This window comes from Rhinoderma darwinii, chromosome 13 (assembly GCF_050947455.1).
Source record: "Rhinoderma darwinii isolate aRhiDar2 chromosome 13, aRhiDar2.hap1, whole genome shotgun sequence".
NCBI lineage: Eukaryota > Metazoa > Chordata > Amphibia > Anura > Rhinodermatidae > Rhinoderma > Rhinoderma darwinii.
Genome location: NC_134699.1, coordinates 39778190 through 39922368, shown reverse-complemented (window position 1 = coordinate 39922368; position 144179 = coordinate 39778190). Strand labels below are relative to the sequence as shown.

General features: G+C 42.6%; 3 protein-coding genes across 9 annotated transcripts; 2 read left to right on the top strand and 1 right to left on the bottom strand.

Moving 5' to 3' along the window:
• Positions 1–23334: 23334 nt before the first annotated feature.
• EMILIN3 (elastin microfibril interfacer 3) lies at positions 23335–33627 on the top strand. Its single transcript, XM_075845348.1, has 4 exons — positions 23335–24165; positions 25132–25254; positions 25735–25997; positions 29258–33627. The coding sequence occupies exons 1-4, from the start codon at positions 23981–23983 to the stop codon at positions 31048–31050; spliced, it is 2364 nt and encodes a 787-aa protein (XP_075701463.1). The 5' UTR covers positions 23335–23980; the 3' UTR covers positions 31051–33627.
• Positions 33628–33714: 87 nt separating this feature from the next.
• On the bottom strand, positions 33715–98392 carry LOC142665630 (phosphatidate phosphatase LPIN3-like). Of its 5 annotated transcripts, none has more exons than XM_075845351.1 (21): positions 98313–98392; positions 82439–82628; positions 52557–52758; positions 51069–51164; positions 50426–50646; positions 49853–49957; positions 47090–47192; positions 46825–47005; positions 46201–46285; positions 45087–45226; positions 42177–42270; positions 41998–42067; positions 41829–41921; positions 41407–41465; positions 40306–40402; positions 39761–39909; positions 39406–39492; positions 39080–39232; positions 38585–38696; positions 37522–37625; positions 33715–37001 (listed from the first exon to the last, which is right to left on the bottom strand). In XM_075845351.1, the coding sequence occupies exons 3-21, from the start codon at positions 52746–52748 to the stop codon at positions 36839–36841; spliced, it is 2304 nt and encodes a 767-aa protein (XP_075701466.1). In that variant the 5' UTR covers positions 52749–52758; positions 82439–82628; positions 98313–98392; the 3' UTR covers positions 33715–36838. The 5 variants fall into 5 exon arrangements, with proteins under 5 accessions (XP_075701466.1, XP_075701467.1, XP_075701464.1 ...); XM_075845352.1 differs by lacking the exon at positions 98313–98392 and adding an exon at positions 93692–93729; XM_075845349.1 differs by lacking the exons at positions 82439–82628; positions 98313–98392 and adding an exon at positions 55027–55095.
• Positions 82610–124012, top strand: MYL9 (myosin light chain 9). 3 transcript variants are annotated; one of them, XM_075845354.1, is made up of 4 exons: positions 82610–82717; positions 116659–116861; positions 118740–118901; positions 123432–124012. In XM_075845354.1, exons 2-4 carry the CDS (start codon positions 116678–116680, stop codon positions 123602–123604), a joined length of 519 nt encoding a protein of 172 aa, XP_075701469.1. In that variant the 5' UTR covers positions 82610–82717; positions 116659–116677; the 3' UTR covers positions 123605–124012. The 3 variants fall into 3 exon arrangements, with proteins under 3 accessions (XP_075701469.1, XP_075701470.1, XP_075701471.1); XM_075845355.1 differs by lacking the exon at positions 82610–82717 and adding an exon at positions 98389–98446; XM_075845356.1 differs by lacking the exon at positions 82610–82717 and adding an exon at positions 108711–108804.
• Positions 124013–144179: the final 20167 nt, after the last annotated feature.

Genomic DNA, 144179 nt, shown 5'->3' with positions numbered 1-144179 from the left:
ACAATCCCGACACTTATGTAACATTTGTGTGGGACCAGTGGCGTAACTACCGCGGTAGCAGCCGTAGCAGCTGCTACAGGGCACGCGGCTTGAGGGGGCTCGTGCCGCAAGCCGACACACCCCCCCCCCTTATGCCCTGTGGCACCGCTAGCAGCCGTTATGGCTGCTACAACGGTAGCGCCGCTACTACGGGGCCTGCGCCGCCGAGCCTCCAACAAGTATGGGCTGGGCGACACAGGCCCTCTCATGCCCGTAGGCGTCGCTAGCACCGGAGGGGACCCCGGTGCTAGCGACAGACAAAAACATGCATTAGCGCTGAATTGCCAGGCATGTTCCCTGCCGACCATTCAGTGCCTAACAATGACGCGGATTGGCAGGGCAAAATGACTTGCCCCGCCAATCAGAGCCTTTCAACGACGCTAGCAGAGTGATGTCGTCATCGCGACGCTTCCATGCTTGAAAAGTCATTCTGCCCCGCCAATCAGCGTCATTGAACGACGCGTCGTTCAGCTCCAGCAGACCTGCTCAGAAGAGAGCATGTCTGCATTGCCATCAGACTGCGTGGGAACGGGATCATGTGAGTATGTAAAGTTTTTTGTATTTTTCTAATAAAACTGTGGCTACCATTATCTATATTAGGGGCTCTATCTATCTACAGGGGGTTCTATATGTGGGGCACTATATACAGGATGAGCTATATGTGAGACACTATATACAGGGGTGGGCTATATGTAGAGCACTATAGGGGAGATATTATTTAGGGCACTTTCTATAGGGGTGGGCTATATGTGGGACACTATATACAAGGGTGGGTTACCTGAGGGGCACTAGCTACAGGGTGGCTATATGTAGGGCACTGTCTACAGGGGTGGGCTCTATGTGGGACACTATATATAGGGGGAGCTATATGTGAGACTATCTACAGAGGTGGGCTATACGTGGAGCACGATCTTTAGGGAAAGCTATATGTAGGGCACCACAGTGGCTCAGTGGTTAGCACTATTGCCTTGCAGTTTCATATGTAGGCACTATCTACAGAGGGCTGTATGTGGGACAATATCTACAAGGGCTTCTATGTAGGGCACTATCTACAGAGGCTCTATGGGGGTCACTATCTACAGGGGGATATGGGGCACTATCTGCATGGGGCACGGTGTGTGTGTGTGTGTGTGTGTGTGTGTGTGTGTGTGTGTGTGTGGGACACAGTGTATGGTACTATTATAATCAGGGACACAGTGTATGGCGCTATTAGAGTTAGTGGTGCAGTGTATGGTGCTTTATTATATTTAGAGGTATTGAGAATTTTAACTTCATTTATAGGTGCAGAAATGTTATAAAAGGGAGAAGCTGAAGACATCTGAGCAGAAAACTGCAAAAATGGGTCGTGGCCGGAAGAAATCCATCATAGAGGTCTGGACCGGAGGGAGAAGAAAAGAACTAGAATCTGAGACGTCACCGGTGAGTCACTTAATGTAAATGTTTATTCTGCCACTAATCAGTACTGTAGTCACTGTATGATCTGCAGTGAGATGATGGTGGTATGATTTTTTTTTGGGAGAAACAGCTTCTCCAGCATATCCTGACCATTGTTCGGGCCATGCTGGGAGCTGTAGTTTTACGCCGTACAAACCTATACGGCTGTGGTTTGCCCTAAATTGAGCTGTATTTGTTCTGGTGTTGTATATATGTACTGATCTTGGTTCTGATGCTGTATGTAAGTACTGAGCTTTGTTCTGGTGCTGTATATACAGTGAAGGAAATAAGTATTTGATCCCTTGCTGATTTTGTAAGTTTGCCCACTGTCAAAGACATGAACAGTCTAGAATTTTTAGGCTAGGTTAATTTTACCAGTGAGAGATAGATTATATTAAAAAAAAAAAAAAAAAATTACATTGTCAAAATTATATATATTTATTTGCATTGTGCACAGAGAAATAAGTATTTGATCCCTTTGGCAAACAAGACTTAATACTTGGTGGCAAAACCCTTGTTGGCAAGCACAGCAGTCAGACATTTTTAGTAGTTGATGATGAGGTTTGCACACATGTTAGATGGAATTTTGGCCCTCTCCTCTTTGCAGATCATCTGTAAATCATTAAGATTTCGAGCATGTCGCTTGGCAACTCGGATCTTCAGCTCCCTCCATAAGTTTTCGATGGGATTAAGGTCTGGAGACTGGCTAGGCCACTCCATGACCTAAATGTGCTTCTTTTTGAGCCACTCCTTTGTTGCCTTGGCTGTATGTTTCAGGTAATTGTCGTGCTGGAAGACCCAGCCACGAGCCATTATTAATGTCCTGGTGGAGGGAAGGAGGTTGTCACTCAGGATTTGAAGGTACATGGCTCCATCCATTCTCCCATTGATGCGGTGAAGTAGTCCTGTGCCCTTAGCAGAGAAACACCCCCAAAACATAATGTTTCCACCTCCATGCTTGACAGTGGGGACGGTGTTCTTTGGGTCATAGGCAGCATTTCTCTTCCTCCAAACACGGCGAGTTGAGTTAATGCCAAAGAGCTCAATTTTAGTCTCATCTGACCACAGCACCTTCTCCCAATCACTCTCAGAATCATCCAGATGTTCATTTGCAAACTTCAGACGGGCCTGTACATGTGCCTTCTTGAGCAGGGGGACCTTGCGGGCACTGCAGGATTTTAATCCATTACGGCGTACTGTGTTACCAATGGTTTTCTTGGTGACTGTGGTCCCAGCTGCCTTGAGATCATTAACAAGTTCCCCCCGTGTAGTTTTCGGCTGAGCTTTCACCTTCCTCAGGATCAAGGATACCCCACGAGGTGAGATTTTGCATGAAGCCCCAGATCGATGTCGATTGACAGTCATTTTGTATGTCTTCCATTTTCTTACTATTGCACCAACAGTTGTCTCCTTCTCACCCAGCATCTTACTTATGCTTTTGTAGCCCATTCCAGCCTTGTGCAGGTCTATGATCTTGTCCCTGACATCCTTAGAAAGCTCTTTGGTCTTGCCCATGTTGTAGAGGTTAGAGTCAGACTGATTAATGGAGTCTGTGGACAGGAGTCTTTTATACAGGTGACCATGTAAGACCGCTGTCTTTAATGCAGGCACCAAGTTGATTTGGAGCGTGTAACTGGTCTGGAGGAGGCTGAACACTTAATGGTTGGTAGGGGATCAAATACTTATTTCTCTGTGCACAATGCAAATAAATATATATAATTTTGACAATGTGATTTTTTTTTTCTTTTTTATATATAATCTATCTCTCACTGGTAAAATTAACCTAGCCTAAAAATTCTAGACTGTTCATGACTTTGACAGTGGGCAAACTTACAAAATCAGCAAGGGATCAAATACTTATTTCCTCCACTGTATGTAATGAGTTTGGTTCTGGGGATGTATATATGTACTGAGGTTTGTTCTGGTGCTGTATATATGTACTGAGCTTGGTTCTGAAGCTGTATTTATGTACTGAGCTTGGTTATGGTGCTGTATATATGTATGGGCTTGGTTCTAGTGCTGTATTTATGTACTGAGATTTGTTCTAGTGCTGTATATATGTACTGAGTGTAACGTCTATGGCCATGGTCCGTCGTTCGGTCGTTAACCTCGACAGCCGTGGCCATGGACAACTTACCTCGTTGCAGCGTCATCCTCCTGTCAGGTGTCAGCACTCACTTCCAGACTCAGAGTGTCTCCGGCGGGCGCCCGCGTGTGCACGGCCTTAAAGGGCCAGTGCGCGCATTTTTGCAGGGACAGACAGATATATAGATGGGAGAAAGGTATACAAATATATTTCTTTTCAAAACAAGTGTGTGTTTTACATTACATTAATACTCTTCTCCTTCTCTGGCGGCCCGCCCGAGAGGGTGAAGATACAGTTAATGGAAAAGTTTGTTATTTACTAACTACAACGATCACATGCCCGGAGACCACGCTGATTAGTCTCCCGATGAAGTTTCGTGATATCATCTGTCTAGGGACAGCTAAATCACGGAGCTCCACAGTCAGCGGGTAAGCGCCGAAGGAGAAAGTAATGTGATCACTGGAACATGCTATCACAATGATCACATGCCCAGAGACCACGCTGGTTATTCTCTGGGTAAAGCTCCGTGATACAGCTGTCTATAGAGACGGCTGTATCACAGAACTAAATGCCGCAGGGAAGCAGCAAACAGTGTTAATCTGCAGGACGTTCTGGATCGTCCTTGCAGAGTTAAGTGTGGACCGCCCAGACGTTTATAGCTTATCGGCGGTCGGCAAATGGTTAACCAGCTTTCCTAAGGGCTACTTCACGCACAAAAAAATTTCTGGTGCTTTAAACTGCATCAAAAAACGTTTCTAAAAATGTTAGCGTTATTAAAATGAAACATGCAATTTTTGATGGCGTTTTTAGTGGCTTTTTTAGTGGCGTCTATTATTTAGTGTCATTTTGTACATGCGTTTTTTATGGCGTTATTGAAGTCCTATAGAGAGGCCTATGGGAAAAACGCATGGAAAAAAACGCTATACCCTGAGCTCACTGCGCTTTGAAAAAAGCCACTGACGACAAAATTGCCTCAAAAACGCCACAAACCAAAACACAGTTGTATGTAGTGCATTTTATATTTTACTATAGACTTTAATATAACATCTGGTGCACTAAAAAAGTGCATAAAAAAACGGCACGAAAAATTCACAAAATGGCAGCAAGACGCTGTGTGTGAATTCAGCCTAAAAATAGATATAACTTAGAAATGACGACTCAGGGACTGGTCAATTGTGGTGGAAATGCTGTAGGTTATTATCAATAAGTGAGAGGCAATGGCCCTGACAGAACTCTAATAACATACAGATTGTGACAAAACACACAAGGACAAAATACCAGAACCACATTCTTTATGCTGACTAAATTACGATATTGACATTACAAATTCAAGGTCAATAGACAGAAACAATGAGCTGACACAAAGAGGAAAGAGTGGCGGTTATGAAACATAACATATGGACCTGCATTTAGTAGAAGACCTTCACCCTGTATCCAGGCTTCTCAGCTCTATTATATGGTTTCTGTACCACTTCTCTTGCAGCTCCCCCTCCCCTCCCCCAGAACTCCTGGGTCCTTGGTGCGCAAAGCAAGACGCAGGGAGAAATTCTCTGAGTGTTTCTATAAGGTGCTTTAATCTCAGGAAATAGCTGGCAGTCTTGGGCTGGTACTGGGAAAGCAGGGCCCCCTGGAGCCTCACCCCGTGGAATATTTAGAAGTCCACTGAAAATGATGCTGCGACATTGTTTATTAAATGTGTACGCAGCACTTTCTTTACTTGTTTTGTTTCATTCTGTTCTAATGTTTTTTTATCAAACCGATCAGAATCATTCTGTCTACACCGCGTTCCAAATTATTATGCAAATGCTATTTTTCGCTGATTTTCCTAAATAGTCGATGCAAATGACAGTCAGTATAATCTTCAAGCCATCAACCGTTGGAGTATAATGCGAATTTTATTGAACAAATCTCCTAATGATAACAGATTTTTTTTTAGAAGTAAAAAAACTCAAAATGCACTGTTTCACATTATTATGCACAACAGAGATCAAAACATTTTAAAGGTTTAAAGAGAACTAAAATGGTAATTTGTTGAATTTGCAGCATCAGGAGGTCATATTTACAGAAATCAAAAGCTCTTTCAATCAAAAAAAACTTATCAGGCCAAGTTACATGTTAACATAGGACCCCTTCTTTGATATCACCTTCACAATTCTTGCATCCATTGAATTTGTGAGTATTTGGACAGTTTCTGCTTGAATATCATTGCAGGATGTCAGAATAGCCTCCCAGTGCTTCTGTTTTGATGTGAACTGCCTCCCGCCCTCATCGATATTTTGCTTGAGGATCCTCCAAAGGTTCTCAGTAGGGTTGAGGTCAGGGGAACATGGGGGCCACACCATGAGTTTCTCTCCTTTTATGCCCATAGAAGCCAATGACACAGAGGTATTCTGTGCAGCATGAGATGGTGCATTGTCATGCATGAAGATAATTTTGCTACGGAAGGCACGGTTTTTCTTTTTGTACCGGGGAAGAAAGTGGTCAGTCATAAACTCTACGTACTTTGCAGAGGTCATTTTCACGCCATCATGGACCCTAAAGGGGCCTACCAGCTCTCTCCCCATGATTCCAGCCCAAAACATGACTCCGCCACCTCCTTGCTGACGTTGCAGCCTTGTTGGGACATGGTGGCCATTCACCAACCATCCACTACTCCATCCATCTGGACCATCCAGGGTTGCACGGCGCTCATCAGTAAACAACACGGTTTGAAAATTTGTCTTCATGCATTTCTGAGCCCACTGCAACCGTTTCTGCTTGTGAGTATTGTTTAGGGGTGGCCGAATAATAGCTTTATGCACACTTGCAAACCTCTGGAGGATCCTACACCTTGAGGTTTGCGGGACTCCAGAGGCACCAGCGGCTTCAAATACCTGTTTGCTGCTTTGCAATGGCATTTTAGCAGCTGCTCTCCTAATCCTATTAATTTGTCTGGCAGAAACCTTCCTCATTATGCCTTTATCTGAACGAACCCGTCTGTGCTCTGAATCAGCCACAAATCTTTTCAAAGTCCAAGGTATTGCACTATTTCACGCTTTTCGGCAGCAGAAAGATCCTTTTTCTTTCCCATATTGCTTGAAACCTGTGGCCTGCTTAATAATGTGGAACGTCCTTCTTAAGTAATTTTCCTTTGATTGGGAACACCTGGCAAACTAATTATCACAGGTGTCTGAGATTGATTACAATGATCCAAAGAGCCCTAAGACACAATACCATCCATGAGTTTAATTGAAAAACTGATAATTAAATGTTTATGACACTTAAATCCAATGTGCATTATAATTTGGAACACGGTGTATAAAGTAAATCCTGGCTTAAAAGAGCAAGTAGGGCTCTCTCATGTCTTCAAATCTTCCTCCTCTGTTAACCATCATTACAGCTCGCCCAGGTGTTTTCACCCAGCTTTCCAGGACTCCTGAATGGCAATCTGCCTAGTAATAGAATGCAGAGGCTGTTCCCCATAGGGCCGTTTAGGGCAGCCACCTGGGGTCCAAGGCTCCCTCGGGGCCTATGACTGGCCAAAGAATAAAAGCACATCGCAGTTTTGTTTTGTTTCCTTGCCACAAAGTGCAGCAAAAAATGCTATACTAAACTGCTTTGCGTATTCGGCACACGAAGGGAGGGTTTCCAGTTGCCTGGAATTCTCCCTGTGAAATAATATGGAACCCAATTGCATCCACATCCATAGGACACGGATACAATTGACAGCGCTGGCGAGGCAAGGTAACCATCATTTGCCTTCACTGCTTTTTTGTGATGCAGGCAGCGCAATGGCATCATTGCGCCGCCTGCGGGACTCCACTGGAGGTCTGGTCAGAAGAGACCAGGTCTGCATCCCTGGAAGAGAGCATGGCGCAGGAACATGGGCAGGTGAGTGTAGCGCTACCTACAGGGGGCAGTGTGGTGCTACCTACAGGGGGCAGTGTGGCGCTATCTAGAGGGGGGGCAGTGTGGTGCTATATACAGAGACAATGTGGCACTACCTACGTGGGCAGTGTGGCATTACCTACATGGGCACTGTGGCACTATCTACAGGGGGCTGTGTGCGGCACTATCTACAGGGAACACTTTCGCACTACCTACCAGGTGCAGTGTGTGGCACTATCTACAGGGGGCACCGTGGCACTATCTGCAGGGGACACTGGCACCATCTACAGGTGGTGGTGTAGCACTATCTACAGGGGGCACTGCAACTATCTACAGGGGGCACTGCAACTATCTACAGGGGGCACTGTCACTATCTACAGGGAGCAGTGTGTGGCACTATCTACAGGGAGCAGTGTGGGGCACTACGTATCTACGCTAGTTTTACGCTACCATTAGTGGTCATCACATATCCACTAGCCTAGCCCTTCTTTTTTTATTAGAGTTTGTAATATAAAGGACTTGGTGGGTGGATAAGTGCAGACCACTACTCGCAGCGTAAAAACCAGAGGGTAGCAGGAGCGTGGCGAAAATAACCTGGTTTGAAAAGTATGCGTTTGGAAAAAACTCCCTTTAAAAATCATGCGTTTGCTCCTGGTCCCACAAAAGGATCTGCAGACATAAGGTCACATAACCAGGTAGGCAGGTCCTTAAACAAGAGAGTAGAGCAGCAACACTACATAGAAAAGAGTGTGAGCTTCTATGTAAGTATATGGGGTCTGATCTGGGGTCTGTATTAATTTAAGGGGTCTCAGGGTCTGTATTTAGGGGGTCTGATCTGGGGTCTGTATTCATTTAGGGCAGGGGAGGGGAATGTCCGGCCTGTGGGCCATATAAGGCCCGCGAGATCATTTGGTCCGGCTCGACCTCACTTAGACCACCGCGTCATTTGCTATTTGGCTATGTCAAGTATGCCAGTGGTGGCGGTCTGAGTGAGGTGGGTGCGTACTGGCCCAAGAGTGGTTCAGTCCGGTCACCTGACCTTACTCCGTGACGTGAGGTCAGGAAACTGGACTGGTCCACTCCTGTAACAGCACGCCATGACCTCACTCTGACCACCGCTGCCGCCGTGTCATTCCCTCCTTGGTTCCGTCCGCCCTATTCACTCACATTTAGGATGCCGGTCTGAGTGAGGTCGGTGCGTTCCGGCCCAAGAGTGGGCCAGTCCGGTCACCTGACTTGTGAGGCCAGGTGACCGGGCTGGTCCACTCTCAGGCCGGCAAAGTCCAGTCATCTGATCTCACGTCAGTGACATGAGTTCAGGTGACTAGACTGGTCCACTCCCGTTACAGCACGCCCCAACCTCACTCTGACTACAGCTGCCGCCGTGTCATTCCGTCCTTGGTTCCGTCCGCTCGCCCTACTTACTCGAAGTGAGGTCAGTGGACTTAAAGGTTTTGTTTTTTCCATCAAGGGCATTTATGATATATCTATAGGATATGTCATAAATGTCAGATAGATGCGGGTCCCACCTCTGAGTCCCAGATCTATCTTCAGAACGGGGCCCCCTAAACCCCGTTCTACCTCTTTGTGTTGTGGCTGAAGCTTGTGATTTCAGACCATGAAGAAGAAAACAGCGTAGCTTGCTGATTCTGATAACTTGCTGCAGCGTGATATTACACAACAAAAGCCATTGAAAAATCATTGAAAAAGTCAAGATAAGAGATCTAGCCACCGTTTATTTAATGCGTTAAAAGTCAAGGTAAAGACGGCTACATCTGTACGCTGTTTCCGTAAGTCCAATAGAACTGAATAGTAGTTACGGAAACAGCGTAACTCGCATGCTACGCTGCTTCCGTAACTGCCATTCACTACTATGGGAGTTACGGAAACAGCATATCTCAGCGAGCTACGCTATTTTCTTCCTCATGGTCGGATATCAGCCGGAACACAGAGAGGAAGAACGGGGTTTAGGGGGCCCCGTTCTAGTGATAGGTGCGGGTACCAGAGGTGGGACCTGGATCTAGCTGACATTTATGACATATCCAGTGGATATGCAATCGAAATAAGGAACTGCAGCACTCAAGATAATCCAAAGAAGTGTATTTGATTTATTCACCAAGCATAAAAACACTTGCAACGTTTCAACCCATGAATGGGTCTTTATCAAGCATGCTTGTGAGTAAGTTGTTTGCCAAGCCTTTAAGGAGCTGTAATGATAGTCACTTTAGTTGTCACGCAGCTTTTCCTGAAACAGACGTGACTAAGAAATGGCTGAATAAAGGTTTTTACAATCTAACATAAGGGGACACATACCTCCCAACTTTTAAGTATCACAAAGACGGACAACCGATTTTTTTTCCTTTTAAACCACACCTATAATCCCGCCCAATCTCTGCCCATACACATCCAGTTCAGCCCACACAGTATCATGCTCCCATAGTGCCTCCCACACAGTATAATGCCAAATAGCTGCCAGCACAAAATATAATACCCTCTAGCTGCCCCCATACAATATAATGCCCCCATAGATACCCCCATGCAGTATAATGCCCACAGATGCCCAGATACAGTATAATGCCCACACAGATGCCTCCAAATTTCAGATGCCCCACTCGTATAATGCCAAAACAAATTTCCCCATACAGCATAATGCCCCATAGCTGCCCTCATACAGCATAATGTCCCCATAGCTGCCCCATACAGTATAATGCCCGATAGCTGCCCCCATACAGCATAATGCCCCATAGCTGACCCATATAGTATAATGCCCCCATAGATTCCCTCATATAGTATAATGCCCCCATAGATGCCCCATACAGTATATTGTCCCCACAGCTGCCCCATACAGCATAATGCACCTTTAGATTTCCCTATACAGTATAATACCCCCATAGCTGCCCTCATACAGTATAAAGCCCCTTTAGTTGCCAAAGTACAGTATAAGCCCCTCTAGCTGCCCCATACAGTATGCCGCCTTAGCTGCCCCCATACAGTGTAATTCCCCCTTAGCTGCCCCTAGTGACAGTGCCCATGTTAGATAGTGCCACAGTGCCCATATAGATAGTGTCACCCACAGTGCCCATGTAGATAGCGCCAGTGTCCTCTGTATATAATGCCACACTGCCCATGTGTATAGTGCCACACCCCCTGTAGATAGCGCTACCCCCCCCCCCCCCCTTGTAGCCATTGGGACTTCCTCTAGGGAAAGAATCCCCAGCCAGAGCATCGGCCATGCTGTGGCCGGGGATTCTGCTCCAGGAGGGGTCACTGTCCATATACAATGCATTCGGAAAGTCTTCAGGCCCTTTAAATTTTTCACATTTTGTTATGTTGAGTACTTGTGCTAAAATAAAATAAACATTTTAGTTTTTCCCTATCATTCTGCACTCAATACCCCATAATGACAAATTCAAAATAGTATGTTAGTAATCTTTGCTAATTTATTGAAAAGGAAAAACTAAAATATTGCATTTACAAGTATTCAGACCGTTTACTCACTTCTTAGTTGAAGCACCTTTGGCAGCTATAAAAGCCTCCAGTCTTCTTGGGTATGATTCCACAAGGTTAGCACACCTGGATTTGGGGATTTACTGCCACTCTTCTCTGCAGATCCTCTCAAGCACTGTCAGGATGGGGACTGTCGGTGGACAGCCATTTTCAGGTCTCTCCAGAGATGTTCAATTGAATTTAAGTCAGGGCTCTGACTGGGCCACTCAAGGACATTCACAGAGTTGTCCCTAAGCCACACTATGTGGCCTAGGGTAATTGTCTTGTTGGAAGGCCCAGTTTGAGGTCCAGAGCACTCTTGATCAAGTTCTCCCTAAGAATATCTCTGTACTTTGACTATTAATTTTTCCCTCAAACCTGACCAGTTCCCCTTCCCCAGATGCTGAAAAACACCCCCACATCTTGACGCTGCCACCATCATGCTTCTCTGTAGGGATGGTATTGGGCAGGTGATGAGCAGTGCCTGGTTTCCTTCAGACTGGAACGCTTAAAATTGAGGCAAAAAAGTTCAGTCTTGGTTTCATCAGACCACAGAATCTTGTTTCCCACAGTTTGAGAGTCCTTTAGGTGCATTTTTTTTCAAACTCCGTGTGGGCTTTCATGTGTCTTTTACTGAGGAGAGATTTCTTTCTGGCCACTCTGCCATAAAGCCCAGATTGGTGGAGTGCTGCAGTGATGGTTGACCTTCTGCAAGTTTCTCCAATCTGCACACAGGAGCATTGGAGCTCAGCCAGAGTGACCATTGGGTTCCTTGTCATCTCTCTTACCAAGGCCCTTCTCCCCCGATTACCTAGTTTGGTGGGGCGGCCAGCTCTAGGATAAGTCCTGGTTGTTCCAAACTTCTTCTATTTAAGTATTATGGAGGCAAAGGTTCTCCTGGGAACTTTCAATGCAGCAGAAATTTTTTTGTACCCTTCACCAGATCTGTGCTTCCACACAATCATTTCTCTGAGCTCTACCCTCCTGATGGCTTGGTTTTTGCTCTGATATGCATTGTCAGCTGTGAGACCTTATATAGTCAGGGGTGGGCCTTACCAAATCATGTCTAAATTAATTTATCATTGGTGGACTTCAATCAAAGTGTAGAAACATTTCAAAGATGATCTAGAGAAATGGGAGGCCCCCAGAGCTAAATTTCAAGTGTCATCGCAAAGGGTCTGAATACTTATGTTCAATCAATATTTGAGTTTTTAGAATTGTAATAAATTTGCAAATATTTCTAAAATTCTGTTTTCACTTTGTCATTATGGGGTATATGTAACATCCATGGCCGCGGACCGTCGGGATTACTCACCCCTCGACGACCACAGCCATGGTCTGGTGAGTTCTGGCCCGCATCTCCTCCCCAGGAGACGCCAGCACTCTAATTTCAGCTCCACGATGCTCTGCACACTCGCGGCCGGCCTTAAATGGCCAGTGCACGCACATACAAAACATTATTAATTAGTCCAATGATCACCCTGGACTATAAGAAGGGCACTGCCCCTTTTCTCATTGCCTGAGCGTTGTTGTGTTTACCTGTGTTAGTCTTGCAAACGGTCCCTTAGTGTTATCCTGTTCCCGTTGTTTACCGTGCCCTGCTACCTGTACCTTGTATCCCGTGCTATTTGTTGCTGTGCCTTGAACCTGTTGGAGCCGTGTTGTGCCACCGGTTCCGCCTGCTGTATTACACCATGTCTGGTGTCTGCTGTCAAGGTCCCATCTGTGCCTAGCCGTTGCTACTGTCTGAATCACTACAGGTACCCTTGTGCTTGGACTATTTATATATTGACTTAGTACTCTGTTGGCAAACTGCTATCCCGCTAAGGTGGTATGGCCCAGTGGGTCCACATACCCACAGATCGTGACAGTATAGAGTGCAGAATGATTGGGAAAAACGTGAATTATTTTTTTCTTTTAACACAAGGCCTCAACATAACAAGATGTGAAAAAAGAGAAAGGGTCTAAAGACATTCCAAATGCACTGTATGGACAGTGATGTCAGGGTTTCCCTCTAGAAGAGGAATCTCCAGCCAGAGTGTCGGAAATGCTCTTGCCGGGGATTCTGCACCAGGAAAAGCAACTGACATCACTGTCCATATATGGACAGTGACGTCAGGGATTTTCTCTAGGAGAGGAATCCCCGGCCAGAGTGTCGTCAACGCTGTCAGGGGATTCCGCTCCTGGAGGAGCCACTGACATCACTATCCATACATGGATAGTGAGGTCAAGGGCTTCCTCGGGCTCAATGCTTAAAGTAGCGCTGTTCCTGGGTAGTCCTCTGTACTAATGCAGGGAGCTGACGGTTCCCTGCTTGAGCACTAGCTTCAACTGTATCTGCATCCTGAGGACTCAGATACAGTTGGCACTGGGAGTCCGGGACATACCACTGACCGCCCGGGACAGCGAGACACCACCCGAAATCCGGGACTGTCCCGCTGAATATGGGATGGTTGGGAGGTATGGTGGACAAAGCAGGTAGTTACGTGAGTCACACGGACAAAAAGCATACAACAAACAGCACATGTTTTACCACAGTTTTGCAATTCGAAACACGAATTGACAGCTACCATATTTGGGCCTCATTCACACATTGCAGATTTGGTCAGTAATTTGCATGAGTATTTGGAAGACAGAATCAGAAGTGGATGCTAAGGAGAGAAGAAGTATACATTTTTCTATTATATTTCCCATGTGTTTAGAATGCAGGCCTGGTTTTGGTTTCAAAATACTGATGCAAAATACTGTCCACATCTGTAAGGTGTGAATGCGGCCTAAAAGGACGTCTGTCACTAGACAAACTTCAAATTCTTGGTGCTTTCCAGTAGTTGTGCAAGAGGTGATACAGGGTCAGCTTACAATTTCTTAGTTGAACTGAAACAGGCTCTTTGCATTCATCATATATAATATATTACATACATACATCAATACCCAGTCTAGATAGCTTGTTAATGATTTATATTCTGCCTGTTTTACCCCATAAACAGAAGATACCCCCAGTGCATGAAGCTGCCCTGATCTGATTGATAAGGTGGAACCTCCTTATCAATACCCCAGCGTGAACATCTCGAGCAGGTACCCAAGTCCTCTCCTCCGGCCCGTATCCTCTCCAATGGACCAGGTACTGGAGGGAGCCCTGGATCATCCTACTGTCCACAATCTTGGCCACCTCGAATTCCACCCCCTCAGGGGTGAGAACGGGAACAGGAGGTTTCCTCGAGGGGGACCAGGACGGGGAGCAGCGTTTCAGGAGGGAGGCATGGAAGACGTCGTGTATGCGAAAGGATGGGGGCAGCTCCAGACGGAAGGATACAGGGTTGAGGACTTCAATGATCTTATAAGGTCCAATAAATCGGGGAGCAAACTTCCTGGACGGGACCTTAAGGCGCAAGTTCCTCGACGACAACCACACCAGATCCCCGACGACAAACCGGGGGTTAGCAGAACGTCTACAATCAGCCTGAATCTTTTGTACGCTCTGGGACGCCTCTAGGTTCTTCTGAACCTGGGCCCAGACTGTGCACAGTTCCCGATGAACGTCCTCTACCTCGGGATTATTGGAACAACCAGGGGAAACGGAGGAGAACCTAGGATTAAACCCGAAATTACAGAAAAACGGGGAGACCCCTGACGAGTTACTGACCCGGTTATTCAGGGAAAATTCGGCGAGGGGAAGGAATGAGACCCAATCAAATTGACAGTCAGAAATGAAACACCTTAAATATTGTTCCAGGGATTGGTTAGTCCTTTCCGTTTGGCCATTAGTTTCGGGATGGAAGGCGGAGGAGAAAGATAGATCAATCTCCAACTTTTTACAAAAAGCTCTCCAAAATAAGGAAACAAAATTGTACCCCTCTGTCCGAAACTATATTGACTGGGGCCCCATGGAGACGCAGAATGTGTTTCACAAACAAAGAAGCTAACGTCTTGGCGTTAGGTAGTTTCTTAAGGGGCACAAAGTGGCACATCTTGCTAAAGCGGTCTACTACCACCCACACCACCGACTTGCCCTGAGATGGAGGCAAATCGGTGATAAAATCCATGGAGATATGGGTCCAAGGTCTCTGGGGAATGGGCAAGGAACGTAGTAAGCCCGCAGGTCGGGACCTAGGGGTCTTGGACCTAGCACAGACCTCACAAGCGGCGACGTAAGCCCTAACGTCTTTAGGCAACCCAGGCCACCAATAGTTTCTGGTAATGAGGAGTTTGGTACCCAAGATGCCAGGATGACCAGATAAAGCGGAGTCATGGTTTTCCCTGAGTACCCTTAGCCGGTATTGCAGGGGGACAAACAGTCTGTCCCCAGGGAGGTTCCCGGGAGCTGAACCTTGATCAGCCGCGATGTCAGAGGCTAAGTCAGAATCAGTGGCAGAAACAATTATACCAGGGGGTAAAATACAAGCAGGATCCTTCTCAGAAGGAGGATTAGCCATGAAACTATGTGACAGTGCATCAGCCTTAATATTTTTGGACCCAGCCCTATAGGTAACCAAGAAATTAAATCTGGTAAAGAACAGTGCCCAACGAGCTTGTCTAGGATTAAGCCTCCGGGCAGATTCTAGGAAAACCAGATTCTTGTGGTCAGTAAGGACCGTTACCTGGTGTCTGGCCCCCTCCAAGAAGTGACGCCACTCTTCAAAAGCCCATTTAATGGCTAAAAGTTCGCGGTTGCCAATATCATAGTTACACTCCGTGGGCGAAAACTTCCTAGAGAAGTAAGCACAGGGGCGGAGATGGGTGAGGGAGCTGGTACCCTGGGACAAGACGGCCCCCACTCCCACCTCGGACGCGTCAACCTCCACAATAAATGGCTCCCTTTGGTTGGGCTGAACCAGCACGGGGGCCGAGATAAAGCACTTCTTGAGGGTCTCAAAAGCCTGGACGGCCTCAGGGGGCCAATGGAGGACATCAGCACCCTTGCGAGTGAGGTCCGTAAGAGGCTTAGCGACGACCGAGAAGTTGGCAATAAGTCTCCTGTAATAGTTAGCGAACCCCAAAAAACACTGTAGCGCCTTCAGGGAGGCAGGTTGGACCCATTCCGCCACAGCCTGAACCTTGGCCGGGTCCATGCGGAATTCATGAGGAGTGAGGATTTGACCTAAAAATGGTATCTCCTGTACCCCAAACACACATTTTTCGGTCTTCGCAAACAGATTATTTTCCCGAAGGACCTGGAGGACCTTCCTGACATGCTCCACGTGCGAGGACCAGTCCTTGGAAAACACCAGTATGTCATCAAGGTACACCACAAGAAAATTACCCAGGTAATCTCTCAGAATTTCATTAATAAAATTCTGGAAGACGGCAGGGGCATTACACAACCCAAAGGGCATGACTAGGTATTCGAAATGACCTTCGGGCGTGTTGAACGCAGTTTTCCACTCATCCCCCTCTTTGATGCGGATAAGGTTATATGCCCCCCGTAGATCGAACTTAGAGAACCATTGGGCCCCCTGAACCTGATTAAAAAGATCTGGAATCAAAGGAAGGGGATACTGGTTCCTTACTGTGACCTTATTCAAGTTCCGATAATCAATGCACGGCCTAAGACCACCATCCTTCTTCCCCACGAAGAAGAAGCCAGCACCTACAGGAGAAGTCGAGGGGCGAATGAAACCCTTGGCCAGGCATTCTTGGATATACTCCCTCATAGCTTTACGTTCAGGACATGAAAGATTAAATATCCTCCCCTTAGGAAGCTTGGCACCAGGCACCAAATCGATGGCGCAATCGTAATCTCTATGAGGGGGCAACACCTCGGAGGCCTCCTTAGAAAACACATCAGCGAAGTCCTGAACAAACTCAGGAAGCGTGTTTACCTCCTCCCGGGGAGAAATAGAGTTAACCGAAAGACATGACATCAGGCAATCACTACCCCATTTGGTGAGATCCCCAGTATTCCAATCAAACGTGGGATTATGCAGCTGCAACCAGGGAAGACCTAATACCAGATCGGACGATAATCCCTGCATCACCAGTACAGAGCACTGCTCCAAATGCATGGAGCCAACACGGAGTTCAAAAACAGGAGTATGCTGAGTAAAATAACCATTAGCAAGAGGAGTGGAGTCGATACCCACTACCGGGATAGGATAAGGTAAATCAATAAAAGGCATTTTTAGAGACATAACAAATTCCACAGACATGATATTAGCAGATGAGCCCGAATCCACGAAGGCACTGCCAGTGGCAGACCGGCCAGCAAACGAGACCTGAAAGGGAAGCAAAATCTTATTGCGTTTAGTATTAACGGGAAATACCTGTGCGCCCAAGTGACCTCCCCGATGATCACTTAGGCGCGGAAGTTTTCCGGCTGCTTATTCTTGCGCCTGGGACAGGTGTTCAGTAGATGCTTGTCGTCCCCACAATAGAAGCAGAGACCATTCTTCCTGCGAAACTCTCTACGTTGTCGAGGGGACATGGAGGACCCGAGTTGCATAGGTACCTCCGAGTCCTCCGTGGAAGAGCGAGGAGACGGGACCTCGGGGGGAATCGCAGGGCAGTCAGAGGGGAAAACATTGAAACGTTCAAGCTGACGTTCCCTGAGACGTCGGTCAAGTCGTACTGCTAGGGCCATAACCTGGTCTAGGGAGTCAGAAGAGGGGTAGCTAACCAGCAGATCCTTCAGGGCGTCAGATAATCCTAACCTAAACTGGCACTTTAGGGCCGGGTCGTTCCACCGAGAAGCTACGCACCACTTTCTAAAATCAGAACAGTATTCCTCAACAGGTCTCCCACCCTTACGTAAGGTCACCAGCTGACTCTCGGCTAAGGCAGTCCTGTCAGTCTCGTCGTAAATGAGACCGAGGGCAGAGAAAAACCGATCAACGGAGGAAAGTTCAGGGGCGTCAGGAGCCAAGGAGAAGGCCCACTCTTGGGGCTCTTCCTGGAGTCGGGATATAATGATACCCACCCGCTGGTTCTCGGAACCTGAGGAGTGAGGTCTTAGGCGGAAATAAAGTCTGCAACTCTCCCGGAAGGAGAGAAAAGTCTTACGGTCCCCTGAGAACCGGTCAGGTAACTTGAGGTTGGGTTCTAAAGGTGAGGTGAGGGGTACTACAAAGGCAGCGTCAGACTGATTGACCCTCTGAGCCAGGGCCTGGACCTGTAGGGAGAGGCCCTGCATCTGCTGGGTCAGGGTCTCAAGGGGGTCCATGATAGCGTCAGCGTAGAAGAAATGGTAGACTAGGTAAGGGCTTGTTGTTATGTAATGGCAGGAAGGAGGTGAAGGGAACAAGTGAGCCCTAATCTACCCACCGCCCTGTCCCTGCCTACTTGCAACGACCCGCCCTAGGCGACGGGGTACAACTTGGCGGCGGTCCCTACGCTGTCTAAGTGCAAGGGAGTACAAACAGGGAACACGCAAAGGAATACAGTAGCCCACGGAACGCCGCGAGGAAACGGAGCGGTGAATGAGCCAGTCAGGATCAGGAAGTAGTGGAGTATACAAACGGGAGCACGGAGCAGAAGCAAGCCAGGGGCAGAGCAACGCAGGATAAACGGAACTGAAGCAAGGCAGAAGCACGGCAGAAGCAGGCTGGAGCAAGGCAGCAGTGGGGCCAGGAATCCAAGAAGAATAACAAGCAAGGAGGAAGAGAAAACGGCAGGTATAAATGGACAGGGGGCGGAGCTAACTCTGACTGACCAGGCCGCGATAGGCTCTCCCACTCCTGAGCCTGCCACCCTGATTGGTGGGAGCAGGTGTCAGTCTCAGAGGTCTGGCCTCAGGTGTCGACTGATTAATCCTGGGAGTATACCCAGACGTAGTGCCTGGCAGATCCTTTACATTGCTATTATTGTTGTTATTGATATTATTATTATTATTATTATTATTATTATTATTATTATTATTATTATTATCATCTATTAAACCCTTAAGGGCACATGCTAATTTGGGCCTTGAAGGGTTATTGCCAACTTAGACATTTATGGCTTATTCAGAGGATATGCCATAAATGTCTGATAGCGCTGTAACCCCCACCTATATCAAGAACGGGGATCACCCGAATACCATTTTGCTGGATCGACCACTGGCTGTAGATTCCACACGCCGACTAGTGGAGAGGGGGCCATGCTTGCGCATAAAACAGAATGGAGAGAGCAGCGCAGATGCGCAGCCCCCACTCCACTAGTCACCGCCTGAAATCTGCAGCCAGTGGCCGACCCAGTAGGCGAAACAGGGGTCGGGTGACCTCCGTTCTCTATATGGGTGCGTATCCCAGAGCATCTATCAGACATTTATGGCGTATCCTGTAAATATGCCATAGATGTCAATTATAAATAAATAAGTTGGGAATACTCCTTTAAGAATGCAGCGATTTGTATTGTTTTTACATCTCCGCATATTAAAAGACCTACCTTTTTTAATTTTTCCTTCGACATAGGATTTTTTTTGTTGTGGAATGTGTTAGAATTTTTAATTCTATCTATTTGGAGTACATATAATGTATTAAACAACTATTATAAAAAATAATTGGGGGGGCGTAACGGAGAATAAAAATAGTTTATTTTTATTTTTACGGCATTCACCATCCGGCATAAATGACATATTAACTTTGTTCTGCGGGTCGTTACGATTATGGTGATATTTATATACGTTTTTTTTATGTTTTACGACTTTTGCACAACAAAAAGCCTTTTGTTGTTTTACCTGTTTATAAACCGTTGATGGAGTTGTACAAGTGCTTATTTTTTCTTGGATGAGTTGTAGTTTTAATTGGTACCATTTTAGGGTACATGTGACTTTTTGATTTACTTTTTGTTGCTTTTTGGAAGGTGAGATAAAATTTGCAATTCTTCTATTTTTTATTGTTTTTTACAGCATCCTATTAGGCCCTCACTGTGCATGCTACAACCTATTTGTGCATCCAGAAAAATATATCCTTCCCCTCTCATGTTAATCGTATTTCAAAATAGGGCACAAGAAAAAGGGAATATGAATATAACCAAGTAAACCTTGGTGCATTGACCTATTGAATATATATATATATATATATATCTCCTACATATGATATCAATTAACACGAAAATATTTATAGAAAAATACAAAATATACTTTATTGTTACATATATTGAGACAAACAGTTTAAAACTGAATCATACAGTGCAATACAAGGTGTCTATAAGGGCAAAGAGCATATGGATGTAAACCTATATTGGCCACAAAAGATATAGAAATAGATGCAAAATTGTAATGGGCGAAATCCCTATGCATACATTCAAAAAAAGAGAGAAACCTAGGTCAAGCCATGAGAATATTTATAGAAAGATAATAAGTTGTCTAAATAGTATGAAAAAACTCTCTGGTATATATGCTGTAGGCATTAAACGAGTAATTTAACCTAGGAGGACAAAAAAGTGGACAGAGTGAACCTACCCATGTTACTGCTCCTGCACCGTGGAGACACCAAACCAGACGAGCGTTTCGGCAAAATGCCTTCGTCCGGGGGTTCGTCACTGTGCATGGCACACCTGGGAGCAATTGATCGCATCGCGCAGATACAAGTGAATGTGGCTGTTTACCAGCCGTATACCTATCACGTGGTCAAACTGTTAAACGTTTCTGCCTGGTAGATGGCATGTCACTAGTGATGTGTCATGTATGGCCTGTTCTGTTATGCAGCCAGGAACGCGCATGCGCGGTCCCTGTTGTTCTCTCGCTTATCCGCATGCGTGTTCCTACTTGCTATGCTGTAGTGTCGGGATTGTGTTAGCGAAGTGTCAGGATTCTGAACAGATCTCACGTCCTGGCTGGAGGTAATGTATATTCACTGTCAGGACACTGCAGTAATGTTAGTGTTTGTGTATGTGGCTGCACATAGCGATATCGCGATCTGCAGTGTAAATGAATGGAGAGAAGTGTATGACGCTGATTGGGCACTGATTGGTCAGCGTCATACACTTCTCTCCACAATGCCCATTTGGCCAAAAAGTAAAACACGCCCAGTTGTCCATTAAGAAACTCAATAGCATAAAGCTAAAATAGGTCATAACGCCGTCAAAAATGATCGTTTTTCTAAATAAAAAACACTGCTGTAATCTACATTACAGCAACGATCACATCATGTACAATATAGGGAACTTATAATGTGGTGACAGAGCCTCTTTATCTAAAAAATGAATAAAATAAAAAATCAGGACATACTGTATACGTGTATATGTAGATCTTCCAAGGTCACATTGGAGCTGCGGTGTAAATTCTAGTTGACATCGATCACTGCAGCTTTGATATTTTTGAATGTTTTGCCTTCCTGTCTTCTTCTCCATTCTGACCTGCTGCCCTACCTGATCTCATTGTTTGCTCCTGCACTTGGTGCTCTTGTGGTAATGGGGTGGGAGGGCTTTTGCTAGAAATTGTGTCATCACCGATATTTGTTCAGTAGATGAAGCAGGGGCTGACACATCAATGACATCAAAAAGACAGACGTCTGTGTTTGGTGACATTGAGGTGAGGAATTCCACGACTGTCCATAGCCCACGAACATCCCTATGTACCATCCATCTAACATGTATCTTATTCTGGCCAGAACCCCTTTTTCTACTATCCTTCCACTCTGTCTAATGATGCGATTGGTGTGCAATTCTAGATATGATTTTATCCATTAATAAATCTCCTATATTTCTAATGTCATTGTCCATGATTTTACTACAATAAACACTTCACCCATATACAGCATATAGTGGAAAAGCTGCTTCTGAGTTTCCCCAAAAGTCTTCCCTGAGACAACAGAGTTAGCAGAACTGGGGGTTTTCAAATGGGGTTAAAACAACATAACTTGTGTGGTCTGCACAGGACTTGCAGATGTATATTATGCCCCTACATGATGTCCAACCTATAAATATCCATTACATTAGTGTAGGGTGTGGTCATGATGTAACCCAATATTATACGGTTTCGTGTGCTAGATGCGGAGGATGGAAGGAGTATTAAGATTGAGAATTAATAAGACTATGATAATGTGCAGCAGAAGGTGATTAGAAGGGCATTTCCAGATTAGCATAGGGGGCAAAGCTAACCATACACAAAAGATAGATGTTTGTTGAATGCCCATTTGGCCAACAGCTATCTCACCCAACCTAAACCTGCATGTTTATATGACAGGAATTAGCCCGCTGCCAGCTAGCAATGCCTAATCTCCCAGGAAAACAGAGAGTCAAGCATGTTTAAATCCAAAATGCCCGATCCGTATTTCCCCCTACATCTGCCATTGGGAGACAGTCTGGAGGTCACCATATATATTTGATTGTCAGCAAAATCCTGCTGTAATCGTCAGGAGCCGCCAGCATTTATATTTGTGTATGATCACTTAAGATTGGCCACCAAACGTTTAAGGTGTCTGACGTGTCTGTAAGGATGGGGCGCTACCGACTACGTCTAATAAATAGTGGAAAAGTATTTCAAGAAACTGTTTCCTCCCAAATTCAAATTTTAAAAAATCAGATGTGTTTTCTAAATAGGAAATTATGAATTCCTATTTATGCATTAACAAAAAAGAAAACATAGACTGAAGCCTATGATTTGATACCTGTGGTATTAGGTTGTGTTGACACCATGTTTATGGTGCATGTTTGCCGTATACATTGGGAATGCTCCCAATATATACGCCGAACATGTCCATAACTTGCAATGGGCCTGACGTATGCGGAAAGACCTTCCTTTTGGCTCATGTTCGGGTGATATACATCAGAATACTTTTTTTTTGTCCCCTGTATTGAAAAGCGTTTGACAACCTATTTCAATATAGGGTGTACATTTTTTTTTACTATGTGAGTCAGTGGGCAACATATGAAACTGTATGGTATATTCAGAAGCCAGAAGATATTACCGATGATAATGCTGAAAGTATTGAAAAAATGAGGTCTGAACAGAGCCTTATGCCTTTACAATATATAAAGAAATACAATATACCAAGATCACTGATTATAATAACACAGCACTATATATTAAATCTAGGTAAAAATATGCAAAGTAAAACCAAATATTGTCTTGAAGTTATAATATTAATGAAGCGAGAGAAGGGGCCTGGAGTTGAATAGCGTCATATTTTAGCACAATGGGGATTTATAACAATAATCTCTGGCATTTTTCACGGCTGAAGACAAATAGGTTCCATGTGCACAGCTGCATTTGCCATAATTCACAATTGTCCGCTGTGCATTCTGACTTCCCTCCATGTGTCAGGATGAGGTGGCAGGCTGTCCGACTGGACGTGACTGTGCTGCATGTTGCATTGTACATGCGAGCTGTGCACGTGTGCTTTCAGTGAATGTAATACAGTGCCAGCCTTAGACTCATGTTGCTGCTGGCAGAGGTAATACAACTTCAGGAAAGGGCAGTGCAGGGGGGTATATTATTCTAATCCCACAAACTCCTCCTCTCCCTCCACCCCAGTCACCCCCTCCCCTTTTTCAGGTCTGGGGTATAGAGGGAGCTGTGAGGACCTGACAGGGACAGGGGAGAGAGGGAGACTGGAGAAAGAAAGTCAGAGAGTGATAGAAAGTAGGAGGCAGACACAGAAAACCCACAAAGTCATAACCGAAATAAAGAGAACAATTCATCTTTCTGGAATAGAGAGGAAGATGCACTGTGGAGGTGTAAAGCTCTAAAGGAAAACAAAACGAGCAAAAGTAAGAAGATTAAAGACAGAAAAAAAGGATGGAAACTGTGCTTGTCTGAGCCAGCAATCGTAGCCAAAGACTGTCACACTGAGTGGCACTGAAACTGACACTCAGTGACAGAGTCTGATGGCCAAGTGCCACCAGAGGACAAACATCTCACATACCTGACTAATGACTTCCATGGAATCTTAGTTTTTGTCTTCAAGGATAAAAAAACGTGTTTTGGAACTTTTTGGAGTGTGCCTTGTATAGTATTTTTACTGGAAGAGGCTACTTGAAGTGGATCAGATAGGAGAAAGCCCACGTTGACTGTGAAAAGTAGTTGTTGGAGTATAAAAGTAAAGTCATCCTATCTTTCAGAGACCCCTTTGCCTGTACCACCAGGAACAGACCCTTTTAGAAAGGATAGTCTCACCATCAGTCCCCCTCGTACCGTCATCTCCTCGAAGAATGGAAAAGAGGCTGCTCAGGATCTTGTTTTTGGTTGCCCTCTCTATGTGTTTAGGTGGTGTACTATGTCCAGTGGATGCCAAAGGAACATATTACCCACCACCATCCAATGGAAGGTTCATCCACAGCTTATATACCTCCAGCTCTCAACCTCAGACTTATGGCAAACCCATTACCAAGCACAGGTAATAGCAGTACAATTGTCCATACTTCTATAAATGCTGGCCATAAAATAAGTAACGTACAATATTATAATGCAAGTTTATGTGTAATTCTGTATTCATACATTGTAGAAGATTTTACGGCTAATCAATTGCAAAATGGAACGTTAAACTGTAAGGTATAAATATCAATGTGCACACGACAAATATCAATCCACTGCACTTCATGGGTCTATAACTTCATAGCAAGAGGCGCTTCATTTTCAATAATAGTGTCTTTACAATTGTGTATTATTAGACTCAACCAAAAGTGGCAATTGTAATGTGTGCACTTAGCACATAGGTGTGCAATATGTGTGTGCAATATGAGATGGAGCAGGTCCTGGAGTCTCCTCCTGAGGTCTTCTTAGTGCTAAATATGTAGTACATTCTACTGGACTTAAATAATACAAATGAGATAGCAAAAGTACCAAGGGTCCCAGAATGATGGTTATACCGACATTTTAATCCAAAGACAAAGAGGGTAGATCACAGGTAGATGTCTTGAAATTCTTCAGCTATTATTACAATACAAATATCAGCATGCTGGGGGATGTAGTCCAGCAGTGAGCCAAGGGCTGGGGTTACTTGACTCTTTGCTATATATTTGTTGTGGTTGTATGAATCTATTATATCAGAGAAGTATGTTAAAAATTAGTGAAACAATATTCTACAAGCTCATATAACAGCTTTGACTGAGTCCCCTTGTTCTTGCTTGTTTCTGGCATTCTGCCCGGAATAATGTAGGAAAATTGCATCTTCTTCTATTGCCAGCTCCACTCACAGAGCATGGCATTCCCGATTTATCGATATATATGTACGGCTTCTGAAGAAATTGCTGCATTAATAGATAAGAAGGGCTTCTATTTGTATGAAATATTCAGACTCTTCTACTTACTATTATATCTTTCTTAGCATTTCAGTCTTTTCCGTCTATCATTTTTTTTGTAGGAACTATTGTGTGTATGTTGTGGAGAAGAATGTGTCCTGCACTCTACAGGATGGCACAGAACCATACATCAAAGCCGAGTACCTCAAGTGCAGCTGGGGACCCAAGTGTCCAGGAACGGTAATGTAAGTGATTGTGCTGGAAGCCAACAGTCCTCACATTACATTGCTTTATATAATGTATAATATTCATATGGTGATTCTTTCTTACATATAGCAAACTTATTACAAAGCATTGTACACCAAATGGAATTGCTCACAGCAGTCCCTGTCCCCAGTGCGGCTCATGGACTGATCTTCCCATTTCATGCATACATACACACATTGGGGAAAATTCCATAGGGAACTTACTAAACTGTATGTAAGCAGATCGCAATACCCAGTGGAAACACCGGAAGAACTTGCAAACTCCATGCAGGTGTTGACCTGTCCAGGTTGCTGAAAGGCAATAGTGCAACCCATTGATGCACCATGATGCCCACTTATAACACATTAGTCATCCCGCTAATTGTAATGTTTAGAGTAATATAGGTCTGATGTTCCAGGGTTTGGTACAGGTGAGGCGAGTCAGATTCCACTATCATTCATTTGCTCTTTTGTAAACAGGTATAGGACCCTCTTCAGGCCCAAGTACAAGATTGGATACAAGATAGTGACCGAGCTACAGTGGCGCTGTTGTCCTGGACATTCAGGGGACTCCTGCCAAGATGCACCTCCTATCCAGCCAGGCTATTTTCCACCCTATATGGGACCCAAAGCTGCTCCAGGGCAGAAACTATTCCCTCCACCCAAGACTCCACCTACCTATTCCAAATTGCAGACGGAAACTCTTCCCGATTCACCTGCATCGCCCAAGAAGAGTGGCTATGGTAAGGAAAATCACGAGCAAACATTAACAATTGATTATAACCAACACAATATACATTTCAGCCTTTCTCCATGCCATATAGGCTGCTAAAACTGTTCTATTTTTGAACAGAAAATGTATATAATTATACATTTTTCTTCATAAGTAATTGCCACTTGTCCCAAAGTTCAGTCACCTTGTAAATGTATTGCATCCTGAGTTACAGTCTGTATTATAGTCCAAAGCAGAATCCTAAATTATACAGGCTTCAGAACTGAAATCTCCCAGAATTCTCTGCTGATTCAGTGTATGCACAACACTAGTTCTACTAATTTTGTATTCTGATAAGCGTAATCTTTACATCTGCACTGTGCAATAATCTGATGTGGGAAAAATTAACTGTATCCCTGCATTTTAGGTCCTCAGCTAAGCTGTTTGAGTGTCAGACGACTAGCCTGCTTGCGGTTTCCAGTAACAACCAGCAGAATTGTGAACGCAGCTCTGAATTATTTTAAGTCATAGACTGTGACTCAGAATCAGTACAAGAGAAATAACATTGGAAACACATTATATTACTTCACACTTTATGATGATTAGTTCTATATGTAAACAGTATAATGGCACTTAAAGGTGGACATGTGCTTCAATTTTCCAAAGAGCTCTGAAACATGAGAACTGGAATCTGATGGGCTGTTATGTTATGGCCTCCACACATGCCCAGCCAACTTTACCACCTTCTCCTCATCTTAGGGGTTGCCAACCATCTTGTACTACAAAATGAGGGTCAGAGGACCCTAATTTTTCTGCAACCTGGGTTTGCTATTTCTGGTGAGACCCTCACCTATCAGACATTTATGACATATACTACAATCCCTTTTAAGTTGTGTTCACTGACTGTTTTTTTTTTTTACAAACAGTTTTTATAAAATAGTGCCACTGAGTGCAAAAAATTACTGCAAAATAATGCCAATATACTAGAGCTATACTGGCCAATATAACAAGAGTCTGCCAATGTGATCATGCCACACCGTTTCAAAGCACTGCTATATAGTGCCAATTTACTGGTGCTTTACAATACCAATATCATAATACAACAAAATATCAATATAGTACTGATATATATTACCAATATACAATTTCAGTAAATTTCTAATGTAATTGTGCTATGTAATGCGAATATAGTGGTACTTTAGTACTTTCATTAGTATAGTGCTATAAAACATTAATACACTGCCATATAATGTCAATATATAAGTGTGAGGTAATGGTATTTTAATAGCCCACATTATGTTAATGCTTTGCGGAGTTCGCACGACATAGGGCTGAGGAAGAACTGAGTGCACACAACAGTGCAAGTCATATAGTTGGTTACCGTAGCCATAATAGTGGCCAGTATATAAGCACCCATAGTAGTGCCCTAACAGTGTCATTATAATGTCTGTAGCCATTGTTGTGCCAGTACAGTGGACCAGCTATTGCTGATCTCCTACTTACTACTTCTGTGCTCCCAGTGACTCTGCTATCCAGGTTCCCATATATAAGTGGCTACTCTTGCTCCTGTACTAATTTCTGCCTATACAAAGATCAATAGAAGAACACAAGAAAACATTGGCAGATATAGACCATTCAGCAATAATATTTAAAACACTGACAGACAATGTGGATAACATTATCTTATTACAATGGCGCCTGTCAAGTTGAGGGATATATTAGGCAGCAAGTCAACAGTCAGTTCTTGAAGTTGATGGGTTGGTAGCTTGAAAAATGGGCAAGCGTAAGGAACTGAGCAACTTTGACAAGGCCAAATTGGGATGGCTAGACAACTGGGACAGAGCTTCATAAAAATGTCAGATCTTGCGGGCTGTTCCTGCTATGCAGTGGTTAGTAACTACCAAAAGTTGTCCAAGGAAGGACAACCGATGGACCGGCGACAAAGTCATGGGCAGCCAAGGCTCATTGCGTGTAGAGAGCGAAGAATTGCCCCTCACATAGATGACCGTAAAAGTTACTGCTGATGAGAAAGGTGTCAGGGCATCGTAACTTGCTGTGTTTGGGGCTACGTAGCTGCAGACAGTTTCAGAGTGCCCATGCTGCCCAGTTCACAACCGAAAGTGCTTACAATAGGCACGCGAGTATCAGGACTGGACCATAGAGCAATGGAAGAAAGATGCACTATGGGAAGTAGGCAAGCTGATGGAGGCAGTGTGATGCTCTGGCCAATGTTCTGCTGGAATGCGGATATTAATTTGACACGTACCACCTACCTAAACATTGTTGCCAACCAAGTACATACCTTCATGGCAACGGTATTCCTTAATGGCAGTGGCCTCTTTCAGCTGGATAAATGTGCCGTGCCACCCTGCAGAAATCGTTCAGGAGTAATTTGGGGAACATGACACAGAGTTTAAGTGGTTGACTTGGTCTCCAAATTACCCAAATCTCAATCCAATCGAGCACAAGTAACACAGGACACCTTCAGAAGTCTTGTGGAGTCTATGCCTCAACGGGTCAGAGCTGATTTGACGGCACGAGGGGGACCTACACAATATTAGGCAGGTCATTTTAATGTTATGGCTGAATGGTGCATGTGCAACTTTTCTCTGTCCCAGGTAGAGGATGAAGGTTCACCTGTTGGGAGACCACAGTATTACAGTTCATTAAAAAAATTATCAGTTGTGTATGGAGCTTTTAGTTCACTCTGTCAGCCAACTATAGCTGGCCATGTACATCATACACATCAAATAACTAGCTATTGCTCCTGACTTGCCCATGGGGACAAAGGATGTGGCATGATAACATTTACTGTATCTCTATGTTTGTTACGCGTTACAGGGCTCAACTCATTCTTCAGACAATACAGAGATCTTTGTATTGTCTGAAGAAGGGGTTGAGCCCTGTAACGCGTTACAAACATAGACATACAATAAAATATTTTTCTTGCCCGTCTATTAGCGGCAATCATCTCTTTTATCTATGAATGGGATACGCAGTCCGATAGAAAAGACATACCTTTTAACTTAGAAGACAACTGTATCTGACCATGTATCTAATTGTCACATAGTTGAGCTGTTCTGCTTTAGATCTACATGGTCCAGCCACAGTGGGGTAGAAAAACCGGACTGTTCGAAAATGATCATTGGCATAACCAAATTCAATGCAGATCTGTGCTCATCACTCTCAAGGTTTACATTGTTACATGTAATACAGCCATGACAACTGTACCCAAAATGTTTTTTTTCTCTACTTATAAAATGGTAAACAATAATTGTTTGCTCTTTGCAGGAAGAAAATTGGCTCCTGCGTTTGGAGAACGTTTGGACCGTGTGGAAGAAGAGGTCAGACGCCTTTCTCAGGCTTATGATACCTTACAGGGTGTGGTAAGCGGTCTGGGAGACTCTCTGCGCCTTGTCATTCAAGAGGACACCAACAAGATGATTGGTTCACTAGTGAGTGGGCCCAGTTCTTCCTCACAGTCCTCTATTGGCTTTGGAATGATTCCTGATGCTTTGGCTGAGGCCCCCCATGTCCCTGGGGACTTAAGTGGAAAGGTAGCTGAGGTGAGTGAGATGCTCCGTTCAAAATCAGATCTTCTGGAAGAGGTGAATGGGATGGTTATGGGCCATGAAGCGCAGCTCCAGCATCTACTAGAAGCTACAAGACCATCTCCACTTACATCCACTGAAATGTTAGAGCAATATTTGGAGGGAAAGCTGGCAGAGGCTCAGGCAAAGCTAATGGATGGAATAGAGGCTCGGCTGCAGAAGATCCAAGGTAGCTGTGATGTGAAAGTACAGGCAGTGCAAAAACAATGCCAAGATGCGGAGCAGTCTGCAGGTCATAGAATGCAGCAGGAAATGGATGGGCGAGAAGTGGCAATGAGGGGAGAGATATTAGGATTAACTGCCAAAGTACAGGGAATGAGTGCTCCTGCTGGCTGCTGTGGACGACTGGAAGAACTCAGCAGACGTGTAGAAGAACTGGAACAGAGCATGCGCCAGCTAACTGAAGACCACCATGCCCTAGGCCAGAAAGTGGATTTAGAACTCACAAGGCTTGTGCTGGAACCACAAATTGGTGTGAGATTGGATGAAGTGGAGAGCAGACTTAACTATACTGAAGAAGGTGTTAGGAGATGTTGTCAAGAAGGAGAAGAAAGAGGCCACTTGTTAGCGGAGCTGGATGGGGTGAGGGCCTCTGTGGATGACAAAGTTAGAGTCTTGGAAGAAAGGCTGCTAACAGCTGTTGGAGAGCTCACCAATGCCTCAGCTCCACTGGCACTGGATGGAGCAGTGATGCCACTGTTGGATGCCCATTTGTCTGGGTTAAGGAAAGAGGGTCTTGATAATTTGGAAGGGGTACAGAGTCGACTTGCTGCTGTGGAGGAATTGTGTGCTGCTGGGTGCTCCACACCAGAAGGAGAATCTCTCATAGAGATTCACGCTGAGCTTTCACAATGCCAAAAGCAGAACCAGGATGTCCAAAAACAGCTAGGTCAGCTCAATAATACCATTCTGGGCATTAAGAGGCAATTTGAAAGACAAAAGGAAGAAGCTTTACAAGGTGAGATCACTCTTCTGCAAGTTAACTTGAGGAGCGTTGGGCGTTCTTTGCATGGTTTGGAGGAGACTGTTAGTAGATATGCTGATACTGTTGTCCAAGTCAACTCAACTATCGAGGAACGTGGAACTCGACTAACTGAAGACATACTTTCTGTTCAAGGCCAAGTGGAAGGACAAAGTTCTGAAATCCGCACCAGCCGATCACAGCTTTTAGGCTTACGTGGGGACATGGAGAGGATGAAAGCACGACTTGCAGGACAAATGGGAACTTGTCAATCCTTGGCTCGTGAATTTCAAGGCGAGATGTCTAAATTCGAACATAGGGTGGCACAGATAGAAGGGTCTTGTGGGGATCAAGACACAAGTTTGATTGGTTATCTGGACCAGGTTAATAGCACACTAGTATCTCATGAGCAGGGTTTGGAAACCCTCAGGCAGGAGCTGAGTAAGATCATCCATCAGACACCAATCCTAGGACTGCCACCCACCACACAAGAAACTCCAGGAAAGAAATAAACATAGTAAAACAGTGTTGGAAAAAGTCTTCAAATACAGTGAAAAACCATAGTTATAAACTGGGAAGTAAAGTGCCAAAGTGGCAGAACAGGAGGGGACCTACAAAAAAAAAATCAAGCAAACTTATGTTCCTTGATTTTGGGGCAGCTAAGTCACTTTGGGAGGGTACATTTACATTCTACCTGGTTATATGAGATTATATGGCAATGCAGGGATGTGTATGGTGCTAGGGCATTATTAATATACCAAGGACTAGATTTGAATAATTTATATATTTCATTCTCCCCTTATCTGCTACCTATTATGCACTGCTGGGGGGAGGATGAACTTACTTAGATAACGCTACTTTGTGATGCAATCCTGTCCTATCTTAATGCGCTGTAGTTACAACTGTCTAAAATGCACAAAAATAACAGAAATTCTATAAAATGCAGAAAACAGTAGGTATTAAAAGGTTAAATATCTACAAATGTGTTATGTACTGGGGTACCAGTATTATATGCCTGATGACACAATAGATATAATACAGTTACCTACGCAATCCAATTGCTTTGTTAGTGTTACACATACTCCTCCTACTGGATATTTTAGGAATTACATTACAGCAAACACTTTTTATGGGTTTTCCCATCAGGGACATTTATGACATATCCACAGGATACGTCATAAATGTCATATAGATGCGGGTCCTACCTCTGGGACCCGCACCTATCCCTAGAATGGGGCCCCCTAAACCCCATTCTACTGCTGAATCGTGGGATGTCGGACCATGAAAAAGAAAACCGCGTGGATCGCTGAGCTACGCTGTTTCCAAAAGTCCCATAGAACTGAATGGTAGTTACGGAAACAGCATAGCTCGCATGCTACGCTGCTTCCATAACTGCCATTCACCACTATGGGAGTTACAGAAACACCGTAGCTCAGCTGTTTTTATAAATCACTACCATATAGTCAGGAAGAGGCCGGGAGGCATCGGGAGCAGAAAAAGGTAGAACGGGATTTAGGGGCCCCATTCTAGAGGTAGGTGCAGGTCCAAGAGGTAGGACCCGCATCTATATGACATTTATGACTCGGATATATGACAAATGTCCCTGATGGGAAGACCTCTTTAATCCTCTGTGCACACTCAGGTAATCTGTGACCATTATTATTAAATCCATTAATGAGAACTGGCCAGATAACAACAGCATCTCCAAGGGGTATATCATGTATTTCACATTTTTGATGGCATTAATGCATTTATCAACATATTACAAGTTTTCCATATAAAATGTTATTTGAGCCCAAATGTCAAACCACATCTAAAATATTGTTTCACATATCAACACTACATTGTAGTAATGTATATTTTGTACAAACACAGTCTTCAATTATTTAAATGATTAGTAGGAAATCATCCATTTTTTATGTGGTACCATGGGCCTTCTGTTCAGCCAAATAAAGCGCATAAATGTCAAATACCACTCGACTCATAGCTTAAAGGAGTATTATGGTTTCAGGAAATAAAGCTTATTCATTGCATAGACAAGTTATACAAGATTACAAAATAGTGTCTCAATCAATTCCTCACAGTTTTCAAAATCTCTGCTTGCAGTCATTCACTACCACTTTATAAAAATCTGTCCTGGTCATGTAATTGTCACAGAGTTGCACAGTTCGTTACAGTACAGTTATCAAGAGTTCTCTGTTGTAACAAGTTGATCATCTACATGCAGATCACATTACCATAGTACCATACCATAGGGTGTTCCCACTTCTGAACCCAGTCATCTGCACTTGTAAGCTCACTTACATCTAATAAGGGCGAACACAGTGACATTGTGACACAATAGAGCAAGGGTCACTCTATAAGTGAAACAGAAAAATGTGCGGCTTCTGGTATTTTTAAGGAGTAGATATTACACACATACTGCCCCCTCCTGTGGCTACCCATTGACATTTGTACCTGCTAAATTTGAGAGGAGAAAAGAAATGACTAGAGACTTTGGAGCCAGTTGGATTTTTGGAGTAGCCAGCAATAAGAACGGCTATAGAAATTATTAGAAAAAAAACCGGCAAAGAGTTGGGCGCCAGCAGCACATTTGTAGGCGTTTGGGCTACCCGAGTCCTGGCATTTGTCCAGCCCTGATTTAAGACATCAGTTTTGTGCAGTTAAAAATGCTTTAACCCCTTTGGTTTTCTAGTTCTGTTTAGCATCTTTATCTACATACAGAGGGAGATTTATTAAAAGTAGTGAAAAGGAAAAGTGATCCATATCTCATTCAACAAAGGCACTTTTTTTTAGAAAAAGGGAGCAGAAATGTGATTGGTTGCTATGGGCAAATATTCTTTTCCTTTACTTTGGATAACTCTCCCCCAATATTATTTGCTATTTTGTGACGTTCCCCTATTCCAGTCAGTTGTCGTCGTTCAGGTCAGTGATATAACTGTATAAGGCATTAGCTCTGGTAGGTAGACCCTCAGAGAATATCGAGCACTGTGGCTGGGGGTGCTAAATCTGTTGCACATCTGCCTTTTCTTGTGAGCAAAATATTGGGAAGGAGTTACAATAATATTTATTTTCACACACACACACACATACATACATATATATATATATATATATATATATATATATATATATATATATATATATATATATATATATATAAAAAAAAATGCCATATTTAACAAACTTTCCTTTTAAATTTATTGTTACAAAAATCTCATTACTAATGCAGACTGAAATAGGGAATAGGATGATGTCTGCCAAGCGGAGTCAAATACAGTAACACTATCTAAAGTGGACCATACACTTCGTTCAGCCTCCCCTGACTCCCCCATAAATATGTACACTCCAATTGGCCAAGAGTACATGGTTATTGCCATAGGGAGAGGGGATAAGCTGTTCCCTGAAGTTTCAGGCTGTCATATCCCAGGGTACATTGAAACCCAACGTGCACAATCCGTCTTTCCCCTCAACAAGATAAACTCAAGGGATAACTTTTTCAGTCCGTCAGATTACACTGGTCTTCCCCTGAAGATCAAATTGCTGTGGGCGGAGAAGGAACAATGAAGCTTGGCAGTACTCAGAACACGCTTTTCTCTTATCTCACGCCACATCATGCAATAATAAATTACTGGAGAACTTATTTCAGTATTTAAAGGGGTTATCACGGATTTGAAAAATGTGTCATCATATTCCAAAAATAACGTCACTCTTGTCTAGGGCTGTGCCTGGTATTGCAGGTCATTCCCATTGAAGTGAATGCTCCAGATACAGCCCATGGACATAAGTGGCATTGTTTCTGGAAAAAAAAGGCATTTTTATTTACTCTGGTGAACCCCTTGAAAATGCCATCATTCCCGTATAATCTTGCTTTGATAGACTCTCCTTAAGGGCCTTTTAGACGAGCCAAGAAATTGTTACGATCGAACGAGTGATTTGTTAGCAAGTCGTACCGTAGCGAACGATCATTATTTAATTGCATCTATTATCATTGAAATAGTCGTTATTGCGATCAGTGTTTAGGTCGCTTGTCTGGCATCTAACCAATTACTGCATTAGTGGGATTGTCGTTGAATGACAAAAACGATACCTGTTTGAACTTTCACATTTAGTGACAACAAACAATAAGATTTCTCTCAATCAAAACAATGCGATCGTCGATATACGAAGGATATATCGTTAATCTTTCTATCGCTTGCAGTGTTTACACCTAGGATGATTGATCACTTTTGCTCAATCGAACAATTATTCTAACAAGAATCGACTCGTCTAAAAGGCCCTTTAGTTGCTTTCTTGGCAACCTGGCATTGGGACTAGTTTACCCAGTGCTAAATTACCAGGAGTTCTGAAGCATCCATGGAAGACTTCAGGTCTGTATGGGAAACATGGATAATATCAGTCAACATCATCAACCATAAAGTGGAAATAAGGAACGTCTAGCTCTCCAACTGATGTTCAGCTGAAATAGCCAGTGCTAGAATACAGAGGGTCACAGTGTAATACCCCAGCAAGCACTCCTGGCATACATATAAAAAAACAGTAGCATTCATTTCTCAATTATTGTTGGCTTTTCAAGGCTCTGTCAGGCCCCATGCACACGACCGTAATTTTGATCCGCAATTACGGATCTGTAATTGTGGCTCAAACTACTGATCAATTCATTTCTATGGCCCACGGACACCTTCATGTATATTTACGTAGCAATGACCCGTAAAAAACAAAGAAGGACATGCCCTATTTTCTTAAGTTTGTGGACCGTGCTCCTATACTTTATAATGTGAGCATGGGTATAATGGGAGCAAACGCGGGTGACAGTCCGCTGCCGTCGGTGCCCGTAATCACAGATATGGCCGTGTGCATGAGGCCTTAGTCTGTAACTGTTGGTATGTTTTACAATGTCTAAGTAACCCCTCAGATTTTCTCATATTGCTTGTGTAGTTTGCAACATAATCAAACCCATCATTTCAATTTTCTTTAAACAACTTTTACAGTTGACTCCAGTGTTCACAAATGTCTACAATAATCAATGTATTGTATACTCTAGATATTCTAAACAAAAGTAAAGAATAATCGATAATAAAATAAAAAGCAATTAGAATATACAGTATATACACATCGCTACTGGAGACACTTTATAAATGTGGATTGCCACAAGAAAATTAATCCATTCTTATAGGCACAACCATCATACAATAGTTGTGCACCATAATGGGTAGTTCAAAGGTTAAAACTTAGTTGGAGGTTTGCCATTTTCGGTGTGGTCATGTGATCTTAAATAAAGCTTTGACCATTAACACACCTCAAAAAAAAAAATGTATGAGCTTTATGTATGAAAACTAACAGAAAAACTGGACTTATTGCTTAGATGCTATCGGCAACAAGGACAGTGGTGATAAATGAGGCTGATATTTTATAGATGGTCTCTCTCCAAATTACCTATTGCCACTACGACTCACCTTTCAGGCTTACATAAGAAGAAGCCATTCTCTCAGTGGAACCATTATACGTGAGAATGGAGCCCAAAAGTCCACAAAAATATCACTGGGTTGTGAGACACTAAGTGGCCACCTCTACTGTGTGTAGATGGCGGGAGCACTTTATATACAGCTGTGGAATCTCTCATGCTTAAGAATGTGGTTTTATGTCAGTGATGATATTTTTGCAGGAGAACAGGGGTTTCGTATGCATCAGCAGTAGGTACATTTACCCCATAGACTTGTAAATCAGGGCTGTGCAGACCAGATTCCTCAAGGGTCGTTGACAGGATAAATAGTGCAGACATTCTCCGGTTGTCAGCAGCCCATGACACCCCTAATGCAAACACTTCCTTCAAGTTACATTCCAAGTAGCTCTTAACCCCAAGGAAGGAGCAGCGAGCTACAGTCTGATGCCATTGATCCTGTGTGTATCTGAGAGCTTGTCTTCTAAGATGTATAATATTATTTTTCCATACAATCTACAGAAGGCAGAAACCTAAGAGAACGTTCAGACTGTATTGTACTTTGTTTTTGTACTTTGGTTGATATTGATTGTGTTTATGTAATTGTATTATGATGTGTACTGTTGTTTTATGGATTTCGACTGAAGTACGTTGTCGGACTCCGGCGAGGAGAAAGCTGTTTATTTGTGTAGTAATAAAAGTCTTTGAATCCCTTTACAAGTCTGATGTACATATGTTTTATGAAGGGTTGCGTAAGATGTGTGTGCTTCATTGTGAAGATAGGAGCTGTAGTATGAGTGGTGTATTGGACTACAAAGGAAAATGTGCTTTAGTATATCTCCTGCGTTCTTTATTCAATGTCAGATGAAGTCTTCTGGTTGTTCGATGTCTTCTTCAATAAGATTTGGCAGGGGATTCCTCCAAAAGGAGAAGTCACTAAACTCCTGAGAGAGCAGAGCTGAGACTGAATGGGATGATGGAGGGGGGAACATGACATTCACCAAATCCCTGAGGGCTGCATACCTGGAATGAGAGGAAATGATGACAAGTGAAGCAGGGAAGGAATGAAAACAAAGACCCCCTGATTATGGGATGTCCTCTCCAGGTGTGTAGAGCCCTTTAACAAAAATCAAAATAGGGCCCAACATTGTTAACCCTTGTCTGTCAAATATTTGTAATAGAAAAGGGCAGCATTAGCCTTGTCTGCCCATGCCAAGGATCCAAACTGTACTAGAATCCTTGCTCTCCATAGACCAATTTGCAACCAACGAGTTACCTACATTATATGTATAACTTGCTCATATCTAAACGTGTAGTGCCGAATATTATTATTAATAAATATTTCCCTATAATAAATTCAGTGATCTAAGGGGAAATATACACTGCTTTCCACATGCATACAGATGGGCTAAGCAAAATAAGTGAAAAAATACAGAAATAGTGAAAGCTAACATATACAATATTAAGAGGATGGGGATGAGCAAAATTATAACTGGATAACACAACCCGCTCCTTTCTCAATGCTGACATTCTATAGACTCACGAGGTTTTAAAGCTTGAGTTCAGGTCCTGGGTCAATTCTCCCTTTGGATTCACAGTGAAGATCCGTGATTCTGGAACCCCCACCTCCCTGTAGGCTAGTACATCCTATGAGTGGGTGATTGGCACAAGTACAGAAAAACGGGTTAGAGGGTGGGGGGATTAGAGACAAACAAGGAAATTGAGAGGGGGAAACAGGAGAGAGCATTGCTTGTTTTTCGGCTATGTTCTCACACATTCATTTACATACAATCCACATCCCTCCTCTGATGTTTCAGCATCCCCCACAGTAATTGAGGCCCGGATCTCCATCCTGATGTTCACGTCTCTGTTCTGTTTGTCTTTCACTATTCCTACATTATACACACATATGGACTTGGAAAACAAGATACTGCTTGCCTCAAACTCAAACTGCTTTTTTTTTTCCTTCTTTATGCTTATTAATGCTCTAGATATTATAGATTATTATAGTATATAGAGATATATAGATAATATATAATATTATATTATACATCTAGAGCAGAAAAATTCCTTCACATGTAATGGTACATTTTGGTAATCTCTTATAACCTACTTGTATGTTTTTCATACTTGCCACCACTCATTATCAAAGCGCAACAACTGTTGGTGATGTTAAACTTTTTCAACATGAAATGCTGTGCTGATCCTGTGCTTTGGACAATCCTTTTTTGTTAGAAGTGTTTCTGGATGATAAACTGATAACCGGGTACCCCACTGCTAGGACTCCCAGTGTCGGTTGTAATATGTAGGGGAACTGAGCAACAAAAAGTGTTCAATTCCCCTGCAGTGTCACCACGGTGGGAAAGTAAGATAACCAATAGGTTATCTGTGTAATTAAAAAATGTGCTGGGTCCTCAAGAGATACAGAAGCTCTCATTGGTTGTTCTCTGCAACGGTAGAAGAGCAACTACAAAAAGAGGACCCTTCAACTAATTGGGAATTTTCTAATAGGGTATTCTAAAACAAGCAAACCCCTTTTAACAACATCTAGAAAGTTTCCATATAGTACGGTATATTCAATATGTCAACACGTTCCCTTTACTCACATTCGGTCTGTTGCCAAAGGCAGCATAGAAAGGGTAATAGTCTGTGAAGAGTTGTCGAATGTCAGAGAGACAAGCAATCTTAAAGCGCTCTGGAGTCTTCTCTATAACCTCCCTGTAAGAAAGAAACATGCATTAGTAATACCTGGGGAGGCTTACGGTCCACCTTCACACCAATTTTGATTGGCGCTCGCTTGCTCCTATCAAACGTGGCTATGGGTGGGGACGAGCGGTTATTACTCCGATCGATCGTCTCCATACATTAGTATCATGTAGGCAGCACGTCTCCTTGTTTACACAGGGAGATGTGCTGGCGACAACGATAATCTTTTACTTTGTTAAAACGATACGACCAGCAGATGATCCAGCGTTTGCTCGTTCATTTGCTGATCATTCCCCTGTTTACACAGGCCAATTATATTAACGCTCGTCTGCCCGATAATCATCCTATATAAAACCCACTTTAGCAGAAGATATTGTGAATTTTGTTATATATACCTGTGAAGTGCTGCAAACAGACTGCTTGGGGACAGTAGAAGAGGCCCCGGTGGAAGAGTAAAGCCCCCGTTACTCACACCTTGTAGAAAAGTCTTTGTGATTTCTGCTAGTCCCACAGAGCGTGCAGAGCAGTACACAAACTTGTAATCGTTCCTGCACACACAAGGGAACATGATTTTCAAAAGAGGAGGGACCAGTAAAATAAAAATAACAGCACATAAAAGCACTAATGTAAAGTGAGACAATATGATAGCAGATATGGTCAATTCATAACGAACAACCGTAGCATGGGCAGGAGATAAGAGGCCATTGCTCGTGATACTGACATGTAGATGGCATTGTAGAGCTGCACAATCCCAGGCTGTGTCCAGTCTTTTCCAAGCTGTGGCAAAATGTGACCAAGAGCATCTGACCTGAGGAAAGTATGTTAAGAGCGTAAATGAGCAAGTAGACAGAGAAATGGACTGTGGCGTACACATTGAACTATAGAACAAGTTTCTTATATTATGATGTTTTCCTGTGGTTCAGAAATCCTTAGAAGAATTCTTGTTTTTTAAAGGGTTAGGCCAAGAAGTATGGGACGACAAGCTTGCTGCTTGTGGTATAAATACATATTTATGAGACCTACAAAGAAGATCATTTTTTAGTGTTGAAAATAAACAAGGTGGTCTTAGCACTCACCTTGTCACTGTCCCATCAATGTCACTGATAATAATACGGTCTGTGCTCTCCCATAGGTAAATCTGTGCTCGAGTGCGACACGTGCCTTGAAACTTGGTACAAATGCTGAACACGACTTCATTTGCTCCACTGTTTAAGTTTAAACTTTTCTGTTAAGAGAGAACCCAACAGATTGTTTACCATCCACTACTTCAATGTTCCCCAATGCAGTGCAAGTTTATATGAAGCTATATAGATAATGTACACAGGATCGGATCAGAGAGATAGCAAATGGGGCAGTTGCCCGTGAGCCTCCACCAATCACCTCCTTTGACTGCTTTGCAGACACTCTCAGCAGCAAGATATGAGAGTTTGTAAAATTATAAATGCATCTTTAATAATATAGTGTGGCAAAAATATGGCAAAGAGGAAAACAGATCAGCAACACATATGGTAACATGGAAACATCAACATCTAGATTTGCCATTAAGAATACAGTGGGCAGACAGGTCAGTATACAAAAATTCATGATATTACTGATGCACAGCGACATTGTTCTCCCTTACTATCTGCTCAGATGTCAGTCGTAGGGATTTCAGATATGGCCCAATTTGAATGGGAATTAATGAGGTTTTTCGTTCATCCTCTATCTTCTCGTTCAACCTAAGTAAAAAAAAAAAGAGAGAGAGGATCTAAAAGACAAAGGCATCAAGAGAGAAAAGGCAAAGAAAAATGAAGTGAGACAGGTAAAGTAAATCATATGGACACCTTTGCATCCATTGTTGTATTGATTTGCATGTATTTTGTGCTAAAAAAGAAATTCTGATTGATTTGCTCGTAAACGGCATTCTGAAGTTTGCTATGTAGTCTGCACGCATGCCAGTTGCAGAAGCCAAGCAAAGCTACATTTTTAATATGAAAACAGTTTTATAGCACAAAATACATGCAATTCAATGAAAAAAATGCAAAAGTGTTCATAGCCTTTAAGGAAAGAACACATGCACGCAAAACTGCACCTCCATAAATTCCAACATTAAAAACATTTAAAACCAGACAAAAAGTGTACAAATATGCTCCGACCCTCTAATAATGTCAAATGTCCCCCCACATGATGTTGGTTAATTGAAAGACATGCAACATGTGTAAAGGTAACCCCTCAATAACATTGCAATGCCCTGTACTGGGCTAAATACCTATGTAATATGAAAATAATACAGGAAAAAAGGTTTTTTAGAACATACATATGTGAATATAAATAATTTATGTACCAAAAAAGTCACATCCCTGTAGGTTTATATGAAAATGGATAATACCTCTACACACTTATGCATGTCTTCATTACTGTAGCACGAGGTATTCAACCAACTGTGGGAGGCCCTTTGACTATATTAGAGGTCGGCGGGCATGTTTTTACATTTGATGTGTGGTTTTAAATATTCTTAAATCTTAGCCTGTGTAAGCATGTGATATTTAAGCAATTTTATGTAATAAAGCTATTTTGGGAATTTACAGAGGTGAAGTCTTGCATGTATGTGTTCTTTACTTGTACGTGGTTACATATTGACTTGCAATATGTGGCTTTATTTGAGTTGCCCACCTAAATTATTCATCAGGTCAAGTAAAGCCACATTGAGAGGTAGAAACTTTTAATATAGAGACACACTTACCACTTGGTGTTGGAATCGTCATTCTGCTCCATATATTCCTTGGGATTTGTTACCAGCTGCTTTAGGAGGGGGTGATGGAGAAAGTGTGTGGTAAGTGTGAGCTGGGGATATTAGTGGGGGCAATATGAACAAATGAACACATCGAAAACCAAGGAGATATGAGGGTGGAGGTAGAAGTGGTGGAGTAGGAATAAGAAGGGACAGTTTAAAGACGTGTGGAGGGCTAAGAATATGATTGTTATCGATAAGATAGTTAAGGAAAATATGGAAAGGAATTTCAGGCAAATAGGACTCACAGAACAAGTAATAAAGGACAGAGATCCACAGCACTGTATGTTAGAGGACTGGGAGATGAGTAGTAGAGAATGTAAAAGTGGTCCATATATTTTCCATTGCAAATCTTAGGTCTGTAGGTTTCTTACCTGTTGGTTAGGTAAACTTCTTCTGCGCCAAGAAAACCACCAGCCTCGACTTTGAGGTGGCATCTTCTGCTGAGAAATCTGATCAATCACCCCCTTCAAGAGCATAAAGAAAATAGATTAATAAAATAAATACACAGTGTATGTGAAAGGCAGATAAAAGCTATACTACCTGTGGCAGCATCTGGTTGAATACTTGCATGCACAAAAGAATTGGGGCAGCCGTTGCCCAGTTATAGAACCTGAAAAAAAACAAGGAAACATAAAAGACAAAACGGAGGGAGAAGAAATAAGAAACAAATGCAGGACAAGAAAAGTCTGAAAGAAAACAAAAATAAAAACTGGACCCACTTGTTGTGTATCCGCAACACCAGTCCTGGGTTTTCAATGAGTGAAGGATTATGGCTGAAGTCGGAGAATGAGATCTTGTACTTGAGGAACCTGTCTAAATACGGAGAGATGATGTAAAGGGAAGTGTCCCCGTAGATAGATAGATTGTAGGGGTAAATGTAAGAAATCCTTGTGTATTGAAGCACATATGCTAATTTTATATATATATACACACACACACACACACACACACACACACACACACACACACACACTGGATATAAAACATGTACACACACTTGTTAAATTGCCAGTTTTTGTCATGTTACAAAATCAGTACAATATGAATAATTTGAGAACTTTTTCCACCTTTAACCCCTAACCCGCCACAGCCCTTTTTCAGATTTTTATTTTCATTTTTTCCTCCCCACATTCCAAAAGCCATAACGTCTTTATTTTTCCGCCGATATAGTACTATGAGGGCTTATTTTTTGCGGGATAAGCTGTAGTTTTTAATAATACCATTTTTGTGTAAATGCGATTATTTGATCGCTTTTTATTTTCTTTTTTGCGGGAGATTAGGTGACCAAAAAATAGACATTCTGGCGTTTACAATTTAATTTTTTTACGGCGTTCACCATGCGGGTTAAATAATGATATATTGTAATAGTTCAGACTTTTATGGACGCGACGATACCAATTATGTTTATTTATTTATTTTTTTAATATGCTCTAGGGGGAAAATGGTAAAAGGGGGGTTTTTTGAACTTTTAATTTTTTTAATTTTTTTTACACAAAAAAAAACTTTATTTAACTAATTTTTACTTTTTTTATTAGTCCCCCTAGGGGACTTCAACCAGCGATCATTAGATCGCTTGCACGATATACTGCAATACTAATGTATTGCAGTATATCGTGATTCTGACAGTCATCTATTAAGCCCTGACAGAGGCAGGGCTTAATAGGTGTACAAAGATGGCGGACCTGGGGGCGTTCATTAAGCCCCTAGGCAGCCATAGCAACCATCGCCCCCCCCCCCCGCGATTGCGTTGCTGGGGACGCGATGAGCTGTTAGAGGGGGTCGCCCCCCTCTTTCTGACGATTTAAATGCTGCGGTCGGTATTGACTGCGGCATTTAACTAGTTAAACTAGCGGGATCGCGCTGGAGCACTTACAGCCGACACCGGCATGGTATGGAGCGAGCTCACTGCATGAGCCCGTTCCATACTTCCCCTACCCGACTTTGGCGTATGGATACGTCAAATGTCGGGAAGGGGTTAATGTGATCCATAATCTGTACAATTCCATTGAAAAACAAACTGAAATCATTGATAGGGGAAAAATAAAAACAAAAATAATGTGGTTGCATAAGTGTGAACACCCTCTTATAATTGGCTAATTCTGAACACAACCACATCCCCAATCACATTTAAACTCATGTTAAATAGTAGTCAGTACACAGCTGCCATTATTTAAAGTGATTCTGAGTAACCTCATATAAAGTTCAGCTGTTCTATTAGGATGACTTTCCTGACATTTTCGTTGCTGAATGTTACAGCAAAAGCCATGGTCCTTAAAGAGCTTACAGCACATCAAAGGGATCTGATTGTTGAAAGGCATCAGTCAGGAGAAGGGTACCAAAGAATTTCCAAAGCATTAAATATACTATGGAACAAAGTGAAGACGATCATTGAGAAGTGGATTACATTTGGCACAACAGTGACATTATCAAGAACTAGACGTCCCTCAAAACTTGATGAAAAGACAAGACTAAAATTGGTCCGGGAGGCTACCAAGAGACCTACAGCAACATTAAAGGAGCTGCATGACTTCCTGGCAAGTACTGGTTGTGTAGTGCATGTGACAACAATCTCTCGTATTCTTCATATGTCTGGGATGTGGGGTAGGATGGCAAGACGAAAGCCTTTTCTAACAAAGAAAAACATCCAAGCCCGGCTATGTTTTGCAAAGACCTACATCAAGTCTGCCAAAAGCATGTGGGAAAACGTGTTATGGTCTGATGAGACCAATGTTGAACTTTTTGGCCATAATTCCAAAAGGTATGTTTGGCGCAAAGCCAACACTTGACATCACCAAATGAACACCATACCCACAGTGAAGCATGGTGGAGGCAGCATTATGCTTTGTGGCTGTTTTTCTGCAGATGGAACTGGGGCTTTAGTCAAGGTGAGGGGAATTATAAACAGTTCCAAATATCAGTCAATATTGGCACAAAACCTGAAGACCTTGACTGAAGATGAAGAGGAATTTCACCTTTCAGCACGACAACGACCCAAGCATACCTCTAAATTAACAAGAGAATAGCTACACCAGAAGTAGATCAACGTTTTGGAATGGCCCAGCCAGAGCCCAGACCTGAAGAGGGCTGTACACAGGAGATACTTTCGCAATCTGACAGATTTGGAGCACTTTTGCAAGGAAGAGTGGGAAACAATTGCCAAGTCAAGATGTGCCACACTGATAGACTTCTACCCAAAAAGACTGAATGGTGTCATAAAGTCAAAGGGTAATTCAACAAAGTATTAGTTTAAGGATGTGCATATTTATGCAACCACATTATTTTTGTTTTTTATTTTTATTTTTCCACCCTAAAAGATTTTGGTTTGTCTTTCAATGGAATTGTACAGATTATTGGTCACATTAAAGGTGGAAAAAGTTCTGAAATGACTCATCTTGGACTGATTTCTTTAACATGACAAAAACCTGGCATTTTAACAGGAGTGTGTAGACTTTTTCTATTCACTGGATAGATAGATAGATAGATAGATAGATAGATAGATAGATAGATAGATAGATAGATAGATAGATAGATAGATAGATAGATAGATAGATAGATAGATAGATAGATAGATAGATAGATAGATAGATAGATAGATAGATAGACATCTGTAATATCTTTTTGTGATATACCTTCAGAGATGTTCCATGTATCTGTGAGACCTCCGCAGAGTGACATTTCTACAGAAAGTATAGATGGTTCCATATTGTCTTCTGGTACCTGTCTTGAGTCCTCCTTGTTAAGGAGAAGTGGAGGCGGTGGATGTGGATCACTGTAAGGAAGTGATTTATTATTTTCTCATTTAATATAGCATCAACAACATTACACATCACTTTTCAGAAAATGTATTCTGTATATCTCTGTCCCCAAAGGAGCGAACAATCTAATGTCCCTGTTTCAGGTATGCACATAGTCTAGGACCAGTTACCACATATCGGTAACATTGGTAACGGGGAAGAAACAAATTTCTTAAGAAAACACATGCAAACACAGATACAACGTACAAACTATGAAGATGTTGACCTGATTGATCAAAACCAGTTCTGCAAGGGAACAATGTTTTCCCTGTCAATTGCATATTGAAAAGAATTGCTTGCCATTTTATGTCATTGTTATTAATACTGCTACAATTGGTTTTGGAATTGCAACACTGATTGGTGGAGAGCCACTGACTGACAGGACTCTTCTCCCAAATTACTTCCCTCACATTCTTTTCAGAAGGACTATGGGCAAGGTGTGTCCACTGTTTCACCCTTCTATCACCATCTTATAGTTTACCGTATTTAAAGCGTCACTTCCTCATGACACTTTAAAACATCTGCTTTTGACAATCCCTTTTATTAATTTTTTTTAAAAGGGCCTTTTGAAAATAAGTTGATCATAGGATGTCCAACTGTTAGGACACCGAGCGATCAACACCACAATAGGAGAAATTCCGTTTTAGATGGTACCTATTGAAATCAATGGGCTATCACCAGATTATTGAAGGCGGTTACGAATAAGGGGCTCACTTTTATTAACTCAGAATGCCCTAAAAGGGAATCTTAAAATGAATTTTCTAAACAGAATGGCACTCAGCTATCAATTTATTTATACATTTCCAGGAGAAATAACAAAAGAATGGCAAACGCAAAAGTTCAAATGCACTGTTATTTCACGGGGTATACAAGTATTTACCAAAACAACAGGAGATGTGACAGGTCCTCTTTAAATATGTAGAAGGCTCATACAATTCCCACCTCTTACCTGTTAGGAAAATAAAGTGACACTTCCTGAGAGTCTGGAGATAGAACATCATCAGGTTGCAATGTAGGAAGTTCACTGATTGCATCTGCATATGATAATAAGACATATTACTATTAGATAATCTGTGTTTAAAAGAGCTGAGGAAGCATAGAGTTGTTCTCTAATTTGGGTAATCCCTACTTGTTAGAAGGGTTCCTTTACAATAACCTGATCACAAAGTGTCCCCTTGCTGAGCCCCCCAGAGATCAGTTGTAATCTGTGGGGAAACTTGTCAGTAAGTGTTCTATTTCCCTGCAGAGCCACCACAGGTGAAAGTAAGCATTACACAGTTCCTATTCATTTCAATGGGCTGTCTGTGTAATACAGGACAGGTCCTCCAGAGCGAGAGATACTGTTTAAAACCACTCTCCCCTCTGGTCAAGAAATGAGAATCGTGAACAGACTAACCCCTCCATTAACCCAGAATCTCCTAATAGGGTATATGAAAATGGGTTTTCTAAACTGGACAACACCTTTAAGACATGAAACAATTGTTGGACAAAAGTGAAACCATGCCATGTTAAAGGACTTCGTAAGAACACCATCATGATTTCAGAATTGCGGTTTGCCTTGCTAAATATGAACCTTTATGACATGAAGGAATGGACGTTTCCCCAAATTCTGGGACCATCTGGTTTGCATTACACTCTTCTGTTGGTTCAGGAAGCCCAGGATCTGGTGAGGGAGTTGATGGTAATTGAAGTTCCCTGGTTGGACTGGGTGGGAGAGACTGTGATATTTGAGGGCCGAAATCTGTCCAAGATACCTGATAGAAAAAAAGAAATTAGAAGAGACTAAACAAAGAGAATTTCAAGGAAAGAGTTGAAATGATTGGATGATTTTTCTTCACCTGTGGGAGTCTTCCCCAGTCCCACTCTATGCAGCTCTCAGAAAGAGGTGATCCAGGAGCCTTCACTTCCAGTTCAGAATCACTTTTGGGGGAGGGTGAGCGACTGTTTAAATGATGAAAGGCACACCATACAATGTAAATTAATGAGACACTAAAACTAAAGTCTAACTTATCTCTTCTTGCTGTGGAATATATTTTAAGCTAGCCATAACAATAGATTTTCATGTACATGTCAGAATCTCATGGTTATAATGCCTGCCCTATAGTACCCCGACAGTTTGTCTCTGGCTGCTTGTCCCTTCTTTCTATTTAACTAAACGTATATACGCTCGGCCTATTAAAGTGTGTATGTTATGAGTCAGTTGGATAGCGGTCACTTATCTCTTTCTTTTAGCCAATAACTCTAAATCAAACAGTCTGTAAACAATAATAATAATGATGATAAAAAGAGTATCACTCCAGCAGATGCAAGTAAAGTGGATTTTTATTCCATGCAAAGTTTAAACTAGGGAATGGGGGGGGGGATTACTGTAAAGAAGGGGAGGACAGCAAAGCTAGTGAGCTGGGGCTGAGAAATGAACATGGGGTGGAATAGAGGAATGGGTTAGAACAGTTAAAAGGAATAAGAACAAAAGTGGTACAGACAGGGCAGTACTACTGGTACTGCAGTCAGGGGCCCGGCCACAATGATGAAAAAAAAGACGGCCCGTCCGCTTCTCAGCTTCTTCAAAGATCTCAATGAGGGCCCCCTGCATTAGCTACTTGGAGAGAGGAACGGACCCTGCAATGTAACGGGGCCGTTCTTTACTCTGAAGTAACTTACGCTGGGGGCCTGAGAGGAAGATGCAGCATGGAAACAGAAGATCCGTGTGGAGAAAGTCGCCCACCAGACAGGTCCTTCTCGACCAGGGGCAGGGAAGATGGAGGAAGAAGAAAGACCGGGAGAGGAGCAGTGACACACAGCTCGCCTCCCCTCCTGCCTGCAATCTTTTTTGTGTTTTTTTGAGTATATCTATGTCCCCATTTTGTGTGTGATCCACACAACAGTCTTGTTCTGAAGCTACAGACACGGACTGGGGTAATGTGTATGCAAGTGGGTAAAGAATTGGTTAAGGGACAGAAAACAAAGAGTTGTTATAAATGGAACTTACTCAAAAGTCAGCAGTGGGGTACCACAAGAATCGCTGTTAGCAATGGCGGATCATCATAGGGCGTTTTGGGCGGCTAATAAGGGGCATAAAGAATCTAAGTTATGAGGAAAGATTAAAATAATAACATTTATTTAGGCCTGAAAAGAGACGACTAAGGGGGACATGATTAACTTATATAAATATATGAATGGCACATACAAAAAATATGGTGAAATCCTGTTCCATGTAAAACCCCCTCAAAAAACAAATGGACACTCCCTCCGTCTGGAGAAAAAAGGTTCAACCTGCAGAGGCGACAAGGCTTCTTTACTGTGAGAACTGTGAATCTATGGAATAGCCTACTGCAGGAGCTGGTCACAGCAGGGACAGGAGATGGCTTTAAAAAAGGCTTAGATAATTTCCTAGAACGAAAAAATATCAGCTCCTAGGTCAATGTGTAGAAATTTTTCCCTTCCCTTTTCCCATTCCTTGGTTGAACTTGATGGACATGTGTCTTTTTTCAACCGTACCAACTATGTAACTATGAACCGAAACGTCGCACCTTTGCATGGAATAAAAGTAGACTTTACGTGCATCTGTAGGAGTGCTGCCTATTTTGGCTGCTTTGGATTTTCATATATATATATATATATATATATATATATATATATATATAAATATATCTATATATATATATATATATATATATATATATATATATACACACACATACATGCACACATACATACATACATACATACACAGTTCAAGCACAAAATTAAAACAACCTGCCTAATTTGTTTAGGTTCTCTTCATTCCGCCAAAATAGCTCTGACCTGTCGAGCCCTCTGAGTATGTCCTGTGGTATCTGGGACCAAGACATTGGCAGCAGATACTTTTTCAATATGGCAGGGCGTATTATCCTGCTAAAAGAGACCACTGCTATTAGGGAAAACTGTTGCTATGGTGGGGTGTACTTGATTTATTGGATGTCCTTCCTTGGTAGGTACTTTTGGTAGGTACTAACCACTGCAAACTGGGAACACCCCCAAAAGACCTGCTATTTTGGAGATGCTCTGACACAGTCCTCTAGCCATTCCAATTTCACCTTTGTCAAATTAAGTGAGATCCTTGCGCTTGCCCATTTAATCTGCTTTCAACACATCAACTTCAAGAAGTGACTGTTCATTTTCGAGTGTGTTGCCCATTAACAATCTTTTGTTACGAATGTTTTTTCCCTGCCCAATATTTTATATTGTCATTTACATTCTCTGCTTACATGCAGTCACAAACAATCATTCATGGTTAGTGCTAGTAAGGTAAGCCATACATAGGGACAATCGTAAATGAACAGTCAAAAAAAAACAAAAACATGATACAATAGATGTTGGTCGTCAGAGTTGAGAGTCTTTGTTTGTGTCAAAGTTTTAACTGAACTTTTCCCAAACTATAGATTTTGGACAACTAAACAAAAAATGTCTATGGGCAACTTTTATATGTAAAATGGAGATAACATTCTATCATCCAGACGATAATAAAGGATCTCATGCAGGGGCCTGGTGTTTTCACACATAGACATGAATTTCATCACATATTTTCATACAAACAACTCCTGTAAGCCTTCATATGTCACCTTGTGGACGACTGCAAGTGATCCTGTTGAGCAGTGGTAAGAAGTTCATTAGACTGTGCTGGCGAGATATCTGGGATCTCCGAGAAAGAGAAGTATACGGAGTCACTAGATAACATGAGACACAGCAGAGAAGACAGTCAGTTTGGTAAGCATCTTTACAAAGAAAAAAAAATGCAAATGCAATGGAATAGAGGACAATGGAATGGAAAAATATATCCATCAGCATAATCATTCTCTGCACTTTATCTAGATCAAGACAAGTAATATTAAAAACGCATAGAAACTGAATTACCATAACACTGCTCAGAAGTATATTAGTTGACTAGGGTATTCATTCCGTCAAAACGATGGAACCCTTGCACAACGGAGACAAACAAACCAATGGCACTGCATCCGTCACCATTGAAATCAATGGTGATGGAACAGAAACCTATGGTTTCCGTTTGTGTCAGTCAGGGCTCCGTTCTGACGGAAAGCTCCGACTGAACGTCTGAACGTAGCCCTGACGCAGATGTGAACAAAGCCGTAGTTAGTGCAGCTATTTCACACGCAGTACACAGAACTGTCACTTACCGTGCGGGCAGCAATTTGTCTTCAAATTTGTTGGCTACTTCCGTTGTGTCCTCCGTTCTATTAGTTGTTGTTCTCTTGCTCCAGTTTTTCCTTCTTGTGGAGGTATCCATGAAAGGCAGGGGAGAATGAAAAGCTGGAGAAGGGTCAGGTAATTCATTGCTGACATAAAGGGAGGAAGTGTCCTGAGGTAGGTGAGGGGAAACCATGGAAAAATTGGACAGCTTTGAAAAGAACAAAAATTGACATTTTCATTACACACATCCCAGATGATGAACATGGTCTTTAAAATGAAGCTCGAAGCTGATTATCTATTGTAGCTTCTTTATTATGTTTTTTACTGTTTTCACTGGTTAATATAAAAATACTCTACATGAAAACCATCAATAAGCTGTTGGTTACAGATCTGTTATGTGCCTCTTTAGTAATCTGTCCTGTGGTTAATATACAGTATATATATATATATATATATATATATATATATATATATATATATATATATATATATATGTATTTCTGCGAACTATCCAAGGATCAAAGATGAAGCTTTATTGTAACAACAGACCTGTCCTGAACTGACATACATGGGGTGGTTGGGAAGCAGTTCATAAGAAAGGATCTTAACCAGCCTCTATTATATACTTACAGAATTCTCCTCCACATCTTGGATGAAGAAAGCTTCTCCATTTTCTCCAAGTCTCATTGGTAAATCTACAAACTTGCCATTCACTTCTATGTCCACCTTTAAAAATTTATTAAATCACATATCAAACAATTTACATAAAACGTTTAGTAAATGTGTAAATACATTGCATAACTTATCTTGTACTGATTCTTTATAATAGTCTATATTATAGTTCAGAGCTGTATTCACACATAGAGATGGTTATGATAACCCTCTACCCCACACCTTTCCTCCCCCCCTCCCCATCCTTCTTTGGGTTATTGTGTGTGGTTTTGTTTTCTTCTCTTTTCTCTCTCCTATAGAGGCCACGTCATGGTACTCTATAAAGCAATGTGATGTCAAGGGGAGTTACCTATGTGAGCAGTAAAATACATTTATATGCTCTACATTTTGCAAGAGTTTTGACATCATGTCAGACGTGTAATGTGAGTTTCACTGCAGGCCATGTTGGTCTAATATTCTGTTCGATTGTATTATTGATAAGCAAAAGTTGAGACTCTGCGAGTCTGTGTTATTACTATTTTATAAAAATGTTTCATAAAAAACTATTGAAAACAGAGCTGTATTCACAATTCTGCTGGTTGCAGTCGAGAAATTACTGTACAGTGACTGGATATATAGGCTGTAACTCAGGATCAGTACAAGATAAGTAATGTAATGTATTTACAAAGTTAATCAACTTTTTTTGTATTTCAAAGTCCCAACCTGCTGCTGTAATGTTTACACACTATTTATATGCTTGAGTATTGTTTGCCTTTTAGCTCAGGTCACATAAGGGCACAGTTATGACCAGTGACATTGCCTAATGGGAATCTGAAGTCATGTAAAGTCCACTTCTGGTCTCATCAGAGGCTGTTTTTTTTGTCCCTAACCCATGCTTTACAAGGCAGCTCTTTTAGTTTACATTGGCTGCTGTGTGTAAAGATAGGCCTACCACAAACTCAGCAGATCAGTACATGGAGTTTGCTTTTATTTTAATTGAGAATATTTAATATCATTTGTGAATCATTGCAAGGACTGTTAGGTCATTTATTTATTGAAAAATGTTGTTTCTCCCTGCTTTTCTATGCGTGAAAATCTAGTGCCGTAGTCTAGAGAACAGTGGATCTGCCACATAAACAAAGTTGAGTATCCTATACTGATAAACTATTTGTGAGCCTCTAAATGCATCTTATCTTCTGGAGTACATAAACATCGCAGACCCTCCCTGCACTTGCGGCTCTGCCACACTGAGAAGGATTTACATTATATGATGCTCAAAACCTATTAGACAACTCTTGTCTAGCAGGAGGAAGCTGAGGGTCTCCTGGGGAGAAGACAGAATTGGCAAGGGGGTTTGCTAGAATGGTCATCATGCTTTAGGGTTTTTTGGAGTCAATTTGATGAAAACTCCTGTGGGCCAGGTAGGATTGCCTGTAAATACATAATATGTTTTTCATTTACACTTACAGTCATCTCTGTAGAACGCAGAATACCAAGCTTCCCAAATCGCACATGGAAAGGTGAAGATCGAAAGGAGCCATCTGGTTGCTGGACCACGACCACATCAATGGAACCAGACAATGTTGCTGGATTTACACCTTTATAGAGATCTCGCACTCGGCCCAGTACAGAACCTGCTAGCTGCCCCACGTAGTTCATTTCCTGAAGACTGATAAGAACATAATAAATGTCAGGTTAAATTGCAAGAAATCTATGAAGCGTTGCTAACTATTTAAAATGTGTCACATATGCTTTCATATTCATTGGCAACCAAACGAAATTGCAGGTTTTAACGCAGAATCAGCAAAAGTGACCCCAAAAATCGCCTATACTAATATCTAATAACATAATTGGGCACATATGATAGACAACATATTGACAAATAATGTGTAATCCTCAAAGTTAATACTCACGGAGGAGTCAAAGATTACTTCCAAAGCTCCCAGTCATATTAGTCAATACGATATGTCACTGGTAAAGTCCGTGCTGCCCCAGCTGCAAAGCAACGTGTGCAACTAATAAATTGGAATGATCTTACTAGATGAGTTCCTACAACGTAAGCATCAGAGTATAGGATACGGCTCCGGTAGCCACTACCGGTAATTCATAGACGGAGGGCTCTTATAATCTCCCTATTCAACCCTGTTATTGGAGTAGAATACAGTTCCTAGTACCTGTAGCACCCACTCCAAAAGGGGTAACCCCAAATGAAACCTGCCCCATTCACTAGCTACACCCTAAAGATATTGCTATAGCGATCACAACATGTTTCCTTCAATATTCATCACAGGATTCATCAGGGGACTCGCTGGGTTTAACAACACAGACCTAGAAACCAGTCCAGTTCAGTGGAACTGAGCTGGCTGTGTGTTCGAAAGTACCTTCCCACAGTGGTGAGAAGCATGGTGCCTTTTGTTGGTGTATGGTGCCAAGTGACGTACTTCTCCTTCCTATCTCATATATGATACCAGTCTCCGCTCACCGGATAGCATCGGAGTATGTATGAGGTGAAAACCCAGCATCATCACTCAGTGCATGCGTAGTCACTGAGACATTAAAGTGTCAAAGGGACATGTCCCCAAATCGACACTCGTCAGTAATCACAAACGGATTTGATTGGCAAGTCAACGGTTCAGTGGAGACAACCAAAGAGAATGTAGTAGCGGGGCCTTTCCCTCCCCAATCTCATATAAATCGCCATATCCTCTCCATCACTCCTCTTCCTCAAAAGGAACAGAAGGACAAGGGAGGACTACGCATTCACGGGTTATAACTGCTGAACCATAAATGTATATAAAACAGTGTAGTATATAAAATGGGGAGTATCTTCACATAAATAGCCCAATTGATATAAGAAAAATGCTACCAATTACATATAAACACACAGACATGTGTATGCTACAGGTGTATATTGGAAATTAATTACAGTTAGAGTTATTTCAGTTGGCTCTATCTAGTCAGACAATCTTATGTATACAATCGATATACCTCTAGAAATATGCACATACAAGGCAATAATGAAGGGGCGTAGCTAAAGGCTCATGGGCCCGATGCAAAAGGTCTTCTTGGGCCCTCTCCCAAACTTCTCATGATCCTGTCTCGTGGGCCTTGTATCGAAGCCTACCACATGGTAGGCTTAAAGGGGTTGTCCAGTCCGTAAACATCCTCAGAATAGGCCATCAGTAGCTGATGGGTCGGGGTCGGACTCCTGGGACCCCCGCCAATCAGCTGTTTTGAAGGTAGTGCAGCGCTCGCACTAGTTACGCCACTGCTTGTCTCTTCATTATACCAATCCTTGGTTGGCTTTGTTTTCACCAAAAATTTGGCACAAGTTTGGTGCATGGTGTTGCACTTTAACCCACGCCTTCTTTCTGGCTAAGCCACAACCTCGAGCATGTTGAAAAAAAGTGTCTAAAACAGTTTATAAATGTGGTGCACACAATGTACACTAAAATTCTGGCTCAATTTGAATAGTAAACCTGCCTCAATGTCTTTCTTTTAATTTTTCCCTTTTTCGTATAAGGAAATCCTTTTTTACCGGGATGGGGCATTCTGAAAGCCTGGTCTGAAAGGCTAAGCACTTGGTCAGGATATCCCTTATCCAAAAATACGGATCTCAGATCTCTCGCCTGTCGTATGATTTCCCTCTTAAATTAGCATTTTCTATGTAATCTAACATACTTTCCCTGCGGGATACCCCTTTTGAGGGCAACAGGATGGCTACTGTCTCATCTTAGGAGGGAGTTCGTGACAGTGGGCTTCCTGTACACCTCAGATGCATGAATACATGGCTCTTCCTAGTGTACAATATACACTACTATTGTCATCACTGTAAAGGGATGATCAAATGTCATCAAAAAACAAAACATAAACCAGTTTTCACAGATTACATGGCATTAATGCATCTTTCACTTCAAGAATACACTGAAAAACTCACAGTAAAAGGTTCATCTGGCTGAAAGTCACTAGGCAACCAGTGTAAGGAAGCAGGAGCCCTAAGCAACCAATCAGTTTCTAGATAATTTTTTCAGCCAAGGCTACAAAATGAAAGCAGTGATCTGATTGGTTGTTATGGGCAACTTTCCCACTTTTTGCCTGCATTATTTTTTGAGGCCTGTTATGTAAAGAAGTCAGAAATGAAATTTCTAGGGCAGATTTTTTTTGTCAAGTTGCCAAACCTTTCACATTTTTATGAAAATGTCACACCAAATAGGATCTTTGGATATCAATTTGAAATTAGGAAAAGCCATGTGTGATCAAAGGCTTTGTTTCCGTTTATAAAGGAAACCACAATGTAATGCTGGAATCGTCGTACGATCAATACCACCGAACACCAAGGTCGTCGTTAAGGGGGACGACAAACTGGGCAAATGATCAGGGCCCCAGCCTCTCAGGGCCCCCTGCCCACTATAGCAGCCATAGCGGCTGCTATGGGGCCTGAGGCATGAGGGGGCCCGCGCTGCCAGGCCCATAACATTTACGGGCTGGGCGGCATGGGCCCCCTCATGACCGGTGATGTCGCTAGCGCTGGGGGGCTCCGGTGCTATCGATTGCAAACTTTCAATTGTATCTGCCTCCTCAGGACGCAGGTACAATTGAATACTATAGGCTGCAGGTCACGTTAGGTCTGCAGCCTATAAGGCGCTGGGAAGAATCCTTGCACAGGTCGGCATGATGAAGTCACTGCATCACGCTGGCCTCTGCAAGGGTCCCACCCGGAGGCTGAGAAGAGATCCGTCTGTCGCGGGATTGGGGCAAGGTAAGTACAATTTTTTTTGGGGGGGGGGCTGTGTTACACTATATACAAGATGGGAGGGTTGTGTGGCACTATCTACAAGGGGAGGAGGGCTGTGTGGCACTATCTACAAGGGGGAGGGCTGTGTGGCGCTATCTACAAGGGGGACTGTGTGTGGCGCTATCTACATGTGAGTCACTGGATATAAATGTGCTGTAATCACTTGTATTGTCTGCAGAGCTCCTGTGTATAACAGCCACCTACCACTATATGGTCACTACATGGTGGTTATATTGATCTTTGTATAGTGGTTATTATTCAGTAACAGTATGGTGGTATTATTCAGTCACTATGTGATATATTGTGTTATTATTAGTAATATTGGTCTTATATTAGTGAGTTGCGTTCAGTAACAGTATTCAGTTCATATTTACTATGGTATAGTGGTATGATTTCATGACTGTATATGTATATAGATAAAAAAAAAATGTGAGAGGGGGGACATATGCTTTGGAGCTTGCAACACTCCTAGACGTGCTAGAAATCAGTGATGCAGTTCTCTGCACATCGCCTTCTGAATTGACTGCATTATTGATACAATAATTCAGCATTTGGTGCCCCACTTTTAACTTTGCCCAGGGCCACACTTCACTTTGTCTTAAATGGGCCCTGAGTTCGAGTGCACTATTGTGTAAGAGGTGCTCTATTTCGTTTCGGCTGGAGCAACTCCTTACAAGTTGTTATCGCCAGGGAAGCTGTAGGTGGACGCGCATTTCCGGCTACTGAAGGAGAATGTGGCATTACATGGTGCCCATTCTAAATGATGAGCAACCATGTGATAAATGATAATGCTTCCAGCGGGAGCCGTTCTTTGAAGATGCTCTCTGCTCTGGCTAATAGAAGCAGGGGACTCCATTTATGATGTTCATATGCCTTCACAGGGCATTTAGACAGGGTTTGTCCTGATGAGACAACTCTTTTAAAAAGTGATATCAGCTATTCTAGCACAGTTTATAAAATTCCACAAAACTGATTTTGTGAGGGGGGTTTTGGACTCTCATCTATTAGCTAATGTGGAAAGAGAATCTCACTCTGGAGGACCCTGCAAGTCCATGCATTACATGGTCAGCCCATTGATTCCAATGCGAACTATATAATGCTTAATTTCTCCTGTGGTGGCGCTGCATGGAAATTGAACACCTGCTGCCAGGTTCCCCCCACAGATTGCATCTGATCACCGAAGGTCGAAGCCACATGGCTCCCTATGATTTTCTTATTGTCATGGGTTCCTTCTACCAAAACGAATAATTCAAAATGGACAACCCCTTTAACGGTATGTTCACACGTGGCAGATATGATGCAAAACTTTCTGCGTCGGTTTATTCCTCTAAAGAGGAGTTTCAGAAGGAATTGTGATAAAGACCTCTGCCTGCCCTCGAGGCTCAACTGTGTCAGCGTGTCCACCAGTAAAACACGTAATGTACAAAGGCAACACATACATCACAATTTTCTTCTTAGCTCTAGGGGGAGAGTTCCATATAATGAACCTGTTGAAGAGAGTATACCTTTGGATCCGTTTAATGGGTTTGTTTTTTTACTTGTTTTTTCAGCAGATCCAAACATATGCCATAAGCCATATGTTGGGATACTTGAGCCCATTGACTTGTATTTAAAAAAAACAAGGAGCATATACATTTTTACTGTGCTAAAAAGTGTAGTGAGTAATGCTTTACAGAAGCTTCAAATAAGGTGCCGGAACATAGACCTAACAAACATATGCCAAAAGTCCACTTTATTGGCATATGATGGTTCCATAGAATCTTATGTGTTACATTATACGTTGCGATCTGTTTTTAGTTAACTCTTAACATAGACCATTAATATGATGTAAACATAGTCTTAGTGCATGCTACTGGCAGGGTTTGCTGCTGGAAAATAGAAGATTCCATGGACGGCTACAATAGAACACACAAAGCCACCCGGGTTTAATTGCCAACATTTATAAATAATTTCCAAGGAAACATTCAGGATAGACAGGTGCCTCTAAGAACGTCATGTACTGTACAGTCTCCACTCCATCACGTCTACAGTTTCTATAAAGGAATGTTTGCAGAAATTTGGCTTTATGTATTTTTGCCGTTTTCAATACTTTGCTATTACAGTAACGCTGTAAAATACAGTTTCTATGGAAAATAATCATAAAATGTATTTAATATGGAATTTTTTTCAGTTCTAGAATCACAAGGAAGGGAAAACATCAGGTCAGTGGCAGGATGTCGTATAAACAACTTTAGAGCTTCTTTGGAGAGGTATGATTGGCTTTACGGAATGTGTGGCAATGTGACTGGGGGTTTATAGCCTCAATAGTCTGGCCATCTTCTTCAAGAGCTCATCATGGACTTTTTTTTTTAAATAAATACAGCATTTTAATGCTCAGAAAATAGTAACAGTGAACAATGGAACCAAGTTCAAACTAGTATTTTTGGTTTCCATCACACTTTCCAGTATTCTTGACGGCAAGAATAGTGCAGTCTGAAGTAGTATCCTTGCCGTCAAAGATTCTGCAACCCTGACAGAAACATAATGGACCCCATTAAAGTCAACAGGGGCCTTCACGATCTACCACTATCTGTTCAAAAATGGTTCCAGCATACTTTGACCAGTATCAAGCACTAATTGCAACCATTAAAAAGCTAATATAGACTGTCACCCAACTTTCCACAATCCTTGAATAGCATATTAGGCCGGTTCAGATGGCGACATTATAACGTTCATATTACAGCCGCAAGACCTGGACTCCTGGTGATTCTACTGAATAAAAATGAGATTACCATAGGGTTCTATTATGATGCAAGATTGGTTCGGAAGAATCACGGGTGTCCGAGTCTTGCAGCCGTAATACGGACGTTAAAATGTGACTGTATTATGGATGTCTTAACATGGCCTAAATCTGTAGTGTTAGAGTACCAATGGCTCCTGTTCCTTTTCACTTGCTAATCTTTGCTTTTCCTTCACTTCAGCTTTGCTATTTTATTCACGAATCCAGACGAGAAGGATGAACAGAACTACAGGTACTACCCTGATAGATGAGTGCTTGCGATTGTGCTGCAGTCATGGAGATTGAAGTCGGACAGATCATCAACCATTGGTACTTTTTGACATCTAACACATGACACATGCCATTATGAGTTATCTTACAAATCAAAAAAGCTATAAGGAAAACGTGACTCTCTTTCCATGCGGTAATATACACAAGGATTTATCATATGACTGGAAGTAGTAAACAAGGGTGAATAACAACACGATAATGCCAAGCTAGTACAGAGCCATGCACTGAAATAGCAGGAGATACAATTGCAAATTGGAGAACTGGCCAGAGTAGATGTCACGTGCACCCAAAGCTGACCAAAATAATTGTGGCGACTGATGCCATCTGCTGGAACACATCACAGTATCAGTGCTTTACAAAGCTTAAAAGGTCATTATTAGCATAGTATTCTTTTAATTTGGTGAGTGCTTTTAACTTTTTAGACATGTTTTCATTTGTGCTTTTTTTCCTAAATTATACTTCATATACCCAAATCGCTGTCTGTATGAGTGAGAATGTCAAAAGTGATAGGAGAGGAGAGCAGCAGTGGGAAATCAAATTCCCTGTATCCTTCCCTCCTAGCGCCATTAAGAGAATACAGATGTCACTTACAGTGCCCATGCACTGTGCCTGTCGAGAAGAGGCCATTGTGGAAGCCGTCACAACACAGAGACGGTCCTTCTCCTCTCTACATTTACACTGTAAATGGAACATGTATTCTCATGGACTTTTTTTTTATATGTATAAAGAAACACTACACCAAAACGGCACTGTGTACAGGGCGAGGTTACCAACTGTCTGTACATTTTAGGGACAAGTAAAAATAGGTGACTTTTGTTTAATGTCTGTGGTTTTGAAGCTGGAGGATCTTAATCAAATTAATTGGAATGATCTTTTTACATAGCACAATAAATTACTAATAAGCTTTATCATTTTATTTTCCAATTTGTCTGTAAAAATTTTGAATATCTGTGAATTTGTCTAAATTCTCCAGAGAAAAACAAAATAGAAGTTGGCAACCCTAGGACATGGCTATTTTTTTGGATTTATGTTGTACTGATCTGTCATACAGCACCGATATAAATCTATGGGACCCTATTGTAAGGCATCATTTACACGAGCGTAATATACGCGCTTGCGACGCGCGTGCTTTTCACGCGTGACGTACGTACCTATATTACTCTATGGGACAGTGCAGACAGTCCGTGATTTTTGCGCTGCGCGAGTGCATTGAGTAAAACTCACGACATGTTCTAAAATCGTGCGTTTTTCGCGCATCACGCACCCATTGACAAACACGCATGCCACACGGATGCTCCTGCGTTGCATGCGCGATTTTCCCTTAAGGAATCTATCTAGGGGTATAGTGAGCATTTAGACCCCCCAGGTCTCTTGCAGAATTTGTTAGAATGAGGCTGTGAAAATGAATATCAAAATTTTTTCCAATAAAATGTTGCATTTTTCATTTTTACAAGGGATAAAGGAGGAAAAGCACCCCAATATTTGTAAAGCAATTTATTCCGAATTTGGACACAGGGCCTAGAAAGGCAGGAGCACTATATGGCATGCTGATTTTGCTGGATTGTTTTTTGGCGCCATGTCGGATTTGCAAAACTACTTGATATACCAGACTACAGTGGAAGCACCCAAGAAGTGACCCCATTTTGGAAACGACAACCCTCAAGGCATTTAACATTTGGCTGGACATATGATAGAGCTCATAAGTGAAGAGCAACATGCAGATTTGAGGCGTATTATGGTGATTTTCACTGGATTCGCTCACAATTGCAGGGCTCTAAGGTCAAATAGTAAAACAAGTATAGACCCCTATTTTGAAAACTACAACCCTTAAGGCATTGTAAGGGGTGTAGTGAGCATTTTGATGTCACAGGTGTTTTTTCATTAGAAATTATGCGCAGTGTTTGGGGCAAAGTGAAAATTGCAATTTTCCACCGATATGCCATTTTAGTGCAAAATATGTTGCGCCCAGTTTGTGCCACTGAAGATAAATACCTCATAAACTGTTAAATGGGTTCTCTCGGGGATGGGAATGCCATATATGTGGATGTAAACTGATGTTTGGGCACGCTGTAGGGCTTTGAAGGGAGGGAGCGCCATTTTGATTTTGGAGTGCAGATTGTGCTTGGAAATAGTTCTGTTGGGATTATTACTGGTATGTAATGTGGGGGCATATGTAATCTGTGCTGAGAACATCAGGGTATAATAAGAGGTTATAATAATAGGGTAACTAAATAATAATCCGCAGATGTGTGGCCAGTGTCAGACTGATAAACAGTGCCCAATCTTATCAGCTTTAGCAACACTCTGCAAATTTTGTGTCGCCATATTCTGAGAGCCATGACTTTTTTTGCGAAGGAGCGGAGGAAGGGCATATTTTCTCCAACGATGAACAATGTGTCCTTTTTTTGGTACCATTTTGGGGCACATGCAAGTTTTTGATCACTTTTAAGGGTATGTTCACACGGCCTATTTACGGACGTAATTCGGGCGTTTTGGCCCCGAATTACGTCTGAAAATAGCGCCTCAATAGCGCTGACAAACATCTGCCCATTGAAAGCAATGGGCAGACGTTTGTCTGTTCACACGAGGCGTATATTTACGCGCCGCTGTCAAATGACGGCGCGTAACTAGACGCCCGCGTAGAAGAAGTGACCTGTCACTTCTTTGGCCGTAATTGGAGCCGCTATTCATTGACTCCAATGAATAGCAGCGCTAATTACGGCCGTAATTGACGCGGCGTTCAAGCGCCTGCACATGCCGGTACGGCTGAAATTACGGGGATGTTTTCAGGCTGAAACATCCCCGTAATTTCAGCCGTTACGGACCCCCGCCGTGTGAACATACCCTTATTCTGTTTTTTGAGCCTTTAATTTAATTAAAGGCTTCTAGTAACAGAGAAGCTATTTCTTCTTTAAAGAGGCTCTGTCACCAGATTTTGCAACCCCTATCTGCTATTGCAGCAGATAGGCGTTGCAATGTAGATTACAGTAACATTTTTATTTTTTAAAAACGAGCATTTTTGGCCAAGTTATGACCATTTTTGTATTTATGCAAATGAGGCTTGCAAAAGTACAACTGGGCGTGTTGAAAAGTAAAAGTACAACTGGGCGTGTATTATGTGCGTACATCGGGGCGTGTTTACTACTTTTACTAGCTGGGCGTTGTGTATAGAAGTATCATCCACTTCTCTTCAGAACGCCCAGCTTCTGGCAGTGCAGACACAGCCGTGTTCTCGAGAGATCACGCTGTGACGTCACTCACAGGTCCTGCATCGTGTCAGACGAGCGAGGACACATCGGCACCAGAGGCGTCAGTTGATTCTGCAGCAGCATCAGCGTTTGCAGGTAAATCGATGTAGCTACTTACCTGCAAACGCTGATGCTGCTGCAGAATCAACTGTAGCCTCTGGTGCCGATGTGGCCGACACGATGCAGGACCTGTGAGTGACGTCACAGCGTGATCTCTCGAGAACACGGCTGTGTCTGCACTGCCAGAAGCTGGGCGTTCTGAAGAGAAGTGGATGATACTTCTATACACAACGCCCAGCTAGTAAAAGTAGTAAACACGCCCCGATGTACGCACATAATACACGCCCAGTTGTACTTTTACTTTTCAACACGCCCAGTTGTACTTTTGCAAGCCTCATTTGCATAAATACAAAAATGGTCATAACTTGGCCAAAAATGCTCATTTTTAAAAAATAAAAACGTTACTGTAATCTACATGGCAGCGCCTATCTGCTGCAATAGCAGATAGGGGTTGCAAAATCTGGTGACAGAGCCTCTTTAAACACTATGGGGGGGGGAGGTGAAATTGATACCAGTGGATGGTGCACTAGTCCCGGTTACACATAAGGAGTTATTTCCTTCTGCTATAGGTAAAGACCATCCGCGTTAGTTTTCCATCATCTTCGTACAGCCCACGGACTGAAACCTTATGAAGCTGTACTCCCAGAATCGGACCACTCATTGGTGCAACATTGGGAATACCTTCAGCTACAACATTTTTATTGTAACAATAAAACTAAATTAAACCTACATAGGGATTTGACACCTTTTGAAAAAATGTGTTTGGCCCCCGTACCTTCATCTAGAGTAAATTAGCGATGACCGATGCTACGGAGGGACTCACCATAAGGCCCCATGCACACGACCGTATTTTCATCTATCCGTATATACTGTCCATAAATATGGATCCGTAGTCACCCGTAACTTATTCGTATATATACGGAATGGTATCCGCAAATACGGTCCGTAGTGCATCCGTATTGGATCCGTGTAAAAAAAGGGAAGCTGCAAATTATGTCACCAAAATGTTGCATAGCAATGCTTCAGTAAATACAGACGGTTTATGGATGCATATTCGTAGCCGTCCGTATTTATGGAAATGCCCATATGCTTCTGCTCGAGAGTCCGTGCCGTAAATACAGACAAGAATAGGACAAGTTCTATAATGTTTTCAGCACGGACACCCATCCGTAAAAATATGGAAAGGTGTCCGTGGCCAATAGAAATGAATTGGTCTGTAATTACGGTCCGTAATTACGGATTAAATAAATGGTCGCGTGCATGGGGTCTAAGACAGACCCATGTACATGATCATCTGCCTCCCTTGAAGAGACACAGACAGTGACTCTCTCTCTTCTCGGGACCTCTATCTAATCGTAAATATAGGGGTTGATGAGTTTTAGGATCACCGTGGTACTGACAGAATACCTTTTCATGCTTGATTGTTTATGTTTTCTTTTATTGTTTCTCCATAAATGCTGGAGTACTCCGCATTACTTTGGTCATGTATAATATATGCTACTGTATTTTTTTATATGTACTTCGGTAAGGATTGACAGGTTTGGGACGTTATCTCTCCTAAGTATTACCCCTCTTACTATGCTCACATATCGAACCCATATGTTTGTCTTACCTGAACTGTGGATTTTTGGAAATAGAAGCATTTGTATCTACCTTTTGTTTCTTTTATTTGTATGTTGTATTATTACAAAATCTTTGAGTAAATGAAAAGTAAAAAAAAATAATAATTCAATAACATTTTTGTGTTATAAACAAGTTAAAATACTTAGTAGCAACAAGTGCAACTACTGAACTTAGGGCCTGTTCACATCAGTGTCGGATTCTGTTTGGGGTTTTCGTTCATCTTTTCCGACAGAGGAACAGATGAACGGAAAGCCGAACGGAAACTATAGCTACCGTTTGAATTACTATTGATTTCTATTGTAATGCTTCCGTTTCAGTTGGTTTCTGTTCCGTAAAGTTTCCGTTTTTTTTTTAACGGAAACAATAGCGTAGTCGACTATGCTATTGTTTCCATGAAAAAAACCCTGAAACTTTACGGAACAGAAACCAACTGCAACGGAAGTATTACAATAGGAATCAATAGTAATTCAAACGGTAGCTATAGTTTACGTTCGGCTTGCCATTCATCTGTTCCTCTGATGAAATGGATGAACGGAAACCCCAAACTGAACCCGACGCTGATGTGAACAGGCCCTTATACTCTCAAGCAAAATTCAGGCTATAGTCTGCTACAGGGTAATATAAATGAATCAGATCATTCTCACAGCTAAAAAAACAACAATAATATCAAAACCAGATACATATAATAACAAAATAACAAAAAGGCATTAGTATAATATGGTCAATTTGTGTTTTATGTGTAGTGGCCCTTTAATTTGAAAAGAGTCAACCTATTGTATACGATCTAAAACACTGAAACCAATCCATGAAGAATACTAAGAAGCACATTCCTGCCTGAATTCCAGTCAACTGGCACCCTGCTCTGTGCAACAAGTTACTCAGCAGTGACCTATACCCAGGAAGGGTAAATCACTCTTCCAGCCACAAAGAACCCCTGTTCCTGGTTCATCCTGTTATGTTTCAATTCTGCTGGTTTCTTCCAATGTTCCTTGCTCTGAAGAGTATGGAAACTTACAGGGTGTGAGAATACATACTAGGATTAATCTGTTTTCCGTTTAGTGTCTACATTTTATGAACTTCAATTAAATTCATGTGTTTTACAGTAACTGGAGCCAGCTGTTGAAATACGATTATAGCTGCTATTATAGCAGTGGAGGACCTGCATATCAATAAGTTGTGAAAAGCAAACCATACGAGGACACCACCCAAATTACAGACACAGCAAATGCAAAACAGGACGTTAGTGAGTGCTAATACAAAACTTCCTATTGTAACCAAACATGTCAGTGTATGCAGATGATCCCACCACTTTATAGCAATATTTATATATATAAAAGCAATATATATATATCAAAGCTACGTTGAAGGCTTAGGCCCTGTTCACACAGAGTTTTTTGACGAGTTTTTTGACGCGGAAACTGCGCCGCAAAACTCCTCAAAAACCGCCCGAAAATGCCTCCCATTGATTTCAATGGGAGTTGGATGAGTTTTTTTACCGCAAGTAAAAAAAACGCGTCGCGGTAAAAAGAAGCATCATGACCCATCTTGAGGCGGTTTCCGCCTCCAAAACCCCATTTCAATCAGTCATAGGCTGGGTTCACACGGAGTATTTTGCCGGGTTTCTTTTACGCGGAAAACGCATAGCATAACTCGGCAAAAACGGCCCGAAAATGCCTCCCATTGATTTCAATGGAAGGCGTCGGCGTCTTTTTCCCGCGAGCAGTAAAACTGCCTCGCGGGAAAAAGAAGCGACATGCCCCATCTTCGGGCATTTCCGCCTCTGCCCTCCCATTGACTTCAATGGGAGGCAGAGAAAGCGTATTTCGCTGTGTTTTATGCCCGCGGCGCTCAATGGCCGCGGGCGAAAAACTCTGCGAAAATCGGCGTGCAGGGAGAGGAAAATCTGCCTCAAACTTCCAAACGGAATTTTGAGGCAGATATTCCTCCTGCAAAATACTCCGTGTGAACATAGCCATAGAGAGGGAAAAAACGCCTCGACGAGTGTTTTGACGAGTTTTTGTCAAACCACTGTGCAAAAACCATCTGGATCAGTTTTTGCAGGAGGAATTTTCCTCCTGCAAAAAACTCAGTGTGAACACAGCCTTAGTACATGGCTGAGAAGTGCATGGAGCCTGTGCGGCAACACATGGAGGCTATACGGATCCCTATTACGGAGCCACATGGCCTCAATTTGATACGTACAGGCTCTGCAGGGTCCCGCATGAACTGAAATATGCTTCTAGAGCACAATAGAATAGTAGATACAGCATCCGATAGAGCATGTCACATTTTTTTTTTTTCCCAAAATCCTACAGAAAAAAATCTCCACATGCCTCTGTATGAAACAGGAGGCATACGGAGGTACAGTAAAGGCCCCATGCAGGGCCCGCCTTTGGGGTGTGTGACCTGTGCCATGGCACAGGGCGCATCACTCCCGCAGATGGAAGGGGGCACTGCACTGGATCCCTTCCCCTGCTTTTATTTTAGAAGTGCCCGGGCGCTCCTTCTCTATTATGAGGCCAGCGTCCAGCGATGCACTGAGAAACATGACGTGTCACGTGATAATTGTGTCACAGTGCACCGGTGGGGCCAATATGGAGAAGGACCTGGACGAGCGGTGAGTACAATCAACCACCGCTCGTTTGTCGGGTCTCTAGGCTGCCTGCAAGGCATAAGGCAGCCATTATTTATTTATATATATATATATATATATATATATATATATATTAACATTTGCACAGTGGGGGGCATAAGGGGGCTGTATACCGTGAGGGGCAGGTAGGGCATAATTATATACTGTACTGTATGATAATGGGGGCATAATGTGGCCGGCATTAGGCATAAGTGGGTATTATATTTTATAGGGGTACTAAAAGGGACATTATACTGTGTGGGGGCACTTGGGGGACATTATACTGTGGGTTAGCACTAAAGGGGGCATTATACTGTGTGGGGGCACTTGGGGAACATTGTGCTGTGGGTCACCACTAAAGGGGGTATTATACTGTGTGGGGGCAATTGGGGGACATTATAATGTGTGTGGGCACTAAAGGGGGACATTATACTGTGTGGGGCACTAAAGGGGGCATTATACGGTGTGTGGGCCAGTAAGGGAACATTATACTCTGTAGCGGCACTATAGGGGCAATATAATGTGTGTGGCACTTAGAAGTCATTATACTGTGTCCTTAAAGGAGTTATAATATATTATATTATTAAATATTATTATTATACTGTATGGGGCAGCTATGGGGGCATTATACTGTATGGGGGCACTAAAGGGGCATTATACTGTGGGGGGGGCAATATACTGTGTGGAGGGCACTAAAAAGGACTTTATACAGTTGTGGAGGCATTATACTTTTTATAGGGCAATTTTTTTATAATGGGGTGGGGTGCTGAAAGAACATTTCGCACAGGGTGCCATCTATCCTAAGGCCGGCCCTGGCCCAATGCAACTCTATGGATGAAGGCGAGTATAATAAATGCTTGTACTTTGTTTATGAGGGCCACTGGCTTTCTTTTCATGTATTATCCATTTAAATGATGTAAGCAAATAAGGGCTTGTCCACATGTAATGGTATCGCTGTGTATTTTCCGTCCGGAATTGCAGACGTAAAATGGACGTAAAATTGCAGTGGAATACAGTAGGAGCAAAGTGGGTGTGATTTAATAAATGTCATCCACACGCTGCGAGAAAAAATCCGTCCATAAATTCACCTGCAGTGCGTAATTTTATTTTCGCTGCATGTCAATTATTGCTGCGGAAAGTGGACGGGTTTCCGGTGTTTTTTCCCCATAGAAATAAATGAGGAACAACAATTCCGCAGCAAACTACAATGTACTGCGGAATTTGCTGTGGAAACGCTGCTGAATTTCTTACATGGGGTGCTGTATAAATTATAGGTGAGTAAAGAAGGAGAGATTAAATCAGCTGTGCTTATAGCAGGATGAGGAGATGATAGGCAGACAGCAGGAGGTGTGTCACATCTTCGGGTTGTAGCATAGCAATTTATAAAAGAGTTATGAAATGTTAAGAGGGATTATTCTAATTCTGAAAAAGTATTGGATTCATAAATTGTAGTTTTTAGTTTGGAAGAATGTAACATCAAACCCTCATATGCCTAATTTCTTCAATGTTATGTTCCTAATTTTGTGTAATATTGGTAGTGGGAACACCCACAGCGGATAGCTGGATGCTGGCTGGAAGTGGATAGCTGGATGCAGGCTGGAAGCGGATAGCTGGACACAGGCTGGAAGCGGATAGCTGGATGCAGGCTGGAAGCGGATGGCTGGACACACAGGCTGGTATCAGGATGCAAACAGGAATCTTTGCAGGACACAACTAGGTTGCACCAAAGTTGCTCAGGCACCAGGTGATATGAGGAGGTGCTTTAAATAGTCCAGGAGCAATAGGTATTGGATTTGGAGCTTTTGAATTACGTGCGCTGGCCCTTTAAGAGGCGGCCAGGGAGTGCACGCCATAAGGGGAACACGGCTGCAAGCAGGAGAGGCAGGATGGAGATGCTGGCCAAGCAAAGCAGTGGAACAAGGCCGCAGGCAAGAGAGTTAGGGAACCCAGTGCGCGGACCAATGGCAGGAGCAGCACCCACCAACGGCATGTATTTTGGGATACTGGAAACCTAAATCACCTCTATGGCGGATCTGTACAAAATGGAACTGTAATAAGGCTGAGTGCATAAGCCCTAAGGAATATATTAGTGACATACATTAATAGCAATGCCATAATATATGATGTAGGAGTGTTTTGTTGGAATATAACATTGCTTCTGTTACCTGGCAAATCTCTAAGTAGACCAGAGGCTACTGCCATATACAGCAGCCTGTATTCTTTTGATGTACTCCACGCTACAGACTGTTTCAAATGCGTTGCTTATAGATGTGCAGGTCATTCAGGGGTTAATATTTAAAATTCCCCATAGACCAACATGTTATTCTTGAAACATTCCGGAGCTTATAGTAGGATTTAAAGAGGACCTCTCAACTCTACATAATGGTGGTCACCCGCATGACACCAACCCTGACATATGTTTCGGCACAAGCCTTTGTCTCTCCCAAAGGTCAATAGCGAAATTTAAGGGGTTAAACGGCCGGGATTGGAGTATTCTCCAATCCCAGTCATTGTATCAAGAGCCCGGCTGTTAGTCACAACCGTGCTCCCGCAGTGATTGTGCGAGCACAGGAGTGCCCACACAATCACCATCAAGTACATGCATGTCGGAATGCCTTCCCATGACAGGCATGGACGTAATTCTACTTTAAGGTGTTAGATAATATCCTGTTCTGTAAACACATATTTAGTTTCTTTCATTATTAAATCTGTGCCACTTTAGCATTTCGTACATGTTCACAACAAGCAGGGTGTGAGACTACATCATGGGATTATTCAGATTTCTGTCTTCCATCCCAAAAATTTCAATTAAATGCATGTGCTCTATTGTAAGCAACGGCAGCTGTTGTGAAATCTCTAATAGTTGCTACTAGGTGGGTAAATGTTTTGGAGCAGACATGTCAAACACAAACAATATGTGTGCCATGCTAATAGATAAAACATAAACAAAAAAAAAGAGGACCGCACACTCTCAGCATGAAAAAGCCTGCATTACTTTATAGGGTAATACAAACAAACCTCAAAAATTTTACGCCGCTGTTTCAAAAGACGCAGCAAAAAATACACCTCATAAAAAAGAAGTGACATGTCAGTTCTTGAGGCGTTTTTGAGGCAGATTTTTAACATTTCCAATGGACTCTCCCAAAAACACTGAAGAAACAGTTAAAAATTCTTGGGAAATCTGGTTTTAAAAAGCTGATTTCTCTTGAAATTAGTCTCGTATTTTTTTGTCTCAAACATAAACTATGTGGACATAGTTACATAGTTAGTACGGCTGAAAAAAGACACGTCCATCAAGTTCAACCAAGGGATGGGAAAAGGGAAATACATACCCAAAAACTAAATTAGAAGGCTCTATTCACACGACAGGGTCCGAGTGTCGGCCGATAAAAACTGCCGTTTTGGTCCGTTTTTCTCGGCCGTTTTGCATCCGTTCCGTGTTTTCGTTTTTAACGGCCAATTTTGACCCGTTTTGCATCCGTTTTTTTCCCTGTCCATTTTAAAAACGGATGAATTTAATTTGTTAATTTTTTGCCACACACTTCCCTCTGTAGATAATGCCACATACTGCCCTCTGTAGATACTGCCACAGCCCCCCTGTAGGTAGTGCCACACGGCCCCCCTGTAAATAGTGCCACACAACCCCTGTAGGTAATGCCACACAGCCCCCTGTAGGTAATGGCACACAGCCACCTACAGGTAGTTCTACACAGCACCCCCCCCCCATAGATGGCACCCCCTACCTTCCTGTAGATAGTGCCCCCGTTCCAGGAGAAGTCTCTGACTTCACTGTCCATATATGGACAGTGAAGTCAGGGACTTCTCCTGGAGCAGAAAACACAGGCCACAGCGCCGGGGATTCCGCTTCAGAAGTTCCTGACGTCACTGTGTCCATATATGGACAGTGAAGTCAGGGACTTCTACTGGAGCGGAATCCCCAATCCCCGGCCACAGTGTTGCCGTTGCTGTGGCCGGGGATTGGGGATTCTGCTCCTTCAGGGAGCAAAAAAATTCCCTCCTCCTCACATGCACTTCGCACTGTGGGGAGGAGGAGGAGAGAGCAAGCGACGGAAGACACGGCCGTCACTCTGAAAACATTCCAGTGATGGCCGTGTATTACCCGGCCCCATAGACTTCTATAGAAGTCGGGCGGCCGGGAGAATGGCCGAAAATAGGGCATGTCCCATTTTTTGACCGCCGAGTTTTCCGGGCCGTCAAAAAAATCAGTCATGTGAATAGTCCCATTTGGGGTCTATTATTCCTACTGCGGCTGTGTGACGGCCGTTGTGTGTCTGTAAATGGTTATGGGAGTCCTCAGAAATGGAGATATTTGACAAAGTATTACTATAATCTCTTGAATAACACTACTGTCAGCCTGTCTCAAGTCTAAAGCTGGCCACACACATAAGAGATAGCTGCCGACCAACAGCCCTCGCTCTCAACTCAAAAACACGCACACTAGGATAGGCCAAGAATGAATGTTTATTTCAGGAAGGTAAGCTGATAACAGGCACTTTTGGCAGTGGCTTGTTTTCAGTAAGAGCAAAGAATTGACCAACATGCCCAATGGGAGTCCTCAGAAATGGAGATATTTGACAAAGTATTACTATAATCTCTTGAATAACACTACTGTCAGCCTGTCTCAAGTCTAAAGCTGGCCACACACATAAGAGATAGCTGCCGACCAACAGCCCTCGCTCTCAACTCAAAAACACGCACACTAGGATAGGCCAAGAATGAATGTTTATTTCAGGAAGGTAAGCTGATAACAGGCACTTTTGGCAGTGGCTTGTTTTCAGTAAGAGCAAAGAATTGACCAACATGCCCAATCCTATCTTCCCAACAATGACTGCTCTAAGAGGACAGTCAGGCTGCACTCATACACACAAGACTGTTGGCCAACCCTACCGAGACTTGCAGGTTTGGCCAACTTTTTTCTAAAGCGTATGGCCAGCTCAAAGTAGTTGCTTACAAACAACAATAATAATAATAACAATAATATTATTCACCACTCCACGTTCCTGTGGCAAATCCCAGCTGGTGTCCATAGTTCCTACCAACGCCGCTAGGTAGCTGTTCCCGCAATACCATCTGTCTTCTGCCGCAGCCCTGCTGCGCCTTCACTTCTGTGTCCACATGGCAGCGTTAGGTTGCCAAGGCAACTGACGCTCGAAGATAAAATCAGGCCCTGGCATACTATTTAAAGGGACCTCAGCTGCAACACATCGCCTGCTGATTAAAGAAGCACTCCGGAAATCTTTTTTTCACACATATAATGGTAACTCACAGCAATATTCTAGCATTGTCATTTTTTCCTTCCCAGCTTAGTTGGATCTATACATTTCGAACACTTTCAGTACAGGCAGTTGTGTCATGTGATCTCAGTCTGACCACCAAAATAGACCCTGCTCTCATGTGTAGACAGAACATCAGTTTATCCTAATTGTCTGACTTCCTGTGAACTACAGGATTACATCATCACCCATCAAATCCCTCCCAGCAGCTCTGAGAGCCCTACCCACCCAGCTCCACCCTCCTTGTTCCTCTGTATGTCCCCAGGGGCGGATTAAGCAGATCACAGGCCCTGGGCTGGTTCCGAAACTTTGGCCCCCCTTCCCCACCTCCTCCCTGCCATGGTGTGTCAACACCACCTTTCCGTGCAAGCATTTACAAATGGATATTATGATTCCCCTTGTCAAATATGTGTTCCTACATATTGACAGTTTGCAACCATCGCTGACAGTATCACACTGTGTAGGGACACATCCTCCTGACAAGAGGAATGGTAACATCCAGCTGTCTATTAGTCCTGGGCTACAAAGAGACTCTTTGTGGAATACAAATATTTCCTATAACAGACATGTCAAGAGAGGGGAGAGTTCCTCTATAAATCCAGTGACTCACAGGTGACGTCTTCTCTTATGGAGTCTCTCTTTTCTTTTCTTTTCTTCTCCATATAACACAAACAGTTATGGCGACTTCTCCTGATGACTGCAGAGTTTCCTGCCGAGACTTTTTTTTCCCCACTTCCAAAATGTGAAGTGGTCGGGCCGCATTACTTTCAAATTTGATACAATACAAAATTATTGTTAATCAATTAGTTATTTGAACTACTATAACACTATATTACTATGAAGCTGAGTTCACACGACCTATTTTCAGACGTAAACGAGGCGTATTATGCTTCGATTTACGCCTGAAAATACGGCTCCAATACGTCGGCAAACATCTGCCCATTCATTTGAATGGGTTTGCCGACGTACTGTGCCGACGACCTGTCATTTACGCATCGTCGTTTGACAGCTGTCAAACGATGACGCTTAAAATGACTGCCTCGTCAAAAGAAGTGCAGGACACTTCTTTGAAACGTAATTTGAGCCGTTTTTCATTGAATTCAATGAGGAGCAGCTCAAGATTCCGGGCGTCAATGACGCCTTGCAAAATGCGAGGAGGAGCATTTACGTCTGAAACGACAGAGCTGTTTTCTCCTGAAAACAGTCTGTCATTTCAGACGTAAACAGCAGCTAGCGTGTGCACATACCATGATAATAACAACACTACATTACTATAATAATACCGCTAGGTTTAAAATTTTAGATATTTCTCCACGTGCTTATTTCAACAATCCAGTTTTCCAGTTTAAGTGTCGCTAAATGCAGTCCGACGGCTCAGTTAGCAGCGTTTGGCAGACACACGTCAAGATTGGGCAGCCCCTTTTTAGATAGTGCCACAGTGCCCTCAGTGGATGCTGCCGCAGTGCTCTCTGTGGATGCTGCCATAGTGCCCTCTGTAGATGCTGCCACAGAGTCCTCTGTAGATGCTGCCACAGAGTCCTCTGTAGATGCTGCCACAGTGCCCTCTGTAGATAATGCCACAGTGCCCTCTGTAGATAATGCGACACACCCCTAGATAATGCCACAGTGCCCTCTGTAGATAATGCCACAGTGCCCCCTGTAGATAATGCAACACACCCCTAGATAATGCCACAGTGCCCTCTGTAGATAATGCCACAGTGCCCTCTGTAGAAATTGCAACACACCCCTAGATAATGCCACAGTGTCCTTTGTACATGCTGCCACAGTGCCCTCTGTAGATCCTGCCACCGTGCCCTCCGAAGATGCTGCCACCGTGCCCTCCGTAGATGCTGCCACCGTGCCCTCCGCAGATGCTGCCACAGTGCCCTCCGCAGATGCTGCCACAGTGCCCTCCGCAGATGCTGCCACAGTGCCCTCCGCAGATGCTGCCACAGTGCCCTCCGCAGATGCTGCCACAGTGTTCTCTGTAGATGCTGCCACAGTGCCCTCCGTAGATGCTGCCACAGTGCCCTCCACAGATGCTGCCAGTGCTCTCCGCAGATGCAGCCACAGTGCCCTCCGCAGATGCTGCCACAGTGCCTTCCGCAGATGCTGCCACAGTGCCCTCCGCAGATGCTGCCACAGTGCCCTCCGCAGATGCTGCCACAGTGCCCTCCGCAGATGCTGCCACAGTGCCCTCCGCAGATGCTGCCACAGTGCCCTCCGCAGATGCTGCCACAGTGCCCTCCGTAGATGCTGCCACAGTGTTCTCTGTAGATGCTGCCACAGTGCCCTCCGTAGATGCTGCCACAGTGCCCTCCGTAGATGCTGCCACAGTGCCCTACGCAGATGCTGCCACAGTGCCCTACGCAGATGCTGCCACAGTGCCCTACGCAGATGCTGCCACAGTGATGTCAGAGGCTTGCCCAGAGCTAGAGTCCCTGAGCAGAGCCGCTTCTATCACTCTGCCTGGGATTCCAGCTCTGCTCCTGACATCACTGTCCATATATGGACAGAGATGTCAGGGGCAACCCCAGAGCTGGAGTCCCGGGCAGAGCGCTAGTAGGCTCTTCCTGGGACTCCAGCTATGCTCCTGACATCACTGGGACTCCTGCTCTGGGGAAGCCCCTGACATCATTGTCCATATATGAACAGCGATGTCAGGGAATTCCACAGAGTCCCGGAGCAGAGCCGATACTAGCGCTCTGCCCGGGACTCCGCTCTGGGGAAGACCCTGACACACTGTCCATATATGGGCAGATATGTCAGGGAATTCCGCAGCATCCCGGAGCAGAGCCTATACTAGCGCTCTGCCCGGGACTCCGCTCTGGGGAAGACCCTGACACACTGTCCATATATGGGCAGATATGTCAGGGAATTCCGCAGCGTCCCGGAGCAGAGCCTCTACTAGCGCTCTGCCCGGGACTCCGGCTCTGGGGAAGCCCCAGACATCGCTGTTCATATGTGGACAGCGATGTCAGGGAATTCCACAGAGTCCAGGAGCAGAGCAGACACCAGCGCTCTGCTCCGCTCTGGGCAAGACCCTGACACACTGTCCATATATGGGCAGCGATGTCAGGGAATTCCACAGAGTTGCGGAGCAGAGCCGACACCAGCGCTCTGCTCGGGACTCCGGCTCTGGGGAAGCCCCAGACATCGCTGTTCATATGTGGACAGCGATGTCAGGGAATTCCACAGGGTCCCGGAGCAGAGCCGACACCAGCGCTCTGCTCGGGACTCCGGCTCTACAGAGGGCACTGTGGCCTTATCTACAGAGGGCACTGTGGCCTTATCTACAGAGGGCACTGTGGCCTTATCTACAGAGGGCACTGTGGCCTTATCTAGGGGTGTGTTGCATTATCCACAGAGGGCACTGCGGCAGCATCCACAGAGGGCACAGCGGCAGCATCCACAGAGGGCACTGCGGCAGCATCCACAGAGGGCACTGCGGCACTATTTAAAAAGGGGCTGCCCAATCTTGACATGTGTGCTAACTGAGCCGCCGGACTGCATTTAGCGACACTTAAACTGGAAAGCTGGATTGTTGAAATAAGCACGTGGAGAAATATCTCAAATTTTAAACCTAGCAGTATTATTATAGTATTTTAATGTAGTATTATTATTCTAGTAATATAGTGTTATAGTAGTTCAAATAACTAATTGATTAACAATAATTTTGTATTGTATCAAATTTGAAAGTAATGCGGCCCGTCAACTTCCCATTTTTTCTATATGCGGCCCACTTACCCGGCCGAGTTTGAGACCCCTGGTCTATACTATCTGTGAGTGATGTGTGCAGTGAGTCCAGTGTATTTCTATGAGATGCTTCTCTCATCTGCCTCCTGTGTAAAAACTGTCAGAGAGAAATCTATCACAAGCAGGAGACAGATGAGACAGGCTGAAGCTGCATTACATAGGAATACACTGAGACTCTTCAGTGTGAGCACAAGAAGTCCTATGTCGTTACCTGGTGCTACTTATCCTGTGAGAGCAGACAATGGACTAGACTTGCTAGTTCTGCCATCTGCCTGTTCTGCTTCTGACAAGTAGAAGTTTCCTACTTGTTAGAAGCAGGGAGGACAGATAGCAGAACCATTAACCCATTCCAGACATTTGTTGTATGGATGCGTCATGGAAAGCTAGTGCTTCCCGCATTTTGCCGTATCCATGCGACAAATGGATGACGCGGGCTCAGAAGCTGAGTCCGTGTCATTATCCCCTGGTGTCAGCTACATGTTAAAGCTGACACCCTTGGGTAATGGCAGGGACCGTAGTTTGTTCCGATCCCCGCCATTAACCTCTTAAATGCAGCGGTCAAAAGCAATCGCTGCATTTAAGGGGTTTGCAGCTCATCGGCACCCCAGCAATGAAATTACCGGAGTGCTGGTGGCTGCAAAGGCAACCAGAGGCCTAACACTAGCCTCCCGGCATGCCTTGTATGTAAGCCTTTCAGGCCCCGCTTGGAGGCAGGGCCTTAAAGGCTTCCGTAGCTGCCGGCAAGATGGCGCCAGCTCATGAGCTGTGCCAGCGTCATCAGTCATATGTCGTGCCCAGCTTATGCCACTGGAGACACACCTCCCAAAAATCGTTAAAAGGGTTCTCCCAGGTATGGCGATGCCAGATATGTGGAAGTAAACAGCTGTTTGGGCACGCTGTAGGGCTCAGAATGGAGGGAGCACCATTTGGCTTTTGGAGCGTGGATTTTGCTTTGTAGTAGTTTTGTTTGGTGTTTTACTGGTATTACAGTTTATAATATGTAAGCTGGGCAGAGTACATCAGGGGCATAGTTAGGTGGTATAATAATGGGGTAAAAAAAAACAATAAAATAATCCATAGATATTTTTTACGCTATGAAGCAATCCTTTATGCACAGGCCAGTGTCGCACTGATAAATTGCGTCCTTACTTATCCCCCTTTTGGTCCCCTTTTGGATCTACCAATATATTTCATGGATTGGTAGACCCAACTTACTTAAGATGGTCATTCTCCCTAAACTCCTCTATCTATTTCAAACTCTCCCGATTCCCCTTCTGAAATTTTTTGCTGCCATTAGACAACAGCTTTCTAAATACATTTGGAACAATACTAAACCCAGAATAGCATTTAGCACCCTTGTCCATCCTGAATGCTCAGGGGGGATAGGACTTCCGGATATCGAATCCTACTTCCACTCCATACAACTAGCAAGGATAACTGAGTGGTTTGATCATACTTCAAGTAAAACTAGGGGTTCCCATGGAGAAGGCTACCATAGGCATCCCCCTTACTTCCCTTCTGTGACTTGACAAACCTAATGCATCCCTTTTGTCTAGTAACTCTCTTACCTCTGCTTCCTATCAAACATGGACAAAGGGCGAGGGGATGAAATCCCTGCACCAAATTCCGTCTCCCCTGATGATGGTCTGAGACCTTGTGCAGTCACAGAGAGATTTAGAGAATGTTCTTCCGAGCAGCGTCCTGCAGCACATACGATTTCATACTGACTAACGGGGCCGTTCCAATCCCTCCCTGAATTGAGGTCTCAGCCTGGATTCTCGTCTCTCAATTTTCTCTCTTACTCTCACCTCAGAAGGTGTTACCTGGGAGCCCTTAGGCAGGGACCACTCGACCGCCCGCCATCTTGGTTGGAAAAAACCTCCTCCTTCGCCAATCACCTAAGAAGCTTATTACACTATACTATAACAATATCTTTAAGATGAATTAATCGTTACAGCCCTCCTTTCTTAAATCTTGGGAGTTGGAACTGAATACTACTTTGTCTGATGAAGACACCTAGGAGGTTTTTAGAAACTCCCTTGGGACCTCTAGTTGTATTAAACTACAAGAATCCTCATACAAACTGACCTCCAGGTGGTACAAGACTCCTTGGATATTGCATAAAATGTGTAACGAAATCTCCCCTGACGTTCCTAAACCTGTGGCCAACATTCCCTAGGGGGGCACCGAAGGAGCTATGGTTACAACTCTTTGCTGCCGCCAAATCTTTGATACCGCTGTATTGGAAGACAGAAGCTGCGCCACCAATAAGCCACTGGCTTAGGAAGGGAGCCCAGCTTGCGAGAATGGAGGAGCTCTCGCATCTTGAGTATCACTCTCATGGCAAATACCAAAAGAACTGGGCACCCTGGTTTGCGTCCTGTAAAAATTACTCCTTTAAACACCTTTGGTGTGACGACCCACCTATGTCTGACAATGTCAATTGATATTTTGCTTCCCTTCTATTCTGAGAATAATTTCTAACAGACCCACAAGACCTGGTGCTCTTGGAGACTTCTCTTCTTGTATGTTCGTTTTCCCTCCTCCTTGACGTTCGGTGACGCTGAAAAGACTATACACCATAACGTTCACACTACATTATTGTTCTGTTTTCATGGTTTGTTTTGTCTCTTGTAGAGATCATACTTTGTACACACAAGTTATAAACAATTTTAGATTTATGTTAATTTGTTTCTTAATGTCCAACTGGGCGTTTTTTAACTTTTGACCAAGTGGGCGATGTAAAGAGAAGTGTATGACGCTGACCAATCAGTGACCAATCAGAGACATACACTTCTCTCCATTCATGTCCATTTGTACTCAGCACAGTATGATCTTGCGAGATCCCTGGAATGGGGAGCACCAGAAAGCGATAATGAGCCTGGGTTTTCCTTCTTGAAGATGTGAGAAGGGATAGTAATATAACTATAGCAGGCAGCTAAGCTTCAGGTCCTCCCGCGGAAATAGTAAATACTGCCGTCTGTGCTTGCGCATGTCCTGGACTTCCAGGAAACCAGCAAATGCTCAGTTTTTTCTGGAGGCTGAGTGGAGTCTAAATTCATCTACACTTGCGCAGGTCCTGGACATCCAATAAAGTAGCGCATGTGCAGAATGCCCACGGACGTGTAGCAACACATGACCCTCCATCTTCTGTCATTTTATGGATGAATCAGCATGCTGACAAGACAGAAGGTTTCTCTTACCAAGGGTACGTGGCTTTCCAAGCCAAGAAAATGGTGCCAAAAATCTGATGATTATAGATTGGTAAATTACCTATTTTCATGCCTACTACACATATTCAAAAAGAGTTCACATAAAGCGGCCAACCCCTTTAAGTGTGAAAGCCACGGGATCCCTTAGACTTCGCACCCCAATCTAGCCAGCAATTAATCTGAGAGGAGGAAGAGGATAAAATGTGTTGATGAGATCTCTCAACATGTATTGCCTGTCTAACAAATAATCCCGGCTGCCCTCTAGTGGTGGGTCTCTATACATCATTATTCCAAAAACACATCTACCATCTCTATCCTGGCTTCACATAAAAGCTGCACATACTGCATGCAAGCATCCTCAGTTATGACTCAGCTGGAAAGTCGCAGTGCAAATTTGTTTTCTTCAGTCAGTTTAAATATTAGGTTTCTGTAAATTGCATTGTGTATAATTAGCAACTTCTACTTATTTAGCTGATAACGGTCTATCAACCTTGGAAAAAGCAAGCCAAGCAGATAAAGAAATATCTCATTATGAATGTGCAATTACGTAAATATTACAATAATAACCTGCACAGTGTGCTGCCGGCCTCCAAACAAAACAGCCATAAACATTATAAGACACATGTTATTTAGCACAACATCCGGTTGTTGGGTGTGCAGCTACGAGGGTGTTTTGCACAAAAACAGGCTTGATGCTATCCTTAGGCCCCATGCATATGACTGTATTTTTCATCCGTACTTACGGATGAAAAACATGGAACCATTCATTTCTATGGGCTACGGACACCTTTCCGTATTTTTTTTTTTTTTTTAACATTGAATTTTTATTGGTTTTAAACACAGAAAACATTGTTGTACATAAGCATACAAATTATACCATCAAGAAGATGATCACAAAACAGAGTAATACCATCCAGTACAACTGAGGTAGGCAACCTGAAAACATTATCTTGTAAGGGAAGGTGGGGAGGAAAGGGAGGGATAGGGAAACAGGGAAGGTTTTCTCAGAACATTCTCATATCCTTTATTGTGTTCCACCATTATTATTAACCCCTTCTCCTCTTATTGCATTGTATTCCACGTGTAAGTCCCCAGCTACCTTCGTCTGCCCTAACCGGGGAACATGTCAATCCACCTTTGCCACTGAGCTTCAAATCTATTCATTCTGTTCTGACGGAGTGCAAATAATCTTTCATATACACAATGGGATGAGACTTTTTCTATAATTTCCCTCAAAGACGGGACCGAGACTGACTTCCAGTTTCTGGCCACCAATAGTTTAACCGACAGACAAATATGGCAAACCAGGGCTCTATCTTCCGGTGAAATTATTCCCATATTTAGGGACAAAATGTAATGGCAGGAAGGAGGTGAAGGGAACAAGTGAGCCCTAATCTACCCACCGCCCTGTCCCTGCCTACTTGCAACGACCCGCCCTAGGCGACGGGGTACAACTTGGCGGCGGTCCCTACGCTGTCTAAGTGCAAGGGAGTACAAACAGGGAACACGCAAGGGAAGGGGCAGTAGCCCACGGAACGCCGCGAGGAAACGGAGCGGTGAATGAGTCAGTCAGGATCAGGATGTAGTGGAGTATACCAACGAGAGCACGGAGCAGGAAGCAAGCCAGGGGCAAAGCGAAGCAGGATAAGCGGAACTGAAGCAAGGCAAAAGCACGGCAGAAGCAGGCTGGAGCAAGGCAGCAGTGGGGCCAGGAATCCAAGAAGAATAACAAGCACTGAGGAAGAGAACATGGCAGGTATAAATGGACAGGGGGCGGAGCTAACTCCGACTGACCAGGCCGCGATAGGCTCTCCCACTCCTGAGCCTGCCACCCTGGTTGGTGGGAGCCGGTGTCAGTCTAAGAGGTCTGGCCTCAGGTGTCAACTGATTAATCCCGGGAGTATACACAGACGTAGTACCTGGTAGATCCTTTACACAAAAGGGCTAGATCTGCACTTTGTGTAACTTGAACCCCCAACAATCTGGAGGCCAGATTGAACACTGAAACCCACACTGTAGTGATAATGGGACACTCCCAAAATATGTGATGTAGGGTCCCCAGCCCTCCACACCCCCTCCAGCAATCCGCGTTAGCCCCTGGATATATCTTGGAGATTTGAAGGGGAGTATAATACCATCGCAACACCAGTTTGTGATAGACTTCCAGGAGGTTTGAGTTCATGGTGGATCCTAACGTCCACTTAATGGCCCTGGACCAATCCTCTATGGTATAAGTGGATCCCAAGTCCCTCTCCCATTGTAGCATGTGTGTATTTTTGGCCATCATCGTATCTCCCAATAGCACTTCGTAGAAGGACTTTGTTAAGCTAGATTCTATTACGGAGGCCTCGAATAGCAAATGGTGTATCCTGGAGGGGATGCAAACCTGTGCGTGTGCCCTTGTCGGGAGGAGATGTCGAATCTGCAATTATTTAAAGAACTCGGAATGAGCCAAGGCAAATTCTTCTCTTAATTCTGAGAAGGGTTTAATACTGTCCTCTCCATAAAGATCTGCCAGCATCGCCACTCCTAACCTAGCCCAATTACGCAGATTCAACCTTTCCGTATTTTTACGGATGGGTGTCTATTCTGTAAAAATTATCCGTAAAATATAGAACATGTCCTATTCTTGTCTGTAAATATGTCACAGACTCTCCATAGAACTCGCTGGATGCTTCCGTAACTACGGACGGCTATGGATGTGCACCCGTAGCCGTCCTTAATTACGGAAGTGTTGCTAGGCGACGCCAGGTTTGCAGATGTCGCATATCATTTGAGGTTTTCTTGTTCTTTTTGTGGATCCGTAAATACGGATGCATAAAGGATGCACTACAGACCACTGCTAGGACCCCCGTCGATCACTAGAATGGAGGTCCCAAAACCCCTTTCTTCCTCACGGCACCCATCGCAGTGAGGAGCCTGAATGTAGCGGCGGTCGAACATGCCCCCCCCCCACTTCATTCAATGTCTATGAGAATGACGGAAATCGCTGATCGCTGTACTCAGCTGTTTCCATTATTCCCGTGGACTTTAAATGAAGCGGCAGCACGCATGCTCTACCCGCCGCTCCTTTCAACGTCCTCCGCATTGCAGTTGAGTAGAGAGGAGGAACAGAGGTTTGATGGGCCCCAGCGATCTGACAATTATCACCTATCCTGTGGATAGATGATGTTGGATTCTGGCAATACCCCTTCAACAGATATGCTCTCTGTATAGCGAAGAATCATTTCAAGTACCAAATTGCTCCCCTGCAGAAGGATTTCCAGAGTGCTGTAACGAGTATCCTTCCCCACGGGGGAGCCACCCAAACTTTTCAGTCCTCGGGGATGCTTGACTGGCCGCCTGGGCAGACAACAGGGAACAGACAGGCCTCCCTAAGCTTTGGTGAGGGTTGTCCACTGGGACCCTAGTTGGCCCTTCTGGCTCAGAGGGTTAGGGAATGAAGGTAGCCTTTCACCTTTAAGGGAGGGCTTGCTATTGGCAGTAGAAGGCCAGACAGGGCTCCTTTGGTGCTGTTTTAGCAAGTATTCTCATTGGCAAAAACTGGGATTGGATCCAAAAGAGAGATCTCTAACACTTTCCTCTCTACTTCTTGTCCCTTTGGGATCTAGTCCAGTTTTTGGCTATTAACCACACATGCAAAACCTGCCTTGCAAATACTCTATATAAAAGTGGAATACCTCTATGCAGTAGTTCTCCTCTCACGTCCGAAACTATTGTTTCTGCATCCGATTCACCTCCTATTCAGCCATTAGAAATTGGTAGGATTTATCGCCCTCTGTTGGTTATTACAGTCACTTATCAGTAGGGGGCGATCTTGCACAGCAATTTTTCTTTAGTATTGACGTAGTCTCACAAATCTAACTGGAGCTGGAAAGACAGTTATATTTTCTGTGAGATCAGAGATTGCAGAAGAGCAAAATAAGGATACAGGAGACATATGTTTGCAAATCTAAAAGGTAGGTTACCTTATATGCGTTTTATTCATATAGAAGTGCAGCCATACACATTTGTCTTCCAAGTTGCATCACTTAATGAGAGCATTTATAAAGATTTTGCAGGATATGCCATAAATGCCTGATCGGTGAGTTCGAGAAGTGCCCCCCATTCGATGATTCACGCTGGCCCCTTTCCCCACAGAAGTTAGTGGAGAGGTGACCATGCTTGCATGCAGCCCGCTCCATTGAAGTCTATGGGAGTTACGGCCATCCGTTGTGGATATGCCATAAATGGATGGGAACATGTTGTCCAATCCTGAGATCTAACGTGTAATGTGTATGGTACTTAACCGGGATTTGCACAAACTATTCATATGTGATGTATCTGTACCCAGAGGCGCACTATCCATGAGGTGAGCACTTTGCCTCAGGTAAAGCTCTTGTCTGACCGTAGAAAGCCATTATTTTTGCAGAGTTGTCATGTGCCCTGCACTAATTCTGCACCGTCCCAGGTAAAGCAGTCAGTGAACTGATGCAGTAAAAGACATAACACATACGACGCTCCATACGGGAATAAGGTTGGACCATTGGGAGTTTACAAAAATGTCTTCCTTGTACTAACAATCAGGGCCGCCATCAGGAAATTCAGGGCCCCCTACAGCTAAATTTTCTGGGCCCCCCTACCGTGGCACCGCCTGTTAACGGTACTCCGTCCAGCACTATATCATGGTACCCAGGGCCGCCATCAGGGGGGGTATTAGGGGTACTGATGTGAGAGGCCCGGCCAAACCTAATTGAAAGGGGGGCCCGGCAAACTGCCGCGACTTGCCTTTGGTAGAAAAAAAACAGGCCCCTGCAATGGGGCCCGTTTTTTTCACAAAAAGAATGTCATGAGCTGCGGGCCCCCCTTTCAATTAGGTTTGGCCGGGCCTCTCACATCAGTACCCCTAATACCCCCCTGATGGCGGCCCTGGGTAGCATGGGGGTCGTCACCATTAGCGCAGTCGACTACGCTATTGATTCCGTCCGAAAACCAGCCGGAATGGTGACTTCAATGGGTGCGTGATGCGCGAACAATGCACAAATATAGGACATGCCGTGAGTTTTACGCAGCGGACACACAGACTCACGCTGCGTGAAAATCACTGACAGTCTGCACGGCCCCATAGAGTAACATAGGTCCGTGCGAGGTGCGTGAAAATCACGCACGTTGCACGGACGTATTACATGTTCGTCTGAATAAGCCCTAACAATAAGGCCCAGTTCACAGAGTTTTTGGGCCTTGATATTGACTCGGACACTGCGTCAGAATCAGCACCAAATAACTTCCAAAACCGCCTCCCATTGATTTAATCTGAAATCAATGGGAGCCAGTCGCGGAAAAAAGAAAAAGCAGCACGTCCTTTCTTGCCGCGGTTCTGCCTCTAACCTGTCATCGAAATCAATGGGAGGCAGAAAATGCATTTTTCGCTGCGTTTTTTGTCTGCTGTCCTCAATCGCAGCGGGCAAAAAACGCAGCAAAAAACGCGGCAAGATAGTGTGGGCAGGTCAAAATCTGCCTCAAAATTCTTTAACCCCTTCCCGCTCCTTGACGTACTATTACGTCATGGCAGCTGTATCGTTCGCGCTCCATGACGTAATAGTACGTCTCGGGAGTAACGGCCGTTTCGGCCGTCCTCCCGACACATACAGGAGCTGTGACGCTGCTGTCTTGTTCAGCAGCTGTCACAGCTCCTACAGCGGGGACCGATCGCTGTGTCCCCGCTGATTAACCCCTTAAAAGCCTATAGAGATCGCGGCTTTTTAGGGGTTAAGCTGCCATCGCCGGCCTGCTACGCGATAGCGGCCGGCGATGGTGACTATGGCAACCGGACACCAAACAATGGCGTCCGGCTATGCCATAGACGGAAGCCTAGTGGGTCCTGACAACGTCAGGACCCACTATGCTTGCTGTCAGCGAGTAGCTGACAGTTCTAATACACTGCACTACGCATGTAGTGCAGTGTATTAGAATAGCGATCAGAGCCTCCTGCCCTCAAGTCCCCTAGTGGGACAAAGTAATAAAGTAAAAAAAAAGTTAAAAAAAGATGTGTAAAAATAAGAAAATAAAAGGATTTAAAAGTAATAAAAGTAATCCCCCTTTTTCCCTTATCAGTCATTTATTATTAATAAAAATATATAAACAAACAAATAAACTATACATAATTGGTATAGCCGCGTCCGTAACGGCCTGAACTACAAAATTATTTCATTATTTATCCCGCACGGTGAACGCCGTAAAATAATAATAAACCGTACCACAATCACAATTCTTTGGTCACTTCACCTCCCAAAAAATGGAATAAAAAAAGATCAAAAAGTCGCATGTACCTAAAAATGGTACTGATCGAAACTACAGTTCGTTACGCAAAAAATAAGTCCTCGCACGGCTTTATTGATTGAAAAATAAAAACGTTATGGCGCTTAGAATAAGGCAACACAGAAAGTGAATGATTGTTTACAAAACGTATTTTATTGTGCAAACGCCATAAGACATAAAAAAAAACTATAAACATCTGGTATCGCCGTAATCGTATCGCCCCACAGAATAAAGTGAATATGTCATTTATAGCGCACGGAGAACGCTGTAAAAAAAAAGAAAAAAAAAACAATAGTAGAATTGCTGTTTTTTAGTCACCACGCCACCTAAAAATAGAATAAAAACTGATCAAAAAGCCGCATGCACCCCAAGAAAACTACAATGGATTCCTCAAGGGGTCTAGTTTCCAAATTGGGGTCACTTTTGGGGGGTTCCCAATGTTTTGGCACCACAAGACCTCTTCAAACCGGACATGGTGCCTAATAAAAAAGAGGCCTCAAAATCCACTAGGTGCGCCTTTGATTCTGAGGCCGGTGTTTCAGTCCATTACCGCACTAGGGCCACATGTGGGATATTTCTCAAAACTGCAGAATCTGGGCAATAAGTATTAATTTGCGTTTCACTGATAAATCCTTTTGTGTTATAAAAAAAATGGTATAAAGAGGATTTTCTGACAAAAAAAATAAATGTAAATTTCACCTCTACTTTGCTGTAAATTTTTGTGAAACACCTAAAGGGTTCATAAACTTTCTAAATGCTGTTGTGAATACTTTGAGGGGTCTAGTTTCTAAAATGGGGTATTTCATAGGGGTTTCTAATATATGGGCCCCTCAAAGCAACTTCAGAACTGAACTGGAACTTAAAAAAATAAATAAGTTAGGCAATACTTCGTTTCTTACATTATGCTGATAATGAGCCGTGCCCACCCCGAGATGACCCCAGTTTTGACCGTTTGTATAAACGGAGACCCCTATTAGACCGTTCCAGTGCCCGGTTTTCCCAAGCATTCACCCCCGAGAAGTGTATTTCTATTGATGAGTCCCTGGTACATTTTAAAGGGAGGGTTCAATTCCGCGAGTACCTGCCGGGTAAGAGGGCAAGGTATGGCGTGAAGATGTATAAGCTGTGAGAGTGCATCAGGGTATACCTACAGGTTTAGGATATATGAAGGAAAGGCCACCCCCAAACCAGACTGCATCCTGGACTACAATAGGTACATGGGAGGGATGGACTTGTAAGATCAAGTCCTGAAGCCCTACAGCGCCATGCGGTGTGGTATAAGAAGCTGGCCGTGCACATCATACAGATGGCTTTGTACAATGCGTACGTGCTACGTCGATGTGCAGGCCAGACGGGAACATTCCTGGAATTTCAAGAGGTGATTATCAAGAACCTAATCTTTAGGGACCAAGAAGGGGGGGCACCCAGTACTTCTGGAAGCGGGGCCACACGCATCGTACCAGGGCAACACTTTACAGGAGAAGTTCCCCAAACTGGCAAGAAGGGAAAAAGTCAAAAGTGGTGCAAAGTCTGCTATAAGAGGGCGATAAGGGATGACACAATATATCAATGTGACACGTGTCCCGAATAACCAGAGCTCTGTATGAAAGAGTGTTTTAAAATTTATCATACATCCCTTGGTTTATAATTTACCCCAATTTTACTTACCCTGATGCCCTCCGCACAGCTTATCCCCCCTCGTCTTTCCCCTCTGAGCCCTGCTGTGTGTCCAGGCAGCTGATAACAGCCACATGTAGGGTATTTCCATACCCGGGAGAACCCACATTACAGTTTATGGGGTGTAGGTCTCCAGTCAAAATGCTCACTACACCTCTAGATGAATGCCTTACGGGTGTAGTTTTTAAAACGGGGTCACTTCTTGCGGGTTTCAACTGTACTGGTACCTCAGGGGCTTCTGCATACATGACTTCACACTAGAAAATCCCCAGTAGGCCAAATGGTGGTCCTTTCCTTCTGAGCCCTCCCATGGGCCCAAACGGCAGTTTATCACAACAAATGGGGTATTGCAGCACTCAGAACAAATTGCGCAACAGAATGGGGTATTTTGTTTCTTGTGAAAATTTTCAGCCAAAACTACATATTATTTGAAAAAAATAATTTTGTTTTCATTCCCAGCCCAATTCAAATAAGTTCTGTGAAAAAACTATGGGGTCAAAATGGTCACAACACCCATAAATGAATTCCTTGAGGGGTGTAGTTTCCAAAATGGGGTCATTTGTGGTTGGTTTCTATTGCTTTGATACCTCTGGGGCTCTGCAAATGCGACATGGCACCCGAAAACCAATCCAGCAAAATCTGGACTCCAAAGAACACACAGCGCTCCTTTCCTTCTGAGCCCTCCCATGGGCCCAAACGGCAGTTTATCACCACAAATGGGGTATTGCCGCACTCAGGACAAATTGGGCAACAAAATTGAGTATTTTATTTCTTGTGAAAATAAGATTTTTTTTAGCTAAAATGACATATTATTGGAAAAAATATATATTTTTTAATTCCCAGCCCAATTCAAATAAGTTCTGTGAAGAAACTATGGAGTCTAAATGGTCACATTACCCATAAATGAATTCCTTGAGGGGTGTAGTTTCCAAAATGGGGTCACTTCTGGTGGGTTTCCATTGCTTTGATACCTCTGGGGCTCTGCAAATGCGACATGGCACCCGAAAACCAAACCAGCAAAATCTGTACTCCAAAGAACACACAGCGCTCCTTCCCTTCTGAGGCCTCCCATGGGCCCAAACGGCAGTTTATTGCCACAAATGGGGTATTGATGCACTCAGGAGAAATTGGGCAACAAAATTGAGTATTTTGTTCCCTGTGAAAATAAGAAATTTTGGTCAAAAATTACATCTTATTGGAAAAAATGACATTTTTTTAATGTCACAGCCCAATTGAAATAGGTGCTGTGAAAAAACTGTGTGGTCAAAATGCTAACAACAACAATAAATTAATTCCTTGAGGGGTGTAGTTTCCAAAATGGGGTCACTTTTGGTGGGTTTCCATTGCTTTGATACCTCTGAGGCTCTGCAAATGCAACATGGCACCCGAAAACCAATCCAACAAAATCTGGACTCCAACAAACATATAGCGCTGCTTTCCTTCTGAGCCCTCCCATGGGCCCAAACGGCAGTTTATCACCACAAATGGGGTATTGCCACACTAAGGACAAATTGGGCAACAAAATGGGGTATTTTGTTCCCTGTGAAAATAAGAAATTTTGATCACAAATGACATTTTATTGGAAAAAAATACATTTTTTTCATTTCACAGCCCAATTCAAATACGTGCTGTGAAAAAACTGTGCGGTCAAAATGGTAACAACAACCCTAAATGAACTCCTTGAGGGGTGTAGTTTCCAAAATGGGGTCACTATTGGGGGATTCCTACTGTTTTGGCACCTCAACACCTCTTCAAAACTGGCATGCTGCCTAAAATATATTCTAATAAAAAAAGAGGACTCAAAATGCACTAGGTGCTTCTTTGCTTCTAGGGCTTGTGTTTTAGTCCACGAGCGCAGTAGGGCCACATGTGGGACATTTCTAAAAACTGCAGAATCTGGACAATACATATTTAGTAGTGTTTCTCTGGTAAAACCTTCTGTGTTACAGAAAAAAAATGAATAAAATTGAAATTCAGCAAGAAAAATGAAATTTGCAAATTTCACCTCCACTTTGCTTTAATTCCTGTGAAATGCCTGAAGGGTTAAAAAAACTTTCTAAATGCTGTTTTGAATACTTTGAGGGGTCTAGTTTTTAAAATGGGGTGTTTTATCAGGGTTTCTAATACATAGGCCCCACAAAGCCACTTCAGAACTCAAGAGAAAAATAAAAGAATGTTCAAAAAACGATGCCAATCTAAAGTAGACATATGGGAAATGTGAACTAGTAACTATTTTGGGTGGTATAACCATCTGTTTTACAAGCAGATGCATTTAAATTCTGAAAAATGCAATTTTTTCAAAATTTTCTCTAAATTTTGCAATTTTTCACCAATAAACACTGAGTATATCGACCAAATTTTACCACGAACATGAAGCCCAATGTGTCACGAGAAAACAATCTCAGAATCGCTTGGGTAGGTTTAAGCATTCCGACGTTATTACCACATAAAGTGAAATATGTCAGATTTAGAAAATGGGCTCTGAGCCTTAAGGCCAAAACTAGGCTGCGTCCTTAAGGGGTTAAGGAATTTTGAGGCAGATTTTTTCGGCCTGCAAAATACTCTGCGTGAACAGGGCCATACTTAAACAGCACTTTGAGACACTTTACTCACCGTGTCAGAAGAGCTGCTCCCACTCCAGTCCTCTTCCGGTGATGTCTTCGGTCCAGATGTCCAGTCCTTCACCTCCAGGCTCCAGAAAATGGCGGGGATCGTAGAACTCCTGCCGCCGCGCAACAACTAGACTCCTCCCCCTCTCCTTACGCAGCTACGCTCTGGAGAAGGCGGAGTCGGACGAGGAGGCGGAGGCGGAGGAGGACGAGTCGGAGGCGGGCCAGCAGGTAAGTAGACTGTGCGCCGCTGTCCCTGTGTAGCTGTCCTTCTCCCTAGATCTTGTGATGCGGGCGCACCGCCTCCCTCTCGGCGGCGCGCCTGGTCGTTCGCGCGTGGGCGCGCGCGCTTGCCGTCATGCGCGCGGATGCGCGCTTGCGGTCGTTCGCGCGCGGTCGCTCGTTAATGCGCAAGCGGGCGGTGCTTCGCGGCGGTGATGAGAGGGGGGCCCGCAGCTCACGGCGGTGTTTCACGAGAGGGGGGCCCGCAGCTCACGACATTGTTTTGGTGAAAAGAACAGGCCCCATTGCAGGGGCCTGTTTTTTTCTACCAAAGGCAAGTCGCGGCAGTTGCCGGGCCCCCCTTTCAATTTCGTTTGGCCGGGCCCCCTACAGGAGTACCCCTAATACCCCCCTGATGGCGGCCCTGCTAACAATTGTCCAACCCTATTTACTGCTTAAAAGAAAGAATGGTAAACACACTTGACAAAGCTGGGAAAATAATAACACGGCAATGGACTACATCAGGGGTCTCAAGCACGCGGCCCACTCGACACAGAGCACTAGTATCGGCTCTGCTCCGGGACTCTGTGCAATTCCCTGACATCGCTGTCCATATGTGGACAGCCATGTCTGGGGCTTCCCCAGAGCTTCAGTCCCGGGCAGAGCGCTAGAATAGGCTCTGCTCCGGGACTCTGGGGAAGCCTCTGACATCACTGTCCATACATCGACAGTGATATCAGGGGCTTCCCCAGAGCAGGAGTCCCAGTGATGTCAGGAGCACAGCTGGAGTCCCAGGAAGAGCCTACTAGCGCGGGACTCCAGCTCTGTGGTTGCCCCTGACATCCATGTCCATATATGGACAGGATGTCAGGAGTAGAGCTGGAATCCAAGGCAGAGTGCTAGAAGTGGCTCTGCTCCGGGACCCCAGCTCTGGGCAAGCCCCTGAAATCACTGTCCATATATGGACACTCATGTCAGTGACTTCCCCAGAGTTCGGCGCACAGCCTATACTAGTGCTCTGCTCCGGGACACCGGCTCTGGGGTTGCCCCTGATAACACATTCCCATCCAGGAGGATCCCCTGACGTTACAGTGTATGGACAGTGACGTCAGGGGCTACAACAGCAGAGGAATCCCCAGCCAAAGCGTCGGTAACGCTCTGGCTGCCGATTCCACTCCTAGAGGGAGCCCCAATGGAGCTATCTACTTGGGGTGTGTGTGGCTTTATCTGCAGAGTGCACTGTGGCAGCATCTGCGGAGGGCACTGTGGCAGCATCTACGGAGGGCACTGTGGTAGCATCTACGGAGGGTACTGTGATAGCACCTACAGAGGGCACTGTGGCAGCATCTACAGAGGGCACTGTGGCAGCATCTACAGAGGGCACTGTGGCATTATCTACAGAGGGCACTGGCATTATCTACAGAGGGCACTGTGGCATTATCTACAGAGGGTACTGTGGCATTATCTACAGAGGGTACTGTGGCATTATCTACAGAGGGCACTGTGGCATTATCTACAGAGGGCACTGTGGCATTATCTAAAAAGGGGCTGCCCAATCTTGACATGTGTGTCTGCCAAACGCTGCTAACTGAGCCGTCGGACTGCATTTAGCGACACTTAAACGGGAAAACTGTGTTGTTGAAATAAGCACGTGAAGAATTCTCTCAAATTTTAAACCTAGCGGTATTATTATAGTACTGTAGTATTATTATAGGAATATAGTGTTATAGTAGATCAAATAACGAATTGATTAACAATAATTTTGTATTGTATCAAATTTGAAAGTAATGCGGCCCGTCAACTTCCCATTTTTTTCTATATGTGCCCCACTTACCGAGCCGAGTTTGAGACCCCTGTACTACATCATTTGCAGTACAATATGACAATAACAGTTTTGGACTAGCAGCACGTCATATAGAAAGAGTTGACAGTGTAATCTATTGTAAATATCACAGTGAGACACACAGTCCTCTCCCTGACCTCTCCCCCTCACATTGCAGACATTCCTTCTGCCCAGTGTCTTCCATGTCTGCGCCTGTCCCGGATATCAGACATGCAGAAGCTCCTGTAAGATTCTCTGTACCAGTCCTGCTCACACACAGATGCTAACAATGTCCTCCATGGCCTTATAATGTGCACTGAGGAGGGTGTAAGGAAACAAACTTGCTTTATGGAAGCGAAAATTGTCAAAATAAATTTGTAATAATAGGGGATAGTCAGTTTGTTGATGCGATCAAATCCAAACATTCCAAAATCAGTTTTTTTCGCGCAGACAGTTTCTGCAGCTTGTGAACGGTGTTGCGGAAACCCCATTCACATGCATTGGTTGCGATATGACGTCGGATTTGACACAGATTTGTGAGCGGGGCCATAAAATTCACATGTTTGAAGGATTTGTAAACGGGATAATGGAGGCTTCAGAGATAGGGCCTGGTTTTCCCACCCTATAATCAGGGCCTGCTTAACCCCTTCGCAACTGCCCCCTGTATTTTGCCAGCGGTTCGTGCAGGTCCCAAGTCTACAGCTACATCTTTTGACGTCACTGTAGTAAAGGCTCATGAGCGCTAATGCTCTAAGATGATGTTTAGATTTATGTAAATTTATAAATGCCCAACTGGGTTTGTTTTTTTAGTTTCACCAACTGGGCGTCGTAAAGAAAAGTGTATGACGCTGACCAATCAGCATCATACACTTCTCTTCATTCATGCTCAGCTTTATTCACAGCCCAGTGTGATCTCCGCTAGAATCGCGAGATCACGCTGTGACAAACTTACCGCCGCAGTTCCTTCACCGGAGCGACGGGATAATGACCAGTCATCGCCTCCAGCCATGCCAGGACGATTATCCTCCTCAGCAGCAGTCCTGGCACAGCTGGGGGCGATGACTGGTCATTATCCCGTCGCTCCGGTGAAGGGACTGCGGGAGGAAGTCACGTCACAGCGTGCTGGGCTGTGAATAAAGCTGGGCATGAATGAAGAGAAGTGTATGACACCGATTGGTCAGCGTCATACACTTTTCTTTACAACGCCCACATGGTGAAAAGAAAAAAAACGCCCAGTTGGGCATTTAGAAAAAATTAAATAAATATAAAATTGATCAGAAAAAAAACAACCAGTAGTTATCTACATCGAAGAGTTTATTAGATTAGGTAGGAGATAGAGAAGTATTAAACTGGTGACAGAGCCTCTTTAAATCGTTTTTTGAATAGAAAAATGTCTATCAGTATAATTAGTGCAACTTTCCAAATACTTTATTAAAAATAATTTTGGGATGGACAATATTCTCTTTAGAGAGTGGAGGGAAAAAAACATTATGTTGGCACAACACCTAATGCACTCTGAACATCCAAGGTGGCTTACGATGAGGGAAATCAAAGACAGATATAATTTGGCTGATAAACATAATTTTCCCATAATGCAGATTGTGGTGTTCTGCAGAGAGAGGTTGCAATTGCTGCACGAGGAAGCGCTAGTACACACTTTTGATGAAGTTATAGGCCTGAGATTGGAAAACGCTTCGATATCCTCATTATATAACATCATTAGAAATAGAGTCATTAAGCAGAATCCTAAGGATTGCTATAAAATGTGGGAGAGAGTGACGGGGGATTCGGATATAGCTTAAGTTATTCTGACATGGTGGAAGACAGTTAGAAAGGAAATTATAAATGAGAGATGGAGGGAGTCGTATTTCAAAATTATGCATAATGCTATTTATGGTTTCAACATCCCAGCTTCTGCCTCTAATCCGGATAGGATAATTGCTTGTCTTAATTGTCAATTGGCCAAATATGATATGTACCACGGGATTTGGAGCTGTCACGCTACCCAAGACTTTTGGGGGGAAATGTGCAGGTTTGTAACAACATTCTGGGCAACATCCCTACCAATGTCTCCACAATGTATGTTATTCCATCAGGTGAGACCACCTGAGGAGGAGGATACGGCGATATCTGGACGGGTGCCCTCAATAATCCACACTGTCCTCATGATAGCAAAAAGATGTCTATTGAAGAACTGGTTGTTTAGGGAAGTCCCAACAATATCAGAGGTGACTATACAGCTGAAGAAGCTCTTGAATATAGAGCGTCTAGAAACAGAACGACATAAAGAAAAGGAAACAACCCACTTTTTCGCCAAATGGAAACGATTCATTGTTACTCAATTCGATGAGCAGGAGATCAGAGAATTGATGTCCTCGTTTCGATAGACAGCGTGGTATGCAAGAGAACACCTTAGTGGTTCTTTGGGAGCATTGGAGATATCCTAGAGGTATCAGGGAGAAAGATATTAGGACAATACCAGGTATTGTTAGACTACTTGCACAGGTCTTTATGGTGGGGTGGACGACTGGAGGTGGAATGGGATGGTTGGCTATGTGTTGGAATTAATTGTAAACTCTAAACTCTTTCTTGTAGGGACGTTCTACTGTGTAATATTTTGTGAAGGTAATGATGTCGATACATTTTGGCAAATGTTAAATTGTTTTTCAAAGTTCAATGTTGTATTGAAATATTATGTAAAATTGGAAAAAGGCAAATAAAAATGAAAGTTTAAAAAAAAAAATTATTTTTATTTTTTGAGATACAGCTGCTTTGTATCCTGATACAGAGCAGCTGTATCTAGCGCTGGGACCTGAATCCGTCAGGTCAGCGGTACTGGCGGGTTCAGTGACAGCGGGTCCTGCATGTCTCGGACATGAAGGATCGAGCTGTTATGCTAAGTTCACAAAGGGCGGATAAAAAGTATTTAGAAAGTTGAGAAAAACACACTGATAGACATTGTTAATAAAAAAAAGATTTCAAAAGGTGTACATAGCATTTAAAGATATCTCTTAGGCTTCGTTCACATCTGTGTCATGGCTCCGTTTATGGGTTCCATCAGAGCTTTCCATCAGGGGAACCCATGAGCGGAATCCAAACTGAAACAAACGGAAACCACAGGTTTCCGTTTGCATCACCATTGAATTCAATGGTGACGGATCCTGTGCAAATGGTTTCCGTTTGTCACTGTTGTGTAATGGTTCCGTCATTTTGACGGAATCAATACTGTAGTTGACTGCGCTACTCATTCCGTCAAAACGACAGTACCCTTACACAACTGTGACAAACGGAAGCCATTTGCATTGTATCCGTCACCATTGAAATCAATGCTATATCCAAATGGTGATGCATACGGAAACCTATGGTTTCCGTTTGTTTCAGTTGGGATTCCTTTCATGGTATCCCCCTGACGGAAAGCTCAGATGGAACCCATGAACGGAGTCCCGACGCAGATGTGAACAAAGCCTTAGTATGTTTGGATTAAGATATTTTACACATGCCCTAATAAGGCTTCATTCACATCTGCGTCAGGGCTCCGTTCCGACAGAAAGCTCCGACAGAACGTCGGAACGGAGCCCTGACTGACATAAACGGAAACCCTTGCACAACGGAGACAAACTGAAAGCATTGGCACTGAATCCATCACCATTGAAATCAATGGTGATGGAAACGGAAACCTATGGTTTCCATTTGTGTTAGTCAGGGCTCCGTTCTGACGGAAAGCTCTGACGGAACAGAGCCCTGACGCAGATGTGAGCGAAGCCTTACACTAAGCGAGGATGTTTCAGCACAACCGAATGGCCATTGACCAATATGAACAGTTAACATATGTTGTATGCTTTTTTCTAGCTCTCACACCAATATTTTAGGTGGACTCTTATGCCACACGGCCGTAATTTTGAGCCGATATTACGGACCGTAATTACGGATCAAAGTACGGACCTATTCATTTCTATTGCCCACGGACAGCTTCCCGTATATTTACGGAAAGGTTTCCGGGCCGCAGAAATGACCCGCAAAAAATAGGACACGTCCTATTTTTTTATTTTACGGACCATGCACCCATACTTTATAATAGGAGCACGGCGTGTGACTGTCCGCGGTTACAGGCACGACCGTGTGCAGGGGGCCTTAGGCCATGGCTACGCCTTGACTTTTTGTAGCGATATTGATTGATTTTAACTCTTGAGTGACAGCAGCAGTCCACAACATTGCATGCAACTCAATATATTCATTTAAACTGCAGCTGTAGCTCACACAGGGGGGGGGGGGTTTCCAGATGCCCGGAAACCACCCATACATACTATGAAACCAGTGGCATCGCTAGCACCGGGCGTTTTTGGCCCGGTTCCCTCGAATCCCCGGGCGACTGCCATATTCAATCGTATCTGCGTCCTCTAGGCGCAGATACAATTGAATACTACGGCACAGCTGGGAGCAATTTGCTCCCTTCTCCACCATTCACTGGGCTACATGCCACGTTAGGCATCACTAGATCGCGCTGGCCTATGCAAGGGTCCCGTCGGCGTCTCAAAGGCTGCAGGACTGAGGAGGCTGTGAGACTCTGCAGCTCCGTTCATCATGGGAACAGGGCTAGGTGAGTATAATTATTTTTTTTTTATTTTTTTTTTGGAGGTACTCTCTACAAGAGGGGGGGGGGAGTGTTTGGCACGATCTATAATGGACACTGAGTGTGGCAATATCTACACTGGTTTTTATGCTACCAGCAGAGGTCAGCACATATCCAATAGCCTAGCTTTTTCTTTTTTTTTTAGAGCTTGTAATATAAAGGGCTAGGCTGGTCAATAAGTTCAGACCAATACACGTAGAGTAAGAATAACTTGGTTTGAAAAGTATGCATTTGCAAACCCCCCTTTTAAAAATCCTGCATTTGCCCCTGAACGTCTACGGTGGTAATACCCCGTTAACGCTCAGGCCACCGGTATGCTGTCCTTGTTTTGTAATTACCAGCACAGTACATACACTGTTTGTTGGCTCAGCTTCAAAGCATTGTAGGCAGCTTTGCTGCATGACTGTCACTGAGACAATTATTACCTGCAGTGACTGAAACCTGACACACTGCCACGTGAAGCATGACTAAATCTTACATTACAATGTTAATAAGAATAATTGATGCCAGTTATGAAGCCCTAATAAAGTGTATCTGATTAGTATTGCTTTACAAGTGATGGGAAGATACAATGAAAACAGAGATACAATTTTTACTGATTTGTGAAAACCAAGAAGCCACTTGAATAGCGGAGGAAAATGTAGCTGAATTTTGGCTAACATGGCTACATGGAAAAAAATATAGACTACCACTTTATCAATCTAAAATCATTTCTATAAATGGACCAGATTTAGAACAGCTTAAATCGCATGGATGTATTATAGCTCTGTACAACCTGCAGTCACAAAGCTGTTATACAGGGCCCATAGCTCTTTACCGTAATTCTATACTTCTGTATTACTCCGATTTTTTTTCCTGTTGGATGCTGTATTACAAAGATATATTCTGTAACACAGCGCCATGCAGAGGTACATGGAGTGACTACAGCTTCGTAGTATGTGGTCTCAGGGACACCGCGTGCCAATAACAATGTCTAAATTATCCCTGTGGGGTAACCAATTTCCTACATTGAAAATTAATGGAAAACTGATTAATTGATAGAGTGGGATACTAATATATATTTTTTATTCTTTCCTATTAACAATAAACAAATGGAATATAACATTCTGCTATACTAAAACAGCGCAGGAGTATTGTTTTTTATTTTCAGTATAAAAGAAACACAGAAGATAATAACAGGCCTTACCAATAACATCATTAACAGGCACCAATATCATAAACCATCCCATATAAATAAATGTGTCCTCACTCTGGTGCCTGAACCTATACGATGAGAAAATCCTACAGTTATACGTTCTCTCATTATAACTAATGCGATTTTCCTACATTCATAAAATAAATGAGATTGTACTTATGTGGCATTACCGGACGACCTATGTAGTATATATTGCCTCTTGAGACCAATTGCCCATTTCCCAAAGCTGAACACATTTCCAGCTTACATACCTATTGCTCTCTTGTTGTAGAGCAAGCCCTATCTAAAACAACAACAGTTCCCTACCCAGAAAACCTTCACTGCCATAGGCACTCAGAAAAGTTTCCTGGGATCATAGTTTGGTTTTCTAGTGCCTTGCCAGTATTGTTATTATAGTCACTTAGCTACTTAATTTGTTTATGGAGCCCTGATCCATGGGGTTGTGTGATAGGGTATGTGCACACGTGAACTGTCTTTTACGTCTGAAAAGACAGACTGTTTTCAGGAGAAAAAAGCTGTGTCGTTTCAGACGTAAAAGCTCCTCCTGGCATTTTGCGAGGCGTCTTTGACGCCCGTAATCTTGAGCTGCTCTTTCTTTGAATTCAATGAAGAACGGCTCAAATTACGTTGCAAAGAAGTGTCCTGCACTTCTTTGCCGAGGCAGTCAATTTACGCGTCGTCGTTTGACAGCTGTCAAACGACGACGGGTAAATGACAGGTCGTCGGCACAGTACGTCGGCAAACCCATTCAAATGAATGGGCAGATGTTTACCGACGTATTGTAGCCCTATTTTCAGACGTAAAACGAGGCATAATACGCCTCGTTTACGCCTGAAAATAGGTCGTGTGAACCCAGCCATACATCCATAGGGACGGATGTACATATGGACAGATGCATGTAAACAAACAATTTCCCTTACATATAGTATATTAGGAATACAGTGCACTGCATGTATTCATTTATATGTATAGAAAAGTACAGAACCCCGTTAAAGAAATGGCATAAACAGGAATTACAAACAGCGTAGCATAGAAAAAGTGAAAATACAATTCTTTATAATCCCCGCAGCCGCACCCCAGCCCCATATGTTGCAAGCCTTACCTTATGTATGTGCTCCTTATACTTTGCCCTGCATCTTCCTGGGTCCCTCCCTTTACCTGTCCCTCGTGATCTCATACATGTCACGCCTACTGCATTGCTCATACTGGAAGTGAGACACAGAGAGACCGGCTCCAGTAAGTATCGACAATCTAAAACAGAAAAGATAGTTAGACTGCATGGGTGAACTGTTTCAATTGTACATTTGTAGCAGATGCAAAGACTAAAGATAAACATACATTAGAGGAAATGTGAAAGTTGATGAGATAAAGTTGATGTATTAAATTCATTATAGGCAAATGCAATAGGGGATATCAAGCAAGTTCTCCATCCGATAGTCAGCAATGTTCAGTCCAGCTTCGATATTGGATTCATTGTAGAGACACAACCCTGTCTATGAGGACATCTCATGTGGACAACAGTTTGTTGCAAAAAGGGAAATTGCACACACATAATGGGGCGGGATTGTTAATGTGTCACAGCTTAAAATAAATAAGAAAGAAAAAAAAAAAAAAATATATATATATATATATATATATATATGTGTGTGTGTGTTGTGTCTTCTAGGAATGCAGCACATGTATGACCGGTCAGACCTGGCATAGGGCTTGCGTCACTTTCATAACAGTCTATTACATTTGAGACATTTATCAAGGATCATGAGGTGTGTCTAAAATAAAAAATTTGACGAAATGCTAACATTTTCCTGTGCCACCTAATGATACATGATATCAGTCCTGTGCTGCCGATTTCATTTACTGATTAATGATTCACGAGCTCCACATGTAATCTGAATACACCGCTAATGTTATGCAGCCAGGAGAGGCCCTGCTGTCGCTGGAAAGGCCTTATTTACACAGGGCCCTTTTGTTGCGGTTTTTGAAGCCACAACTAGAAGTGGATCCTAAAGGTAGGGATAGTATGTAGGAAAGATTCTAGTTCTCTTTTTTTGGAATTCACTTCTGGTTGTGGCTTCAAAAACTGCATAAAAAAAACTTCACCAAAACTGCACTGTGTGAATAAGGCCTAATAACCACAATGGTATGCAAGGGCAGTGTAGTGGTTAGATCTGGATATTCTGGTTGTCACTCATACCCCAAAAACATGCTTAGACTTATTAGGGGGGATATTATGATGGGCATTGCGCCGGTTTTCTGGATTTAAAATGTTGCAAATTATGGCACACGCCATATTTGCACAATAATTTGTGACTTTTTGCAGTTTTCTGATGCTCACAGCATTTTTTTATTTATTTGTTAAAGTGAGGAGGGCTTAGCAGAAGGTTTGGGCCAACTGCGGTGTGACGTACTTATGAGGGTATGTTCACACTCAGTGTTTTCAGGCGTATTTCGGGGCGTTTACGCCTCGAAAAACACCTGAAACACCGGAAGCTGAACGCCTACAAACATCTGCCCATTGAAATAAATGTGAAAAAGAGCATTTCGTTCATACGGGGCGTCTTTTTACGTAAAAAGAAGTGCATGTCACTTTTTAAGGCGTTTTTTGGAGCTGATTTTACATTGAACAATATGAAAAATGCCTCAAAAGAAGCTCCAAATTAAAAGAAGCTTCATTTTCAGCTTCAAAAACGCCTGAAAATCAGAGGCTGTATTCTCTGAAAACTACTCCATAATTTCAGACGTTTTTTGTTAAGGGTGTGAACATACCCTTATAATTTATACCAGAAACTGCTCATAGCTGCCATAGATTTCCCGTTGTGGCGCAGTAACAGCAGAAGATTCAACACATTTTTTAAGAAGCGTGACTCCTGCGGGCTTCTTACATAAGATTGGCGTATGAAACACCAATCTTAGTAAATCTGTCCTATTGACTTCCTGTGAAATTGTCCCTAGTCTGTTGAGATGCGCATATCAGATTGTGAGCCCCACTGGTGACAAGGACATGTGAGTGAATTCACAATGCTGAGGAATACAATGGTGATGGGTATATAACAGGTTATAAAAGATGGAATCAGAACTCCTGCAACTGTTCATCTCCGTGAGGTAGATTTATTAAGAGTGGCGTACAGTCAGTTGGGTATTGTAATTCAATCGTGTCTCATGTGACTGGAACACCTTGCCCCTTTTACTAATGAAATGTGGACTGATGTGGGAGTCAGTAAGGCCCGGCTACATGACAACTTAGGGTACTGGTTAAATTGCAGGACTACCACAATGCAACCATAATGGTTTCCTATGGCCAAAAGAAAAAAAAAAAAAGCAACTTTGCAATGGTCACAAAAAAATACAACCATAGTTTTTCTGCAATCGCATCTGTCCCGCTTTGTAGCCTAAAAGTTGGGCTTTTAACGCGATTACACCAGAAAACTGTCACTTTTTATTTATAAATCTCCCCCATTTTTCTCTATGTAGACAAAATTCACATTAGTTACACAAAATGCAAAAGACAAATTTGAACCCAAAAGAGACATTTGACAGTATTATAATGTCCCTTTCTTTGTAGCCAAGTCATTTTTAAGTCTGAATTTTCCCGGTTTATTATTGAAGTGCAGTCATTGTGGCGAGCCTGGTACAAATATGCAAACAACAGATGACAAAAAGATTAATTAAACAGGTTTGGTTCCAAATTAAGGCAAACAGTACAAGGCTTAGCTGGAAATATTGTGCAGTGTATGATGGCAATATTGCTTGTACTTCCTCACCAGTTTGTGTTCTACCCGTGGCTTTCATAAAATGCACATCGGCAATGTTTCGGAGCATCTGCTGTTATGCGTACTCCTATTTTTGGTGCTGTATTTTGAAATGAATAGGAGCAGGAACATTTGATATCAGTTCCTCACAATTGTTTTGAAACTAGGCATGAGAGAGATTTCTAAGGCCTCATGCCCACTTCAGGTTTTTCCTTCAGGGTGCTATACGTTGTCACGGATAGCACCCTGAACCCATTCATTTCAATGCACTTGTTGTTATAACGGAAACCGTGCGGCCGTTCCGTCAAAAGTAGGGCAGGTCCTACTCCTGCCCGTTTTTGACGGAACAGTCTCGGCCTTCTCATTGAATTCAGTCCGTGAAACAACGGGCTACACACAGAAGCCATCCGTGTGCAGCCGTGTGTGACGGGACCGTCAACAAGGGCCGTTCAACGGTCGACGTGCATGAGGCCTTTGTGTGTGTGTGTGTGTGTGTGTGTGTGTGTGTGTGTATATATATATATATATATATATATGTGTGTAACGGGTCTGCCAGACATTTTAGAAGTAGGACGTTCCTAGCAAATAGGAATCATCTCATGTAATGTTTTTGCGCTGTTGACCGTTGGAGAGGGAAGCCCCAAATATATTTAAACTACTATGTTTTTGGTTTTGGTGCAATTTTACCTGCACTTTTTTTTTTGTTAGCATAAAAATGGAATTGTAATATGTGCTAAAATTAGGATGTATGATATCGTGCTTCATTTACAGCAATTTCCTAATACATTTCTATTTCTTTGTATGCGCAAGAGTGATTCAATAAAGCCAGGAATAACATTATCCCAATGGCTCACTTGCAGCCTGATTTTACAAAACTGTATGTCTGCACTATACTTATAATACAGATCACTAAAATAGTCGCCTCCATTCTGCTGTGAGGGGGATATGCCACTGCCCCGCTCTATTATTTTAGTTCTTCCAATCAGGGCCAGCCGTAAGGTTTTTGTTTTTTTTCTTCACTATTTAATTTCTTTCCATTAAAATCATTGTATTTCAAATATTACTTTTTTAATTAACAGCAATTACCACAAAGTTTTTCACATTTTCCCCCTCACTCCTTTTCACCCTCACTCCTTTTCACCCTTTCACTTAGACTTACAATCGATGATGCCCTCTACACCACTGTACACTGCAAAAAATATATACAGTTCAGAAGTTTCAATTCCACACAATGACAAAGTAAATACCACCATACAGTGATCAAATAATAGTTCCATACATAAAGTACAGTGCTATACGATGTCTAAACAATACCGCTACACAATTATTAATATTAGTGGTGGTTGCAAGCCTTGTGTGCGTGCCATCCTTCAGCAGGAGTGGATGATCCGCCCTGTGTGACTGCACAAATGGCACACACCTAAGGCCAGCCTTGCTCCCAATCACAAAGAGAGTTAGGCCATGTTAACACAGGGCGGGTACGCTGTTTAAATGTACGAGCATATCCGCCCTGGAACCCGCAAAGAATTCCTGCCTTAAAACCACACTAAATTATGGTGCTGTTTTTCGGGCAGAATGTCCACTGCAGAAAAAAGAAGTAAAAAAAAAAAAGCTTATACCGCTTTCTCCGTAGTCATGGTGAAACGTCCCTCTGTTGTCTGTGCAGTCCAGCCTCCTGGGATGACATTTCATCCCATGTAACCGCTGCAGCCTTTGATTGGCTGCAGCAGTCACATGAGATGAAATGTCATCCCAGGAGGCCAGCCTGGATGGAGAGCAGAGAGATGTGTCGCCACCAAGAGAACAGGGTAAGTATAATCCTTTTTTTTTTTTTCTCTGAGTTTCGATTGAGTTGCAATTTGTTATTTGCTGTTTGTTGTGGGTTTTACGTCCCCATTGATTTCAATGGGAAAAACCCGCAACAGAAAAGTAGCGATTCCGAAGCATAAATTGACATGCTACGGATTAAAAAAATGCACTGCAGGTCAATTTGTGAACATTTTTTTTGGCCGATTTTTTTTTTTTTATTTATTTATTTTTATTTTTTTTACGCAGCATGTGGATGAGATTTGTTCACATGTCATCCACTCTGCTGCTACTTTATTACGCTGTGGATTTTCCAAAATGATATCCGTTGCAGTGTTTACGCTACATGTAGACATACCCTAATTCTGATAGATTATTAAAGGGGTTGTCCACTACTGAACAACTGATGACCTATCCACCGTTAAGCCGCTGCGGCTGCCACCGGGCATTGGATGTTATGGCCCATTATGTTATGTACAGAGCAGGAAGCAGGGTGCTCCGTACATAGCTTAGCGGCTGTGCTGCCAATCTGCAGCTCTGCTCCTATTCACTTGAATGGGAGCAGAGCTGTGGTACTGCAGCTCGGCCGCTATTCAGTGGCCGGAAACCAAGTGCTTTCCGGCATGTACTTCCGGTGCTTGGAGGCAGCCATAGTGGCTTAACAGTGCAGGGTCCAGGTGTCAGACCCCCACAGATCATGTACTGATGACCTATCCGGTGGATAGGTCATCAGTTTTCCAGTAGTGGACAACCCCTTTAAGTATTTGTATATGCAGCTATCTGAAGGTATGTGATATTACAGTTTAAAGGGGTTGTCTTTTAGAAAACCTTTTTTCAAATACCCTATTAGGTTATTCCTAGTTAATAAAAATTAGGAAGAGTGAAATTATAAATTTTCCCAGTGGTGGTGCTTCAGGGGAACATTTGCTGCTGAATTTGCTCACAGGATCCCCTTCACTCTTGGAAAATATGCAGGGAATTATTTGCGAGGAAGCTGATTCTGCCTTGTTCTCTCTACCCCTACACCTTCCACTTCCAAGGCCGCACCTTCAGAAATCTCGGAATATGTTGAAGACGAGGAAGAAAGAGAGATTGATAATGCTGAAAGTGATTCTTCAGATGATAATTAAGGGAGACCTCTTTGTTTGGCAGAGGATACTAAACAGCTAGTTAAAGTGGTCTGAGCGACTATGACCTTTAAGGAAGTGAAGAAACGCAGATCAATTCAAGATGAAATGTTCGAGGGTATGGACTTCAGGAGAAAAAGTTTTCCCTGTCCACAAAAACATTAAAAAAATATAATTCTAAGAGTGGAAAGACCTGGAAAAAAGGATCTCTACTCCTAGAAATTTCATGAAAAAGTATCCTTTTGCTGAAGAACATGCGGAGAAGTAGGATAAAACCCCAAAAGTAGAAGCGCCTGTAGCCCACATTTCAAACGCACATCTTTCCCATTTTAAGATCTGTCTGATGAGAGAGCCTATGGACAAGAAGGCTGAAGAGATTTTAAGGAAGTCTTCAGAACATTTCAACTCTAAGACACCTAGAGAGCAAATTTTAGCCTCTGTTCCAGTGCTTTTAAAAGCTGTGGACTTTAATTCTGATGCATCAGTCGATTCAGTAAGATTGAGCCCAGGGCAGCTGCTCATATCCTTATTCATCAGGAATCCCAAAGATTTCTGAGGTTCGAAATTCATCAAGAAGGAACAATACAATTTTAGTTTTAGGCTTTACCCTCCAGCATTTTAAGTGCCCCAAGAGTCTTTACAAAAGTAATCACAGAAGTGACAACTTTTCTTCATTCCATAGACCTAATCATCATCCCATACTTCTGATCTTCTAATTTAAGCCAACTCAAGTCTCCTCTATGCCTTCCCACATTTTCTGCTTATCATAAGAGTACTGAAAATTTGGCAGGAAGGCATCAGTGTCCTTATGATAACTTTATAATGGCCAAAGAAGTTCTGTTTTCCTCTGCTCCTTCAGAAGTTGCAAGAAACCAGTTGGAATCTTCCACAAATAGAGGATATAGTTAGGATAGAGAAGCTTCTGTCCCAGGGTCCAGTGTAACACCCAGAAGTTAATCAACTTCCACTGACAGAATGGATGTTTAAAGGCAGATTCTAAAAGCGAGAAGACTCTCAGACAAAGTAATTCATACCATGCAAAAAAGTAGAAAGCGGATAACTCCAAAAATGTATTATTAGGTATCGAATGCCTTCTTTGCCATTTATAGAAGGATCCTGTTCTTCTACCTAACATCTTCTGCTCCCTTCCAGGTGGATATTCCAACCATTTTGGACTTTTTGAAATTTAGGCCTGGAACTTGGCCTTAAAACCAGCACCATTCAAGTCCATGTGGCAGCCAAAAGGTTGATCCACTGCAAACAAGAGGTGGTTCTTCCATCATTATGTGACTATTCAAAAAAAAAAAAAGGCAGAAATTGTACACCCTAGACACGAGAAGGTGTGTCTTTACATATTTAGAAAAAAATAATCCTTTAAGAAAAAATTGTCAGGGGAAAAAACACAGGTGACCGGTCAAAATTTCTATTGCCAAATGGTTCAAGGAAGCTATCTCTTTCTCTTACAAGCTCTTGGAGTTAGCCCTCCACCGATTCTTAAGGCTCATTCCACCAGAGCCGTCTCTATTTCATGGGCTAAATGTACTTTGTCTCCATTGAGCAGATCTGCAGGGCTGCGACATGGTCAAGTCCAAATAATTTTTTTCATCAATGCAGATTGGACTTACTTTCTAATCCGGACTTGTTGTTTGTCTGCAAAGTCTTACAAGCCCGTGCCGCCCCCCCCCCCCAAAAAATCTTTTGATAGTCCTGGAGGTGCCATCATGGAGACATAATGTAAAAGTGATGATTACATAGGTGACTGTACAGATTCTTTTGTACAATAAGGCTTTGTTTTTTTTTTAATATATAACTAAAATTTGGGGGCTGATTAGCTCCTTTCCCAACGCCTGGAAGAGACATGGGCAGGAAGAAGTCCTAAAAAAAAGAACAATCCTGTGTCACGAACTGTGGGTATGTGGACCCACTTGGCCGTAGCGGGATAGCAGCTGGCCAATAGAGTACCAAGTCAATATATAAATAGTCCAATCACAAGGGTACCTGTAGTGGTTCAAACAGTAGCAATGGCTAGGCACAGATGGGACCTTTACAGCAGACACCAGATGTGGTGTAACACAGCAGGCGGAACCGGTGGCAACAACACGACTCCCAACAGGTTTAAGGCACAGGAACAAATAGCACAGGATACAGGTAGCAGGGCACGGGAACAGGATAACACTAAGCGACCATTTGCAATCCTAACATAGGAAAGCGGAACAACTCTCAGGCAATGAGCAAACAGGCAGGGCCCTTCTTAGGCTGGGTTCACACACCCTATTTACGGACGTAATTCGGGCGTTTTAGCCTCGAATTACGTCCGAAAATGCGGCTCAAAAGCGTCGGCAAACATCTGCCCATTCATTTGAATGGGTTTTACAATGTTCTGTGTCGACGGTCATTTTTTTTACGCGCCGCTGTCAAAAGACGGTTCGTAAAAAAAACGCCCGCGTCAAAGAAGTGCCTGTCACTTCTTGAGATGTAATTGGAGCCATTTTCCATAAACTCCATGGAAAAACCGTCCGTAATGGACGCAGTGAAAAGCGCCTGCACATGCCATTACGTCTGAAATTCCAGAGCTGTTTTCTCCGGAAAACAGCTCCGTAATTTCAGCCGTAACGGAGGCTGCCGTGTGAACATACCCTTATAGTCCAGGATGATCATGGGCTAATTAGTGATAATTCCCACGTGTGCGTGCTGGCCCTTTAAGGCCGGGCACGAGCGTCCACGTGCACAATATGGGACACAGCGGACCGGAATGGAAGTGAGCGCTGGCGTCTCCTGGGGAGGAGATGCAGGCCAGCGCTAACAGATCCATGTCTGCGGCCGCCGGGGTGTGAGTAATCCCGACGGTCCGCGGCCATGGACACCACACCCTGCATGTGATATATGTTGGATATATGATGACTGCAGAGTGAGATTGGGAGTATATACTTAACCTTTAGGGTATGTTCACACTTGTCAGATTTGCCTTGGGCAAATCCAAATCCGAGGCTGAAACTAGGATTTGTGCTGCGGTTGTCTAAGTGGATATTCACGCTAATTAGCCTTGTTATTAAATTAAGCTTATTGGCGACTTTTCCATGGCAATAATGAACATGCTGTTGATTTTCTGCACAGAGGTTTTCATTGATGCGGAATGTCAGTGGATTTGGTGCGGATTTAGGTACAGAAACCACGCCTAAAAAGGTTATCCAGGAGTTTTACAATTTTACAGGAGGGCACTGGAGGGTGTAAAATTAACTAACAGGCACTCACCCATTCAAACGCCCCACGCTGCATCTTTGACGCACCCATTCGCCACTGATGTGGTCCCAGAGGCTCCATCTGCAGTCTTGTGCTGTTCATCGCGGGCCTCAGTGGTAATCATTCCATAAACCGCAGATGACAGCTGAGGCCATCAATTGTCTGCAGCTGCATGCGACCGATTATGGGTTATTTAAATATCGGGCGCCAAATATAACGGCACCGATATCGAAATAACGGAGGAGTATAGGAAAAAAAAATTAAAGTGCCCCAGGATTTGTGCAGCCCTCCCCATTACATGTTACACTCAGCTGCACGTGTATGGGCAGGTGAAAGGTTCTCATTAACCCCTTTAAATCCCCATCAAATCCTTAAAGTGTGAACTTAGCTTTAATATTGTTAGGAGATAAGTGTGTCATAACACACTAATATAAGGTGTGGCCCTCCCGAGGGACTAAAGTCCATGTGAGGCGGCTCTGAATTATGCTTCCTTAATGACATTTATTTTATTGCACTTTACAGTAGGATGACCCATTGAAGATCTCTAGTGATATACTATATTTATATTGGGCTTCTCATCCGCGTTGGGACTCTGTTCATGGGTTCCATCGGGCCTTTCCGTCAGGGGACTAGGTTTCCGTTTGCATCACCATTGATTTCAATGGTGACATATACTGTGCAAATGTTTTTTACGGTCCGTGCTCCTATTATAGGAGTATATAAGTATAGGAGCACGGTCCGTAAAATAAAAAAATAGGACGTCCTATTTTTTTGGGCATGTTTCTACGGCACGGACACCCTCCAGTAGACCTACGGGAAGGTGTCCGTCGGCCATAGAAATGAATGGGCCCGTAATTACTGTCCGTAAGTACGGGCGATTTTAGGGTCGTGTGCATGGGGCCTTACAGTAAGGTCTCATGCACTCTGCCATTTTACGGATGTTGTAGGGATCCATAATACAGCAGCTAAAATAATTCCTAAGCCTGTACCTCTGTGTGCCTACGATTTCATACAGCGGTTTCTTCTATATTCATCCATGGGGAGAAAAAATGATACCATGCTGTGTTACTAAGGTATTCTCCTCTAGAAACATTTATTTTCACAGACCGTGTTGCCGCACGGAGGCATCATACAGCTGCACAGTGCCTATCGCTTCATCATTACAGCCTATATAGCAAAGAGCAGCTGAAATGATCATCGGACACTGGTCTGCTGTTTAAAAACTTCATAAAGGAATGGTATAGAACACTGCGCACTGTAATGCTTTCAGTAGTGTAGTATGCTTCTGTGCCTCCATAGTACCTCTCTCCTCACACACCTATACGCCCCTTATAAGGAGGATGGCAGCATTCTCTACTGTATACAGCCTTGCTTAGAGGTTCCCTGCACACTGTCACAAAGTGGGGCTGAGCACTATATAAGGGAGAATATCCTGTGTTTGGGTTTGGATCAGTGTGTCCCACAGATCTTGCATCCTCCTCAAATTCCTTTTCCATGTATGGCCAAATCCCAGGCGGGAGGGCAGCTGGAGGGGGGGGGGGGGGAGTGCCTTCCCCCATTGGCTGCTCTCTTCCTCTGGATTTAGGACCCTGTGAAGCTTAATGCAGACCTTCCCTGTGTCCTGATCCACAGAGAAGATCTCGGAGTTGCTGTCAGCCTTACTTCTGAACAGGTAAGAGGTGCATAAGGATTCTAAATTAACACTTTGTCAACCTCTCCCCTGCAGCTTTTCTACCACACCTGCGCTAACCTTTCCTTTTACCTTGTATTGTAACAATATATCTTCCCTCAATTATCTTCTCGTCCTGAAGTCTTTATTTTGTAAATATTTGTTTGCCACGGGCAAGCATATAGTATATACTATGATTTGGAAAATGTAAATTCATAGACAAAGGATTATTTGTACCTTATTTGTTTTACTAAATGCTATGACAAACTTCATATGTAGTCCATAAAGGACTGTTAGGCTGAGTGCATCCTTCACACACACTTTTTCAGCATTTTAAAATGCTTCTCCGTTTGTTTTTCATGATGTTTTTTGGGGAGAGAAAAAAAGCTGTGAAAAACACAACATAAACTGAATCCAGCCTAAGGGGTTTTCCAAAATAATAATAATTTAAGGTTTATCTAATAGGGGTCCCTTAGATTGGTGCTGAAGAATGGTCTGAAACATATACTATATAACCATGTTGGAGCATAGTATACATTAAATGTTTTATTTCTCTACTGCAAAGGAGCTCCTTTAAGATATTTCAGCCCATTAGGTATGTAAAAACGTATTGTTTCATTTGTGTTTTTGAAACTACTGTAATTTTCTGCACCAGCCAAATGTTGAATTGTAGTAAGCAAAACAAAACATTCATACTGTGCAGCTGGAAACTGCTTGCTTTAAGGGCATTTTGTGGTTTTTCTGCATTTTTCAATATTTACTATACTTCAAATTGTTGCAGATGCAACTATATTTATTTTGTAAATGTTCAGATTTTAGTGTGCCTACTCCAAAATATAGCACTGGCAACAAATCCACAGACATCTGCAACTGGTCCAGAGTTCTGAAAGGTATCAATAAACACAATATAAGCAGGAAAAATGCAAAACAAGGGTGCCCGACAGATGTAGTAAATATTCCTCTTTTTTTTTTCTAGCTTTTTTTTTTTAGCTTTAGGTTGGATTCACATGACCGTGAATTGCGTCCGTGCAGGCCGCGTGGTTTTCCCGCGGCTCGCATGGACCAATAGAAGTCTATGGGGCAGTACAGACAGTCCGTGCTTTTTGCGCAGCGTTTGTCCGCTGCGTAAAAAGCGCGACATGTTCAATATGTCGGTGTATTTCACGCCTCACGCACCCATTGAAGTCAATGGGTGTGTGAAAACCACGCAGGTCGCACGGAAGCACTTCCGTGCGAACTGCCTGTTTCGCGCAACAGCTGTCAAAAGGATGAATGTAAACAGAAAAGCACCACGTGCTTTTCTGTTTACAAACATCCAAATGACGTGTCATAATGATGGCGGCTGCGCGAAAACCACGCAGCCGCGCATCGTATGATGCTGCCTCACGGAGCAGGTAAGTGGCTTTTGCGCATGCAAAACGTCGCGTGTTTTGCGTGCGCAAAGACGCCACGGTCGTCTGAATCAGCCCTTATTTGAACTACATTTTTTTGGACCAAACCGGAAAACACTCTAGCATTCTCACAGTGGTACCATACGGTGGAACACAGAGTACTTATGTGTCCTTGATATGGACTCTTCTTCACATGAGGCATTTGTCTGCAATTATAAACTGCATATAAAAGCCCCTGTGTTTTTGTTTTTTTACTGCCGTCTGTTATTTACTGTCATATTGTACATACGTTTTACCTGGCGTTTTTGAAGTGCTATAGAGAACCCTATGGAGAAAAGTGCCAGAAAAATGCCATACCTAGAGCATGCTGCATTGTGATAAAAATTCTGCTGACCCCACAAATGTTACAAAAATACAAAAAAAAAAAAGCGCGGTGTATGTAAATGTTCTCATATTTTACTGTAGACAATCTGACAACATCGTTTTTTTTATAAAAGCCAAAAACTGTCAAAACGTGTGTGAAACCAGGCTTGGGGACTATGCACACGGCTTTGCTGTGTGCATGAGCTCTAAGTCTATGGTCTGCTTTATGATGTGTTGACACAGTGTAGTTTTATTTCAGTTTTTACATGCATTTTTGCATGACATAAACTAGGATTGGATCCAAAAAGATAATTATTAAACCATAAGTATAAGTCATGCAGAGCATACATGTATGTGGTCACCAATCCCTTTGCATGTGTGTTTTTTTTTTGTTTTTTTTTTATCCAAAACCAAAGGTGGATCCTAATATAGGAAAAAAAAACTACAGTAGGCGAACCTGGCCTAAATCTTTCCTTCTATGTCTTTCTTCTCCACTCCTGGTTTTTATTTAGCATTAAAGAAAAACAAAAAATAGGCCTAGGAGATTCCATATTTGCTATTAAGATATAGTGATAATCAGTATGATGCAAAAGTTCATTACATCATAGCAAAAATTACAAAATGTAAGTCCAACTGAATGGGGTTGTCAGGTTTGGAGAACCCCTTCCTGTAAGATAAGTCCCTTGAAGATGACTTGATTGCGAGAGGTCACGCTGCTGGATCCCTGTGATCGACTGTTCTCTCCAGGGGAAGCCATTGCACTTTGCTGCAAGGGATATGAAGAATTACATGGTGTCTATTCAAAACAAGCCAGAACCTCCATAGCGAGAGCCATTTTTTTTTTCTTCAAAAGGCAGATGTTTCATGGCCTCTTTTTATATTCAATTGCTCTATATATGTCTACAACAGACGGTGATTAATGCAATTTCCAAAAATAGTAATTGCAAAAAAAAGAAAGACAAAGGATCAGGCATGCGGCTTCAAAATCACACCGTGTTAGGGCAACATGGCCTAAAAAAACATGTGCATTTCAATTCAATTCACTGCAACAAAACATCTGACTGTTGTCGTTGCAGCAAAATAACGCACAAAAAGCAGTACTTGTATGTTACGAACCTATAAGCTCACCATAGTAGATTTTGGTTTGTGGGATCCATCAGCACTCAAATACTGTACCTTATGTAAATTGGCATTATTAGTGATTCAGAATTAGTGATTACATATATTGCTGAATATCATCAGTTATGCAGAAAAGATTATTGTAAAATATTATTGAACATGGGGAAAACAAATGTATCTACTATAAAACGGAAAACTCAACGTATCTGTTCCTATAGAGAATTACATTTAGTAACAATACCCAGTTGAAATTACGAGTAGGTACATCTAAGTGACTGGTCTTCCAATAGTTATAAATTTGTGCGAGAATGTTCCACATACAGTCTGTAGTCAAGATGTTTTGTATGGGGAGTGATTAAACTACAAATTCCAAGCCCGAAACTCTTCAGAACAGGACATGCCCATCTATGGCCTACAGAGAAGATGAGAAGCTTCATCTTCAAGAAGTCTGGCCAATATTATAAGGAGATGTTTGTACTCCGTAAGAGAATTCTACATAGTATTTTACATTAATATGAGTCTAGATGATCACGTTTGGAAATAATACTGAGAGAACACGGAGTGGCTTTTTTTATGCTATGTTTTTATGTCTGGCTCCCAAAACCCCAGCAAACAACTGATTTTGCCAGGGAAGATTCAGTTCTACATTTCCTTTGCAGTGGCCAGGAAACCCCTCTATGACATCCATATGTCCTTATAGGGAATATGGACAGAGGTTGTCCTAATGGGGCAACCTCTTAAACTGATCATAAACACAAGCTGTTGCTGCTCATTAACATGCCCTTTTAACTTGGCCAAACAGGCATCATGTTGTTTGTATAGAAGGATGGAGATTAGCAGCTGTCTGGCACCACTTATCTTGATGGAATATAGGATAGGACTAGTAACAAATCAACCATTTGATGGTTGTTTCCCCAAGACTGGAAATAACAGGGGACTGTCTAGCTGAGTCAAGAGACCAGATGGTCTCATTATCTTATGCCTATTGCCAGCAGTATGGCTGTCTCGAGAGAACAGAAATGAATGGACCCCTAGCCAGGTCCAGAACTGTGACCATAAAAATAATACCCATAACCATTTATTTTTTGAAATGCTGCATTTGCATATGAGTTCTGATCTTATATTCGTGGTAATCCTCTTTAAATAGTAGATTAGGACAATATGTTAACTCATTAGTGACTGCCATTACGTCTTTTTACAGCGGTCACTAAGTGGCCTTATTCCGATTTTAATACAGCTTTTGACGGCAGCCTGACTGGTGCAGATGCTCGACTGTTTGATGACAGTTGGGCTCCTGCTCTAACAGCCGTAATTGGTGTTCCCAGTTATTTTAACACCCTTAGATGCCGTGGTCAGTAGCAACTCGTGGCATCTTACTGGTTTACAGAGGGTGGCCCACTAATGCAATCGCGGGCTGCCGATTGGTTGCCATGACAGGAGGGCCCCAAACAAAGGCCCCCAGGCCTGCCATGGCTGTATGCCACAGACTCCAGCTACTAATTCCCATGTACCCCAAAGTGGTACCGATGAAAACTACATCTCATCTAGCTAAAAACAAGCCCTCATATGGCTACATCAATGGAAAAAAATGCAATGCGGTGATGCAAATATAAATTATGTAAAAATAAAGTGTTTTTGTTGTACAAATGTAGTAAAACATAAACAGAAATATACATATTTGCTATCACCATAATCGTACCGATCCGTAAATTTAAAATGTAAAAAATAACAGCAGATTTAGTTTTTTTTCCATTCCCCCAAAAAAGTTTATAAAAGTTAATAAATGATGTACCCCAAAATGGTGCTATTTAAATATACAGAACATTCAGCTAAAAACAACCCTCATGCAGTTATGTTGACGAAAAAATAGAAAAGTTAAGGCTCTTAGAATGCGACGTTGAAAAAAATGAAAATGTATGTTAATCATTTAGGGCCAAAATAGGCTGGTCATTAAATGGTTAAATATGTAACCCACACTGTAAAAATTTGGTGTTATGTGATCCTAAAGTGAATTCTGTAAGTAGCAAAAATTTAATCCAAATCATTTGGAGCATTATTAGACATGTCAATAAAAAAGGCTGAAAGTTGCTGTGCAACATTATGGTAAAACAGATTTTCAGAGTACAGAATGGACTATCTGAGTATAGATACTTATGGGTTCCAAAAAAGGACTCCAAACCCAAGTTGCAGACTTGACCATGTATGGCTAACCGAGAATGGATAAACAGTATTACGTGCCTTTCCATTTAGTAATGGGGTTCTCTTCATCTTGCCTTAATAATCTGTCCTGGCTATGTCCTGCCAAACCTAGAAGCCTTTTCTTATATTAAATTATTGCAGTACATACATGCAATATGTTGCCGTTTGTGGCTATAATGTCCCATTATGAATTGCCTGCAAATAATTGTCAATACAAAATATCCTCTGCCCATTCACCTGGCCAATTTTTTTTTTTATTGCATGGGGCAATATAATTAGATAAATAGGCTAGGAAACATCTAAAGAGTTAAAACATCTGAGCTACACTTAGAATTTGGGTTCTTGCAATGAATTAATTAGAAAGCTGTGTGTGCCTAGCTGTATATTGTCAGAGCTACAATCCTCTATACATTATACATATATTCTCCTAGCACATACAATCAATACAAACATATATACAGGTGGTGTTTACAGTCTAAGTACTGCCCTCCTGTTAAGGCCCTTTTACACAAGGCCTATGGTTGGGCAAACCAGTGCTCATGTGAATGCTCGTCCCTAATTATTGCCCTGTGTAAACAGGGCAGCGATTAGCCGATTAATGCGTAAACGCTAATTTGTCGGCTGATTGCAACTTTTATTAAGCCAAAATGATGGTCGCTTGTCGGCAGCACATCTCACCATGTAAACGGGATGACCTGCCGACAAGTTGTAAAATGTATAGGGAAGAATGATGGTATTAACGATCATTCGTTCCCATACATTCCAACGATTGATCTATGTAAATAGAGCTAAATGACAATCGATGGGCTATATCATCCATTGGCACTCATTACCGGCCAGGAAATCTGGGCGTCTAAAACCACTCTTCATTTTTTTTCTTTTGATTAGGAAGTGGCCATAAGTATATGTGTCCACCAACAAACCTCAAAGAGGAAACTCAAAAACACACGAGCAAATAGATTTCTGACACAACAGAGTGAAATACCGAATTCCCACGTCTACAATGTGGTTCTACAGGAAAAGTCCGACAACGACCAATTACATTTAACAATTTACCAAATGCTGACAATATATATGTGTATAAACAAGTATTTTATGCTGAGAATGCGGGATTCATTTATTATGCAGCTGTAATATATTTAAAAGAGGAATTCTACCTTAAAGGCTGCGTACACCTTTGAAAATGGTCTTAAATCTGTGTTGTGTTTTTAAGCAATTTTCTAATTGACTTTTATTTAAAAAAAAATGTTTTCATTTTTATGATACAGCTTCTATGTATCCTGTATACACAGGAGCTGTATCGTTCTTTCTCAGCCGAATCCGTCAGTTCAGCTGAACTGACATCTCGGCTGAAAGTGGGTCCTGCATGTCTCTGACACACAGGGTCCAGCTAAATCAATCATGTCAATATTGGCCTGCTTGTGAGAGACACGCAGGACCTGCTCTCAGCCAAGACATCAGTTCAGCTGAACTCATGGATTTGGCTGAGAGAGAACGATACAGCTTATATGTATACAGAATACATAGAAGCTGTATCGTAAAAAGAAATTGAATAAAAGTAAATTCGAAAATTGCTTAACACATAACACTATAAACATATGTCTCAACAGGAAAAATGTTATAATGGTTAGGTCACCAGCGAGTGCGGATTTAGACCTCCCTAGTATCAGAATAGAAACTCCAAAATATATTAGGAAAACACAGAGAAAAAGGAGTCATACACTATTAGTATATAGTTTGCTAATGGCATAGAAAAATAAATTTTATTTGGACAATACAAATTACATATAGTTTAAAAATAGACTACAAATCAGACAACTGTACACCTCCTAAATAGCATAGGAGAACTCAGAGGAACCACTCCTATATAGCACAATAAAAGGAAGAAAAAAACCCTTCCAACAGAAGGTAAGGTGTGAACTGTTACTGAGGCAAAGGTAGGTAACAATAAATGGTAATGAAAGCCAGAAACCAAGATACGGTATCTAAGTAGATCGCATCGTAGGTACAAACAGGCTCATAGAGGGGTTCCTCCGCACTTGGAAAGTTACCAAATCACAGGAACCATATGGGTTAGTAATGCTACTTGCTGCGCCCTATATTGATTTATCTATCTCTTATAGCTATACTTATACTCTGGGAAGATCTGTGTGCCCTATTTAGGCTTAGGTATTTTTGAGCCTATTACTCGAGGCTCTGTATACATGTAAGCATCACTGCTGTTACTGCTAATGTTTATTTCATACCTTGTTTCTTATAATGTTACTATGAGCCTGTTTGTACCTACGATGCGATCTACTTAGATACCGTATCTTGGTTTCTGGCTTTCATTACCATTTATTGTTACCTACCTTTGCCTCAGTAACAGTTCACACCTTACCTTCTGTTGGAAGGGTTTTTTTCTTCCTTTTATTGTGCTATATAGGAGTGGTTCCTCTGTGTTCTCCTACGCTATTTAGGAGGTGTACAGTTGTCTGATTTGTAGTCTATTTTTTAACTATAATGTAATTTGTATTGTCCAAATAAAATTTATTTTTCTATGCCATTGGCAAACTATATTCTAATAGTGTATGACTCCTTTTTCTCTGTGTTTTCTTAACACATAACACATTGATTTTAATACAAAAATAAATAGCCTTTAAGAAAAATCTGTTGTGTCACGATAAGATATATGAAGGTCTATAGGCTAGAACCCACACACTTGTCCAAAAAGAAATGAGTTTGCAATAAATAGTGATATGAAATAAACTTACATCTCTGACCTTGATATTTTGTCTTTCCATAGGCTCCCACCTATCGCCAACATGTCCAGCAAAAAGACCAAGGCTAAGACCACCAAGAAGCGTCCTCAGAGGGCGACTTCCAATGTGTTTGCCATGTTTGACCAGTCTCAGATTCAGGAATTTAAGGAGGCTTTCAATATGATTGACCAAAATAGGGATGGTTTTATTGATAAGGAAGATCTGCATGACATGTTGGCCTCCATGGGTAAGTAGATCATTACATAGTTACGTAGTTACATAGGTTGAAAAAAGACACATGTCCATCAAGTTCAACCTTTCCAAGATCAATTATACATCATTCATTGCAAAATTATTTATAACCCTCAATTCCACTTGTCATCTAGTCCTCTTATGAATGCTGTCATAGTATCTGCCATCACTACCTATTGGGGTAGGACATTCCATAGTTTAACTACACTAACTGTAAAGAACGCTTTTTCTTTACTTTTACACATAAAAGATAAATCATGTGCCAGTTCCTTGTATTGACCACACATATATTTATACATGTTAATAACATCACCTCTAAGGGATTTATAGAAAGGCAATCTTACATTGAAATAATGTTGAGCAACATAAAGTGCCCATACATTCAATACTGTGCTATTGATAAAGTATTAAAGGGGTTGTCCACTACCAGACAACTGATGACCTATCCACCGGATAGGTCATCAGTATATGATCTGTGGGGGTCCGACACCCGGACACCGCACAGATCAGCCGCTCCGGTGGCCTCCGGGCACCGGACGTCCATGCCGGAAGCAGTTGGCTCCGGTCACGGAATACCGGCCGAGCTGCAGTATTGCAGCACGGCCACTATGCAATGTACGGAGCCAACTGCTTCCGTCTCCATACAATGCATACTGTGCAATGACATCCGGTTCCCGCAGGCCACTGGAGCAGCTGATCGGTGCGGGGTCCGGGTGTCTGATTAGACCATATACTGATGACCTATTCTGTGGATCGGTTAGAAGTTGTCCGGTAGTAGACAACCCCTTTTAAATAATGCATGAGCTTAATACAATTGTGAGGATCATTTTTGTGCCAGATGAAAAATATGATAATGATATCACCCATAAGGGTGAATAAATGGTCATAATTACAACGTACACTGCCAGTCTGTGATAGAATGTAGACAGCTGACCTGTTTCTTAATCCTTAAGCAAAGTGACAGTATTTTAATGATCTTCAGTGTAATGAATGTCAGAGTATTCAAGGTTTTGATGCCATTTTCCATTGTAATTATATTTTTCCAGAAACCGCACCACTGTTTAATATTTCTGTTAATTCAACAGTTCCGTTTAAAGAGGTATTGGAGTCCCAGTTGTTGTTTTTTCATTTTAAATAAACTAAATATAGGTTAAAATAACAAAAAAACTTGTACTTACTTTTCAAGTTCTGCCTGACCGTTCTATGGTCCCCCGCCAGTTTTTGTGTACTCCGGTGCAGTGATGATAGCCAATCGCTGATGGTAGAGGTGATGTCAGTGAGGTTTTAACCCATATTCAGTTTATTTTGAAAAAAATTATAAGGCTAGAAAACCCCTTTAAGTGTTAGGGTATGTTCACATGGCTTATTTTCAGCCGTTTTTCAGGCCGAAAAATGGGCGAAAAAATCAGAAGCTAACACCTCCAAACATCTGCCCATTGACTTCAATGAGAAAAACAGTGTTCTGTTCAGACGGGCTGTTTTTTTTACGCGTCCGTTTTGAAAAAACGGCGCATAAGACGACGCCCCGTAAAAAGAAGTGCATGACGCTTCTTGAGACATTTTTGGAGTCGTTTTTCATTGACTCTATAGAGTCTATAAACGCAGCGAAAAACGCGAGTTTGCTTAAAACATGGCTCAAAATCAGGTTAAGTTTAGATTGAAAACAGCTCCGTATTTTCAGACGTTTTTTGCCAAGCGTGTGAACATACCCTTATATTTTCTCTTTTCTCACAGAACAGCAAGATCCCTCATAAACATCATTAGGCAATGGGTGATAATTATAATAATATAATGATGATGTATTCGCATCAGAAAGTGTTGCTAAAAGTTTGATTTGTGAATCAGTCTAAATTATACTATTTGGGTTTTCTAGGTAAGAACCCTTCCGATGAATACCTGGAAGCCATGATGAGTGAAGCTCCTGGCCCTATTAATTTCACTATGTTCCTGACTATGTTTGGAGAGAAACTTAACGGCACTGACCCCGAAGATGTGATCAGGAACGCATTTGCCTGTTTTGATGAAGAAGGCACAGGTATACACAGTTGGTCATGTTATTATATAAATTTGTTACTTCTAAGTTTTCTTTACTATAATCAGATATCTAAAATATGCGATGGTGCAAGACTTTTCTGGCCACACATACATGCTGCTGTATTCACAATTCTGTTGTGATTTTACTGGGCAGTGCATATATGGCGGCCTTGGCAATGTTCAACGTTATGGTCAATGAGAACTCACACTTTGCTGTCTTCTAGAGTGATGTGTGCATTATCTCTTATGGTATTCTATGTTAATTCACTTTGCATATGGATGTATAAGGCTTCGTTCACATCTACGTCAGGGTACCGTCCTGACCGTCTGAGCTTCCTATCAGAAGGGGACCCTGACTGAAACAAACGGAAACCTATGATTTCAATGGTGACTAATCCGGTGCCAATGGTTTCAGTTTGTCTCAGTTGTGAAAGGGTTCCGTCTTTTTGACTAAATCAATACCGTAGTACCGGGAAGCTCCGGCGGAACGTCAGAATGGGACCCTGACGCAGATGTGAACGAAGCCTTAAAGAGAACCTGTCACTACCTCCTACAAAGTGAGTTATTATACTAACGTAATTGTCGCTGTGTCTGTGAGTCCAGCGGTCTTTGCGGTGTAGTTCTGTGTTTCCAAGATATTCTCCCCTCTTTATTTCTAAAACAATATGTAAATGAACTGCTGGCTAGCCAAGTGGGTTTGGACGCCAGCGATTCTCCGTGGGTGGAGCTATCAGAGAGCCTGCTACACTGACCTATCATACTTACCGTCGCTGATGCGTCCTGCTACCCACGTCCTGCACTCTGCTCTAATGTCCTCTCTGACGAGTATCCTGCTGTCCTCTGCCGCCTCCAACACTCCTGGGATGATCTGAGAAGAACGTGTGATGGAAACAGCCTCACGCTGAAAGGTGAGCGTCACAGGCTGATAGCACCGCCCACTGAGAATTGCTGGTGGCCAAACCCACTTGGCTAGCCAGCGGTTCATTTACATATTGTTTTAGAAATAAAAGGGGAGACTATCTCGGAAACGGGGGGCACACAGAAATACACCGCAAAGACTCACAGACCCAGCGTCAATTACGTGAGTATAATAAGTCACTTTGAAGGAGGTAGTGACAGGTCCTCGTTAACTAGACTGAAGAAAATAATACATAATATGATTTACTGCACTTCTCTACAAAAGTCACTATCTAGTCTAGTTAGTGATTTATCATACAACTTCACTACATAAAACAGAAACACTGCTGGAATTTGATTGGTTACAGCTTAAGGCACATATCAAAAGAGGCTCTTGGGTCCCCTATGCAAAATCAGTAACAGAGCCCTTAACTGTCACATGTTATACAGCTTTCATCTTATGTGACAGAGGGGCTGATGGACCGCCCACCAGTGCCCTATTACAACTGCAACCCCCGAAACCCCGTAAAGTTACACCACTGTTATTCAATAATTCTCTGAGTGTAACATTTACATAAGTACTGAAGAAATTCTATCTTAGGCCTTGTTAAATATATAATGGAACTTTTAGCACTTCTGCAAAAACCTTATCCGGTGTTCTTTTAGTAAATTAATCTATAGTCTACCCCAGTTTAGTAGAACCCGTTTCTATGGAGGGAAATGATCGTCTACCAGACACCTTTAATGCCACTTCTCTCAAGGAAAATAAAGGATTGGACAGGTTTAAATCCTACCTGTCCAATCACTGTTTCCCCCTATGGGAGACGACATGAGACAGTCAGGCTCTTCCCATAGACATGAGATGATGTCAATTCTATGTAGTTATCTTAGTGGTTATGGCCAGTTCCAACCTACTAGCGCACATTAATTCCTTCCCATCACAGTGATGCCATTTCACGCCCTATGGAAAGGGCTACATTCCATAAGGATATGAATTGGTATCCGTTGGTGCCCCCACACAAAACAGTTCTGAGGCTCCCTCTCCTTTACCCCACTTACTCCCTGCCGCAAATACGGGCACACCGATTGGCTCTGTTAACCCTTTGGATTCTGTGGACTACAGCAACTGTGGCATCTAAGGAGTGTGACAGAGTGAGGTGGATCCTTCTGTGAGTTTATCCGCACCCTGCAAATCATGGGGTGCCGATAACTTTTCATTTCAGCCGGGGCCTGACAAAGGCATATGCCTAATAGTATTAAACCTATAAGAGAAGGATTCCTCCAACCATCATATCCAAAAAGCTGTAACTAGCTCTCTAGGGCCACTGCCAAAGACGAAAATTCAATATAAACCCCCAAATACACACAAGTCTATATATGTTTCACAATAACATTGTTGTAGGCTATAAACAATCTTAAAAATCACATGAAAAAAAAGCTCAAAACATGAGTGGGGACAGAATCCAAACTTAAAGGGAATTTGTCGCTAGAAATTTTATTTTATTTTTTTCAGTTAAACAATTATTATTTAAGTGATTACACATTGTTTTAATTTTTTTTATTTTTTCACAAATCAGGAAATCTTATAAATTAGATTCTAATTTATAACATTTCCATGTGCTGGCCACTAGAGGGAGCAGTTCCCAAAATTGCAGCATGGTCAATGTGGTAAAGCAACCTCATTGATTTATGCTGCAAATTTGGGGTGGACACACTCTCTCTAGTGTCCTCACACAATCCCCCCCTCCCTTCTTCTGGCTAGTGCCATGAGAGGGAGGGGTTTGAATGTATTCAAAACTCCTACACTGTGTGCCGCCATTTTCTGAGCGACTGCACAGTGTAGGAGGATTAGATACAGGGCTCAGCAGACAGTAATACACAGGAACATAATACACAGGAACATAAATTACCTGCTCCTGACGCCGCCTCCGCTGGTCTAAACTCCTCTTCCTTGCGCCTTCGCTTCGTTGAACATATGGCCGGAAGCCGCAGCCGGAAGTCGTCATCTTACTGTCCGGCAGCGGCTTTCGGTCCACATAAATGGAATGGCTCCCGTTCGCATTATCTATGGGGTTGTATTTGCCGTATTCCATCTCTGTATGTGTCGTTAATCGACACATACAGACATGAAAAAATATGGCAGCCCCCATAGAGAAGTAAAAGTCAGAAAACATAAAAAAGCGTATAAATATAAGCAATATTCTAAAAAAATAAAAAAATTCATGACACATTCCCTTTAAAAACAGCATCATATAAAGCACCAATTATTACAAAATAAAGTTAATTTCCAAATGCCCATGTAAGGGACTTAATATATAGAAATAAATGGCTACAAAATCTATATGCATAATTGCACTACAAACAACTCCTGCATATCGTGTAGTGACCCGGGTTAGACATGTACGTTGTATGTTTGTGTGTCCACCACCTCACACTCCAACGCGCTTTTCACTATGAGCTTCTCTCGGAAAGTATGCAGTTTTACACTGACAGGCAAAAATTCTTTGGAATACTAAGTATTCCAAAGTATTATGTAAGCTATCATTGGATTGCAGCTTATAGTTCCCTAAAGGGACAAATGAAAAAAAATGAAGTTAAGTTCAATAAGATTTCATAAAAAGTACTCCCCAAAAAAAAGATTGTAAAATGTAAAAATTTAAATATGGTATCGCCACAATCGGAAAGACCGATAGATAACCTATTATTTAAACTGCCTCATGCATGGTGTAACAATTGTAAACACACCAAAATGCTACTAAACGAGCCCCCATATGGTTATGTTGTTGGAAAAAAAATTAAGTTATGGGTTTCAAAATGTGGCACCCGAAAAATTCAACAAAACATGCTTTTATTTAGAAAAAATAGTAAAACATTTTTGTATCCTCGACTCATAGAATAAAGTTAACTTGTTAATTATACTGCATGGTCCATGGCGTAAAAATAAGATACAAACCAGCAATTCCGCTATTGTTTTTTTGCATGTTTTTACATTTCCCCCCAAAAAAGATTAATAAAAGTCAATGACCGTACATCAGAACATGTGTTGTGGAAACCAACTGCCAGTAAAACATTTTCCTATCTTTAAGCTGGCTGTGGACAAAATATAGATGTCAACTGACAACTATCCTTCCCAACTTCTCCACTGAAAAGGTAGATAAGGGGCTGCCAGACTCCTCCATCCCCTGACGCTACTAATCTTGAAACAAAAGATTTTGTCAAATTTGTCAGATTCCGGCTTCCTCTGTTGGAGGACAGCTGGACTGTCCCACTGAATTCTCATTTGTATTGGATCTTTAGAAATCAGAGGGTTCTGCTGACCATAATCTTATGTTGAATTGATGGCCAGCTTTAGACCCCCTGTGCACTGTAAGCGTCTAGTACTTCCATTTCACATAAAACACAGCAAAGGTTGGTTAACTGCAAACAAGTTTTCCAACATTTGTGATACAGAGTGTATCTGTTCAACAGAAATGCTCAACATCACCCCATTCATGGCCCCATTCAGAACCATATCTGCCCACCTTTAGTCAAAACAATTATTTGAAGAATTGTATTTGCTATTTATCTTTTGGTTTTGGTTTTTTCAATGTGTCTTGTTCTGCTTGCAGATTTAACCTTAGTTTATACTCTACAGGTTTCATCAATGAGGATCATTTACGTGAGCTCCTAACCACAATGGGAGACCGCTTCACAGATGACGAGGTGGATGAGATGTACAGAGAAGCACCAATCGACAAAAAAGGCAACTTCAATTACGTAGAATTCACCCGCATCCTGAAACATGGAGCCAAGGATAAGGATGACTAAATAATCAGTGAACAGAATACGGATTGTAAAAATTGAGGAGCCATGGTACTGCAGATCTGGGAAGACTGTGCTGTGTGTCCCACAGAGCCCTTTCTCCCCTTTTTTTGCAGCCATAGTGAGAAAACTCATCATAGCAGCTATATATCAAACATTCCTAGAGTTAACAGTTGGCAGAAAAGAATCAATTGTTTGATTATCATTAGAATCCAGATTTGGCTTTGAATTCTGAGTAAAATAAGGAAGGGTCAGTGTAGGTGTTCATCGCTGCTGCATCAGCAGCCCCCCTGTCGGAAAAGGAAGTGAAAAATGTGACTGATAAGACCACTGCCAACTGCCCTCATTCTAGCTGCTCAGATATGGATAATTCATCTTAATATATAACGTAAATAAATTGATTTATTAACATGAGTTATTTTATGTGTGCTAACATCCATTTTTGCTGTACATACCCCTTGGACTGGCAATGAATAAACACAAGAAACTGTCGCCAGGTAACTGGAATAAAGGCAGAGGGCAAGCGAGATTCTAAATCTGGTGAAGTTGCACACTTTACGGCTCATGCAGTAATCCCATATTATGGATTTGTAAACTCTTTGTGTGCCAATGTATTGTGGCTCTGTGAGGCATCATTTTCTCCCCTAGAAACTACCGTAATAAGGCGAACTGTACCTTGGAACACATGGAGGTTCAGAATGGGCTCATAGTGTTCTAGGAGCACTTTAATATAGATCCATAGAAAATGAGGGGAGTATTCCCACACGTTTCCTTAAGGGTTATGAACAACTTTGAGGGCATTTTTTTTTTAAAGTGAGTGTTTAGTGTTAATCTGCAATTCGTCTTTGTTAAAAAAAAATCGTTTTACTTTTGGGGATACAGCTGTTATGTATTCTATATACAGAGCAGCTGTATCGTTCGTTTTCACTGAATTCGTCAGTCCCGCGGACCTGACGGGTTCAGTGTCGGTGGGTCCTGCGTGTCTCTGACACGCAGGATCGACCGGTGATCGTTTACAGGTGGATCCTGCGTGTCACAGACACGCAGGACCCACCGACACTGAACCCGTCAGGTCCGCGGGACTGACGGATTCAGTGAAAACGAACGATACAGCTGCTCTGTATATAGAATACATAACAGCTGTATCCCCAAAAGTAAAAAGAATTTTTAATAAAGACGAATTGCAGATTAACACTAAACACACTGACTAATCTATTTATTAAATAAAATGCCCTCAAAGGTGTTCATAGCCTTTAACTTATTGAAAATGTCTTCAATGCACCACTAAACTTACTATGTGACCGCTTACTACTACAGATACATGCTCAATTAGACCCATAGCGCTGGTAGTCATAAAGGAAAGAGACGGCCATGCTTATATGGACTGCTCAGAGAAGTGGAACAAGATCACCATTGCTCTTTGGATTATTGCACTGTGTATGGTAGGGGGTAAAAAGAGACATATAAAATATTTACGAATTTTGTCTTTGTAGCCTTAGTTTCAACTTAGGCAAAACCATTTATTTTTTTATCAGTTGCGCTTTAAGAGCTCTGTGTCTGATTTTTAACCCAGTCTCCACATTTGTCGTAACTGTACGCCATGAGTGGCGAGATGTTCCCGCAACAGCCTAACTATGGCCTCCTGGTCTGCCTGTAAAACTGACCGTTCTAATGCATATCACTACATAGGTAGTGCAATGTTTTAGAATAGAGATCACACAGTTGCACCTTCGAATCCCCTAGTGCAGGGGTGGGGAAACTTTTTTCTGCCAAGGGCCATTTGGATATTTCTAACATCATTCGCGGGCCGTACAAAATTATCAACTGAATGCCCCCCCACACAGTATAATGCCCCCATATCTGCCCCACAGTATAATGCCCCTATAGCTGCCCCCACAATATATTGCCTCCCATGCCCCCATACAGTATAATGCCCCCCATAGGTGGAGGAGCCTTCTCCTCCTCTGCACTGTTTGGTGAGGGACTCGGCGCAGACAGGCACGATGACGTCACTACATCGCGCCTGCCTGTGCCCAGCCGCTCGCGGCAGGGTGAATGCAGGGTGAATGCTGGAGAAAGGCTTCAACATTGAACCCAACTGAATGTGTGTCCTGCAGATTCAGTTGGATGCGAGACCAGAGTGGTCCGTGCTGTGTGGCAACAGGGGCCCTGCAGACCCCCCCCCCAGGCTTAGGGGCCTGGTCGCAGTTGCGACCCCTATAGCTATGCCACTGCCGGCCTGAGAGTGGACCAGTCCGGTCACCTGACCTCACGTCACTGATCCGGGTCAGGTAAACTCAAGCACTCTTTAGGTCAATATGCAGAAAATAGATTTAATTTGAATGAGGCAATATACAGAGATAAGTAACGTTTTGGCCACAATCCGGCCCTTGTCAAACTCTGCAAATAAATGCAGAAACAATATATAAAATAGAATTATTAATCACATATAGAGTGGCCATGCAAGGGTAACATGAAAAACATTTGGCATATCTATGACAATCAAAATGTTGTTTAACCCCTTAATGACCGCCTATACGTGTTTTCATGGCGGTCATTAAGGGTACTTATGCGGCGCTTTGGTATAAGTTAGCGCCCCCGGGAGGCGCTTAAACTCTGTGGACTCCGCTATGGTGGTAGCTGAGGCCTCGGAGCACAGACCGAAGACCGTTTCGTCCGGTACCCGGTTTAGTGATCGCCGTTATTCGCCGAATAACGGCGATCACTGTAAAAACAGCGGCGGTTAGTTTTTGCTCTTCTCTCACAGAATATATTCTGGGAGAAAAGAGAGAAATGGTAAAAAAAAAAAGGGCCAGTACCCCCTATTACACCCCCGATCACCCTCCCCATCTGCCGCCCCCCACGTCCCTGATAATCAAAATGGCGCAAAATCGTGCGCCGTTAGCAGATTGCCAATGCTGCCTGTGGGAGCATATGGCAAATAGTAACAGGCAGGGATCAATCCGAGTGGTCCCTGCTGACATAGTCACTGTGATATACCTATCACAGTGATCTATGTTGTTATATTTAGAAAACTCAGCCAGGACATGGGCTGTGTCTTCCTCTTCCCTCACTGTAGTTGATCTGTGAGAGGAGAGAGAGACACTATACCAAATCCTGAGCTGTAATTGTGAAGTGAATTGAAAAATTACACAAACATCAAGTCTGTGCCCCCTGATCACCCCGTTTGTGTCCCCTCATCCCCTGTGTGAGCACAAGTTATCTGTATGTTTTCTGGCCGTGTCCAGTTATTTATTACCTGTTAGCCAGTTTTATCTACCTAGTGATAGGCACTGTATCCTTATTTTTCTTTCTTAGTTTGAAAAAAATAAATAATAAAAAAAAAAAGTTACAGGTTAACGGTTACAGTTCAACCTAAATAATGTCTCGGAGAGTGTTTACTGCGGAGCAAGCGTACACCTTTCTGTGCTCCGGCAGTTCAGCTAGTGACACCGACTCTGCTTCAGAGGTAGAACTTTTTTCAGACAGTGACGACTCAAGTTCTACCTCTGGACCCCATAGCCCTATGGTCGTGGAGTCAGTCGTCGCTGTCGAATCCCCAGGTGCAGGGCCTAGTGGTGCAAGGGCTAGTGGTGCAGTCCCTTCCGTGATCTGGGATCCAGCAATTTAATTCCCCCCCCCCCCCCCCCCCCCAGGTCCTGCAACTGTCAGCAACCCCAGGAATAAATGTGGATGTTGCTAATTATACACCTTTGGACTTCTTCCACAAGTCCTTGAGTTGATTGTCCAACAGACAAATATACATGCAAGACAATTCATTGCACATAAACCCACATCCATGTACTCATCATAGACCCCCACTAGTGTCCCTGAGCTTAATTTTTTTTTTTAGGCCTAACGCTAAATATGGGGTTGGTCAGAAAATCAACTGTCCGCTCCTACTGGGCATCAAGAGCTGTCCACGCGACCCCTGTATTTGCAGCAGTTATGTCCAGACACCGATACGAATCTATAATGCACTTCATGCGTTATACAGATAACTCCCAAGTCCCCCAAAGAAATGACCCAGGCTACGATTGCCTTAATAAATTGAGACCGTTAATTTCCCTCCTACAAGAATCTTTCCTCAAATCCTACACCCCAGATCAAAATTTATCGGTGGATGAATCTCTGATGAGCTACAAAGGCCGTCTTTTATTCCGGCAGATCATCACCTCCAAACGTGCCAAATATGGCGTTAAATTCTATAAAGTGTGCGAGAGCACAACATGGTATGCCTGCGGTTTCTTGATCTATGAAGGTAAAGACCGCCAAATTAATCCCCTAGGCTGCCCAGACACAATTGGCATATCCGAAAAAATTGTGTGGGACCTAATGGTGCCAATCCTTCACCAAAGGCACCACGTCTACACTGATAACTTTTATAGCAGTGTCCCCCTTTTTAAATCCCTCCATGCTGCAAATAAAGGGGCCTGCGTGACAGTCCATAAAAACAGGGTGTGATTCCCAAAGCAATTGGTGTCCAGACGTGTGGAAAGGGGGATGCCATTCGCACTGGCAAGCGAGGAGTTACTTGCAGTAAAGTGGAATGACGAGATGAACGTCTATTTGTTGTCCACTATGCATCCAGACACCACGGTGGCAGTTAGAGAGAGGGGGGCCACCGTGGAAAAGCATAAGCCTGTCTGTGTGACAGAGTACCATAAATTCATAGGGTGTGTAGATCTGTCGGACCAGGTGCTTCAACCGTATTTGGTGAAGTGGAAGACCAGGGCCTGGTACAATACGGTAGCAATCTACCTAATTCAGATTGCTACATATAATGGGTTTGTTCTTTATAAAATCCCCAAGAGACGCTGACCTTCCTTCAGTTCCAGGAGGAGATTATTGAGCGTCTCCTATTTGACTCCAGTGCCCCTGCACAACCCTTCAAGTCTGAGGATGTGCGAAGACTTGCAGAGCGCCACTTTCCTCACCCTGTCCCTTCCACCGAGACGCAAAGATATCCCCCAAAAAAGGTGCCGGGTTTGCAGTAAGCATGGAAGGAGGAGGGATAGTCGCTTCTACTGCCCAATGTGCCCATCTCAACCAGGACTCTGCAACTACCCCTGTTTCGAAACGAACCACACAGTTTACAATTATTAATTTTATTTAGGGAATGCCAAAATGGGGGAGAGGGGGTCTTTTTAGGAAGTCAATTTTAAATTTATATTTTCATTTTAGTTTGAGGGCTTTCCAAGTAGGGAGGAATTCTTTTGGGAGAGGTAGTAGAGTTAATTTTTTCAGAAAATATTTTACCCCTTTCATATTTTTTATTATTTTGTTTCTTTTGACTGTTTTTATGACTGTGTCCTGCCGAACAAAGCTGTTATTTTTATTAATATCTCTGTATGGTGATACGGGCATGATCTTATTATTTAATTTGGAGGACCACTAATAATTGAGCTGTTCCTAATCAATACACTATGGGCTTTACTACATTCGGGTTTTCGCAGGAACTCTTGTACCCGACAATTCTTCTGGAAATACTGACATCATTTTGGGGATTAGTGATCATTTACTGTTCCTATAGATGGTCTTGGTCACTGCCCCTTTATATATATTTTAACCGATTGGTTGTTTTGTGCACATAGCGGTTCCTAGCTTGCCGGGCAGGGATCTGTTATGGTGTACCTTGTCACTTGGCACATTCGTCCCTCATATAGGGATAGATGGAGCTAAAGAGACGTTGTACAACCAGTCACTGAAAAAAAAAAAAAAGAAGCTTGTCATGACAGCCCTGCAGGTGTTCTTCTATCTAGTGAACAGACTCGAGTTTGTAACATAGTTGGATACATTTTCCTCCATTTTTTTTTACAATATTGCTCATCTCTCCAGTACAGTTTATTTTTTCCTCTCTGACTGATTTTATATTAGGACAAAATTCTGTCCACAATGACATCATAATTAATGGCACAGATGAGGGACAACGGCTTCTTTAGCAAGACAGAGTCATAAGTACAGGCAAATACGTCTATAGCAACATGTATCCGTTATGAATACACGGCTTCACTTCTCTTCTGTATGCCGCACAAATTTATTAATGTGGCATATTTCTAACAAAATAACCTTTTACCACGTCTCCCCTATTTCATGTGGAAATGTAAGAAGAATTTGAAGAAACATATACCATAGTGTCTGAAATAATACCCATTATTTCCTCCTTTAAAAAAATTTTGGTCAGCATGCTCACTACACCACTAGAAGAATATCTTTAGGGGTCTGGTTTTTAAAATGGGGTCATTTATGGGGCTCTTGGCATCGTACATAACTATGAAGCTAGGAGCCCGGCTCCCTGCAGTGTGTTCGGTCCAGGACTTGCGGCCGAAATACGTTCCGTCCCTTACGGACGTAACATGCCCGTGTGAACCCAGCCTAACTGTTGAAAAACTAAAACTTGCTGGGAGTTGTAGTTTTGCTAAAGCTGGAGAGCAACAGGTTGGAACCCACTGGTCTAAACTGTTCCTTTAGCTTTCAGAATCTGAATTGATTTGGGAATATGTGGGTTCAAAGCTTATGTCAATGATGCTACCTATATATGACTTTTCAGGAGAGATCCACTATTAAATTCTTAAACAGACAAAATTCCCCCTAGTTTTTTTGCAATAATTTTTTCTGCCATTTTTTTTTATTTTCTAATATTTTAAACATGCAGAAAAAAACCACCACAAACCAAAGCATTAGGCCACAGCATTTTTTTTAGTAATTAGTAATGCCACCGAAAATGCCATGGAAAACGCAGCAAACACTTTGTGTAAATCCATGACACAACATAGGTGACATAAACAAAGGTGGATCAGTTCCAGGACAATGAACACAACAGACACAAAGAAGTTGGGCAGCTTGTTTTCATACAGAGGAATTCACTGCTGTGCAATGCAATGTTGAGAACTGAAAGGGTTAGGTATTAACTTGCTAATTCAATCAGAAGGCTGTTAAAAGAATAAAAACAATATGCGTAGCAGCTGCTATTGTCTATTGGACTCTACCTGTCCTGTGTAACAATGCGGGGACAGCTCCCTGACAGAAGGTGTGAATGTCTCACCTTTTGTAAATCTTTTCTCCAGATGTATGACCAATTTAACACAGAACAGCGGGGGTCACACGTCACCGCATGACATTATTTGATCTCTATTACTTCTCCACTTTGGGAGTGACAATTACATTACTTCAGTTTCACACTTCTACTAAGTGACAATCTATACTCAATTTTATGAATACAATACACTCAGAGTACAGTATTATTACACCACCATCTGATTTTTGTATTATTATTATTTATTTTAAAACTCAACAGCAAAGCCCTACAGTACTCTACAAGGGCCGAATCTCAGTAACATGATTAAAAAAAAACAACAAAAAAACACACAACTGGGGAAACAACTAAAAAATTCTAATTTAGGCTGAGTTTCAGGAGATATTGGGAAACACACCATGCATCGACATCATAAACATGAGACAGCTGTCAGTTAAACGTCCGACCTGGCTGACAGCTATATCTCCCCATGCACCCATAAACATGCATGCTTGGGTGAGCATGCATGTTTGTCTCAATAGGAAAGGAGAATAAGCCCTTCCAAACACCTCTGGCAGTGGCTTATCTCCCATGGGAACAAAGAATCAGGCACGTTGAATTCCATCATGCCCAATCCCTCCTTCTCCCAACATCTGCCTTTGGGGGACAGTCGTGCACTGAACCCACCAAAATTGCCAGGTTCCGCCAACTTATTTCTCAGGTGTATGGCTAACTTTAAGGAGATGTTTGGTTTAGACAATCACTCTTCTTTTGTCATGTCCCCTAACTACTAGCCGATCACTAGGGGTGCTGCTGTCACATAATGTGTCGTCATAGGGGAAAAGAAGCAATATATATAGCATCCCATTGAAACCAATGAGTTAGGCATCACTCACACAACTATGACTTTTATCCACAATTATGGATCCGTAATTGCGGATAAAATACTAATCCATTCATTTCTATCGACCACGGACCCCTTCCCGTATATTAACGGATGTGTTTCCAGGCCATACAAAAATTACCCTAAAAAAATAGGACATGTCCTATTTTTCGCATTTATGGACCTCCTATTATTATTACTGTGAGCACGGTCCACAAATGCGGGTGACACTCCGCGGCCCATCCGTGCAGTATTTACTGACCTTAAATACTGCACGGTCGTGAGCATGAGGTCTTAATCATTGATTTTAATGAGCCCAATAGGTTCTCCAGGGCCGAAACCACTGTTTGCAGCGGTTCAGTATAAAAATGCAGAATGAGATCTTAAATATTGCCCGATTGCATTACAGTTTTGCCCACTCCTTATTTGGCAATATCATCCCAAATGTCTTCTATTGCGATAACCCCCCGAATGACAAGAAATTCAGAGTGTCATGTTTCTCTATTGTCTTACATGTAACTTCTGTGTGGTGCCCTTTTTTATTTATAATGTAAGACAATTCTACTATACGCAATTTTAATAGTATTCTCTCAGGACATTACATAACTGAACTAGCAATTACATATTCATGTAGATTTGTGATTATTATTCTGTGAGTAAGCACTTGATAATAATGCCTATAACATTCCAGCCATATTTATGATCAGAATTTGAGGACACGGTTAGGGAATTGTTGATAACCAGTTATTGATATCAGTTAATTTCAGACATAGCCTCAGTGGCTGCCTGACTAATCTCTGGAAGAGGATAGTGATGTCACCACACAGGCATAGTGACATAATGTAATTTGGGACACATTTGACACAATTGTGTCAATGCTGTCAGAAATCTGATTCAGACAAGGGTGACAACCTTTGCCCGCCCTGTGGACTATGTGGGGCAAAGGGAGGGAAGGGTCAGTATTCTCTAATTGTCCTACAGCTTAGTCTACCCCCTACTTGGCAATTTTGGCTACTGAGATACATGCCCACAAACACAATGAAATATATGACTGCCACATTTCCTTCATTGTTTTTATTTGGCCAATTATTTTATCGTTCTCATTAATTGATCTTAAATAAAGAGCAATGATAATATTTTCTATTTTACTGTAGTTCAGCTGTAGGGAACCTCATTGACTAAAAACACTTTGGAAGAAGTAGAGACAGAAAATACAATTAGGGTATGTTCACACGGCCAAATTTCAGACGTATACGAGGCGTATTTTGCCTTGTTTTACGTCTGGAAATACGTCTCAAATACGTCGTCAAACATCTGCCCATTACTTTCTATGGGTATAACGCTGTATTGTCCACACGACGCGTAATTTTACGCGTCGTACGGCAATTACGACGCGTAAAATTACGCCTCGTAAAAAGAAGTGCAGGACACTTCTTTGGACGTTTTTGGAGCTGTTTTCTCATAGACTCCAATGAAAACAGCTCCAAAAACGGACGTAAAAAACGCCGCGAAAACGGCGTGAAAACGCCGCGAAAAATGTGAGTTGGTCTAAAAACGTCTGAAAAGCAGGGTCTGTTTTCCCTTGAAAACAGCTCTGGATTTTCAGACGTTTTTGTTGACTACGTGTGAACATACCCTTACACTTCAAAGCAGATAACCTCTTTTGGATACATTCTAGTTCTCCAAGTCACTAAACAGTTTCATTGTTTCCTGTGGGGGGTTGGTACACGACACAGAGTGACAATCTTTCTAAAGACATTTCACATTGTAGTGCATAAGTACAAGTCCTTTACGACTCCTTACAAAGAAATTTACACTGCACCAAACTGCATTAAACTGCATTAAACTGCACAAATGAAACTGCAATTCATATATTTTTTAAAGATACCAAAAGTAACTTTTTTTTTATTGTGTGACTACAAGTGCATTTTATTTTAAAGATACATAAAATAAAAAGTAGCATTTCTTTTAAAATGTATTTCAAATGTATGATTATGCCCAGTCTTGTATATAAAGGAACAAAGTTACGCTAGATTATATGATTATATAGATTATCAGTATGTTTGCTTATTTATTAGGAAGTCATAGTATGGAGTGATAAGCACTCCATGTACCACCATATGGTGCCTCTCTTCAAGGCACCATATATACACAGAGCAACATGATATTACTGCATTAAACTGCACAAAATACACTGAGATTCAGATATTTCTAAAAAAAAATACCATAAGAAACATTTTTAGGTATTTGATGTGACTGCAAGTGAATTATATATAGAGATACATGCAAAAATTAAAATGTGACACTTCTTAAAAAAAAAAAAAAAAAATTGTAAAAGGTATGATTAGGACTTGCCCAGTCATGTATACAAAAGTGCAAAGTTACGTAAAATAATATGACATATTTATCAGTATGTTTGTTTCTTATTTATTAGAAACTCATAGTATGGAGTCATAAGCCTTTCATGTGCCACCTTACGATTGGTTCGTTTTGGTACATTTTAAGCCACAATCCCTTCCCCACTAAACCACAACCCCTTTTCTAGACACTTTTGCGTCTAGTGAGGCGCAAACTTCTGTTCTTAAATTAGTCTAAAATGAAAGTCGCCAAACTGGGCCAAAAGTTGGAGAATTTTTCAACAAATTCTAGATAAGGTTACAACAGTAAATCTTCCCACAGTACTCTGATTTGTGGTGTTTTAATGTTGTCAGTAGATTTTTTTTTCAAACGCAGCATATTCTGGGTATGGTGTTTTTTTCTGGCGGTTTTGCCATAGGCTTCCCTACACGTATTTGGCTGTGTCCGTCAGCCCCATAGACTTTGTTTTGAGAGGCAGGGCGCAGGCTCGTCCCCCACGCCATTCAGGGTATGTTCACACGCTAGCTGTCATTTACGGCTGAAATGACAGCCTGTTTTCAGAAGAAAATTACAGGTGTAAATTACAGGTCGTCTGCACAGTACGTTGGCAAACCCATTCAAATGAATGGGCAGATGTTTGCCGACGTATTGTAGCCCTATTTTCAGACGTAAAACGAGGCATAATACGCCTCGTTTACGTCTGAAAATAGGTCGTGTGAACCCAGCCTAAAGCTCTTTCTTACTGCAAATGTGCAGTGAGGAGGAACGGGGATTCAGGACCACCATTCTAGTGATCGGTGGAGGTTTATTATTAGCGCCCACAGCGATTAGACATTTTTTTATCTAACCTGTGGATAGATGATACATTTTAAACTTGGGACAATCTTTGAGCACAATTCAAATATTGATATTGCTCAAAATTGTCGCATGTGAATAAAACGATTGCTAAAATAACGGGGTAAGGTATTTTTATTGCCAAAAAATCAAACATTGACACTTCAAAAAAATCATATTGTGCAAAGTCAGCCTAAAGGGGGTTTTACACTGGACGATTATCGGGCAGACGAGCGTTCGTATAATGCTCGTTGCCGATAATTGCCCTGTGGATACAGGGGAACGATCAGCAGATGATCAAGCAAATGCTCGATCATCTGCTGGTCGTATAGTTTAAAAAAAGTGAAATATTATCGTTGTCGGCTGAACATCTCCCTGTGTAAACAGGGAGACGCACTGCAGAGATGAGGGGGACGAGCGATCGGAGTAACGACCGCTCGTCCCCATCCATAGCTCCGTGCGACCAGAGCAAACGAGCGCCAATCAACGATGTCTCGTTAATCGGCGCTCGCTGCACCGGCCGCTTATCGGCCGGTATAAAAGGGCCTTAACTCTCTTATGTAAATTGCTATAGATAGACATCAGTCAATGGAATGCACATCATTGATGCACAGAAAACTCTTAATTAAATTACCTGCTGATAAAAGACAAGTGTCAACAAACGTGACAAGTCTAGTACTGGTCTCCCCAAATATTTGACAGAATACACAAGGTACTTGTTTTGACTATAGGCATTCTATATTTGACAGTAACAAATCCTAATTCCCCGTTAACAGACACATTTGGTTTGGTTTCTCATACATGTTAATTCTATAAAACCGCGGGAAGATGAACGGCTGTTAGATCCTATTAGCATTGCTATCCTTGGGCAGGGGGAAAATAATCTGACAGATAAAACCCAACCTGTCCAAAATATGTTCCTCTTGCCATAAGGTAACACGCCGACAATAAGTCGATAAGGTCCCCTGCACACGTTGCACCGCAGGTCAATTTCTGCATGTCTTTTCTGATGATTTTTTTGCAGTGTGGGGATAAAATATGTTCAAATTTCATCCACTTTGCTGCTTGGTAATATACAGTGGAATTTCTGCAGAACATGTACAGAGGCCTAAGTAAATTAGGTTATCGGGGTCTGCAACAAACATCTAATGACTATGGGCTGGGTTCACACACGGCATAACAAATACGATGTGGAACCAGCCTAAAAATCTGCCATGTAATCCGCATGTGTCAGATGCAGATTTTGGTGTGGATATACTGTAGCTGCTGAAGTCACTATTTGCATTTAAATATATACATTATATATATATAGGTTACAATTATACTAGTGTTTTAGTGCATTAACTTTCACTATACTGGGTATTCTATAATTGGTGTAGTATAAATCTACAGAAGTAGTGAGAAGGGAAAGACAGAGGTACAAATTATTAAGAAAAATTGCACTGTGGCCGAAGGTGAATTATAATAAATTGTCATATTTACCTATAACACAATTTTAAGCAACAACAACAAAAATTACACAGTTAATCAATAAATAAAATTAATGTTTTGACAAAAAAAAGTTACTTTTAGAACCATTGAGGAAATCATCTTGAATTATCCACACAATCACACCAATACAAAAGAAAATGATTATTAAAAACAAACTTCATAAGTACTTTCGGTGCCCCTAGTGGTATCATCTAAAAAAGCAACATGTGCTTAGCTAGATTTACAGGGGTATTCTGTTTACAGGAAGTATAGGTTAGTAGAGTGAGCTGCGAGCACATGTATTAGTTATAGAAAACTGTCAGTACTCCAGATATAACACCCTGCATGTCTACTTAACCGAATTTCTAGCACCATATAAACCTATGGTGCTTTAAGTTTTGTTTAGAAGACCCGTGGGAGGTCCAGGTGTTACGTGTGTAATAGGTGCTATAACAAGGCAGTATTATAGCCAGGTAAAACCAGGCATAGTATTACAAATAAGTGCATAAAATCACCCATATTAAATAAAAATTGTTACATGATCAGCTTTAGGGTATGCTTACACGTTTTAAAAAACTGCGTAAAAAAAAGCCCCGTAAAAAGACGTAGCATGTCAATTCTTGAGCAGTCAAGAGAAAAACAACTCTAAAAACGGCTCCAAAAAAACGTTTTCAGCTTCAAAACCGGTTGAAAATCAGAGGCTGTTTTCTCTGAAAACAGCTCCGTAATTTTCAGCCGTTTTTGACTCAGCGTGTGAACATACCCTTAGTGGTTTGATAAACAGCAAGATCTTGCTGAGCAGGTATGGAAATGCAGTTTATCTGAAAACACCATGTAAATGAATTGTAATTCACATGGATCTCAGTCAAGATTTGTTTTAATTAAAAGAAAATGGCACTAACTACCATAAAAAACATGGGTGTGTTTACAAATATTACAGCTAAAAAGCAACGCAACCAAAAAGAGAAAAAAAAAACTTTTGTATTTGTGTTTTCAACTTGACAGAAGTGAATGACTATGATCTGTGGGAACTCCTTCTTTCTCTCAACAGAGTGCCATTTTACTTGACATGATTTTTTTTACTCTGTCAAATGAAAAGCTAAAAAAGTGGGCAAACAACAGTGAAGGGGGTGGGATGTCACAACATGTAGCCTGCGGCTACAGGAAGCTGTATTCCTAAATGGGGGAAAGCCTCTCTCCTATCACCCACAGTGTCAGATTTCACATGCACTCTGCACTAGGGCTATTATATAGTGGGAGGTGGACAAAGGGGGGGATTTTGTTTTCTGAAAGAATTTTGGCTCTAGATCTCCTGGCTGGAGAAAACCAGTCAGTCTGGGTGGTGGAGGAGCAAGTGATAACCCTGAGGAGACAAAGAAATGCATTAACCCCTGAACTGCCAGTTGTCTATGTAAAACTTAATTTGCCGAAGTAATTTGAAAATGGCAGCAGATACAAGGACAGAAATCCGGTCTGGGAAACATAGTCCTACTCCAATACTAGATCACACGCAAACTATATACAACTTCATAAAATGTCATAACTAAGTATTGGGGATCTAAATAGCATTACATACCCATTGATTTTTAAAGGAGATTGACCACCCATGTGCAGCCACCTCTTCACTTTGGACGGGAATAAGACGCCTTACTGGAGATTATTGGGGGTCCCAGTGCCAGACACACATGACATGTCTTTGAAAGTCAATTTAAATCTAATGATGGGGTGTTGAAAAATAAACTATTTTAAGAAACGTAAATGGGCAATTATTGATGTCAGTGTCTGTCAGTATCTGTCAAGTGGTATGGCCTAAATAAACGCTAGCTGAGAAATGTAGAAAAAGTTTGCAATTTTTTAGAAAGAAAAGTAAAAGCGGGCACATGCCAACAACAAACACAGAAATAGTCATAACAATATTCACTAACTATATCTAACTTTATATATACAGTATATTTAAAGTGGTAGTGGGGAAAGGGAGTGACTGTTACTTTATTAATGATAAATGATCTTCAAATTGTATGTATTTTCTGCTACGTTCTTCATATTGGGAAACAATAAAGTATAATGAAGAAAAGAAGAAGCGTAAAAGAACAGATCTGTTCCAAAATGTGTTGTTTTTTTCTATAACACATTGCCTCCATACTACAGACCCGCGTGCCTGTGCATAGGACCTCGGTATGGCAGTGTATTCTCCACTAAAAGCAATGAAAATATTGACGTCATATTGCAACATTGTAGTAGTGTGAGCTGATATATTTGATACTACAGCCGCGGTAGATCTCACATACTACTGGAATTCACATTGAGACAGAAACCGGGACATACTAAAAAGCATGAAGAAAAAGAATGAATAATGTTTTCAATTAGTAAAATATAAAAAAAGGTACAATGAGCTTCTTGTGCTTTGTAGACATGGAATGAATAGGCTATATGTGTCTTTAACAATTTATTCCTCTGCATATATATATATATAGGGCCATTTTTTGGTGTAGTATAGTCTACTTTAATAACACACCTCTTGTTAAATTAGGCGCATCTCTGGCTGTCCGTGAGCCTGTAAGTAAAAATCTACGCCAGAAAACTGGCGTGTAAAAGTGAATACCTTTCCCCTATATATCTTTATTTACGAATAGCACATGTAGTACCAGCTAATATGCACAGTGTTCATTTATGGTCCTCGTATTTCTGGGACAGAGGCTGTGGGGTAGGAAGGGGGAGGGTGTCTGTTTACATATGCAAATCCAAAGACATGGGAAACCTCCTTAGGAATTGATGTATGTATGTAACCCGTCCATATGGTCTAGTGTAAGTATTCAAACTATCCTCAACCCCAGGGGCCATATATTAACACAGTGCATATCTGAATGTGTCATATTTATATAGAAACATGGAACACCTTAAACCTGTAGTTAGGGCACATTAAGATGTGGCAGAATTTCTGTTGAATTCCGCTGCGGATAGTGGAATTCTGCAGCAGCCGTTTCTTACATTTCTTTCTATACACTTTTAGGAAACTTATTTCAGACGTTGCAGAAAATAACTGTGTGGAAATTAGGCTGCGTTTTCCCTCCGCAGCATGCTCATTACATTGCGGAGAAGAAGCGGAATTTCACTGCAGATTTCAGCCTTTTCAATGCAAAAACTGAAATCTGTGGCAAGTCCGCCTTTATATCTGCAACATTTGAATTACCTGTCAAATATTCAAATGTTGGTGCAGATTCGTTGCGTAATTGCCCCAAATCTGCACCAACATTTGCAGCGGAAAAATTCTGCCACGTCTGAATGTGCCCGAACTGAGACTACTGATCCCATTGCCTTGAGTATTTTCAAACAAATTAACTCATACCACAATGTAATTGGAACGTGACATGAACAAATTCTAGTAAATGCATTAATCTGAATATATGACTCAAAGGGCATGACCACACGTGGCGGATTTCCTCCGCAACTGTCCGCATCAATGCCGCACCTAATCCGGGTTGCGGATTACGGCTGCGGATCTGCACAAAATGTGCAGAAAATTGATGCGGACTAGCTGCTGCGGACTGCGGGAAAAGTGCTTCCCTTCTCTCTATTATCAGTGCAGGATAGAGAGAAGGGACAGCACTTTCCCTAGTGAAAGTAAACGACTTTCATACTTACCGGCCGTTGTCTTGGTGACGCGTCCCTCTTTCGGCATCCAGCCCGACCTCCCTGGATGACGCGCCAGTCCATGTGACCGCTGCAGCCTGTGCTTGGCCTGTGATTGGCTGCAGCCGTCACTTAGACTGAAACGTCATCCTGGGAGGCCGGACTGGAGACAGAAGCAGGGAGTTCTCGGTAAGTATGAACTTATATTTTTTTACAGGTTGCTGTATATTGGGATCGGTAGTCACTGTCCCGGGTGCAGAAACAGTTACTGCCGATCGCTTAACTCTTTCAGCACCCTGGACAGTGACTATTTACAGTCGTCTCCTAGCAACGCTCCCGTCATTACGGGAGCCCCATTGACTTCCTCAGTCTGGCTGTAGACCTAGAAATACATAGGTCCAGCCAGAATGAAGAAATGTCATGGCAAAAAAGCAAGACGCATCCGCAGCACACATAACATGTGCATGACAGCTGCGGACTTCATTGCGGAACTTAGAATCTCCATTGAAGTCAATGGAGAAATTCCGCCATGAGTCCGCCACTACTCCGCAACAGACAGAGCATGCTGCGGACACCAAATTCCGCTCCGCAGCCTATGCTCCGCAGCGGAATGTTACGCATCGTCTAAACGAACACTTCTAAATAGAAGTGGAAGTCAATGCAGAAACGGCTCCGCTGCGGATTAACGCTGCGGAGTGTCCGCAGCGGAATTTAAGTGAAATTCCGCCACGTGTGAACCCAGCCAAAGAGTACAGAGCACTAAAGAGCATTGTAGTTTGAGGGGGGGGTGGGGGTCTGTGAAAAATGTGGATAGCTGAGAAATGGGTTTTACAATTTTTTTTATTTGGGTGCAGTAAGGCTCTGTTTACATTACATTTCGTCTGTACGTTATAGGTATAATTTAATGAAAAAAAAACAAAACAACTACTTACTTGGTATGTTTGTGAAGTATTGTTGCAAAATCATAGGTAGTAAGATAAGGTCCGGCAGCCCTATAGAAAATTAATGGAGCGGTGGCCGAGCATGCGCAGTTCCGCTTCATTCAAGGATGGAAAGGTACGCCCATTCTCCAGATCGGTGTGGGTCCCAAAGTTCAGACCCCCACCAATCGGATATTTATCCCCTATCCTTTCACAAGGAACTTTGTATGGGGACGAGCGCTCATTACTAAGATCGCTCGCCCCCATACATATCTATCATGTCGGCAGCACGTCTCCCTGTTGTGCTGTCGACAACGATAATATTTTCGGCATTTAAAACGATACAATCAGCCGATGATCGAGATTTTTCTCGTTCATCAGCTGATTGTTGCCCTGTTTACACAGGCCACTTATCGGGAACGAGCGTTCTGTGAACGCTCGTTTGCCTTATAATTGGGCTGTGTAAAAGGGCCCTTATCAACCTAAACTATAACTCCTATTAGACCGGCCGATTTTAGCCGGTACAGCGAGTGCCAATCAACGAGACATCGTTGATCGGCGATCGTTTGCTCCTGTCAGAAGAAGCTATGGATGGGGACGAGCGGTCGTTAACCCGATGGCTTTTCCCCATACAGTATTACCATGTCGGCAGCACGTCTCCCTGTTTACACAACGATAATATTTCAGTTTTTTAAATCGATATGATCAGCATATGAACGAGCGTTTGTTCATTCATCTGCTGATCGCTGCCCTGTTTACACAGGGCAATTATCGGCAATGAGCGTTCTATGAACGCTTGTCTGCCCGATAATCGCCCAGTGTAAAACCCCCATTACTTATGCTTTAACTGGCCATGAAGATAAATTTTATGTCATATCCAAGCGACTGAGTACAGATTGCTAAGGCTCTGTTCATACTAGCATCATGGTTCAATTTATAAAGGAGTCATGACAGCTACCCCTGATCCCTTTGCAAATGGATACAGAGAAATCCTGATGCCATTGACTTTTTATCGGATCGTTTAGATGTCCGCTGGGTTTCCTGTTTGTTTTTTTTATGGCTATACATCAGGGTTATATAAGTCCCAGGAGCAAGGTAGTTAATGCTCCTAAAAATTTGCTATTGGTGCCCAATTTTTTGGAAAGGAAAATGCATCACATTTCATTAGAAGCTACAATGGCTTTACAGATTTCTGTGGTAGTTACTTTCTTTATGATTTTATTTTACTTTTCCAACTTGATAACTACACTAGAAAATATTGACTATGAATTTCATAGAGACTTGGCTGTATATATTAAAACCCGGACGAAAAAGAACTGAGCTTTTATCACAATGTTGCAACAATATTGTTACAGCCTATTGAAGTCAATTCAGTGCCGCTCAAGCAGAACAAAGCACTTGCTGCCGGGTTCCTCCATAGATTTCAGTTGATCTCTGGGGGTCTCTCCATTGAGACACCCTGTGCTCAGCTTATCAGCGGGTGACCCTTCTAACAGAAAGGTATTGTCAAAGGCGGACAACGCCTTTAAAATACCACAAGTATCCCTCAGAGTCAACAATCTGGAAAGGGGACACTTTCTGATTTTCACCCCATTCTTATTCTTCCTCCAGACTCTGATTGTAATGGGCAGTTTTGCACATCGGAGAGCCATTACTGGAAAATACATGCTCTTTTGGAATTCTACGGTTGGACCCCTGAAACTTGCAACTAGAGCATTGAGGCAGAATCAAGACACAGCGTTTATTGGTGTCTATATTCTATACCTCTAGGGAACCATTTAAGATGTGGTATCTCTTAAATGTGCATGGACATTTTTCAGTCTTGCCAGTTGCTTGAGTTTTGAAGCCGTGCGAAAAACCTCAGTCCCACAACGACTGAATTTCTTGCTATAGTACATATTATGTTAGGGCATATTTTGATCCGAATATTTCCTTTACTAAGCAAGGTGAGATGGTGGGATGACAGCCAACACAACACCATTCTCTGCGGCTAGCTGAACATTGTGACTAACCAAGTCTATCAAGGGTCTGACAGAAGGGCATTGCCCACAACATGTGGACCCTGGGCTGCAGGTTGGGCATGTATAAAGTATACAGACCTTACATAGACTATAAATACTGTGTGCCAATAGGATGCCAGGGGCGATAACTGCTGGCAGAGACATTTTTTCAGCTGGAAGTTATTTCATTTGTACACAAACTTTGGGAACCCAAAAGGAATGCGTTTATTCTGCCAGTCAAAAATGTGCTGACCAGTTTCCATGCGCACCGTTCTTATTTATCCGTAACGTCGCCAGTAATATAATTTGTGCCATAGGAGATCACAGTACAGGATCAGTATAGTCCAGATATGGGGGCTAGAGCAGCCAACAGTACAGATAACACCATGTAGTAGAAAATCCAGGCTCTACAAGGCTACGCATAGGGGGATGGGGCCTATTTGTTAGTAATTGAATCACAAAAAAAAGTCTCTTCACTGAAAGGATTAGTAGAGCAGATTCCTTTAGAAAAGATAGGAAATTAACCCATTCCCTACCATTAGGACTATCATTGTTTTGCAGACGAGATTTTTTTTTTTTCTTTGGTGTGACTGCTGTTTGGCATGTGTCTTCTCACAAGGACACCTGAGAGGTCGTATCGCATGGCAGAACTAGAAGTCAAGATATGTTTTACCTGTCCAAATGGATTGATTAGAAACATTAAGGCCATGTTCAGATTTGGCTGAATTTTTCAGCTGCAAATGTTGGTGCAGATTTGGGCAATTATGCAACGAATCTGCACTAACATTTGCATATTTGACCGGTAATTCAGACGTTGCAGATATCACAGCGGACTTGCCACAGATTTCAGTTTTTGCATTGCAAAGGCTGAAATCCGCAGTGAAATTCCACTTCTTCTCCGCAATGTAATGAGCATGTTGCGGAGGGAAAACGCAGCCTAATTTCCGCCTAGTCTGAACTAAGTTTCCTAAAAGTGTATAGAAACCAATGTAAAAAACGGCTGCTGCAGAATTCCACTGCGCACTGTCCGCAGTGGAATTCAACAGCAATTCCGCCACGTCTGAACCCATGGGCTGGTTATGCTGCAGATTTTCGGCAATGGAGAATCTGCAGCAGAATCAAAAATCTGCAGGTAAATAAGTCACAGAAATCCGCAGCAAATAGTGTTTTTGCGGCAATTATTGCTTCAGAAACGCAATGTAGCTGCAGAAACTTTGCATATTTTCCACAGCGGTTTTACCTGTGGATTTAGTGTGAAACATGGTGTGCAGCATTCAAGAAAGCTTTATTTGCAGCTGTGGATTTACTGCGGTTTTAACTTGCGTAATTGCTGTAAAAATCACAACAAAATACAGCTTGTGATTTTTACAACAAATTTGATGTTCCCCATACAAGTCTATGGGGAAAAAACGCAGCACAAATTGATAAGCTGCGGATTATAAAGTTGCATCGCAGCTGAATTTCTGCACGA

Bases quoted from the DNA above. Each gene is read 5' to 3' on its own strand.
- EMILIN3 (XM_075845348.1), top strand. From the start codon at position 23,981: ATGGAAAAGAGGCTGCTCAGGATCTTGTTTTTGGTTGCCCTCTCTATG. The intron at 25,255-25,734 runs GTAAGTGATTGT...TTTTGTAAACAG, and splicing joins AAGTGTCCAGGAACGGTAAT to GTATAGGACCCTCTTCAGGC. The intron at 25,998-29,257 runs GTAAGGAAAATC...TGCTCTTTGCAG, and splicing joins GCCCAAGAAGAGTGGCTATG to GAAGAAAATTGGCTCCTGCG.
- LOC142665630 (XM_075845349.1), bottom strand. The intron at 50,647-51,068 runs GTAAGTATATAA...TTCTTTTCAAAG, and splicing joins AAGATGTGGAGGAGAATTCT to CTGTCCAATTTTTCCATGGT. The intron at 39,233-39,405 runs GTCAGTATCACG...TTGTGTGTGCAG, and splicing joins CTCTACAATGCCATCTACAT to GAACGATTACAAGTTTGTGT.
- MYL9 (XM_075845354.1), top strand. From the start codon at position 116,678: ATGTCCAGCAAAAAGACCAAGGCTAAGACCACCAAGAAGCGTCCTCAG. The intron at 116,862-118,739 runs GTAAGTAGATCA...TGGGTTTTCTAG, and splicing joins TGACATGTTGGCCTCCATGG to GTAAGAACCCTTCCGATGAA. The intron at 118,902-123,431 runs GTATACACAGTT...TATACTCTACAG, and splicing joins TTTTGATGAAGAAGGCACAG to GTTTCATCAATGAGGATCAT.